General features: G+C 38.9%; 6 protein-coding genes across 16 annotated transcripts in view; 2 read left to right on the forward strand and 4 right to left on the reverse strand.

The window, feature by feature from the left end:
- Positions 1 to 5,856: 5,856 nt before the first annotated feature.
- Positions 5,857 to 45,448, reverse strand: LOC101173250 (MAP7 domain-containing protein 1). 7 transcript variants are annotated; one of them, XM_011485651.3, is made up of 19 exons: positions 45,075 to 45,447; positions 27,555 to 27,752; positions 25,765 to 25,833; positions 24,726 to 24,746; positions 21,243 to 21,406; positions 20,836 to 20,947; positions 18,709 to 18,813; positions 17,716 to 17,838; positions 17,468 to 17,610; positions 17,142 to 17,272; positions 16,276 to 16,511; positions 15,419 to 15,701; positions 14,790 to 14,970; positions 13,137 to 13,241; positions 11,158 to 11,208; positions 11,016 to 11,076; positions 9,617 to 9,698; positions 9,139 to 9,368; positions 5,857 to 6,792 (listed from the first exon to the last, which is right to left on the reverse strand). In XM_011485651.3, exons 1-19 carry the CDS (start codon positions 45,106 to 45,108, stop codon positions 6,782 to 6,784), a joined length of 2,340 nt encoding a protein of 779 aa, XP_011483953.1. In that variant the 5' UTR covers positions 45,109 to 45,447; the 3' UTR covers positions 5,857 to 6,781. The 7 variants fall into 7 exon arrangements, with proteins under 7 accessions (XP_011483953.1, XP_011483952.1, XP_011483955.1 ...); XM_011485650.3 differs by having other exon boundaries at positions 27,555 to 27,755; XM_011485653.3 differs by lacking the exon at positions 24,726 to 24,746.
- An 8,019-nt stretch (positions 45,449 to 53,467) lies between these two features.
- LOC101167985 (mitogen-activated protein kinase kinase kinase 5) lies at positions 53,468 to 70,214 on the reverse strand. 2 transcript variants are annotated; one of them, XM_023964355.1, is made up of 29 exons: positions 69,857 to 70,213; positions 69,644 to 69,773; positions 69,402 to 69,541; positions 68,107 to 68,294; positions 67,791 to 67,959; positions 67,348 to 67,454; positions 67,050 to 67,220; positions 66,792 to 66,904; positions 64,812 to 64,971; positions 64,570 to 64,720; positions 64,280 to 64,384; positions 63,956 to 64,005; positions 63,387 to 63,482; positions 62,417 to 62,501; positions 62,017 to 62,150; positions 60,969 to 61,096; positions 60,452 to 60,588; positions 60,258 to 60,363; positions 59,986 to 60,143; positions 58,831 to 59,032; positions 58,482 to 58,650; positions 58,186 to 58,351; positions 57,825 to 58,007; positions 57,610 to 57,715; positions 56,536 to 56,782; positions 56,274 to 56,386; positions 55,441 to 55,538; positions 55,295 to 55,371; positions 53,468 to 55,192 (listed from the first exon to the last, which is right to left on the reverse strand). In XM_023964355.1, exons 1-29 carry the CDS (start codon positions 69,896 to 69,898, stop codon positions 55,096 to 55,098), a joined length of 3,828 nt encoding a protein of 1,275 aa, XP_023820123.1. In that variant the 5' UTR covers positions 69,899 to 70,213; the 3' UTR covers positions 53,468 to 55,095. The 2 variants fall into 2 exon arrangements, with proteins under 2 accessions (XP_023820123.1, XP_023820122.1); XM_023964354.1 differs by having other exon boundaries at positions 69,644 to 70,214.
- A 3,809-nt stretch (positions 70,215 to 74,023) lies between these two features.
- Positions 74,024 to 80,569, reverse strand: snip1 (Smad nuclear interacting protein 1). 2 transcript variants are annotated; one of them, XM_004078297.3, is made up of 4 exons: positions 80,126 to 80,569; positions 76,593 to 76,722; positions 75,089 to 75,630; positions 74,024 to 74,792 (listed from the first exon to the last, which is right to left on the reverse strand). In XM_004078297.3, the coding sequence occupies exons 1-4, from the start codon at positions 80,263 to 80,265 to the stop codon at positions 74,522 to 74,524; spliced, it is 1,083 nt and encodes a 360-aa protein (XP_004078345.1). In that variant the 5' UTR covers positions 80,266 to 80,569; the 3' UTR covers positions 74,024 to 74,521. The 2 variants fall into 2 exon arrangements, with proteins under 2 accessions (XP_004078345.1, XP_020565971.1); XM_020710312.2 differs by having other exon boundaries at positions 80,371 to 80,542.
- A 48-nt stretch (positions 80,570 to 80,617) lies between these two features.
- dnali1 (dynein axonemal light intermediate chain 1) lies at positions 80,618 to 83,904 on the forward strand. Its single transcript, XM_004078299.4, has 6 exons — positions 80,618 to 80,773; positions 80,980 to 81,092; positions 81,644 to 81,813; positions 81,911 to 82,089; positions 83,331 to 83,495; positions 83,602 to 83,904. Exons 1-6 carry the CDS (start codon positions 80,693 to 80,695, stop codon positions 83,662 to 83,664), a joined length of 771 nt encoding a protein of 256 aa, XP_004078347.1. The 5' UTR covers positions 80,618 to 80,692; the 3' UTR covers positions 83,665 to 83,904.
- On the reverse strand, positions 83,499 to 96,714 carry gnl2 (G protein nucleolar 2). Its single transcript, XM_011485655.3, has 16 exons — positions 96,511 to 96,714; positions 96,068 to 96,152; positions 95,866 to 95,960; positions 93,045 to 93,184; positions 92,384 to 92,568; positions 92,217 to 92,283; positions 91,666 to 91,824; positions 91,433 to 91,546; positions 87,665 to 87,793; positions 86,122 to 86,226; positions 85,720 to 85,878; positions 85,324 to 85,431; positions 84,754 to 85,244; positions 84,329 to 84,423; positions 84,173 to 84,249; positions 83,499 to 84,068 (listed from the first exon to the last, which is right to left on the reverse strand). The coding sequence occupies exons 1-16, from the start codon at positions 96,572 to 96,574 to the stop codon at positions 83,931 to 83,933; spliced, it is 2,211 nt and encodes a 736-aa protein (XP_011483957.1). The 5' UTR covers positions 96,575 to 96,714; the 3' UTR covers positions 83,499 to 83,930.
- A 34,084-nt stretch (positions 96,715 to 130,798) lies between these two features.
- Positions 130,799 to 144,179, forward strand: part of rspo1 (R-spondin 1) — a 19,905-nt gene continuing 6,524 nt past the window's right edge. The window contains exons 1-5 of one of the 3 annotated variants that reach the window (XM_023963810.1): positions 130,799 to 131,294; positions 134,790 to 135,391; positions 137,228 to 137,422; positions 141,180 to 141,244; positions 141,801 to 141,931. In XM_023963810.1, coding sequence (XP_023819578.1) covers positions 135,295 to 135,391; positions 137,228 to 137,422; positions 141,180 to 141,244; positions 141,801 to 141,815 — 372 coding nt within the window. In that variant the 5' untranslated portion in view covers positions 130,799 to 131,294; positions 134,790 to 135,294 and the 3' untranslated portion in view covers positions 141,816 to 141,931. 3 annotated transcript variants of the gene reach the window in all.

The following is a 144,179-nucleotide window of genomic DNA, read 5'->3' on the forward strand; positions in this document are numbered from 1 at the left end:
CGATTAATCAATTTTCATAGCAGAATTTACCTCCATTATCTAAGTTAACATCCATTTAACCCTTGTGCTATCTTAGATGACCCCCCCCCCCCCCCCCTTACATTGACGTGTTCTCCCTACCATGACAAAGGTGGATAAAGGTGGAAAGATTTCATGTAATCCATGGACACCAGTGAAGATCACAAATCATTGAAGAAAAATGGTTCAGAGCACTGTCTAGACTCTAGTGGGTCTAGATGACCCAACCCCCAATGTTAAAGTGCCTAGGATCGCACAAAGGTTAATATGCTTTTGACAAAGGCTAAGTTCCACATCCCTGTTCAAGTGCCTTATAGAAAGTAACTAGCCAAAGTAAATACTTAAAAACAAAACATCTTTAAAACCAAAGCATAGTTGTGCAAGGCCCAACCTACTAATAAATCTGGTTGGTTGTTAGATTTCCTTTTTTTAACATCTGCCTTGTATCAAAACTCAGAGTGCCTCTTTAAAAATTGTGATTTTATCTTATTTATCCAGGACAGAAAAAGGAACGTTTTGCAGTAAACATATCTGATCCAAAGAAGTATTTTTTGGTAGAAGGCTTTCTAGTTTTAAAACGTTCAAAAACCATAAATCTTTCCCCCCCAGAAAGACGACTTTGCGAAGCAAAACTGCAGCCATGCCACACTGAGCAACAGTTATAGAAATGACATGAAACTGAGATCAAGGAGGTGAGTAAAAAGATGCACAAAAGCAGGGTTTCAGTTCTAAAAGAACCAGCTGGGCTTCTGGGTGCTGCAAAGGAAATGGAGAGAAACCCATCATGTTGATTGATTTCTTTACAAATGGAAGATTTAAAAAGAAAATGTTGTCTTATTTATAGTTTTTATATGGGAAAATTGTGAGTTTAATTTTTTTTTATACTTTTCTCTCAAGACTTTTCTTCTAGTACTGAACTTGCTCTGTACTTTTGTAGTACAGCCAGTATTTAGGTACCAAGAACAATCAGAAGATAAACACAGTCACTTTATAAATAGAAAAGAAAAAGACCTTTGGCATAACAGGTCAGTAAAGAACTTTGGCAACATCTGAATCTGAAGGCAGGGGCTTTCTGTCCGTTTATGTAAATGCTGTTTTCAGTCTCTTTTTCAGTCAAGTGAGTGCGTGACTTTTTACCACGAGAGATGTGAAACATAAATGTGTGTGGCTTCTTTTAGGTCTTTTTTTCTGTCCTTCCACTAACCAAATGCTTTCCCTGTGACAGTGGGGATATCTCAGGGCTACTGTTGCTGAGAGAACTCTCATTGAAGTCTCCAGAGTCCACAACGGCTGTTCTCATATGTCATGAAGCTCATTCACCTGCTGCCTCTTTTAACGTACCCAGTCCAATACTTGAGATGCAAATGTGTTCCCTCCAACTTTTATTTCCTCTGAACCAATCATCTTACTGTTATCTATGAGAATAATGCTATAAAACTGTAATAAAAAAAAGCCATTTTCAATTTATTGTGTTTTTAAAGATCTCATATTATGAACAAAATACTGCTCAATCACATTTGTTTTAAAACAGTCAGAATAAATTTAAATATTTTAGTGGTGGAGCTAAATCTGAAGCTCCCACAGTGACTTCATCCAATTATTCTTGTGGTCAAGGTGCCTCATAAGTGGAGTGAGGACCCTCACAGGTGGCCCGACAACAAAAGAAAGCATTTATAGAGGCGTGTGTGTGTGTGTGTGTGTGTGAGTGTGTGTGTGTGTCAAAGCCAACGAATACATTACCAGAAATACCTGTTTGAATTTTTTCTTTTTTTTTTTTAAATTACCTTTTCGTTTAGATAAACAAAGCTGGTACCACGGCTGGCAGAGAATATATTTACTCGGGATTGTTTCCCAGAACGGAAATAACACGACTGGTAACACTGAAGCTGCCACTCCGTCAGCTCTCAGGGTGAAGAGACATCAGATCTTGGAAATGAAGCCTGTGTTCATTCTAAAAACAAAACCCCAGGGGTGCTGTTTGTTATCCCACTTTTCATCCATGAGCCACAGACGCAGTCTGCTCGCAGTGAAGTGAGTTCATCAGTGTATCTCAAAGAAATTGATAGCTCTGACATTTCGTAAGGGCCTTCGTGGTTCCAAGATGATGCCCTGAAGTTCCATGATTGACGTTCTCCGCATGTTTTGATGGATAATGACATAAAAGTTAGAGGAATGTCCTCATGTTCTGACTGGAAATCAGTCCGACTGTGGAATTAGTGGACACATCCATCCGTATGTGGCTTCAGCTTCAGTTTACCCCTTGTGCTATCCAAGGCACTTAAACATTGGGAGTGGGGTCATCTAGACCCACTAGACAGTGCGCTGAACCATTTTTCTTCAACGATTTGTGATCTTCACTGGTGTCCATGGATTACATGAAATCCTCTTCACCTTTATCCACCTTTGACATGGTAGGGATGACACGTCAATGTAAGGGTGGGGTCATCTGGACCCCATAAGATAGCACAAGGGTTAAGGAGCTCCATCCTGAGGTGGATTAAGCACAGAGGTCAAACTCATGAAGTTCTCGATGTCAAGAATATCTAATGAAGTCCTTGAGGAGTAAGCCTCAGCTGCTCCAGCTCTGTGAATTGTGGAGGACCTTTCCACGAAAGCCCCCAAATTAATTTTGTGCCATCAAGACCCCCACAAGGGGAGGTAAGTGACCACTCTTGTCACAATAGCTGGGAGGTTACCTTGTTAGAGATCCAGGCGTGCTGTGATTCTGTAGCGTTTCATGCATGTGCTGCAATCTGAGAGGGCTGCGGACACAGCCTGTTGCTGAGCAGATAAAGACAAGGGCGACCATAAACACTGAACAGAGGTTAGGTTCTTGGTCTTTGATGGACGCATGGCTGAGGCAGCTCTGCTCTTATCTGAAGCAACACTCTGAGGTTTTACCAACCTGCCCTTATATTTCTTTTCGGAGCAGCAAAGCCATAGCAGTCGCCGTTCAGAAATATTTGCGAGATTCCTTACAGTCCTCGGGTCCAGAGATTTATGACTGAAACAACAGAGAGCGCGTGTCCCTGAGGAGGCAGGCTGCATTCTCTGCACAGCTTTACCACAGAAGCTTGACACTATGCCTGTGAAGTCCTCACAGAACTTTGGGTGTGAGGATGTCCTCATGCTTTTTCTGCTATGCTTTATAGAGATTTAATATTCACTTCACTTACAGATAATTGAGAATAGAGTCAGATCAGTGGCACCTCTACCTCCTCCAGTCACTTCATCACTAAGAAGATAATGCACACATCAGTGTCAGAGGTCTGTTTATCAAGATGAATTTATTCAAGGAGAATTTAACAGAAGAATCTCCATCCTTAACTTGCAGAAAGCCTCTCCATTACTTATTTTTTTACTTCCTCACTTTGTCACACATATATGTTCATTTGTAATCTTTATTCACTGACAATTTATTTAAACCTGATGCTCCCCAGTCTGTAACTGTGCCCTGCCTTGCAACACTATTCCCCTAAAAATAGTCCTCACTAATCCTCAAGAAGTACCAGATATTACACCAGGGAGTCAGCAGCAGCACTTCAGCTGCAGCAAAAGTGCAAAACTGCCTCGAGTTTCAGGGAAGAGCTTGGCACGTTTTAAAGGGGCATCTCAGTTTTGCTCCCGTTTTAGTGCATGGTGAACTTTAAAACATTCATCAAGAGAAAGCTTTAGTTTTGGGGATGCCTCCATGCTGCACTCCGACGCCCCCTTGTGACTTAGATAGACATGGTTTCTGCAGCTCCTGACATAAAACATTTATGTATTTATTTTTTAAATTAACCATCTGTATTCCTTTTAAAAATCTTAGCTTTGCAAAAATCACAACAATACAATTAGTACAAATACAATACTACTTTGTTTTGCATAAGACAGCCCTCATCATTTTCTGAAGATTTTAAACAGACTTACATATTGTTTCAACTTCATTTTCTTATGGTAACAACATTGCTTTTGAAAAGGGATAAAATTATGGCAAGTTTAATTGATTTCAAGTATTTCTTTGTTTTTTTGTCTTTTACATAAATTAGGATTTCAGCTCATAAAAACCACAAAAACAAGACTAAAAACAAATGTTTTTGAAATGGTGTACCATCATCAAACTAATGTCTCGCCTCACCAGACTTTTTCTTCATTTAATCCAACACATTTAAAGACCTCAAAGCAAACTTGTGTGTTTGCTGAAGACACATACCACAGAACCATCACCACTGCTTGGGATTAAACCAGGATTCATCCGGCTGGAGAATGTTACTGCTTTGCTCCAGGCAGCCATTACATGTACCACTGGACCAGCATCAAACACTACAAACATATTTGTGTTCAGCTCTCATTTAAATGAAATGACTCACTTTGATCCGCTCATCTACTGTCATTTGCTGCTTTTTGTGACCTGCTTGGCAAATAATTGTTCGAGCATTTTAAAGTTAAATTGGATTCTGTGTAGTTTCATCAAAAGAAAAAAAAAACACTTTTTTTTTCTTTTTATTTTGATTTTTCCCCCCCAACTTCAAAGTAAACCCTTGTGAGTTTCCTCTTTGCAAATGTTTTTTTCTCTCTGTCTTTTAACAACATTCCAAAAGTTTGGTGTCGGTTTTCCTGGCACCGAACGGACACCAACTCTCTGTTAAAGGAGGAGCCATTCTGGAAGTTCTGCAGTCGTCTCTGTTGTTCCAGCTCCCACCTCTGCTGATGGGACCAACACTCCTGACAATGGTCCCAGTCTGACAACATGATCTTTAGATATAAAAGGATGTGTTTTAACATACATTATATATTTCCCCTCTTGCATAATTAGGTGATATTGTGTTTTATTTAGCTCTTTTCTTCGATTTTTTAAAATAAACCAGTTATTTTTTAGTACCATTATGTTCTCAAAGCCAGTACAACAGTTACATTACACATCACGATATTTCTAACAAACTTTTTCTTTTAGCTAATGAGCATTCTTTAAAAGTTGATGCTTTCTTTTAATATATTTTTGTTTTTAAAACTCCAAAACACTCACAACACCAGAAATTTCTTTTGAAAAAATAAAATGAAATCAAACTATTTTATATGATAGTAAATTACAGTTAATAATACAAATATAAGTACAAATAATTTATAAATAAGATAACTATAATACAAGTAGTTTTATATATATTAATAATTATACTTGTTACTTGGACTGGCAGCATGTTTGGGAACATTTTCAATTCAATCTAAACTTCAAGTCATTGATTTGATTTTCTAATATTGATCTAGTTGCTGCTGGATGGATTTTTCCCCCTTCTTCTCTTCTGCCTGATGGCTAATGATGGCACAGTCCTCATACGATAAACTGTGAACAAGCATTGGTCCCTGGTTCTACGGGGGTCCATCCCAGCAACATTTCACAGCAGCTCGAAGACATTTAAATCATGCCCGTCCTGCATGTTGATCAGTGTGGCGTGTCTTCACGTTTGCCTGAAGGGAGACATAAAGCATGTCCGCAGCTGCCTTGTGAGCTGGAAGCTGAGTGGCAGGCCTGCCAGCAACCACAAAAATAAAGTGAGTGTGTTTGTCGGGAGAGGGTTGCACACATTGAGTGGTATGTACCTCCTGTAGGGATTTTGTAAAAAGAGATCTGAAGTGAAATGGACAGCTGAACCAACGTTTGTACGGCAACTGCTATCCATTTGGTTTGCAGCAGCTTCAGCTCAAAATAAAGGATCGTTCCTTAGAAGGGCAAAAGTTAGTGAGAAGCAAAACAAAATTGTCCGTAGGAAGCGTTCTTTCTGACCTGCAATAAGATCTTAGATTTACAATAAAATTAATTAAAAGTCCCAATCCTCTTCTATGATCTCTTACAAATACTCAGAATTGTTTCCATATTTATTGACAGAAAACAGAGTCTGGAAGGCGCGTCTTTAATAAGACCTCAGATACTCCCATTGACCTTACAACAATACACATCAAAATGTATTTATAGCAGAAACACACAACAGCATCTCAAACACCTACGAGTCTCAGCCTGGACGATGGAAATGTGTGTCATGCTTGCACATGTGGAAGAAACAAATATTTAAAACTATTCAAAAGGAGAAAAATATTCTCTAAAGACTTGACTTTAGATCGTTTTCAGCTTTTGCTGACATGATTACATCCGATTCTTCCTAAAACCAAGGATTTGGGGGAGGAGTAGGCAATATCTTTATGCAAAATAGCAATCCATTTCTTCTTAACTTACATTTCAAAATGCTGTGATTCCTTTATATAACTTTACAAAACAGGCAGCTTTATACAAAACCAGAATGAGGAATACCTGTGTTAAAGAAGAAAATCTACTCTTTACTGAGTTGTTCCCTTTCATCAAAATGTGTTCCTTCTTTTTGTTAGACACACAAAGCTCATTTACAGTATTAACAGGGATACAGACAGTCATTTATGCTTCTCTTTCATTTAAATAACTAAAAGACAAATAGAAGAATTCTGTTCATCAGCGTGAAGTGAAAAATGACTTGGCTGCATTGCAATGCGGTGGATGGCCGTCTTGCCGTATGGGTCACTGAACATGAGCGGTAATAGATCTTCACGAATAACACTGATGCACCTGTGCCATATGCGGAGTAGGGGGGAGGGGGGCTTTCATCCCTTCTGTTGCCCTGATGGAGCTTCGCCGTCCTCAGCGAGGTGGGTGTTCTTCAGGGTCACTGATTGGCACAGGTCACGAGGTTTGCATGTGAACAGTGGCGGAGCGAGGAAACGTCTAAGGCGGCGAGTGTGTCAGCCCTGGAACACGTCACAGAACCTCTGAGAAGAAGAAGAAGAAGAAGAGGAGAACCGACAAGAGGTTAAAAGCTTGAAGGAGCAGCAGCATCACAAGATTTATGAACGCATGATGACAAATGAAGCCTGTTTGGACCTTAAAAAAAAAGTGAGTGATGACCCCGCCTCTAAACCTCTGACCCGCTGACAATACTAAGTGCAGAAAGATGTCAGAGGGCAGGATCCCATAAATCTTTAGCGTTTCTCTTACAATGATCAAATGATAGTCAGGTCTTAGTCACAACTGCCCTTATGGGTGGATACGGGATGTCTGCGGGTGAAAAATGGGCAAATTTATACGTGGCACGCAGGTGGTCCACTCAGAATAACAAGATGTAGACCGCTTGGAGAGCCCAAAAAGTGGAAAAGTTCACCCAGACTTTTTTTACGGCATGCTGTGGGCGAGAGGTCATAGCGAACAGTCATACGACATCTAAAGGGGAAATGGGTGAGACACAGGCGCATGGTAGGAATTCTTTGCTCAGTACTGGTTTGCTGCCCATTTCTGCCCGCAGATCCACCTGTAAGGGCAGTTGTGACAAAGGCATAAGGAGCCAGTGTACACAACTAACTAACAACTGGAGTGCTGCGTAAAAGACAACAATATTACCGGTAGGTCATAAGTGCATGCCGCTTACATTATCCTTACGAATACTTAACAATACAGTTATTACACGTTTGACAATGGTACGTTCCAGTTTCATGACGTCCCTATGGGTGGCCGCACAAGTTACCATCTTTAAGGAGACCTGCTAGACACATTTGCGCTCCTCTTAAGATGCATCCACTCCTCTTTACAACTTTCTACAGAAGGCATGTCCAAAGTCCGGCCCGTGGGCCAAATGCCAAATGGCACGCAGACTCCTGACGTGAAATTAAAAATGTGCAGCCCCCAGCACTTTCTAAAACCTTTTAGTACGTTTTCTTGATTTGGGTAAATTCCCCCTTTGTGATACTTTCTAGTTCAATTCTTAAATGTCAACACTAAATAAAATATTTGTAAAAAACTTGACAGCGAGCGATGACACTTTCAAGACGTGCATATTTGGAGCATTTTTTGCAGTGAACTACAAAACATGTGTGTTTGGCTAATGTTCCATGGACCGAGAGGCACTACAAGACGAGACATGCTAACAAGGAAGGAAAGGTGCATTTAAATATGACATTCACTGTAACTTTGGTAAAAATGTATTCAGCTGTATTTCTACATGAAAAAAGAACTATAAGTATGCCATTGCAATTCAATTTCCATTAAATAGTTCATTTGCATTGAATGTTATTTGGGTTCAAAGAATGGTGGGCCCTCACACAACTCTACATCACCAAATCTGGCCCTCTTTGGACACCCCCCCGGACAGCCTAAAAAACCTCCAGGAGTTATACGTGTCCAACCCCCCCTTACGGGTGCATGTGACCAAGGCATACGATGTCTTCCTGCCAAAATCTACCAATCTGAAAAGCATCAAATGAAAAACATATCGATGCCGGTTGTCCAAGTGGGAGTTCATGGAGGACCATAGTCTGAAAGTCGAACGCTGAAATAAACCCTGGACCTGAGCCTGAAAATAAACCCACCTCCTCTGTGTTTCCACAGGAGGTCATTTAATCAGCCCGGCATATTAACATTCCAAACCATAACTCGCAGTTTAAATAGTGCCAGCCAAGAGTCATCTTACATATCCAGAGTTATGAGTAAAGATGAGAAGTCGAGGTTTTATAGAGGGTTAAAATAAAACTGGTAGTGAAACGGTAAAATTAAAATACAGGCATGTCTAGAGCTTTCAGTGAAACTATTAGAAAAAGTGGACTTGTTTTCTGTTGATTTTGTTATTCTTTAGTAGTCTAAGGAGCAACAAGCATAAAGCAAAAGAAGGGATAGACATTACTGAATGCAGTGCTGCACACAGGCCTTAATCACATGGGAGTCTTGTTTCTAACCGCTGGCAGTGAAGCGCTGGTGAACGGCCTCCACTATCTGCTTCTGGAATTCCTCACTAAGTCTAAGGACCAAGTCAGTGGAGCTGGTGAAGAAAAGCTGTCAACAGTTTAAAAATACTCTGCTTCCACTCATGATTTCATCCATATCCCGTCTCAGACCTTTTTGGTGATACTGAACTCCCCGTGCCACGTCTTTCTTTCCTCGGGGAGCTTCTCACTTTCACTGAGAATTTGCTCTTCATTTTTCCAACTCTTCTAGAAAACTGACTAGCAGACAAAGTGACTGAGCCTTTGCACTAATCTGGGAATGCTTCAAACATCTCAACGGTCGTGCTTTCTAGATTAACTTGAAGGTCTCTTTTGTGTGCTTTAAAGTGCCGTGAACCTCTGTACCTGCAACATGCTGAGGCTTCATAGGAGCTGCCTTCATGAGGAACGACTCCTCACTTTCAAAAGCAATGATCTGCTCCGTGGTCATGCTGGTGTCGGACTTTTCTCCGGTTCCATTCGTAGTGTGTCCGTGATTTGTAACTTGGATGATGTCTCCAAAAAGTGCAGCGCCTTCTTTAGCGGACAGGCCGTTTTCGTGCGTCACCGGCTGGATCCCATTAACCACCAAGAGACTAGTTAAAAGGGAGATGCAAAGAAGAAAGTAGTGAGTTACGAAGAAGACTGGAACGATGTATGAGTCATTTTGTCATCGTCCAACTTTTAGAGGTTTAACACCATCCAAACAAGAATGTTTCCACAACTCCTCTTGTGTTAAATTCTTCTGTTTTTCTGTTCAAGATTTCCGATTGATATTTTGAACTTTCCGCTGTTTGTGGAGGTCTTTTATGGAAAAAAATGTAAACAAGAATTGTACTTGTACCTCTCTGTGAGGGTGGTTTGTCCATTCTCCGTCTTGTTATTGGACACGTTGACTTCCTGTTTTGGCTGATAGTCAGCAGAAGCTGGAGCAGAAAAAATGTCAACAAAACATCCATTAATATTTCAAAAAGATATTAAAACTTTCAAATTCATAAAGACTTCAAAGTTTGAGAGAAATGTTGAATTAAATAAAAATCAAATGAGCTCAGAAGGTGAGATGTTTAGTTCAAAGTTTCACAGTTTGAATGTTTTTCTGCTTTTTTCCAAGACTAAGAATGGAAGGAAAGTAGTAAAGGTCTCTGATGACCATCCTTCCTCTGCCTCTGCTGTGGTTGAGGCCCACCTCCACACCCTCAACTGAAATAAAGTCAGGCTAGGCTTCCATCCCACATCCACAGTCATCCAAACTGTGATGAGTAATTGATGAGAAATTCAAGCTGGTCTGGAGAAACTGTTTCATGTCAACGTGGAAGCTCCTGCAGGCTGCATAACAGAGCAAATTAAGGCAGATTCATGAAGAAAATGCAGCGATGTCCTTTACTGACAGCAATAATCCACAATAAACCACTGCAGCTTGTCGCTATTATTCTGCCATTTGTGTCCCGGTTCTTCAATCCCCGGGATTGAACTGTAAGTAAACACACACGGTTCCTGCTGTACAGACAACAACAACGTCAGCAGCAGCTGCACAGGATATGAGGGAGAGACACACACTTACTTAAAAGCGTTTGTTGTTTTTCTGTACACCTGACCTGAATGATAACTGAGAATGATGGTAAAGTAAATGTAAAAGTCCAGAAATATGTGTGTTCAGACAAACAATCTGCCAACATTAACAGATTTGACCTGCTTGACCTATGTATCATTAGCATTGACATGTCTGATGCTACGTTCACACCACCCTCGGCAACGCACGTTCAAGCGACTACTTCCAGTGAAAGGTCTATTTGCTGCCACTGAACGCGCATTTAAAGTTGAACCACTTGAACCAATCAGGGACTCGGATTTGGTAATGACTCACGGGTAGCGTCCTTTTTAATTCACGGAAGTGTCAACAGTTTTAAAATTGATCATGGAGGAGAAATTATTAAGCTGTGAAAGACAAAGCCTGGGGAAAGATTTGCACCGGTTTGACATTTCCCATCATGCCTCTTCAAACTGCGCTAGTATCGGGTAGCCACAATGTATGCTAAAGGCACGTTCAAGAACCCGCATTCAGCGCGTTCTTTACCGCACATCACATGTCTGGTGTGTGTGTAGCATTGAAACAAATGTGTGTTTTTGTTTTTTTGGGTTGGTAAAGAGATGAAAACCACAATTGAATTGAACTTAAACTAAGATAAGTTTGGGGAAAAGGTTGTTTTATGATGCAAACTGCTCCATTCTGACATTCTGTTTACCTTTGCCGTTCTCTTCCTGTTTCTCGATGACTTGTGCAGTCGGGGAGGACTTGGTCTCTTTCTGTAACAGAATTTCAAGCATCATCAATAAAAAGTGGAGTTTGAACTTAATGCTTTGGTAAACAGGGAAAAGCACAAGAACCTTGTCTCCTCCGTCAGTCTTGCGTGTTCTTTTCATGATCTCCTCCAGACGCTGAGGAGAGAGACATAAGCACATTTTAACAAACTACTTTCAGTTTCTCATTTCTACAACTTTTTCTTTTCCAGTGATACTGCAGCCAAAAAATTGGATTGATTCTTTAAACATTGAAATATTGTTGAATATTATTCATTGCAAAAGTTGATTCCATGTTTTCACATTTTTCCATAGCAAAAAAACAATTATTTCTGATATCAAACACTTTTTTTCCATAAGTGATGACTAACTAAAGTGGAACTTTCATCGGTTAGTAAAGTTAGAGGAGAAACCAATAGTGTATATAAAACTCTGCTTATTCATTGGAACTGAAGTTTGATACAAGGCATTCACTTGATGACATGGCTCCGGTCAAAGCTGCAGCTGCCACTCATAAAAGAGAGGCATTTTTAAGATCCCAGATCGTTTCATAAACAGGTCCCACACTCACGCCTTTGGCATCCACTTTGGCAGCAAAAACCTGATTCAACTCTGATTATTTTTTTGTTTGCTCGATAGTTTGCTGCAGTGCCCCTCCAAACACTTTAAACCACCTGTTTAGTTTACTGCTAGTATCATGAAAAAGTGGGTCAGAAGGTTTTGGTAATAAGAATAAGCCGAGTCTTTGGTGGTCTTTGTGGTTGAGGACACCATGTTCTTGTCGGGCATTTCCTACGGCTCAGCCAGCATGGCGCTCTTAGGCAAAAGGCTTTCACGGAGAGGCAGAGACGTGTTTTGTACACGTGCTCTGCAACCCATATGTTTCCTAAACCCAACAGTTCCTACCACATTTACCTAATCAGTTATTGCTTTTGTCATGTTTAATGACAAAAGATTCAGCAAAATTCAAAGACACGTCTGAAAGTTATTATCCTCCATACCTTCATACAAAAAGATCTTGGGTTAATTAAAGATTCCAGATATTGAAACTTTGCTTAACCATAAACAATAATCATCTTTAGGAATTCAACTCCAGAAGGTTATGTTCTGAGAATGTTAAAAATATTAAAGCATCTGGTGTGTTTAATGTGGAAAATAACAGGATTTGATCCGTCATGCTCCACTGTGGAAACGTCTATGGGGTTTAGACCACAGTCCAGAAGAGTCGCTGTGCTGCTCCACCTCCTTCACTGGTGGGATGGACTTCATGAGAGCCGATTCCCAGCTTTTTGAAGCCAAACCTACATTTGTGCACAGACTGACATCTTAACTTCATCCCACCTCGATGAAAATGGTGTTTTTGACATGTTCTTTCTGACGATGGAGGACATATATAAAGAAAATTAAGCCGAAAATTTAATTTCAGAGTATTTCTTTATACAAATTGTTGTGAATCATGGGCAGAAGGAAAAATGCAGTTGGAAAAAGAGCTTATTTGTGACACAGACAATACGCTAGGCGGGCCACAAGAGGTGGGGAAAACGGTGTCATCCTGGCACAGGTTTTTGGTTTTGGGATTTAAACAGCAAAATCACATCGCTTTTACAATAGATTACAGTTGGGTTTTTAAGGCCCATTATCATTGTTCTTGAGATCAAACAGGAGTTCCCCTATGAAATACGAAATAATGGACATACATTTCTATTTTCTGCAATCCAACAACAGCCTTTATGATCTTATTACTGTTTACAGTGTGTTTGCAGGTTTGTTGGGAAGATTTGGTAAGAAACTCGTGTTGCCAAATATGATGGACTCATTAAGAAAGGAAGATTTGAACAAAGAACATACAAAAACAAAAAGGCTGACAGATTTTCAAACTTCGTGCTGCAAAGACCCCAATAGCTGTTGGCTGAAATGTGAAAGAGGAATTCTAAACTGCTAAAAATCTAGAAGCCTCTTTTTTTCAAAACATCAGTTTAAGAAATGTGTGTAGTTTGGAACACTTTCCAAACTGTGTGTGACGGTAAACAAAAGGAGCTGTTGGAAGAACAGATGTCTTTCCATACCTTTTTTCTCTCCAGTCTCTCCTGCTCCTCCTTCTGAAAGTGTTTCTCCCTCTCCTGGCGCTGCTTCTCCGCCTCCTCCCGAACTTTGGCCTCGGCCTCTTCCTTCTAAAACACAAAGATGGAAAAAAAATCATTTAAACTGGGCAGGAAAAAATAAAAACTGTGGCCAGGATGGAATGCCTTATTATGCAACTTGGGTGTGGCTGTTCCCAGCTTTTATTGTTTGCAGCCTCAAAGGGAACATTTTCATTGTAGTCTTAAGTAAAGAAAAAAAACTATTTTCAGGACTCACATCCGGACAAAGACATTTCAATTTAAAACAACGGAATATTTTTGTTTGATAACAAACTGCAGTTCTCTGAAAGACCACACGGGGGCGATGAAAAGCGCGAGGTCAGAACACACAACAAATTAAGGATTGAAATGTGATGGTAATTTCCTCCCATTCAACTATAATTTCCTAATTTTCATTCCATATTAAAGCACAGTCTGAGCAGTTAAAGGAAGTGGTTTGATAACCTATTAAATAATACCACCACAAATGTTGTGTAGGAAAATAAAATATGATAAGAATCTGTTAACAAACAGGATGTGGTGGATAAAAAGTAGGTTCCTAATCAGCACCATAAGCTCATCTATTTTATCTACTAGAGTTCACATTTTCCTCAACATGGTAAAAGAAAGAAGTTATTCTCTGCGGGTTTTAGTTTTGTTCTCTACCTTAAGCTAAGGATGCCACAATTCCCTTTGTCCATGATTTTTTGATTCAGTTCAAGATATGATTTGTGTAGTACAAAACAACAACAAAAAACTAAAGAATAAAAACAAGCTTTTTAGAATTTCCAAATAAGCAAGTGACAATGAAGAAAAGCTTTTCAGTTGGCTTATTCTAAGACTTGTGTAATGTAATAAAACAATAAATAATACATTCTTATGGAATGTAGCCCAACATGTGTTAAAAACCGGCAGCGTAAACATATACAAACGTAGGGATGCAACGGATCCCTTTCCACACCATTCCATTCAATGGTGTAGCATGCGGTTGGGTTTTAAACTGAGAATCACACGATAAAAGTTCAAAAGGTCTTAAATTAAGGGGCACTTTAACAGCTGCTGCTATGTGTCTATGAAGACTCTCATTCATCCAGGTTGATTCCATCATAGTTTAAAGGTTGGGGGGAGTCACTGGCTCCCCAACCCCTAGCTGAGGACAAAGGACTCCTAACGACCCGAAACCATGTAGGCTAAGTTGACAATACCATCCAGTTTCAGCTCTGACTCCTCCCCCATGAGCGCATATATACCAGCTCTTCGACCAGCTAATTCAAAATTGACAAAGCCTCTTGGATAAGAGGTGAAACGTCTTCAAATTTAAAAATCAAGTCCAGATGACAGCCCATAAACCTACTACTGTGAAGCTGCTGCTATGACTAAACTACGTCTCTGGTGTCATGGTTACTCATCATAACAGATTTCAAAGCATGGCCAAAAAAAAAACACAGCAAAACCTCAGCAGGGCAGCTTTCAAAGTGCTGCATAAATCAGTATAAGCTCCAAACCTTTAGCATTTAGAAACTTCAGACCTTTGCTGACACTCATTTTCACTCATGAGGTGGTTTAGCATAACCCCTAGTCCAAAGATTGCCTGCATACTTGTTTCTGGAGGCGTAGGTTCTCCTCCTGTTCAGCTCTGGCTCTCTCCTGCGCCTCCTTTTCGTCCTGCAGTCGCTTCTCTTCATCCCTCTTTCGCTGCTCCTCAGCCATGGCCCGGGCCTCCTCTTCCCTTTGCTGCCTCTCCTTGGCCTCCCGTGCAATGCGCTCCTCTTTCAGGACTCTAAAAAGGATGAGCAGATAATTAAGAAAACGCATGAGTTACGATAAAAAGATCATGTAAGTATTCAAGGTGTGAATATGTAACTTGATAACTTGAATGGAACATCAATGAATATTTTCTATAAATTGTGTATTTTTGTTTTTTCTACCCCAGTGTAGCTTTAGCTGTTTATGCTCCATATTTAAATAAAGTGTATTCAATGGGAGCAAATATGAATATGTTTCATTTATCAAAAATGATAGAATTTATTTGCAAATAGGAAGCATCCATAGGGCATATTTTAAAATTAGGCTATAGAATAGTTACCTTAACTATATTAAGATGACTTTTAACTTATTATATTATGTTAAAACATGCAGGGGGGAAAATAGTGTGTCTATGTTTTTAAATACACACAAAAAAGCTTAGGCCTCTGATCTTGTGTTTTGTGGCCCTTCGTAAAGCTGACCTCTCCTTTTCCTCCTGTTCGCGGCGCTCTTGCTCCTCCCTCTCCCTCTGCTCTCGGGCCTGGCGCCGCTTCTCTGCCAGGATCCGGCCCGCCTCCTCTGGATCGTTGGTGCCAGCCATGGGCTTGGCTGTGGGAGAAGGAGCAGGTGACACAGCTCGCACAGCGGGGAGAGGGTGGGCTGGCTCAGGCTGGGAAGGGCCGCTCTCGTTCATAACTGGCTTCGTTGCCTCCTGAGCTGTGGAGGCAGAAGGCGACACTACAAGAGTGGGAACCACAGGGGAACCTAAGACAAGGCAGAAAAAAAATCATATCAGAATGATATTAAAACAATGGTCACTTGTCATTAAACTGCAGAGGCGGCTGTAAGCAGCCATAACATCAGCCTGAGATCTCAGTAATTAAGTCATTAAAACTAATTAGTCAAGCCTCTCAGTCTTGAAGCTGAGCAGACACAGAGCATGGAGCTGTGAGTGGACCTCACAGTGGGCTTTTATTAGATTGCTAATTATGCCTTCAGGTATTACACTGTTTTGGAGACAGTACGGGAAAAGGAAAAGATTAAAGTTACAGAAAAAATGAGAAATCTGCAATAATTCACCTGTTTAAAAGTTAAAATAAAGTTCCCTAAAGTGCACCCATTAATCATTGTACTAATGAATTCTGAACATCTACTTTAAAGTTCAACCAAGTAAATTTTTTACAAGATGGGCATTACTCTAAAGATCTTTTAATGAGGTTTTTTGTGTTATTAAAGCTACAAAGAGTTCAAGTTGATTTAAAAAGGTAACTATTAATGCCCCTATGTTTATCCTGAAGGTGCGTGCTGATTTCTTCTGATTCCGTCTACTCCTCCTTACTCTTTCTCTCCTCTGGAGTGGAAGGCCTACGAGGTTCCTTTAAGCGGTCGATGGGCGCCGGAGACGAGGTCCGGTGGTCTATCCTGGCAGGCGTCCTGGCTCTTTTGGGGCGAGCCTTAGGAGTTGATGGGCTCTGGCGTGCGGAGGAAGGCTTGGATGAGGCAGCAGGGCTGGGGGAGGCGGTTCGGCCCTTGGGTGTGGCTGGGGATGCAGGCCGTCTTGCTAAAGGACTGGGACTAAAGGACATGAAGAGTTATTGTAATATATAGTCATCTTCATCATCGTCTTTAGCTCTCAGATGGTTGACAGAAAGTCTGCCGATGCAAAAGAAGCAAGAATCAAAAACCTATTTTGCTGCCTGCCATTTAGTGAATCCTAGAGCTTTAGTAACAAAGTAATTACTATTACTATCATTATAAAAATGATGGTAAACAAAGCTAACTTTAGCAAAAAGCACTTAAAAGCTTTAAAGCAGGGGTCTCCAACGTTTTTAGAGGACATCCGTTGATCCGACATCTGCTGAAGAGCTTTTATTTGACCCACTTCCTTATGCTTGTTTCCTTTTTACCTTCCAAAGAAAATGAACATCTTGGAACAAAGGTGTCTGTGTTTTGGTGCTCTGCAGTGAGTATTACCAATAAATAAAAAGATGAATATTTTTTTAACTTTTTTAAACCGTGCAGCAGGGATCCGTTTTTGGACTGATGATTTTTTTTTATGCATATTCAAAAAACTCAGAAGTAAGTCATAATTGAGATGCTAGTAATGTAGCAACTCATATTTTGGTTTTAAAAATACGCTAAAAGTAAAAAAAGACATAGTAAGATGTGACATATGTAAAGAGCAAAATGAGGGTGAAGTCTCACCTTGGGTCCGGTCTGTGTCTCATACTGGGCAAACTCTGTCTTTTGTTTAAAACCTTCTCTTTGGTGATGGCATTTTTTTCCTTCTCATTCTCCCGTTCTTTGTCCTTTTTCTCTTTTTTGTTTTTATCCATCTGTAAGAAGCAGAGGTAAAACAAAGTCAAAACCAGAGCATTTGGGGCAGCACTTAACTGATAAAACAGTAGAAACTGAGCGGTCGTCTTGTGCCATGAATTTCTTTTAAGGTGTTCGTGTTTCTGATCAATTCTAGTAGAGAATTAAGTTTGAATCCATTTCTACAGCATTGATGTTAAATATGTCGGACATACAGGTGTGGAGCTCCGTCTGTGTTGGCGCAGGGCGATGTCTGGCGTGCTGGAAGTCACCCTCCAGCGGTCAGAGCAGCGGTGGTGGGGCTGGTGTGACACTGTGAGGGGGCTGGCTGAGGCTGATCGAGGGCATAACATGGAGTCTGTAGAGTAAAAAGCCAACACAGAAAAAGTGTTTTACAGTAGAATACATTTCAATCAGAAAGGCTTCAAATATATATATATATTTTTTTTTACTTATGACTTACGTCCATCTCTTCCGGAGGTTAGGACACTGGCAGCACTGCGACTACGAGCCAGAAAAGACAGCGTTGGCGTCATCAACCGGTCCACAATACTGCTCTCCCATGGGCTCAGAGCAAGGCTGCGATCTGCACGTTGAAGAAAACAATGTTGTTTCTCCTTTATATAGTCATTTCATATATGCAACTAAGCATTCACCAAAAACCAGAAGTGGGTTCACTATCCGGAAAGCCACAGTTTGAGAAAAATTGGAGAAAAAAGAAAAAAAAATGAGAGAAGTTTGTGAAACCCTTACAAACCTTAAGAACAGAGAACAAATATTCACCAAGGAGAAAATGGGCAGCAAATGTTTCCACTGGAATGCTGGACAGCGCTCAACATTGAGAAAGCTAACTTTGATATAGACAAGAGCACATACCGTACTTACAAGACCGTTTTTTTATTCAGCACACAGTTAGTGTTCCACCTAAATTCTAACTTACTTCTCAAAATAACTCTTTTTTTGAGGGAACATCATAACCAGTTAAATTTTAACCCTTAAGAAGAGGATAATCTTGTCATAAAACACTCAGGAGTATTTCCAGTCTTTTGCATAATCAAGTCAATAAAACAGATCATCTTCCCATAGTGGATAATAAGAACAAACGGATAACGAAGAAACAACACCAGGAATGGAATGAATACGGCACAATGACCCAAGCAAAGAATAATCCAAAGGTACCTGGAGCAATCCCACACTACATACAGTACACGCATGCAGACATTGTAACACCCAAAATCAAACTCTGAGGAGCATAAAAAAAAAGAAATAAAAACTGCTGATTTTGAGAGATGGAAATGGATCGACAACCAATCAGTGGGAGGGACTTAAATAAGACAAGAGTGGACGGAACTGAGGAAGGGACGACGGTGAGCGGGCGCAGAGCGGTGGGCGGGGCTGAAGGATGGACACACTTAGACAGGAGCATTCTGGGGGTTCATTCCAGGTGTTTTCTTACTTCTGGTGGGGGAGTTCCAGAGTGTGGCGGAGGACTTGGAGAGTCTCTTGTTTATAACAGAGTCCACGTGTTTGGGAAGGTTGACCGTTGAAAGTGAGCATCTGCCTAAGAAGCCAAGAAAGCGCCACACAGATGTTCATATAGGTCACATGACTCTGAGCAAGAAGGGGAAACTTCTGCGGCATTATGAAATATTAAACAGCTGAATGGGTCTTTAGGAAACCTAACGCTTGTGTGCCTCTCTGAAATACACAAGCGTTGGATCTGCTTATATTAGACATCCAGTCGCTTCAAAAGTCTCGAAATGAATATTAGGAGAAGCTGGGAACAGAAAATACAGAAGTCCCTCGCTTGTCACAGAGGTTATGTTCTAAAATATAACCCAGGATCACAGATATTTCAAGGCTGTAAACCCCCTCAATACACACTTTATACACTTTTCTCAAGCAACCATGAAGATTTTTACACTTTTATCTTTTAAACTCTCAAAGTGCAAACTTAAATAAAGTTCAGTATTATAGAATACAAATAAACATTCGCTTGTGATCAGCAATTTATGTAAATTTGGTGCGATGAATGCATGGTGAACTGGCACGGAGGATATTGATTGACAAGGTCAACAACCAATCAGGCTGCAGAATACGATGTGCTGCTAACAATCTTTAAAAAAAGGATCCAAAATAGCAAGACTGCAGTAGAAGAACCGTTGTATAAAGCAGATTTTGCAAAGAGCGCAAAATCAATTTCCTCTCCTTTATTACACAAACAAAATAATTGCTCATCATGAAACATTATTAAGAATCCAAAAAAAGCGTAGAACAGCATTAAAGCATTCTACATATAATAAGCAAAGGTTAATAGATGAGCTAAAGGCTCCTCTGGACGCCACGGAGAATTCCCTAAAAAGAAATTCTGATTTCTCAACAATTCCACTGAAGTGGGTTTAAACTTGTTTACTTTCAGCAGACTGCTGACGGTAAGATCGATCTGAGCCCCTTTTTTTTTTTTTTTTTTTTCTACATTTGAACCTTACCATAATGATTAACAACCAGTAAACTTGTTGCTTTATGCTGCTTCATGGTCTTATCCCCCTTCCACTCCTATTATCACCCCCTACCCCCCCTCTTTCTAACGTCCCTCTCTCTTCTTCCCCTCTTTCCTTTTCCGTCCGGTCCAACACCAAAGATTTTCAGACATGATTGAAATTAATAAAGTTTGGCCTCAATTACAAAAGGAGTTTATCCAGACATACCTTTGGTTTGTCTGAAGATTAATAACCCCTCTTGTTAAAGTAAAATATGTCCAACACAAGAGGCCCTCAGCTCTCAGCTGTCTGCCCAGCTGTTGGACAGGACAAGTTAAAAAAAAAAAAAAAAAAGATCGATCTGAGTGTTGATAATTCCCCCGACATATGGCAGAGGTGATAACAGATGAAGATGGAGCTCAGGACTCTTCATTTTTAGAGCCTTGACTCAGAGTGAGATGCAACAGCATCTGCAAAACCATAAATACGACCATTATGCTTCTGTTAATCATATTGTCTGATGGGTTGTGTGGACGTTTATTCATTTAAACAAACATAAAAATGCTGGACCACAGCACTACATTCTCACTTGATGTGATCCATACTGGCTGCTCGTGACTAAACTGGTTTTTAAGCGTGTGCAAACAGTGGAGGAAACATTAAGCTGGTCCTGTAAAGACCCATTTGATTCAATTATACAGGGCAGCTGCCATGCAGACTGCCTGACTATGTGTTTGCCAGCATCATAAGCAGAATTCAACATTTAACCAGACAGATTTTAGAAAGCTCCTGGTAATAGAGATGCAATAAAAAATGCAACTTTTAAGCAAACATTTTAAACCAGTGCTTCTTTCAGCTCAGCGAGATATTTCATCTTTTGGTTGAAAACGTTATTTATTGTACTTTTATGTCAAGAAATGAAGAACTTTAAGTCAGCTTTGCATTTTTGGTTTGACAGTAAACCACTACATTGTACTTTTAGAGACTAACTTCATGATGTGATAGGATATCAAACTGGAAAAAAATGCTTTTTCCTCCAGCAAAAGACCTACAATGCAACTGGAGGCAGTGGAATGTTTTTCCTTTAGAACCTGAGCACTTACTTTCTTTCCGGTTTGATGTCTGGGTGAGTGTGCCGGCCCATGAGCACCTCTGTTGGCGGATCTCTGCCCACGTCTTCTTGGTTGACCTGTGGATGGCTGCCTCGTAGCGCTCCTTGGAAGGATGCATGAAAAGAGGAAGGGTTGAGTATTTCTAATGTCTGTGGATGAGCTTCAGTCGAACAGCTTGAAGTCGAGCTTCACGTCAGGCTTACGGGCACCCGAGTAAAACCCTAAATCCAACCCCCCCCATCTCAAGCTGACCCAGTTCTTCCACCATTCCAATGAAGGAGGGCTTTGACCTTTCATGTTTAGAATAACTAGCAGCATTCCACCTGCAGCTAAAAAGGTGATGACGCGTCACATGTTAAATACATGACTGGGGAAATGCAGACCCCATCCAAACATACTTTATTCTTCTCCAGTTTCTGCTTCTGTCTCTCTTCCAAAGCCACTCGTCGTTTTTCCGCTTTGATCCGCTGCTCTTCCAGCTTCCTGCGACGTTCCTCGAGCTGCTGCTCCCTCAGCTGCCGTGCCTTCTCCTCCTTCTCCAGCCACTGATTCTTTTTGGCAGCTAAGATCAGACAGAGAACATGGTTAATAGAGTCTGACCTGACTTTAACCGGCAGGGCTGCTCCTCCAGGTGTTTTGATTTGTGTGACATTAAGCCCAAATACAAAACACTAAGAAAATTTAGTGTTGAAAAATGTATGTACCGGTAATTACTTTTTCAGTAATTACATAGATATCACTAAGTCAGACTTTGGTGTGAAATCAGTTGCATCTAGTTTCAATAATGCCACATTTTGATATTGAGTTCATTTCTCTGTGGTTTCAATGAGGAGGCAGAAGATTTTTTTCCGGTTGCCAGTGTGCAAAACTCACTTTTCACTAAAAGCTAAAACCACCATGAAGAATCAGAGACTGTTCAAACTGATGCCTCCAGGGCAGCTGGCTGTAGGCCACAGATTACTGTGATGGATGAGTGCAGTAATGCTGGTATCTATTGGGGTTGAAGTTTATTGGGAGGCATACAGTTTGGTTTTCACCTAAATGTGGAACAAAACCTCCAGTTTTAACACCATCCTTTCATGGTCTTTTGCAGCGTAAAACCAACTGCTTAGCAGACCATGACTTAGTGGCAGCAGCATAAAGGAGCTACAGCAATCATGTGCAGCTTTGAAAAGGATGAAACTTCAAGAAATTCAGTAAAAACTCTTTTTAAATGCATTAGGACAGTAGTAGGAATGGCCTAGGTAAACTGCCAACAAATACTGCAATGGGGTGAGCAAATACACACAGCTACACGCTCCTCACCCTGGGAAAGTTGAAATCCCAATTTATTTTCACAAGCTGTTTCCATTCTTCCCGTACAGTTCAGGCTTGGAAAAGTGTGTGGCATTTGCACACTGAGCATCTGACCCTGAATCGCTCAGCAGCTGCATGTGGAGGCGGTTTTTCAAAAAGACAGCTGCTGATTCACAAAAGTAATGAGCTGGAAATTGGCTCAAGTCTTTGTGGAAACATATACATATTTAGATGTGTGTGTATGTGTTTTGGAAAAGTTGTAACTTTCTGTGTTATGTGTAAATCAAAACACCCAGAACAATACAAACCAATAAGAAATAAAATAAAAAATAATTAAAAAAAACATAAAAATATTAAAAGGCTCCATTACACTGAACTCCATATTATTCCACAATCAACATTTCACAGTAATAATTGGATATTTAATCATTTTGTCCATCCATTTTCTATTTTAGGAGCAGTTTCTCTTTAAGTTTGGAAGTAAATTGTTTAATATCTGGGCATTGGTTGCATTTTTTCCTGAGGCGATGCCACAGTTGAATTCTGCACACTGACACATACATACTTTTTCTAATTGTTCTAACTGCTGGTTGTTTAAAAACACAGTGTGCCCTCGGAGAATAATCTCCTTCCCCTTGTGTGAATGGTTTCTGAATATTATGAGGTAAAACCTTCTTACTCGCTTTATAGAGGAGATTTACTGTATACAAATCAAAAAAATGTAGTAATTTGGAGGAAAAAAATAATATGTTGGTACGATCACAACATTATGAAAAGTTCTTATAGCACGTCTTTGCAGATTGAAGAGGAACTGTGGTTTTATAGTTTATAGTTGAATAATTATTATTTAAAATGCATTCCTTGTCTCTCTGTGTGCTGACATGTCACACACCGACTGGAGTTCATGAACAACCCACTCCCACCTTTGTTTGATCTATTATAAAAGCGTGCCTGGTGGCCTTTTTATTCAGATTAAGCCATTTTTTAAGCCAAAATGTAAAAAAAAAAAACGGAATCGTTTAACATAGTTTGTTCCGAGCAGAAGTAGTTCATTAGAAATTTAAATCTGAGTTGTGGGCAGGACCGGTGGCACAGAGCAACCCCCTCCCTTCCCCTATCTGTTGCTGAGAGCTCTCCATTTGCATGATCTCCTGCTAACGAAGACGTGGATCTCCACGGATCCATGGATCTAGTCGTCTATGAGGGGAGATGTCATCAGAATGGAGTGGAACAGGGCCCTTGTGGCTTGCCCAGAATATTTTCTACGCAGCAAATACAATCTTTTTCTGGTATTTTTTTTGTCTGCTCTTGATTCATAATGATTTGAAGAAAAAAAACTCAGATATGCTATTTTAATCTTAATTTTCTTAATATATCCATCATCCATCATCAGAAAAAAGGCCACAATAATGTGTTAAAAACACCATTTTCATCGGAGTGGGTGTTTAATAAATAACCTTTTTACCCTTTTAATTTCTTTTCTTTTCTTTTACAACTAGGACAATAAGTTGAAAATGTTTCTGTGATTGTGACACAGCTAAAAAAAACTGCTTTATAAAAAGAAAAAACGTCTGGAAGTATCTTTGTTGCTGGAAATTCCAGTGTTTGTCCAGTAAGACCCAGATCTCTTCTTAAGCGGATAGCGTAAACACAGGCTTTGATTGGAGGTCTTCTTTCATCCCAGTCTGTGTATTAGATAAGACCCGTGCCATCTGGCATGCCCCGGTGATCGCCCAATTACTCTGATCCTCACTGTCAACTGTGTCAAACACATCTCCCAGCATTGGGGTACTCGCTTGGATTAGGCAACAATGCAAAAGGCATTAGTGCAAATACTACAAAGAACAAAAATTATACACCCTGTCTGTCTATTATTAACAATTTCAAGATAATTCCAAGTCTGCTCATCTCATCTCTGAGAAAACAAAACATTTATTTCCCTTTAGCAACCATTTTCCTATCATTTTATATCAAAGTTATGTCTGTCAGCAAGTGTCTCAAAGAGCTTTTTAATTTCTCCAGAAGGTGGTAATTAGGAGTTTTGTGGTGTGTGGTTCAAACACGGCATCTCAAAAACAACAAAACCACGTAGCTCTGTGGTTTCTGAAGTAAGACCAGGAAGATGAACAAAGTTCAACTTTAGGACAGAGGAACCATCAACAACTGAAATCGACAGCATGACCATTAAAGCAAAAGATTACATGACATCTCTGTGGCTACATGATTGGTTTGCTGTTACAGAAAGAGAACAGAAAATTGGACAAAATTAACGAAGCTAAAGGGAATTTTTCATGAAAGACAGGAAACACCATGAGGATTAGAATGAATGGAACAGCTTTAGGGCTGGGCATCATCACCAAAACTCTGTTAAGTAAGTTCAGCTTTTTACTAGACAACTAATCTGATTAATTAATAGCCTGACATGAGTTTACACGTGGCATGTATTACAGGTTGTGCAATCCCTGCTACGATTTAAAGGAAAACTGTAAAATTTCATGAAGTTCTTGGTGTTGACCCAGCTCTAGTTCATGCTACTGATCTGTGATGAATAACCACCACCACATAAACACAGGTGAGTGGCTTACCTTGCAACTTGGTGAGCTCTTCTGCAGAGGAAAAACAAAGTAGGACAAAGACAGAGGCAGCTGTCAATCATGCAAAGAAGTGCAAACAAGCATGGAGCTGGGCGATCATGTGCTCGCTGTGAGTTCTGTGATGCAACAGAAACTGAACAAAACAAAAGTAGAGGCTGTGCGGTTCAGACTGCATCAATATTAGTTGGGGGGTGTGGGGGGTGATTTCCACGAATCAGTAGTTTTTTCATGGAAAACAGGCATTAATTGTTTTCTTGTATCAGAAGTGAGTTAGAACGGTACAGAGGTCCCTCGTTATTTCGCGATTCACCTTTCGTAGATTTTTTTAATGCAATTCAGCATGCCTGTTTGGTTTTTAACTGTGCATTTGTGTTATACAGCTTGATTGGCAGTAGACCATTGTCAATCAATGTCCTCCAAGCCGTGTCTCCTGTACAGAATGGGTTCAACTTGGCAAATCTACATAAATCTTTAATCACTAGTAGCTCTTAGGTTTTTGTTTATAATGGTAGTCTTATTACTCTATGCAGGTTTGTATTTTTAGAAATAAAAAAAGAGAAAAATGCGTGAAAATGTTCATATCTTCCTTACAAAGTACATAAAAAATATCTGTAAGAATTGTAATAAATATAGTTGACTCCTTTGCAGATATTGTGGGTTATTTTTCAGAACATACCTCCCAGAATAAATGAGAGACCACTGTATCCATTTAAACTGTGCCCCCATTCATTTACATGCACTAAAGCAGTGATTAAACAGTCCAAGAAAATTTTAAGAAGGTTGGGTTTGTTGATCCATGCAGAAAGCATTACTTGTACCACAGTAGCTTGGTTTTTGCCTACTTGTTGTTTGTTCATAAATGTTTTATCTTCCTAATAAACAGAAACATTCCTATGCCATTTACAACTTAAACTCAACACAATAGAGAGGAAATAAAAAGAATCTGGAATCGCTTCCACCCCTGCACTAGGGGGAGCTCTTTTCAAACATACAGTAGCCGTCATCCCACTAACTAACTCCTTGAGCTTACCGAGATACTTGGCTTTCTCTTCTCGTCGTTCTTTTGCAAGCTTCTGCCTCTCTTCTGACCTTGGGGTGTCTGAAAGGAAAACAAGGGAAAATTAATGACGGGAATGATGCCAGTAAATGCTTTTGCCATGATCAGATCAGTAACCAGAAAGACAACAGTTAGAATGTCAACCTTTTCTGCAAGAGGGAATGCTTTTAGAGGTTTGCAAGTGTTGTCAGAAAGGTCTTTATTAAAAGATGGTCAATTCCGCTTCAGTTTCTTTCCTTCCTTCAAATTACTTCTACGATTTAAAGGAAGTTCATAATAGTTCAGTCCGCTGATTCAGTGTTTCAAAAATAGATGCTCTACTTGCAACATGAATTAGACCTGACCTAAAGCATCGGTGATGCATTCTCCGTCTGGCAGACAAAAATAGGTAATTTCTACTCCTGCACGACCTCCGAAAACAAGCGCCACTCACAAACAACCGTGTTATTGCCCACATTAACGGTAAGTGCAGTAAATACAGGTTCTGCAGGCCAGCTAATCTCTTTTAAAAGCCGCAGCGTGATGCTGAAAGGCTTCATAATCTGTGCAGCTTGGATAAGTATGACTTCATTTCATTTGTAATGTCTAATAGACACTTTCACAGGTCTTTTCTCTGAAACATCTCCTATGTGTGCTTTCTAGGGACATTCCCGCAAAATATATAAAAGAAAGAACTCCAGGAGCTACAAAAGTCCCTGAACCATCAAGCCATGTCAGGAATTTAAACAACTTCTAAACGTTTAAAGTTGTTTCTTCTTTGAAGAGAAAAAACAAAAAACTTCTGCTACTTTAATTATTCCCAGCTTCAACTTTTAATCCCTCCCAGTAGAAATATTTAGCAACTTTGAAGTGCTCAGCAGACTACGAGAAAATGACTGTGTAATGAGAATAAACAAGCGTTCTAAGTCTATTTTAACTTGATCAAAATACATAAAATCTTCATTATTCACAAATTCATCAGGAATTTTGTTTTTAGAATTACGTTTTTGTAGAACGTATTTTTCAGAAAGTAGCCCCTCTTCAAAATAAAAGCTCGACCCACTTAATAATGAATACTTGATGGAATAGTAAGCCGTGCTGTTTTCGGTAAACTCACTAATAAGAGAATAAATCAGGACAAAGGTGCTTAAAAACATAGCACATTACACTTAGTGGGCATACAAAAACTATATAGAATCATTTGAGTTATTATTACAGTATTTTTCTAAAAAGAGGTACACATTAGAACATCTGGATCTAAAAACATACGAAAAAAAGAAACATTTCAGGTACTAAAGGGCTTCATTTCTGTCAGTTTGTTAAAAGGTCTTTACTTGTTTTTTTAAGGCAAACATATTTGTTATACGTACATTGGCAAGAATTTTGCTGTCAATACCAGCAACAAATATGGAGCTGCTTTCGGGTTAAGGAGTGATTGACAGGTACTAAGCACATAGCATCAAAGGCTATTTACACATATGTAGATATTTTCTTTACTAGCTTTAGTCAGCCTGACTTGTATTCACCTATGATCTTGAGCTCCGCCATCTCTCAAAAAGCTGCAGCTACTAAATTAGATTTGCTGCGAGTCTGAAAGCATGCGGTCACTCTGACTCTGCGTCTGCCTCCACAGAGGCGACCTCACTTGAGCGAAGGGCAGGGGGAATCGGACACTTTCAAGAGCGTTGCCTCAAGTCACCACATTCTGCTTCCATTAAAAGTTCATACGTTAAAAATCTGAACTCGCTCCAAGAACAACAGACAGTTAAAATACTTTGACTAACCTCTTTTGGATTGAGGAAGCGGCGACGCCGGTGAGGCAGGTGATCGAGAGATGACGTCAGACTTCATGGGGGGCGTCCGCCTTGGATCGGTTTCCTTCTTTGTTGGAGAGTTCATTTTCTGGCCGTCGGCTGTCTTCAGGGGGCTGCTTTCCCCCTCTGGGTCAGGTCTTAAAGATTTACTCTCCAGGACTGAGCAGGCTGCTTAAAAAGAACATTTAAAAAAAGAAAAGAAAACTAAGTTAAGATGACAAAAAGAAAAACAAGTAACAGAACTCAACTAGTTTTTCTTCATTCCGTTCATGACCGATTCTATGCAGATGATAAGTGTGGGTGACGTAAACAACCACAGCTTGGGTGCAGTCGATGTCAGAGACACTTCAGGTTAATATTATAGAACTTGTTCAAAAACATAACGGAATTAAGCACCTGGAAGGAAGGAATTCACTGGATTGTTCTTCAAAGCGATCCACATAATGAGATATAATACTGTATTGCACATGTGCACAAAACCTCTTTTATTAGTCTTTAACCTTCCAACTTTTAAGTATTTAGTGTGTGGCACTGGCCTAAAAAGAAACCCAACCAAAACAAACAGCACTTGCTTTTTTATTTTATGATAATGACATTGTGGTGAAATGTTCTGCTTAGTAAAACAGCAGGAGAAAGAAATTCGCCCACCCAAGTTCCTTAAATGGTTTGGGTGTATCAGTCGTCTGGAGACTTCAAAATCCAGCGTTTGTGTATGGGGATAATTGTAACTCTTACTCGAAGGTTTTTTATTTTTTATTTTTTTTTTTGCAAAACAAAGACCCCGAGGGGTGGGACTCTTGTCTACTCAGCATTGTATGCCTACACTCCCCGTGGAACCATGTCCGGGCACATTTTCTTTCTGCATAGTCTCGGAAGGTAAACACTGGGGCAACACGCTCTAAATTATTCAGACCTTGGCCTAAACATAACAGGCGGTGGGGGGCTGTCACAGTGGGACAGTACACCAAAGATTTACAGTGCAAATTCTGTGCTGCTCAACAGTTGGCAAAGAAAAGAGCAACAGAGCCAATACTGTGCAACTGATGTTAAACTTTTATAATGGCAATAATAAAAAAATGAATTCTGTGAGCAGTTGGTTGGACAAATAAAAGAGGTCATCTTCCACTCATGCAAGTGCAGGTGCTCGTAATATTCTGTTATGCATTGTGCCTGATAGAAAAAATTGTCTGAGCTCAGCAAGACACGTGGAAAAGCGAGGTTATCGGTCTGGGTAATGGAAGATGCGGCTGATGACTGAGTTGGAGAGAGTCTGAACAGCATTTAGAGGCTATGACCGATTTCAGCGGGGAGACAAGACGTGTTTCCATTGTCAAAGCTCGCCACTATTAAAAAAGCATTCCCCCGGCAGGGATGTGCTGTGACAGAGAGGGGCCATTGTTATGGCCTCTGCATGGCAACGGGACGGCGGCCAAAACTCTGCAATGACAGCGAGAAGAGAGGAAGCGGGGGGGGGGGATGGTAGTGAGATAAACTGAGAGAAGAAGATGAACACTGGAAGTGTTTTAGTAAAACTTGAAGGAAGGGCAGAGAGCAGGAGCCCATCAATAAAATAGCATTCTAGAGGAAAGTGTTAGGTCTTAAAAGAAGGAAAACATTTCAAATGTAGTAATATAGTTGGAAATTGTAATGACGATATAAATTGGCATGCATATAAACACTGCGATTAAGATAAATGTTAGTATTAAAAGCAATATGTAGCCTTTTTGTGCAACACTGGCAAGCCAAAAATGAGAAATTCTTTTCAAAAATACTTGTAGAAAGAAATGACACAGACAGATGTGACACCACCGTGACTTCTTAAGTGGTGAATCATAAACTCCTCGTTCAAAAGTATGTCTCTCTGTACCAATTCCTCGCAGTCTCCTAAGGGCAAAGAGGATGTGTAAGGTACCAACGGTGACAGGAAAAGGTGGAGCTGCCACAGAAGTGTTTTCAGTTGCCGTTTTTTTCCCCCCGCTGCCAGCATACACCTGGGAACTGTCGACACTGAAAAGTGACTGGCAAGACATTGACTTAAACCTGTACTCGCTCAATAATGAAGAGATTGAAAAGGTAGCATGCTCTCTGGTATGTGGGTGGTACTGACAGTGAATACCAACGAAACCTGAAACGGTCTGGAGCAAAACGGAGAGGAATGACACTGCAAAGCTACAGGAACAAGGGCTGATTGATGCAGCGCTCTGCAAGACGGAAGTTAGATTATGTTTAAACTGGAGAATGACTGCCTGAAAGAAGACTGGGGATATCTTTTACATCTATTGCTGTTTGGTGTTGCCATAAAAGAATTTCTCCTGTAAGACTGATAAATTACTTTAAAGACCCACTCTGATTAAAATTGTATTTTTAAGATATTCTTGTGGCATTTTTCTGACAATGGAGGAAATATATATAAAGAAAATTAAGCAAAAATGGCATTTCTAAGGTAGTTATTTCTTTAAATTGTTGTGAATAGGGAGCAAACAAAAAGATGCTCCTTACTCTGCTCCATTCTGATGCATCCACTTATAGACGACTAAATCCATTTGTTTTCCTCATCCCAGCTGACACCTAGATAAAAACTGTTTGGCTGATTTGCTCCAATATTGCTCGGCATTCTTGTTCCACCAGCAATATTAGGTTGGGGGTTTAAGGGGCTAAAAGCTAGCAGGAGAGTGTGTAAACAGAGAGCTCTCAGCAGCAACAGCGAGGGGACGGAGGACAGGATTGAAAATAGATCAAAAGAAAATTGGAGTGGGTCCTTAAGAAGTTTAAAGAAAATGGTGTTAAAATGGCATTCTCAATATTTAACTCTGCCCCCCCCCCCCCCCCCCCCGCCCCCCAAAAAAACTAAACTCCGAAGCAACCTATTTAATGTAATTTATGCATCCCTTTAATTAAGGGTGAAATTGTTTCAAAAGTGAACTTTTAAAGCAACACTTTAGAGAAGTATTTTCCCTAATATTTGTCCAAATGTACAAAATTTGGATAAAAAGTTCAGTCTGTCATCTAACTGTAATTACATCAAAGTTCTGCTTGTTGTGCAACACCAACTGATTTAAGCTAAGCCTTTTTTTGTATATTGACACGAACTAATGTCACAAATTTCTGTGGGAAATACACTCAAGAAAAGATTATGCTGTCCATCAACAGTGGGACTTTTCACTGAGGACTGTAGGTAATAATATAGTGATTGCCGTTTTGACATTTTAGGAACAGTGTCCATGCAACTCCACCTTTTAACACAGTCTTCAAAAATGTTCTCTCAGGTGTGAGGTTTCGGTCAAGCTTAGGTCATTTCTGCCCTTACTTAAGACTGTATTTTCTGCTTGTACAATACAACTACAAAATATAGGAGATTTTATCCCGGAACATTGATCAAAAATCCTTAATCTGGCTGTAGAGAAATACAATTATTTCTAACACTTTCTAACACAACAAAGCAGTGTTTTTCAACCTTTTTTGAGCCACGGCACACTTTAACCTTAACAAAAATCCCGCGGCACACCAGCATCCAAAAATGTAAAAAAAGGAGAAACTCATAGTCTGTAATGTAATGATCATCAGCCCCTCAGCAATCTCACGTGCATTTTTGTGATAATTGTGGCAGAAAAAGCAGGAAGTTGCAGATGATTTTTCTAAATGATGTAATAAAAGTTAAGTTAGAAGATTTAGAAACTGTTTGATGCGTGTTTGTTGTGGTTTCAAGACGTTTAACAAGGAAATCTCATTGTGCGCTGAGATGCTGTCACCTTAACCCAATGCATCATGGGAGATGTAGTGAACCAGCCACTGAACGCAGACAGACTAGGGTCTCTGAGCTTCATTGTTTTGTTCACTTTTTTCACGGTCTGATACCGGATTCTGTGGAAAGCTACACCACTAAAGACGAGCTTTAGCTGCTATTTTTGTTGAAACTGAGCAACTTTATGAGCAGAATCAGAACAAGGAAGTGAAGACTTTAACCACTTATGCTTGGTCAGACTGATGACGTGTGATTAAGCCTCCAAGAATGATTGGTGGGGCTGGACTTTCCGAAAACAGCTGACGGTACGGCTAAATTGCGATAACGTCATTCTTATCAAAAAGTCTTTAATAGAATCAAATAAACACAAAGAAAAAAGTTTTTTATGATCTTTCATATTCCTAACTATTAAGAGTTTTATCAGGGCCTGTTTGGATGAACAAAGAGCTGATTTCCTGGAGATGGTAAATGTTTCTAGATCAGTTAATGAGGGCAATTTTCCTCTGCACACCTGACCATCTCCCACGGCACACCGGTTGAAAAACACTGATCTAAAGGTGCCATGCTCTGGATTTATTGTTTTGTTTTGCTCCCTTCCGTGGTGACGGCAGACAGACTCCGCAAACTGAGACAGAGCAGCTTCTGAAATCTGTGGTATGTTGTGCATTATCAGTGTTTGAACATCACGCAATCACACAGCCAGTTCTGCCTTCGAGACTTCAAGGGGCGTACATTTTACCTCACTCAGCCACTAGAGAAATAGCAAAATAAGGTGAAAAGTGAGCCGAGAAGGTTATGGAACCCCTACAGATGTAGATGGGAATGTGCTCGCATGAGCACAGTGTGGGAGCGGAATGGCAGGTTGAAGAACAGCAGGTAATTACCACGACTCAGTGCAACTTATCATTTGAGACCATGACGAGAAGGACAAAACACCCACTATGGGCAGTGCAGCCCTAAAGAGGAGTCCTCTTATCTGTTTACTGCTTTGATGTTTGTCTGATGCTGTGGCTAAAGTGGCTAAGTTGAAACTCTGACAAACTGGACGCGATTTAGTACATTTATTTAAGCAAAAATCCAATTTCACAGCATATTACTTGGTTTGAGCTGATTTATAAATATCTACAAAGCCAGATTTTTTTGTGGGGCTGTGCCATTTAATAGACTTTGATAACAACCTCAAAAACTGCAGACCACAAGAGCCTTGCAGTTTAATTATTTCAGAATGAAAGGGGAAGAAAATGTGTGTGCAGACAATAGCCATCCTATAATTAAGCTGAGGCAAGAGGGTAAGTCCTTGGTTCACCATGCGGCAATGCACTATGAGCTATTCAACACAAGAATACCACCCAAAAGATGGGTAAAGGCAGCTTTTAGCCCAGGGGTCGGGAACTTTTTTGGCCGAGAGAGCCATGAACACCACATTTTTTAAATGTAATTTCATGAGAGCCATACAATATTGTAGCGTCCCCTTCCCACACTGAGGCACGGAGACTTGTAAGCCGTAACCAACGCCGTACAACTTGTTCAGCAACTCAACTCAATGATTAGACGTACTCTGCGCTTTGATTTTAACACGCAAAAAATTGTACATCGCACAGGTGTGATCATCCTCTTCCCACACTCATGGTGCTAAAATGAAGTAAACACAACAGGAAAAAATAACTAAGGGTGAAACGGCATAACTGCCAGATGAAAGGACCCGTAGGCAAAAAGAAACACCCGTGCTCAACCCTTTTGACCAAAGCAGGCAAAGGGGAATGATTCCCATAATTCCCTGTGCTGCCTGCTCCGCGAGTAACCCCTGGCTGCAGCCTGTAGAACTCCCACAGCAGACCAAACGTGCGTGTGACTGACACTACAATACAACAAAGTAATATGATATGGCCTGCATGAAAACTGTGGTATTTTCTAAACATAACAATAAACACGAATTATGACATGAGCAACGTCCTCTCTGCGCGCAACACTCTCTGGTCGCTATGAAGACGTTTAAACATGCCTTCAAAAATAAGTGCATGAAAAATCCGACTCAACACAATGCTGAATGGTTCGAGGGAATCTCCAATTGGGATAAATTTGTATTTTAAGTAGGACTCCTGATACTGTCTATTAAATGTAGCTTTCTTTTTTTGGAAGTTGAAGGCTCCTCTTCTGTCTCCTGGCTGGGCCTGTTCCCCTTGGCAAAGAAACTTTCCAAAAACGTTTGTTTTTTATTAATTTTGCTAGTTCTTGGTTTTTATTTTAGCGGTAACCTATCACGAGAATAGCGCCTTGGCCTGCGTCAAGAGTGACATAGACGGATGGAACAGAGAATCGGCCAATTTTTCTAAATAAAACATCTTTCAGATTCAGAAATAAATGAAACGGAAATAATGTAAGTTACTTATTCTTTTTGTGCGGCCCGGTACCAAATGACCCACGAACCGGTACCGTTCCGCGGCCAGGGGGTTGGGGTGTGCTACAATATGTTTAAAACTAAAAATACAAGTGAATGTGCGCATTTTATGCAATTCCAACAATTTTTAAGTACAATAAGTCTGAGGATTCTTTTTAATAACATTGTTACGCTGTCGCTAATAAATGATGAGTATTTCTTAGCATTAATGTGACTTCTGGTGCTGCATGGTTGTGCTGATGGTCTTGTCTGGTTGACAGTGGTCAGTCAGTTTAAGCTTCATCATGCAGGCATTGAGACTTCCATCCGTTAAACGTGATCGTAGGTTGGTCAGAATGTTCTTTAGATGTGAGAAAGACTGCTCACATGCAGACGTGGAGCCAAACATTGTCAATACAGCAAGACTCACGCTGCAGTGTGTGGTATGTGACTAGCAGCATGTTCTAAGTTTTGACAACCAGTGCACAATTCACCTTGCTGCCTGTGCCCACTACCCCTCCCCTTTTCCTGCTGACACATCACGTCCCTGCAGCTTCGCGCTCCTTCCCAAAGATGGGAGCGCGCAGCTGCAGGGACGGCAATTTACACCGATAGTGGCGCAGATTTTTTCTCTCCATGCACCGCTACTACTGTGCGCCCCCCTGGCATCGCATCGCGCCCTAAAAGGACTGGTCTAATGAAAAAAATTAAAGATTTGTCTGCGAGCCAGATGTGGCCATCAAAAGAGCCAGATATGGCTCCCGAGCCATGGGTTCCCAAACCCTGTTTTAGCCAATAAAGATTCTCATTCATATCATGTTTTGCTCTGAAGTTCCTCCTTTTCAATTAAAAGTGTCATCCATAAATTTCCTGTGTTTCTCACCCGCACATAGATACTTTAAATCAAAGTAATGTCTTACCAGAGCAGAACAGCTGAATCCCTTCCAAGGGAAATATTCCAGCACAACTTTAAAACAGCATTAGCTTCTTTGAATCATAAAACTCAAAATATATGGTGGTAAAATGTAATTTTGACTTATTTTTGACTTTAAAGACCTCAAAAAAGGGCAATAACAACATATAGAGTGCTGTTACTGTGACAGGTGCATAAGGCAGAGCAAAAACATCAGGCAAGACATCCAATATTTAAGAGGCAAGAGGCCTCTTGACCCTATTCTGTCCAAGCTTCTCTACCAGTCTATCAGAACATTTATAATAAAGGATAAACAGGGCAAAATCTAAACTAATGGACTCTTTTTGGAAACAAGCCCAACAAGAGGTAAGCACAGAGCCTCTACAGCTGGAAGGAAAACTGAAAAAAAGAACGGAAAGAAAGGAGGAACTCAGGGAAATGCAAATAATAGATCTGCATCTCATTTAGATCGGAGCAAGGGCCTAATGAACTACCTCATCGCTTACCCCCAACCCATTTCCCCATCACCCTGTTGTGTCCCTTTGGCACTGAATAGGGTGACGTAAGGGGCCAAGAGGCCCAGACACACAGGAAGCGCAGTGTAAACACCATGCAGGGACTCTGCCACACCACGCTACGTCTGTATTTCGAGACTAAAGTTGCATGGGAAGAACTGACATACTCAGCGTGCTCATATCCCACATTCAACTGTAGAGTTTATGTAGCAGTTTACTTTATAGAAGAAAACTTGACTGATATGTGAACAGTTTGCATCTAATCACTGTGTGAAATATGTGGATTTGTGAAGAACAGCCTTCCTTCTACTCCACTAAACTAATGGATGAATCTAATGAACACTAATGCTTTGATCGTGGACTGCAAAAGCCCCACATCCCATCACCTGGCAGTGTCTCAACAGAGCCAGCCATTGAAGTGTTGCTCTGCTGAGCCACCACAGTGATCAAAGTCAGTGTTTATCTAAACCAGCAGCAGCTCCTTTGGGATTCTTCATCTGCAACCCAAGCTAACACGTCTAACCTAAATGGATAGCTTAACTAAAGATAGGACAGAGAGTAAGAGAGAGCCTCGCACCAACATTCAAGCTGTTCCTCAGTAACATCAGAGCAACATGAAAAGACTTCTGGGTCACAAGAGATGCTTTCATAACGATGTAACAGAAATGTACTGGTGAAGCCTCTCCTGGCAACCTGCGACAATTCTTTTTATCTAGAACACCCAAAACACTGCAAGAGCCGTTTTGGTTAGAATGGGATGGACACCGTTTGTAATAGTTTTGGGCAGCTAGACCTTTGTAAAATTTGGTTTGCTGTGACCCCGATTCAATGAAACAGTAATGTGATTATGCTAAAAGCCTATTGACCAGAAGAACAATGCTTCACTGAACCAACCAGAGAAACATGGCCAGAGTTTAGAACTGGCACTGATGACTGCCTACTTGTTGCAGCGGCACGATTGCAATCAAACAACTAAATAAGAAGGATTAAGTAATTATACTAAGCATCTCAATTAATTTTAATGCAGGGCACATAGCTAAAGAGCCTTTCTTTTATAGAATACAAAGTCCACCTGAGATCAGAAGCATTACAGCCCAAGAGGAGATTTCAGCTAGCAGCGATTTCCATATTTCCCGTTTTTAAAAGCCTGCCAGAATGTTATTGATCATTTCTAATTTTATATATCCGCATAGATATTTTCAAAAGACTACTAAATTACATTTGGCCAGAGTAGCTATAAAATATATTTACATTTAATAGACAAAGCACTGAGAACGCCTCTTGGACAAGAGACAAAACATCTTCAACTAAAAAAAACTAATCCTTTTTTTTTTTTAAATATGTTCTTGCTATGGAACCATCCTGGATAAGTGAGTACTCACAGACAGAATTTGCAATACAACAGTCCAATGTAAATTGAGGAAAAGAACATCCCAATGTATCTTATATGAAAAACAGCAGAAGCAGCTGAACTGTAAGACTTTTCTAAAAATGTCACTGTGTTTAAACACAGAGACATTTTGTTTCAACAGAGTTTCGTCTACTTTAGATATTGCTCAAAAGACACAATAGTTGGGGTGATTTTGCTTTAAGTCTTTAAATATGAAAGCTGCCGAGGTGGCAGATAGGGCTTTTTTCCAAAATTGTTTCAATCTTTACTTAGAAAATCAAGACAAATTTGTCACAAATCTCTTTTCCTTTAGTTGTATTGTTTTCAGGCAAAAACTGCTCTCACCTTCAGCCAGTTTATATTACTAGTTATGAGAAAAGATTTTTTTCTTTACCAATTAAAATTACTTTTGAATATAAATTTGAAGATAAAAAAATAGGCGGACTGAATCAAGAATAGGGCCGAGGACTTATTAATCCAAATCAAATTGATTTAGTATTTTGGGGCTGATATCCAGCCATTTTGGGGGGCTTTTTAAAACCAGGCTTTAGTATGAATCAAACCCAATTATGAGCTCAGTTTCGGAAGCTGAAAAGGACAGCATATATTTAACTATGACCAAGCAGTAAATGATCAGAGCTTGACTGGTTATAAAGATGAACAGACTGAAAAAGCTGCTATAGCAAATAGATTTAGTAACATATTGGCCAGTTATTCATTCGCAACTTTCCAAATCTACTCACCCGAGAATTTTGGATTATTGGTCAAACATGTCAATACCGTTATTTAGAATGACAGTACCAACAAACCACCATAACATGGGTGAAAACAACTCCCCCTGTCTTTAATGACTCAATAAGTGGGTATGCCCTTTAGGTTAACAGGAACTGTTCTAATCTTAGCAGAGAGGCCTGCTGACTGGAGCTTTCAGACGACCAGGGACCACAGAGGAGTCACATCTGGGATATTTACAGATCCAGTGGAGGAGGCAGGAACACATCTAAATTTCCCTCTACTGCCCTTTCTGGAGCCCACATGCTCCAAAGAGGGACCCTGGCACTACACTGTCATTACCGTCGGGGACAGCAAATGCAGATGCCTTACAATTCTAATTCTGTCAATACTCCTGGGTTCACAGCCCAAACACTTTCCCTGCCAATCAGTTCCTTCAACTAACTTCATATGATTCAGAATCCAAAAATGTGGAAGTTTTCTGAACTCAGATTGTATTTTTTTGGGTACTTTGATAGGACTTGTGATAGATTAGTGTAATGCTGGGTAAAAATCAAATGTGTTAACAAGAAGTAACAATTTTAAACGGACTCCTACGCCGTCTCTGCCATAATGTTCTGGAGCAGTGATTAAATCATTATTTGTGGATAGAGGAAAACTGTTCATCTATCCATAGCAATTTATCTGTATCGACCGATAACTGCATAAAAGTTGGTGTTGACAGATGTGAAAATGTCCCTGATAAGTTTCTCCAATACAGTTGGGTTTAAACTATATTTCATGATGTTTGTGAATGCACCACTAGCATGAAATGAATTTCAACATCCTAGCAGTTGCTTCATATAATATAAAGAAAGACATTTTCACTAGATCACAACCATTTAGGGGTGTGGGGAAAAAACTATTTGGCGATGTATTGCAATTTTTTTGGGCGATATTTGTATCAATTTGAAATGCTGTCAGACCGATATTTATTTAATTTTTTATGAGCGCCCATCAGCGTCTGACTCTTGTTTTCCACTTAAACCCCCGACCGCTAGTTGGCAGCATAGCACACTGAACTTCTTTGAGCACCAGAAAGAACCAGCTTGTTTTGTTGTTATGAGACATGCACTACATAGTTTTTACTTGGGATGGGTACCGAGCAAAAACTCTGTGCCATGTTGCTGCCAGTGTCATATAAAGACGCAGATTGCTGTGCTTTGTAGAAAGCTTAGATAAGAACGATTGAAGCAGTACAGCTGAATGGTGAATTAGCCAAAATGCTATCAGCAAAGCGGGCCAAAGTTCTGCAGAACCTCACACCAATAGATTCTTATTAAGCAACCTGATGAATCAATGATGTGTGCAATGCTTTGAAAAAAAGCCAATGTTGTGGCGATGATTTACTTCCCCGTGTGATAAAAACGGAGCGGCAACTGAAGCGCAGACTGTCATGTAAGCAAAGCATCTTAGCCACATTAAAGCGTTCTCCTTCACCCTGTAATGCTGCCTCATCACTCTTAGTGTTTCTGGAAAGAATTGGTGTTTTTATTTTTTCCTTTATTTTTAAAAGTACTGGAGAAGCTACATTTAGAAATGTTTGAAATAAACAGAATCATAATTTTAGAACCTTATTGTTTAATGCACAACCATTCCATTTTTTTTTCTTTTACTGAAAAAAGAAAAAGTTGTAAAAATCGGACATTGACTGTTCCCTTTAAGAACAAATATATTAAAGTTACCAAAATAAAAGCACTATGAATTTGCTTGGGCAAAAGCATGTTGTATATGAGATACAGTTAGCCTAACATTGTGATCATTAAATAAAATAAATATTACCATTTTATTTAAATGAAAGGTGCATTAATACTCTGGTAGAGTCGTAATCTAAAAAAAATAAATAATTTTTTTTCTGGTACAATTTCGCGTTATGTATCGTATCGTGGAACACATATTGCGATACATAATTGTATCGCCAGACTTTCCAATACACACCCCTTCAAAATTTTGCTTTATTTTTAGATCTAATTATCTGAAATTTGTCTGGTTATTCTTTTGCAGCTTCCAATATGTCAAGTTCTGCCAGCAAAGAGAAAGAGCCAAGGCGAAACCCCAGAGTTCTGTACAGTAAATACAGATCGTTCAAAATGGTTACCAAGCACCAAAACCACGAACTGGATCCAAGCGTTTGATAGGTGGAGTTGTTGGACAGTGAACGGCTATGTAAAGAAAAAAAAAAGCTTCTTTTTAAAAGCTTTTTATAGATGTATAACAAGATTTCTGCTGCTGTTTTTATGTGGTTTTATAATCTGTTTTTTTCCCTATGAGGTTCTCCACTATTTATGTTGTGTCAGTTTCATAAAAGGCAAATGGATATAATTATTATTATTAATTCTTTTAAGTTTATGTACTGCACCATCTCTGACGTCATCCATAGGGTTTTGAATAGAAGTAGTTTATCCGGATCTGCATTGTCTTCTTTTGTTGTTTTTCCTCCTACGAGCCCACTTGGTCTTTTATTTGCTTATTTTGCTGTCTGTATCTTTCTGTCACCAGTTTTAGTTTTGAGGGCACCTTTTGGAAATCCAAGTTCTGAGCTTTTTAGACCGAAACGGGAAAGAAAAAACTTCTATCCCCCAATTCAGACTAAGATTTTGGTAAAACATTGCAATAAAACCTTTTGTTTTAGTAGGAAACAAAATTCATCTCAATATAAAATAATAATAGGTTACATTTATATTTCAGTAATTCTTAAGTCTAGTTAGAGTTTCAAAAACCACAGTATTAATGTGTCACTGCCAAAACCAGTACAGTACATTCAAGGACAGGGTTAAACACTACTGTCTTCATGCAGCTATGTACATGTGAGTGATAGGTTGCTGTTCATTTGGCATCTCTCTGCACACCTCATCCATGACTGAGTTTCAAAGACAAATGTGCTGAATGTGAGCTTTGAATCCATTTTGCAAATGTGGGAACGGAGACGCCTCCCTTATATAAACATGACTGTTCCTGTAGCTTAAGAGAAACAATTGATTACTCTGCAGGACAAAAGACCCGTTTATGCAGGTCAGTTTGCAATTTTGTTCACATGAGGAATAACTGCAGACTCCTCTGGAATGTTTATTTTGTCAGTCTAATTGTGGTGTTTAGCTGCTTTTGCTGCATTAAATGATTATTTAAATGCAGATCCATCATGAGTTGGCATTCCTTCACCAAATTCACCTCTCAGAAATGCCATATTTTTACTTCAACACATTAAGAATTTGGTTTTTTTTTGTCTTTCAGGACATTTTCAGGTAAAAACGTATTGGATCTGAAATACTGTAAGCTCAAGGACAGCTAATGGCAAACTGTCAGATCATCCTAAGTTGTGCCACAATATACTTGAATTCAAAATATCTTAATGATATCTGTGTTTACTTTTCTCACGACAAACATTGGGTGCTGTAGGAACAGTAAGAAATCCCTTCTTTCATGTGTATTTAATATATTCCTCTGATCACGGAGATCTGAGGAATTCTGACACAGAAGTTCTGCTTTTACTTCAAACCTAAGCCTCCTCAACTTTTTGCTTTGCATTTTTGCACAGTTTACCCCGTAAACATCAGCTGGAGCAGACAACTACTAGAATGACATGCCCATTTCAAATGAATGTCATCAGCAGCCAGACGTTTTTACTTTTTAAATCTTGGTTAAAGCCAAAAAGCCGTCAACTTTGCCGATCTGGAGTAAAGAGTTTCAAAAAAGAAATGTTAAATTGTCAATTTACTCTTCATGTTGCTTCCAAACTGAGCCATTGTTGCACATTTTTTCATGCTGAAAAGCTGACTGATCCAACACACTGCAGCCTTGACAGGCAAAGCTGCTGAATTCACTCCCATTTCAAAACAGACAAGGATTACACAGTAAGAGCTCCTTCCCTGCCTGTTTGCCGTGGTTCTTTACCCTGATTAAGAGCTGAGTAGGTGGTCTGCCATTTATTGCGTAAAAAATGAAATTTACAAAATGGTGCAATATGCATAAAACTGAAAACTTCACTTTACCTCACACAAACTTAATCAAGATTAAATTCTAAACAGGCTGCTTTTCGAATGCCTGTAATTAAAAAGCATGAACATCAGATCAGAAAAAAGACAGAGATTTACGTATTCTAAAAGCTCTGAAGGGATGAATCAAACTTCCACTCTAAGGATAAATCTTTTAACAGGAACGATAAAAAGACAAAAAGGATTGTTCCCAACAATCCTGGAGCTTTGAGGTGTTCTTCAAATATGTCTTTCAATGTCTTTAATGTTTTACTTTAGGAAAGCCGTAAAGTAGACTGAGACAGTGCATTATGTGAGAAATTCATTCATGCTGACATCGCTTTGACAAAAGGACATCGACTCACTCGAAATGCCTTAGATGCATCAACACGAATGCTATTTATAACTTTTGAATAGATATCAAACTACAGTTCGAGATTCCAACAAAAAGGGTGGAACACCACCAAACTCTTCCTTGATGTGGAGCCAAAACAAGCTGTCCCACCCCCATGAACCCCACAGTCAGCAGGAAGTTTGTTGCAGTCAGAAAGACGAGGCTGTATTGTTTGTCCATTTCCACTTCCAGGAACAGGCAGCATATATCAATATGTGCTTTAATGTGGCGATTCCAAAAATTGGAATAGAAACATCCTTGCACGAATGACTTCACGTCCAGTTAGAAGAAGCTGGAACATTTCAGTGAGTCTGAGTGAGAAATCCTTCACTTGGCCTTGAACTATTCACAGTGAGTGATGTCAAATATAAATCTGCAGCCAAGCTGAAGCAGGCTAACAAGTATCCTAGACTAATTTTATAGTTAGAAAATGGTGTCATTCAAGGCTGCACCATATGAGAAAAACTTGCAAAGTGTGATATTAGTGATCAATATTGTGATGACGATATTCATTTCATGCATGACTTGTGATACATGAGCAAATAAGAAAAAACGTGTCATTTCTATTTCACTGCAACAATTTATTTAAATAAAAGTCAACATAATATACTGCAAGTTATCACAATAGGAGACAGTTAAGAACTTTTATATCAGAGGAACGCCAAAGAACAATTTTCTACCGTTCTGGTAGTTCTGGCCAAGACTAATAAGGACAACAATTAAAGACCCGCCTCAATGATAATCGTGTTTTTTGGTGTTTTTAACTTTCTTTTACTGCATTTTTCTCACAGTGGAGGGTAGGCCTGCACAATATACCGCAAATTTATCGTTATCGCAATATCCAGCTCTGCAATATCGATATCACAAAGGATGGCAAAAATTGCAATAAATCGTAAACCGTAAATGTGTTAAAACAATCTTATGGCAGCTTGAGGCATTTAACAAATCAACTAAATCCCTTTATGCATTTCCAATCGGATGGACGCCTTCACGTTGTTGACCAATCAGGTGGAGGCCTATTATGTTAAATGTTCGTCACCTATGTCGACGAGGGTCATTTGGAGTATAAATTTTAAACTGTTGCAATGAAATCAGAATGATGTTTTTGGTTATTTTGATATTTGTTTATATACCGCAAATTATATCGTTATCGAAATATTAATCTCTAATATCGCATATCGCAAGTTTTCCTCATATCGTGCAGCCTTAATGGAGGGCATATAAAAAGAAAATTAAGCTTAAAATTGGGTTCTGAGTATGTATTTATTCAAATTGTTGTGAATCAGGAGCAGACAAAAAAATGCCATTAGAAAAAGAGAATATTTGTTACTTAGAAAATACAATGGGTGAGTTAAAAGCTTCCTGCTTGTAGACTACATCCATACATCTTCGTTTTCCACATTCAAACTTGCTCTAAACATTATGTCAAGACAGCTCCAATACTTCTTGCCATTTTAGTTGCACCCGAAAAGTTATGTTGGGGTTGTGAGGGGTTATAAGCTAGCAGGAAAGTGTGTAAGCAAATTGATGATGGGAAGAGGAGGTACCCTAAAACGCCACGCGTAAAAGCGTCTTTTTTTTTAAAACCGCCTCGGGTTCGTTTTTTTGGTTTGACGCACCGCGTCAAAAACTATAGAACCAATGAGAATGGCGCTTTTGCACACGTGTCTGGAGCTTCCGAAGTTACAGTAAAACACAACTTGGGGGCGCTCAAACACAAAACTGTCTTGCTGAGCACACATACGTAACGTTGAAGAAGATATACGCCAAGTAGCGTCTACACTGCCGCGAAGAAATAAGACGGACATTCTAAAATTTCCCCGAAAACACTCATGATATATTTTCAGCTCTTGTACCAGTCGATAAAACTCACCATGTTCTTCTCTTCTCGTAACTATGGGATGTACCCAAAATCAGCGTCTTTCATCTTTCAAGAGAACAATAAATTCTTCATCGCTGGAACTGGAGCTGGAGCTACTGGTGCTTGAAATATTCATGTTTTCTTTGTATGATTCTGACAAGTGCGTAAATACTTGCTCTCTTCTTCTGAGTGAAAAGCGAGTTTAAGAAGCGTAAAGTTGCGCTACGCCACCTTGTATACAGGGGTATTTCTGTTTTACATTAAGCGCCATGTAATGTCAGGGAATAAATTTGCATGTTCGCTCGGCTCATTGTCAGCAAAACTCGCTTGGGTGTGAACACAAAAACGTGTTGAAAAGCGCTGGCGAATAACGGCTGGCGGATAGTCTTCCCGGTGAGTACGGCCTTTTACTCCGCACCAACGGTTCTGCCCATGACTCAGAAGTGAATTTCTAATGAACTTGTGCCGCTTTGCAGGAACTACGTGCTAGAACACAACACAAGTTTTTGATTTACCTTAAAATTGGCATAATTATAATTAAAAGACCACGTGAAATGCTTTTAGGATAGATCAAAAGGTGATTGGCTTGGGATTTTAAAGACATAATGGCTTCTCTTTTTATCAATTAACATTTAAGGTAAAATTTTGGATTTATTGTGCATGCAATCTATTGGTATCGCGTTATCCCTACCATGGCAAAGGTGGATAAAGGTGGAGAGGATTTCATGTAATCCATGGACACCAGTGAAGATCACATATCATTGAAAAAAGGTTCAGCGCACTGTCTTGTGGGGTCTAAATGACCCCACTCTCAAGGTTAAAGTGCCTTGGATAGCAAAAGGGTTACATGTGCTAAGACAATCTTATGGCTGCTTGAATTATTTAAAAAATCAAACAAATCCTTTTATGCATTTGACCAGAATGGGATGGACGCTCATGTATCGCAAGTTATATGGTCATGCAATATCAATCACTAATATCGCATCCTCATATTCTCATTTGGTGCAGCTCTAGTCTCAGTGTGGTTTTTGTAGGTTTCAGGGGTTTGGATGGGCACCTCTGCACCAGCATCCTCTCTGCCAGAGCTCAACTGCAGAGGAGATAACAGGGGTTGCCAGCCTGCCTGGAAGTGCATCCATCGTGTTAGTAGTGAGCTAAACATAACATAAGGAGGGGGATGGGGGGGTGAGACTAGTGAGATTACCTCATCTCGCTCAAATTGTTAATATAACCATGATGGCTGAGCACCACATACAAGAAATGGCTCCCTTTTTTTTAAGGAGCTAGCCATCTGCAGTCATGTGATGATCGCTTCGTCGATGAGGTTTAGTCACCAATCAACAAATCTGCTCAAAACAGTTGCGTTTAAACTTGCAGGAATGTGCCGGCTTCATAATTTATGGAGCATCTATCCGCACCTCCCAAATGGATCGCATTCATAATTGATCCCATTTCTTCCGAGCCGTGCGGGGCAGAGACAACTCTGCTGGCGCCCTAAAAAATACATTTTATTTTTTAACAACTGAACCGATTCCATTTCAGCAATAGAGACTTACGTGTTGCTACTGCTGGCAGAGTGTTTTCCTCCATTCTGGCGGCAGCTCCCTCTTTTTCTGTCCTTTTGTTCACTCAAACGTGGGAGTTTCGGCTCTTCCTCTCCAGAACTGCTCTCATTCCTCGCTCAGAACGTGGGGGGAAAACTTGGTCGCCTCGCACAGTTGTATTGTTTGTTTTTTTCTGGTCAGGAAATCCTCCGAGAGGCTCAGAATCCAAATAGAACTAAATATGTCAATAAATGGAGCCTCGATCAAAAAGAATTTTAAAAATAAAGAAAGGAGGTCCAAAAATAAGCAGTACCAAAAGGCTAAATGTGGAGGCGGATGAGGGAGGAACGGAGTTTCTCACTCCACGACACACCACAGCTGATGAAGCGGCTCGTGCGGATGACTCCACTGGTCTTCTAGTTGGACTGTACCATTATGAATGCGGGGGGGTTATAGTTTATTAATGACAAAGTTTGTTGCATATAAACACAACCTTTTGTTATAAACACAAGGATAGTATACATTTACATTTAAATTACTTATAAGGTAGCATTCAAATGTCAGGTTTTTGTGAAGAACGAAGCATTTGAATGTGAGGAAACACATTGTCACCCAGTAGTTCCAGTTGTTTATAGATCCACAACAACTTCCAACTTTTCCCTGTTCAATATTAATTCAATACAAACATTGAAAAATATCAGTTTTTATTGTGTAACATACATATTTTTTAAATCACATTAATTTAATTATTATTATTTTTAATGGTTTTTATATGAAGAATGGGAAAGTCAAAACGTTAATTTCTTACTTTGTTTAATTTGGTTTAAAACAACTGCATTGGTCTGTAAGATCAATTTGTCTAAGTACAAATAGTGGAATGGGATAACAAAGCTAAAATAATAAGAAAAAAGCTTAAATCTCCTAAACCTGAGTCAACTCTATTATATTTTTTAATAATTTAGAGGGATTTAAAGTATATACTTTTCAAATCTTTTGAACTTTGTAGATAAATATTCTAAATCCATGCATTTGTGTAATAACATTTGTTGACAATTGTTGGTTTATAATACAGAATTTGAAGGTGAGGACAGTTTTCTCAGAGACCACAGGCTCAGATGAATCAGGATTTTCCAGGATCAACAAATTTTCTAATAAATTTAAAGTCAGTTTATTTTTAACATTTAGTTTGTTTTTGCAACTCCATTTTTTATTAGATTTTTTTTAGACTCGAGGATAAACCATATTTGATGCATTCTCTCAGTCATTCTCTTCAGACTCAGATTGTAATTCAGCATAAGGGATTTTTTTGAGATGTGGGTGTACTCAATAGATACTAGAGCTCCGGCACGTCTTCTCAGTTACCACCTGTAGATATCCCGGAGCATCTGCTGGGGTGGGGGCTGGGCCAGAGGCTGCTTGGCACGCTTGAGAGGGGACACCCTGTCTAAAAGGACCCAAGTGGGGTTCTTTTGTGCAGCTGCTGAGTGGCGTTCATGCAAACCCCCACAAGCCACCTGTCATTGCAACTGGAAAGTGGGGGTGTTGTATGCAGTGGGGGTTGATTTTTGTAAAAATAAAAAAACATGTGTTTTTACATTTTATTTTACCATTAAGAGAAACATCTTTGAAATGCCTTCCCTGAAGTCTGCCAAAATTTGAAATCACTTTGCTCCCACTGGCCTTGATGGGTTAATTATATTGCTTAGTCAAACGATTTTGATAAAGATCCCATTTCCCCTAATATCATTACCATTCATGTGATAAAATACAATGTGATCACACACTAGGAGTGGTAGTCTATTTCTTGATAGCAAGACATTTTCTCATCAAAGTTCTGCTTTTTTTGAAGTCATGCAAGAATTAAAAGATCAACCGACACTTCATAATAAAAGAACAATTTTTGTGTTTTTTTTAATCTCCTTTAGAACGTGAGACTTGGTAAACACTCTGATTTACACATTTTAAATAAATCACTTGTTTTCAATCTCCTTTTTGTCAAAGTCATTCACATTATGCTGTTACAGGCTATAGCAGCAAATCTATAAAAAAAAAAACAAATACAGACGATAAAAGAAAATGAAAAAATAGTACAACAATATTAAAAAAAAAACAACAACATATTTTTAAATGCTACTGTAGATTCGAAAACCCCAAATGAATGTAATAGTATACTCCTTTTAACTCCGACTTGGACTTTATTTACTTTTGTAACTTAACAACAGTACTACCAGCTTCTTATTTTAGTAAAACTACACAACAGGACCATTTGATTTACAATTTAACAGGTAGAAGAAGAAAAAAATATTATGATATTCTTAAATCACACATCTTTGAAAATGATTTGTTTTTAAGAGCACAAAGAATCCAACTTTGCAAACACAATAGTTTTGCACAATCTCCAAACCCAACTGTAGCCCTGATGGTTTGGCCAGGAGTTGGGTGTAAACATCAAACAAGAGTAAATAAAAGCATAACTCAGTGTTGTAAAGCATGCTTCTATAACTTATTACTGTGTTAATGAGCCATCCAAAGTAAACTGTGGGGAAAAACTCCCAGAAGTAACATAATCGACAGCTTTTGAGATATACTGCAATATTACTTAACTTGAGAAGGTTGTGCAGATGGAAAATGTTGCCATTACTCTACTGTTCTTTTCCATTGTGTTATCAATTGAGTTCAAACCATATGGCCTATGGTGAAAACTCATAGAGTAGCACTCAAGCAGCCTGAGTGCACACACACAGGAAGCGAAGAACACCCTTGTCCTTTATCCTTCATCTTGAAGCTGCAGCTGCATTCCTCTCTTAACACAAAGAGGACCCCCATACTCCTCAAACACAATCACACACAGATATCCCATTAAACTGCCTTTGATCACAATGAGGAGCTTATTAACTCAGAGTCTTATTTAGATAAAACACCAGGAGTAGAATGAAGTCAAACAGAGCTGGCATGATTGTGTCAGTATTTAAAAGCAAAATTCTCTTTTACTGAAAATGATGCAGTAAAAGAGAATATTAAAAGAAATATTTGGGGGACAATTAGAGATTCTGTTGGACAAATCAAATCACTGATTGAATCAGATGTACCAAATTTCTTTTTCTTTTGGGGGAACAATACTGCACTGGTGTAGCAGCATCCAACTTTAATGCCTTTCATTGATACTTGTAAGCCAAAGTGCACTAAAACAAAAGTAGTGAGTAGTCAGAAGGAACCAAAGCACAAACTACAGCTTCTTCTTGAAGCTATGAATCCGAATTAAGATGCAATTTGCAAATACATTTTTAGGAAATATTTAGCAATAAATGCACAAAGGAAAACATGGTTTGAATGCCGTGCAAAAGATTTCCTTTAATACATGTTCTACAGCCATTCGATTCGCCATCAGAATATATTTCAGGCTTTCAGTCAAAAAGACATTAACTTTAACACAAATATGTCAAAAAAAGTATTTTGACATAGTTTTGTCCAATGCAAATGCTGTAAAAGATGTGCAGAACTCAAATCAAGCAACCATCATTGGATTTGCACGGTTCAGAGTCAAATCCAGATAACTGTTGTCAGATCTGAGCAATGTTTGGATCAGTTTGGCCTGAAAGTTGCAATAATTCAGTCTAAAAAGATGCAAAAACGTTATGCTGCAGTTCAGTATAATATCATTAGGCTTTATCCACAGAGGATCAAAATATTTGTGCGAAATGGCATTGCCAGTGATTGCAACATATGTACAGCTTCTCTTTTTAACATAAATCAGAGCAGAGTAAAGCAGTACATTTAAAAAAAAACACTTTCAGACAACATTTTATTCTGGTTTCATGTACTACTTCTATTTCCCATGTTCAATGGAATAGAGCCACTCCATCCACTGCCCCCTTTACCAGCCAGTCTGGAGGTCACCTTCCATGAATGGCAAGGGTAACCCTTATCCTAGTAATAAAAAAAACAATGGCAGGAATGTTCAGAATGTCCCTAGAGAGCACTGACCAAGCCCATGGTATATACTACTGACTACACAATATTTGCTCTAGACAAACGTGGCATTTTTTAAAACAGGAGCAAGCAGGACATCACAAGGATGACCATGATCCACAATCATGGATTCTGTTGGAAAACCTGTTTTCACTTGCTTCATGCTCTGAAACCACAATGTATGGATCTGTAAATAGAAATGCTTTATTAATGACACACTTTTGTTTTTCTTTGCTGAGTATTGAAAGATGGTAAATTAGTAAAAATAAAGTCCTTTTTTTTTTTTTTTTTACATGTTTAGATCTGCTCATTAGCATAGATTTAACTCAAGTGCTTGTTGTGATTTACACAAAATATTCCCAGTGTCTGAAGTTTCAATTTAGCTAAGGAACCTTTGCTCATCTGTCAAAGCCAGACCTGGAGATACTTATTCATGCATTTGTCTCCAGTAGGTTAGACTACTGTAACGGCCTGCTCACCGGCCTCTCCAAACGAGCTGTAAAACAGCTTCAGTACATCCAGAATGCTGCTGCTCGAGTCCTGACCAGAACCAGGAAGTGTGATCACATTAGTCCTGTGCTCAGGTCTTTGCACTGGCTCCCTGTACCTGAAAGAATAGACTTCAAAGCAGCTCTGCTTGTGTACAAGTCTCTCCATGGCCGCGCACCAAAGTACATCTCTGACATGTTAGTGCCATATGAACCATCTCGTACTCTGAGGACCTCAGGGACTAGCCTCCTGTTGATTCCCAGAGTTAGAACTAAACAAAGGGAATCAGCGTTTAAATATTTTGCAGCTAAAATCTGGAACAGCCTCCCTGAAGTCGTAAGACAGCCCTCTTCTGTGTTCATGTTCAAATCTAGACTTAAAACATTTCTGTTTAGCCGTGTATATGACTGAAAGGTCCTATCTGCACTTTTCTTTCCTTTCCTTCCTTTAATTTTAAATACATTTTCAAATTTTTTTCTTTTCTTTTAAAGTAAATATTACGTTGATTATTTCTGTGATGTATTGTGATTTTAATGCATTTTTCTGTTTTGTGAAGCACCTTGAATTACTATGTGTACGAATTGTGCTATACAAATAAACTTGCCTTGCCTTACCTTGCATATCACCATTGTCCTCATTACTCAAATTACCCATTTACAGTCTTGTTTTTTTCATCAATGTCAACTTGAAGTCAGCTCTAGGATGAGGATATCCTCTGTTGATAATGTTCAAGGTTAACACTGCTCACACTGAAGCATAATAATGGGGATACCACCGCGGCGGATGTGCTATATGTCACTGTATATCACTGCAACACTCAGCGCCAAAGCAGGACTTTAATAAAGCCAAGAGTTTTAAGGGGCAAAGGGAAAGATCAGTCATCCCTTCTTTTCACTTTACCTTCCCCTAAACCCCTTAAAAGAAGATTTTATTGTCTTGTTTATAACTTTATATTTTTTATTCAACTTCATTTTAAAGTGCTCTGATGATGCATGCAGTTGAGAAAGCTGAGCATTGCTAGTAGACATTGCAGGTCTGAGACCATTTTTTCCTGACCTCTCCAGCAACAGGTTGCATAACCAAAGGCTGACTTTGCTGCCCTCAACAAGATTCCACTGTAGTCGCTCTCAAACAGCAGAGAGTCTCGCACATCATGACGTAACTGTCTGAAATGTGCTATGAGTCAGAAACAGGGCCAAAAACACGTGGAACTGGATCCTCTATGCTTTCTCCCCCCCTGGGCCTCTCGCCATTCTTCTTTTTCTCATCTCTTTCTCCCTCACACCCAGCCTCCCCACCTCCCTTCTGCTCCAGCGCACTCTCTGTTTATGAGTGCGCGAATCCCTTAATGTCAGAACCGCTAGTCTACTACCAATCGCACAACTGCCTTAATAAAAGAGCTTTCTCCCTCCTCAAGCGTTTATTTCCATGGCAACCCAAGATGACAAGAGCAGGAAAATAACAGAGGCAGGAAAGAGATGGAATGAGTGGTTGAGACTGCCTTCATCCTGACCTCTGGTTGCATTTGGAAAACTTTGAACACGTAAGACTGAGCCTCAGTGTTCAGTCAGGAGAGAGCTACCAGGAAAAGTAGCTTTTATTCAAAAAGCCAGAGCCTGCGGCGAGAGGGGAGACAATATTTGAAAAAAAAAAAAAACTTAAAGTAGAACTAATATGAATCTTGGAACAATGATAATATTTTACTTTGGACATTCATTGAAAAGAAAAATAGGACAACACAAAAATATTGACAAGAAATATCCGAAAGGGAATGAAAAGAAGTAAAAGCCGTAAATCGAATTGTGCCATTGATGGAAGAGTCCAACTATTGTGTCTTGAACTCCAGCTGTTAAAGAATGTGCTATTCTCCCCAAACCACTGTTTAACAGTTTCACCCTGATGAATTCTGACATTTTCTTGGACCGCATCCACAATGGAAGGTTGGCACACCAGGACATGGTCATCTACCATTTTGAGCTGATTTTGCCGGCCTAACTTGCTGCCAGCAAATACATATTTATCACATGAACTCTTTTCTAATTGGCTCTAAGCCCTTTTGTTCGGTGGAGAACAGTGGGGCTTTTTTTTATTACCAAGAAAAACAAACACTAAATGAAATATCTAAACAATATGCATTCACTAAAATAAAATAAAATATATATATATATACATATAATTTTGTACAGAGGACATCTTCTTTTATGAAAGATAAATCAATTCCAGTTGACTGTTTCTTGCCTACTTTGAAAGAATAAATAAATCAATTTTTGGGGGAATAAAAAAGTACATTTTTTGCTGTCAGCGGAAAGGTCCAAAGGTCCCAGGATCATCCCAGTGCTCATTGATTCAGCGTCACATGAGCGAGTGGCTTTGAGGGGGGATACACAACAGAGATTAACAATGGGTGAAAGGTCTTGAGGTCGCTCCCCTGGAGAGCTTTGCAACACACACTCTCACACAAACACACAGATGCTTTTACACACGCAATCCAACACACAATTAATCCGTGTTTTTAGTCCCCGGACCACAGCGAGGCTTAATTGCAGACAGAAGTGGTGAAAAATGTCTCTCCAGATGAGGCTGACACACAAAGAGCAGCTGTCTTCCTCTCCTCTGGCAGGAATGTGTTTAAAGTGCTCTAAACTGCAGCCGCAGCTCCTTACTGTTCCTTCTGAAGCATAGTGGAGTGACAGAGATAAAACTACTGCATTCCAGTCATTTGCATGTAAAACAGTTTCCACCTCCCTCTGTCAGTCATAAAGATAATATTCACATTACATTGAAGGCTATTTGAAGAGTCCAGGTCACTCAGGCACTAACTTTGGCTGCATTTTGCCAAAGTTCAGGAATCACATTTGTGATTCAATAGTTCATCATCCAAACTTTTAACTCTTTCGTGTGCCATCAAGAGTTCAAGGTGTGGTAAGGTGTGGCAATCATGACAAGACTCATGACTCATAACAGAAGTTTACTGTAAGAGAAGCAATTTAAAGCAAGCTCATGAACAGCCCTGTGCATGCTGCAAGTGCAACTTTTCACGCAGGAGCGCCTGCAGACATCCTGCAGACTTCATATCAGGAAGAACGGCAGGGTCTGCTGCAAAAGATAAGTCACAAGGCAGCACTTTCATTCAAGATTTGCATTTTGCAACAGTTGAAGATTGCAGGGACCTTCTGCAAACCTGAACTGCAAGTGCACCTGTGCCGTGGGAGGATGCAAAATTAATAAATAAATAAAAAAAGGGGGCACATTTTGTAATCCTTGAGGTTTTGGGTCGTTAGGTGTTGGCCTTAATCCGACCAAGAGACCACCACAATCCCATAACTCCACCTCCAGACTGAGCTGACATAAGGGATGTTTGGACCAGATGAGGAAGAGCACAAAGGCAGTAGATACTAAAAAAGTGTAAGATAAGCTAAACTCTACAGAGGGGATAAAAAGGAACATTTTGTTGGATATGTGAAGGAGACAACACTCAAGTTACACACAACAATGAGAAACGGCATTAGTTGAGTGAAATTTGAATAGTGTAAATGCTTCTCCTCTGCAAGTGAGACTGTTGTAATGCAGCTGAGTATTTAAAGCTATAATTTCAGCTCAAGGGGGTGAACTCATTCAACCATCTGTGATAAGAAATGACCCTAAGGGGACAAGAAATGAACCTAAAGGGACAGCTGCTGCAAGACTTAAAGAGTCTCTACTGGATTGCCCACTGCTCAGCATCAAAATTACCTAGAAGACATCTGAAACACTCGAAAAGTAAACATTCTTTCATTGAAACTAGTTTAAGGTCCCAAATGTCAACACAAATATGAAGTACTTTTAAAATGACAAGAAATCTATGAAGAAAAGAAAGCAGAGGACAGAGGTGAAGGGATACCATGAACGTTTGTCTGATAACATCTAAGTACTCCATCTCCTACTGACTTGATTGAAGGGAACAAGGCAAAGATGCTGAACTTTATTGGGCCACATTCACACTTCCACAGCTTCATTGATCAAGGGAGGAAAATCATGAGGTAAGAGAGAACTGTTTTCTTTAACCTTGTGATGCTGGGAAGGATAAAGCCCATCATAAATCAGGCTAAATTACTATAGCAAACCTCTGATGAATGCAAATTTAACACCAATTTTGTAGAGCTTTGTACATCCCATGCAATCATGTGAGAAGTGCAAACTTTTTTACACAGCTAACAATTTATCTCAAGTGATCCTGAGTTGGTCCCCTTTTCCCCTCCTTGACTCATCTTAACAACATTTAACATTAGATGAATTTACAACCTCCTGACCCAGATCAATAGATTCTCAGCCACTTGTGTCTGATACATTAGTCTTACAAAAACAAGCTGTAAAGTACTTTCTTTGTGAGCGGTAAAATGATTAAATTTCAAACAAGAAGGTCCCTATATGTCTGGAAGCAACACATAAAAATATTTTCTGTTAATAACACTGAAGAGATTTTATTTTTGAATGAGCATTATCCCTTCTGTTAAAGTCAGCATCTCAACAAAGTTTATAAAGCCACACTATTGTGCAGCCTTCCGGTCAAAACCACAACTAATAGGAGCACAATGCAGTATTGACACACTATAAAAAGTACATGATCTCTGCTTTCAGGACAGATTCGAAACATTGTTTTAATTAATTTTCATTGGTTAAAACAATAACACTAAAAATCAGGCATCATGAAATGTCAATCAATTGTTACTGTCCTCATACAGACATGTGGAGTACCCCAAGACAAAAATACACTGGTGTTTCTATGAAGATTTCAACATTTGGAAAACACAAGACACGTGTAATATAACTACTTTTAACGCTTATCCCTCATCCGTCAGCTTTTCCGGAAAAAAACATTTCAGTAAAAAAACCTTCATACAGATAATAAATGAAATATTTCCTCTATATTGTGCAAATATACCTGAACAGGATATGTGATAGAAATTAGTCTTCTTTATTTTCCCTTGAAAGAAAGTGGCATGTATTTAAAAGTATTCTTAATAAGTTAGATCCTTAGTTTTCTGTGGAGCACAGTGAACAGCATCACTAATAGATATCTATAAATAATCATTTGGATGTTGGCCAGCAATGAAAACATTATATCCAAATGATTTAAAATAACAAAAGACATAAAACCAGAGTCCTTTTTTTATACCTAACACTGCCTATTAAAAAAAAACATTTTAATGCATTAATACAACTAAAAATTGTTGCTAAAAAGTTGTTTTAGTAAATTATTTAACAATAATGTTAAAAGCAACAGATTATTTACAGTTCATTTATAAATGAACAAAGATGACAATTTTTGCTATATTAGGTGGTAGTTAAGTTTGTGCGGAGACACAGTGTGTCCAAATACAACAGCCCTGAGAACTTAATTAAAAAAAAAACTCTGATTATATTTTAGAGAAAAACAAAAATCGGGAGATTTTCTAAAAAAAAAAAACATTCACAGTTAAACAAAGCAACCAAAGCCCATTTTGCTTTTCACCAACTCTAGGAAATGTTAGCAGCTTTCTTGTCATGCTCCTCCTGACCAACGGGTCACATCCTCCAGTGATCTAATCAGGAGCGATCACAGAAGAGTGTCCTCGCACATCTCGTTGTGAGTGCTAAGATGAGTCTTCCGGTGGGCTGTGATAGCAGCCCATAGTCGGCACAGCATGCCGCCTCTGGAACACATGGTTGAAATGTAGAAACATTTCTATACATTCTTTGGCTGCAAAGCAACTTGAACCGATGATGAGGCAACTTTGGCACTCCCAGCAGCTCACCTTAATCCACAGTAACCCAGGTCCTCCCTGCAGGCCATGAACAGAAGACAGTCCAAGGTGAACTCATGAGCCAGCAACTATAAAAAGAAAAGGGTGAGTTTCTCCAACCAGCTTGGATGACATTACAGATAATCAGTCAAAGTAACCTTATCAATAGTGTCTTGATCCACTTGGATGGATTTCAGCCAGCGGACCAAAGCCTTTGTTTCTGGCTTGGAGTTCTTGCGTGAGGCCAGCTCCTTATCTAGAACGTAGAAATCTTGCAACCATGAGGATCCCACTGACATCCAGGAAGGGTTTAGTGGTGTTACAGGTACTCATAACTGAAACATTGGTTATGTTTGCACAGTTTCCACGGCCATAATCTCAAATCATTACAACTGACAAGTTTGAGCACATTCATGGCTAATCGGACAAAAACCAGTAAAGCGAAATCCGCCCTGAAGCTGAGGTGCGGTGCAGACTTACTCTTGTGAGAGTGAAAAACCAGCACAGTGCCCTGATGCATCATGACTGCAGAGAGGGATTGGTCTGCTGTTAACTCTTCATGCTGCAGCTTGCTGTGCTGGTTGAGAATGTTGCATGACCTCTTACTACACTCTTCCTTTCAGTAGTTCTTTTTTTCTAAAATGTCTCTAAGTTTTTTCCCTTCTTACTAATTTTATCAACAAACCAACTGTTGTAGCAAGTTTTATGACAACGGAAAGCTTTAATGTGATTCTCAGACAGAGAGGAACACATCTCCTGGATATCTATGTTAAAACTTAAAATCTAAACCAAGACAATCTCAAATCACTTTTTTTCTTTACATTCAAGAAGGATTGTGTGACAACCACCAAGGTCTGTAGAAGAGGATGAAGCTATTGATCACATAAACTTTAGATTAAAAATATATATGATTTAGATCAAACTCACATTATTTGCAAGTCTGGATAAATGAAGTTTTGTTGAAAAAAGAAAATGAAAAAAAGAAATTTACCCTCAGCGACAGTCTCCTTCCTCAGCGCATCTATATGTTGCCGTTTCCTCCTCATTGAGTTTCTTAGCAGCATCTGGTACTCTTGCTCCTTCTCAGACAGCTGACTCAGCAACCTGAAACACAGCACATCACCCCTAAGCAGAAATCACAGCAACTTCAAAGCTCTCTGCACTTCCTGTAAACATTCAAAGCAAAATAGTTTTTCAGAATGTCCCAGAAATAACCACAGAATTCCGATGAAAAAGAAGGAGAAGAAGATTACCTCCTGGTCTCGATCCTCAGATCTCTCAGTTTCTCACTGAGAGTACAGTTGCCGTCGAGAATGATATGAGTGGGGGAGCTGAGGTCGACGGTGAGCAGGTTTTCTTTCTTGGTTGCTGCCCGTAGAGTGTCTGCTGGCTCCCCCAGCTGGTCAGGAGCAAGAACTACAGGTGTGTCTGGGTCAGCAGGCTGGCCCTCCAGGGGGGTGTCCTCGAATTCAAATGAGGACTGCAGTTGAATCTTCAGTTCTAAACAGTTAGAGGTAAAAATAAGAATAATAATAAAAAAAATAAAGACATGGAAATGTTTCAAATCTAAATAAATGCATATTTCTTTTAAAGGAAATTCATAATGGTCATTTTATTAGCATCACATTTTTAGTTTCAGGGAGAATTACCTTTTTTCTTTTATTGCTGCTTCTATAAAGAACTCTCTGTCTATTTTATTTTTTTTAAAACTATTTTATGTTCAAAAGAAAGGACGATATCATGAAACTGCAATAGATAAGTTCTTGTGGCATTTTTCTGATGATGGAGTACATATATATATATATAGAAAATTAAAATTAATTAAAATTGTGTTTCTGTATGGAAGCGTATTGCATTAAATAAAATAAAAACTGTACGGCTGGATAGCTCCAACATTGTTTGCCATTTTTCTTGCGCCTGTAACATTATGTTGGGGTTGTGAGAGGCTGTAAGCTAGCGGGGGTCCATCTAAACGGATGGATGATGGGAAAGGAGGGCAGGCTTACTCCACGCCAACAGTCGTACCCACATTTCAGAGGACAATTTCCAATCAACTAATGCCACTCTGCAGAAAATATGTCTTGCAAAACAACAAAGGTGTTTGACTTTTGCCTAAAAACAGCATAATCATAATTAAGAGACCTCTGGGAACACTTTTACAATACATTAAAAGATGGTCAGAGTGGAACTTTAAAAAGCAAACAACCTGTTTTTTATTCTTTTAAAAACTTCAGGAAGTCCCCTTATGTACTATCATACAGCTGACTAAGTATATATCTGGTCAAATATGACTGAAAAGTTAGCAGTGTACTCATTTATCAGCTTACCTGGCAGTAGGACAGTTATGGCATCCTGCACTGCTTGTCTCAGCAGGTTGTCCAGAGCAAACATCCAGTGAGGTTTTACCTGTTGCTGCTTCAGCACCTTCTTCACCTATCAGAGCAGATCATAAGTGTGGATATAAAGAGGTAGTGCCTGCATTCAAGAGGCCACGAAGGTGAAACAACAGAGGTTCCTGGGGCAGACTTTGGAGTTGACTTACTGCATCCTGGAAGTTAAAAAGCACCACCTGCAGGTTATTCACAGGTATTCCTGACGCTAACAGGGTTGAGCGAAGCTCCAGGAGGCCTCTGGTCAGCTGCTGTCGGTTAGGGGAGCGGATGTTGTCTCGCAAGCAAGTGACAAGTTTGATGATGTGATCAGCAGTAAGGCATCTGTCATCACACTTTAAATGGAGAAGAACCGATTGAAAATTACAACTTTTGATGCCAACATTTCTATCAGGGGTGAATCTATACCAAACTGAAGGAGTAATTATTATAGGCTCATGCAAAGTGCAAACCAATTAAAAAAACTAAAGTTCAGTGACCTGATATGTTGCTGGGACTATTTTTTTAACCTACCTGAGGCAGAGACTGTTGTATATTAGAGACAACATGATTTAGTGAATCTGTGAGAATTCTGTGCAGCGTTGCTCTCCTTTCACTGTCCTTTCTCAGCATAAAGAGACCGATATTCTCCTCCGATGAAGCTGGACTGCTCATGTCTACTGAAGAGCCATTAGGTTTTCTGCAAAAAACAGAAAAAGCTAAAAGAAATCAATAAATGCAAATAACAAGAAAAGCGCCAAAATTCTGCATCCCTTCCATTTTGTACAGTAATGTTATATATTCTTTCTTTAAAGCAGCATCTCCCTTACAACAAGAAGCCGCTGGTGCTGGGTGGACTCTCTGAGATCTCATTTGCTTGGAAGACAGACTTGTGTTTTCTCAGGTCCAGAGAGGAAGGCATGTCAACCGAGCCGGAGTAGGAATCCGTGTCCTCGACCAGGATAGAAATGGGCACAGACAAGCTGCGCTGATAGTCTGCTGCAAAAGTGTTCAGAGAAATGCAGCTGATCTCATCAACAGTTTTCACAGAGGTTGAAACAAAACATCACAGAGTAGTGCCAGTGGATTGGGATTAACACTTTAGTGGGAATGTTGTATTAACACTACAAAAGGAGAGAGAAATACTGTGGAAAGCCGTCAAGTGAATTGATGCCTCACCAGAATTAATGGAATCATCACTCTCTAATTTCTGAAGAACTTTCAGTTTCTTTTTGCCTGGAGACTTGAGGAAGGTGTCCATCAACAGCTCTGCCGCCGTGGCTCTGTTGTCTGGGTTTGGCTCGAAACAGCTCATGATGAAGCCTTTGGCCTCATCGGACATACACTCAGGAACTTTGGGGTGGATCTTGAACATGCCCACCTAAAGGAGAAGGTTGTAAAGGTTAATGAGGGCTTAGCAAGAATTGTTTTGAAGTTTACGTCCTATATGGATGCTGTTTGTGGACATCGTGGAGCAAATAAATTCAGAACTTTAACTTAGAAGAAAAAAATATTGAATTAGTTTGCTTGATTTAAATGCAATTATGCAGAACAATCACACACAAAAAAACAAATATGATTAAAAGAGTATTTAGAAAATAATACTTACATAAAATGTTAAAATTGTAAAATAAAAAAAAAAAATCAAGCATAAAAAAATTATCTACAGTAAAAATTCATTAAACATGCAAAAGCTAGTTTGGGAAAAGAAGGTTGTGTTGTGTAGTTGTGTTAAACCCAACGACTTTTGAAAAATCAACATTTTCATTTTTCAAAGCATAAAAATGAAAACTGTAACTCCCATAGACCAACTTTAAGGACATAAAAATTGACAAAAATAAAAGAGCATATGCTCCCATTGACTAGAAGAATATGAAATATAATAAAGAAGACAGATAATACTTTTTTTTCAAATTTCTAAAAAGGCTGGCAATGTCAAGAATCTCTTAGAATTTTATTGACTTTTAATTTTTTGGAAAAATACAGATTTCATATTAGCTGAATTGTACTTCAGTCATTTTGTTATGACAGCTAATATAATGGTGGATAAATATAAATGTGATGTTTTAAAATTCCAATATAAGAGAATAAAAAAGCATGATTCATAAAAGAACCAGCTGGAGTATTGGCCACATTTAAGTTTTGTGTCAAACATATGATCATATGATAAAATGTGTGCGGACTGGAAAAACTGATTTCATTTTGTTGTTGAGGTTATGATAATTTGTGTTTTTGTGATAAACCATTTTAACAACAGAAACAAAGTTCTTATTTTAGCTCAAACACAATCAATACAAAAAAAAAAGAAATAAGCACCAACACTTTTTTGTTTACCTTGAACATGGCTGCCTGAGGACTTCCCAGCTCGTGGAACGGTGTTTTGCCTGTGGCCATTTCTATGATTGTGCACCCCAGGGACCAGATATCTGCTGGCTTTCCATAACCGCGAGGTCCTTGATCTATAATCTCTGGGGCCATGTACTGAAGCGTTCCTATTGGGAATGGATCACAACAGCCATCGATTTAATTCATTTGACAGGTAGTACATGAAAAGTGAATATGCATTTATAAAATATTTAATTCATCAGAGAAAGCGGGCCTCACACCTGCAAATGTCTCTGTGCAGGGGTTAATCCCCGCTAAGCGTTTAGAGGTTCCAAAGTCGGAGATCTTCAACACTCCGCTGTAGGTATTGATCAGCACATTGTCCCCCTGGAGGAGGAACAGAAGAGCCAGCCTACTCCAACAAGCACAGACGACATGACTTCAGAGTGGGGAGGTTAAAAAGGTCTCCACTCACCTTAATGTCTCTGTGGACGATCTGGTTGTCATGAAGGTATTTCAGACCTTCAAGGACCTGCTTGGTGTAGAAGATGATGGTGGGTTCATTGTCCTTCAGAGGACCCCATTTGGAGCGCAGAAGAGATGACAAACTTCCTAGAAGGTGGAATTAAATTTTTTTTTTTTTTTTTGGTAAAGATTGTTCTTCACATACACACAAACACATAATACTGTGAATAGACAGTTTTCACAAAGACTTTTGCTTTCAGAATTATCAGTTCAATTGTGAAAGGTTTGAAAAAAGTATACATTCTCCACCTTTCCAATCATAGCCTTTATTGTTTACAAAAAAATGTCCTTCTTTGAAATATATTTCTTCAAAAACAATTTTGGATAAAACTGAAAATTGAATAAGATTTCCCTTATTTAAACTCATCATTTCAAAAACGGTAGCATGATCACAGCACGAGTCCTCAAATGCATCCTGACATGGCATGTTAGACATTTTAAATCATGGGGTGGGGGGTGGGGGGTACCTCCTGGTACTTCTTCCATGAAGATCTTGATGAACCCATCCTGACTGACTGAACCCAGGTACTGGACAATATTCCTGTGTTTGAGTCTCTTGTGCAGGGCAATCTCTTCATGGAGAGGCTGAGAATACCTGAGTAAGCAGAAGAATAAAGTCGTGTCTACGTTTCGACAACACAACAGATCATGTGACGAGGTGAGAAATTACGTCGGCCTCAGTTGCACAAACAAAAACAACATTCTTGTGATAAAATGAACAGAACATGTCATCTGATATAAGGAAAACTTGCAGTGTCTGAAGTTTTTATGTCACAAGGGAAAAGCTAGTTTGACTTGATGTTAAAGTTTCAATTCTGACTTGGAAATACCAGATTTGGATATATATACTATATATATATATATATATATATATATATATATATATATATATATACAGTAGTTGCAGGCTTACTTCATGAAAAACAACAGCATATACAATAAATGAGCACGAAGAGGAAGATAGATGTTTCTAGAATAAAAGTCCAGCAAATGCATACAAATCTACTTATACCATTTCCTTGAATGAATACCTTTGTTATGGCATTAAACTACAACACAGTTTAAAGAGCAACAACAAAAACAACATGTCTAAACATATACTTGAGATTCCTTTAGAGGCAGCTATCATTTCTTGAAAAATTTCCCAGTTCAAGGTTTGTTGAGGTGTTAAGTTAAAGTTAAAGTTAAGGTCCCACTATCTGTCACACACCTAGGTATGCGAAATTTGTTCTCCGCATTTGACCCATCCCCTGGGGGAGCGGTGAGCTGCAGACACAGCCACACTCGGGAACCATTTGGTGGTTTAACCCCCCACTCCAACCCTTTAGTGCTGAATGTCAAGCAGTCAAACATCTCAAGCATTGGGTCCCATTTTAAAGTCTTTGGTATGACTCGGCCTGGATTTGAACTCATGACCTTCCAGTCACAGGGAGGACACTCTAGCACAAGGTGGTTAGGGATTTGGGAAATCTTTAAGTCCAGTATTCTTAAGAGAAGATAATAAAATGTTCATACGTGCTGTCTTTCTCAGGAATCTCCTTGATGGCAATACGGACTTGGTTGCTTAAATCCCTTCCGGCATACACAACGCCATATGTCCCTTTCCCGAGGACCACCTTGTCACCGTTTTCATTGGTCTCATAAACAAACTGTAAGACAAATAAAGAAGAACCTAAAAAATGATGTAAAGCTTTGGAGAAATGTCATGTAAAAATAATAAAAAGTATCTTTCTTTTATAACACACAGCTTTCATGTTCATTTCATTGGAAGATGTGTGGAAAAAGAGACTCTTCTTTCAGCAATCCCTGCTTGGGAATCTGCTGGTGCCGAGAGTTACTGTTGTTTTTTTCTTACTTTTTACGGAAAGGGAGACCTAAAATACAACAGGGATTGCAAAAAAAGCCTGTGACTGACCTCAAGTACTCCCCCAGACAGATGTTCCCGGTTCTGGGAGGGGTTTTCAGCCAGCTGGATCAGAGAGTTCACCAGCTCACAGAAGCTGGTGGGAAAAGAAGAAACATAAAAATCATTTTTTTATGACAGTCAAACTGATGGGAAGGATCAGTACAAACAGACCTGCTGCCCCCAAAATGATCACAGTTCAATCAAAACTACAAAAATGAATTCTCCAAACAAAACACCTTTGTCACTGCAGCTCATACAGGCCTAAACGCAGTGAAGAAGAAACATTTCAAACCACTAAAAGCGTATTTAAACCAAAAAAATGAAATGCTCAGTTCAGCTTCTTCACTGCTTCAGTCTGTTTTCTGATACAGAGTACAGGAATGAATATCCTCGAGCTTGGCTTGCTTACAAACAAACAAATTTGCAGTTAAGAAGCATCAGCCTGCATTTTTCTTAAGTCCAGGAGGGAAAGGAAGTAAAGAGGTCAGTCAAAAAGAAAGAGACGCTTGATTTACGACCTTTGCAAACATTTTCCTAATGAGTTTATGGTTTCTTTATGGTTAAAATGACAACACTGCTGAGTAACCAGATGGTTTTACTTGCAAAAAGGTGAGTCAGTTTAGGATCAAAACAATAAAGCTTATTTACTAAATTTTTGACAAAATGTCAAAAATGTGACCAAATAGCTGAATCTGTCTATGGTGCTCCATTACATTAAAGAGTTCTCACTTGGAACATGAACCAAAGCAAATTTGGCCTCCGGATATTCCGTCTAGAAGGGTTTAAAAGGAAGCATGACTCAAGCAGTTTCATCATTTTCCTCTGTTCCAAGCCAATGGCTGCACTTAGTGTTTAAACTGTCAAATGATCCTCATCTAAGCATTCATCTGTTTATTGCTATCCAGCTAGGGGGATTTTAAGTCCGTAAGCTCGTCACTTGGCCACACTGAAGCGCTGCAGCTCTGTAGGAGTCACCCACCTCTTACAGTGAGTCTCAGACGGGAAGCAAAGCTGGAAGTCGTCTGAATTGTAGTGAACATAGAGGAAGCAGCTCCGCTCGTCAATCTTTGACGCACTTTAGAAAGGAAGAGTCAATGTCAGACAGTTGCTTTTGCATGCAAATGAGATTCTGCTGAACATAGAAAAAGTAAACCGGACCATCACATTCTAGATCTCTGGAAACGTTTGCATTTAGTTGGTGAGAGAAAAACAGGGAGGGAAAATAGAAAGGCTTCTTCTTTCCCTCCCTCATCATTCTGTAATCTGATAAAAGTGTTTTGATGATTTCAGCAGCCAGGCATCTTGCTCTAATTGTAGTTATTTGCTGTAAATGGCCAGATTTGCAGACTGTAATGCTGAGCAGTAGCCACAGGGGAGTCAAGGAAAAGCCACAAATAACAAACATGATGGAGAATATTGACAGAACAGAAGCCTGACAATCAGCCAGGGTTTCCCAAACAACATGCTTGTTTTGGGTCCCCTGGCTGGGCCAAAGGCTCCAACACACCCTGTGCTGAGCGATGTTTGCATACGCTGGGTCCTCCTTACCTCACTCCTCGAATGGCAGATGCCGGGAAGGTCCACTGATGTAAGCCTTTCTGCAGAAGCAACATTCAAATTCAATTAAAAGCAGGTTTGACTGCAGTGATTTACTCGACAAACCGGCTTCATTGGCACACTTGCACATTGGACAAAAAAAACACACACACACACACACACAGCCCAGCGACAGAAGGAATGTCATTAGTCTTTCGTGCTCTGACTCTATTAGAATCCACCCACATGCTGCCGTGATGAAACATTCAAAAGACTATGAATCAGTGCTGCGAAACTTATGACGAGCATCTTCCCGTCAGAGGGGCCTCTACTTGCCTTTACAGATGTGACATGTTTCAGGTGAACGGTGCGACTCTCGTCCTCTTTGCTCACGCTCACAATCGCTGGTTGGAAGAGTTTACTGGGCTCTAGGATGAGGACCTGAAAACAGCAAAACACAACTCTCATCCATTAACAGGACGGCACAGCACACACATTGGAGGAAGCACCAGACCCTCGTCTGTGGTAGATCTTTTTGGTTGTAGTAAGGAGTGTTTGTCCATACACTGACTTGAAAGACTGTTAAGTTTTGGCTGTTTCAGCTACTCTTATCAGCGTAGACTTACTGGATAGCAGTCGGTTGAGATAGTGGGCTTTGAACTCTGCAAAAGCAACTCCATCCAGAAGTCCACAGTGTCCTGTTTGGGAGATCTTGTCTCAGGCAGCTTGGCAAACTGACGATACAAGATGTATGTCTCCATAAGGGAACACACAAACCTGAAGGGAGGAGGTTACATTTGTTAGTCCACACAGAGCCTTTCTTCTGTATAGTTACTTTCTAATCCACAATATGATATAGATTTCTCACCAAACTGGAGCTTTCAGTCTGTAGAGTTTCTCAGATGCCTCAATGACTTTCCTGTATTCTTTTACAAGTATGTTTGCTCCAAGATAGAAACCAACATCCCAGTAGTGTGTCATCTTCTCCAAACTACCTTTTCTACCAAGCAGCGTGCTGATGGTCACCCCTGAAACGCATTTGCATGCAGCATTCATGAAGACCATCTTAAAAACCTTAAATTTCGTGTCTTAATGAGTAAGATACTAAGACAGTGCAGCTATTGATCATTATTTATGCAATTAGCAATAGAAAAATTAATTTGACATAATAACATTTCTAAATGAATTGTAAATAAGAATGGACTCAAATAGTTACGTGGAGTTATGTAGAATAAAAGTGAAGGCTCATTTTCAAAGATTAGGGAACAAAAGTGAGAATGACAACCGGTAATCTAATTTAAGCAGACTGATGATTCCTGATGACGGAAAATTTGGAATCGTACATCTTGTAATTGTTGGAAACAGTCATTTTATTCCATAATATACAATCTATCACTCAAAATCTAAGCACTTTGCATTTGACTTTACTGTACAAAAAGTGTCTTATAAATCAAGTTATTATTGATTGAGCTACAGTGGTTCCTCACTATATCATGGATCACTTTTCTCGGTCTGGCTGTCTCACAGTTTTTCTTAGTGCAATTTTGACTGCACTTTTTTGAATTTTTTTTAAGTAGTGCACTTGCCCATCAATCTCCTCTGTGCTATGTCTCCTGTACAGAATGTGCTCAGCTTGCCCGAGCTACAGAAATCTTTGTTTATATGCTATTACATTGGACTTCTTTTTCTATGAAGGTTTGAACTTTAAGAGTTAAAAACAAGAGAAAAAGTGTAAAATGTTCATTTCTGTCTGAGAAGAGTGTATAAAGTGCGCAGTAAACATCTGGAATCCTCCTACGCAATTTTACCTATCATGGAACTACCACCCCAGGAGTTACAAAAAAACACTTTTATTATCATCCACGAATAAAAACTCTTCCTAGGGATTTTCATGTATTGCCTCTTAACGTCTTGACCATCATTGGGACGCTACTGTGGAAAAACATTTGAAATTAGTAAGCTGTAGATTCTGAACAGCGTGCGCAAGGCAAGCTCACAAAAGTGGCGTTCTCCTGTTACTCGCACAATTTTTAATGGTATATTGTGAAAATGTGATTTATGGATCCTCGGCTAGAGCTGAAAAAAATTAGATAACATTGGATATGAATGTATTAGGAATGTGGGAAAAAAACCTCAGTTGCTAAGGAAATCCAAAGTTTTCATTTTGACAATTCTTCTGAAATTTACATAGATCTGTTCGGCATCCCCAGGCAACTAAAAAATAAAATAGTTGCTATGGAGATAAAACCAACAGAAAAGCCGCCATTTTAAAAAGAGTGTTACTGTTTTTTTAAACTTCAAATTGTCCCATGCAGCTCCGACCAGTCTGACAGAGGCATGAGGTTGGGGGCGTGTAGCGGCGGCTCAGCAAGCGAGGTCGGGTCAAAGACGGGTGGCGAGGGCGTGTAGTACCTGCAGGCTTTCATTTGAGATAATTTATTCACAACAGACTGGAAAGAAGGTCTGGGGGCAACTGTGGTGCAGAGGTAGAGTGGTCGACCTCCAATTGGACGATCACAGGTTTCCTTGGGCAAGACAATAAACCCCACATTGTTCCTGGTGGTTATAGATTGGCGCCAGTGTTTGGCAGCAGAGCCGCCATCAGTGTGTAAATGTGTGTGTGCATGGGTGAATGGGACTGTGACTGTAAAGCCCTTTGGGCCTTCTAAGAAGGTAGTAAAGCGCTATACAAGTATGCACCAGAGACCATTTATGATTCACTGGTTAAACTTCCAAATAAAAAGATGTTTCTTCTGCTATATAGTATATATTGGCATAAATAGAAATATCAGCAAATATTTGTAAATAATGATGTTGGTGATTTCAATGTTAGATTTTATATTCAGACCTATTTTGCGCAGCTCTATTGAAGTCTCAAACTCGTGTCCAGCAGCCATGAGGAGAACCACGCTGTTGATGCCTGAGTGAAGAGTCGGTTCCATCTCAAAAGCTTTTCCATACCTAATAAAAAAGAAATCCCATCAAAAATTAGATGCAAACAAGGAAAAAACAACATAAGACCAAGCATCTATAGCATCATGTCTTGTAAAATAGAATAGGAAGGCTGTAGTATAATGACTCAATCAGCAAATAAAAGCTGTGGTACCAAAAGCAGGCCCGGTCTCTGCTGGGCACGTCGGTGAACATGGAGCTCATGAACATGTCTTTGTAGATACGACCACACAAGCAGTACACATCCGACGCCACATTGTTCCCCGACTCCACAATCGGTAGGATTTCTTGCAAGGCCTTAGCACGATCTCCGGGGTGATTTCTCCTAACATGGAGAAATGACATGACATGTTCACTAAATCAGCTCTGATAAGGAGCAGCCAGAACGGAGAGAATACAATAGATTCATTGTGATTAACAAACGAAAATATAAATACTAAGCACACAGGTACCTGTTTAAAGCAAATATGTAGTGAAACTTGATATTCTGATGCCTTGCTACCATGCACATTGGCAGGTTGTTCAGAGTTTCCACCAGTTTGATCATGGCGTCATAGTCCTAAAGAACAGACGAAAGCAGAATATTGTGAGCATTATGACATTTGATATTTATAGTATTACTTGCTGCACGATCAATATCTGATCTGGTTATTTCAGTTAAGCAATTAAGCTTACATAGTTGTATTTAATTTTCAAAATAAAAGACATAAAAATTTAAAAAAAAGTTTGAAAAGGATATAAAAAATGTAGACTATTCAGGTAAAGAATGACCAAACTCTGTGTATTAATAACACTTTATTTGCTTAAACTTCACAAAAGGATGTATCAACAGCCCTTTATGGTGGTATTAAATATCTGTGCCCCTCTGTGTCCAGGCTGTTGTATAGACACACACCTGAATGTCCCTGTAGGACAACAACAGGTTCAAGATGATATCAGGAGTGAGCAGATCTACGCTGTCCAAACGCTGCTGGATCCGACCCAACTCTTCACTCAAGGCGGGGCCGCTGAACCGCTCCCGTGCAATCCGAATCTCATGCCGGATTGATTCCCGGAAATATTCACTGTCAGCAAAAGCAACAAAGGAAAGCACATCCACGATTTCACAATCTTAGTTATTCTAGCCAGGTAAAAGGAAGTGTGAAATGTGTTATCAGATGTTTCGATGTCCCAAAAATGACAACACACAGGCTGGGCTGTGTATGACAGACCTGGACTGGATGTGCACGTTGTTCAGCAGGTGCACCAGCCTCTCCACTAGTGGGGTAAGAAGTGGCTCCAGCTTGAGACTGGGCTGCATCCACTCTTTGATGCAGGTCATGATTGTTGAGTCCCAGGCAATCAGTTTGCCTTGAGGTGACACCATGTAAGGGATGAAGGTGTAACTCCCACACTGCTCCTGAAGAAACACAAAGCCTGCGTTATCACACAAAGGAGAGCCTTCGGCATTCCTCTACTACATGTTTGTGGATGGTGCTCTGGAATTTTCCACTTCTTTAATGGATTACAAGATTTTTAAGATGCTCCTTATTAGATAAAAACAGAGGACTGCAACCTGAGGCTCCAGAGCCACATGTGGCTCTTTTACCCCTCCATTGTGGCTCTCTGGTTAAAGATATTTTTTACATTTTACAATGTAATAAAGTTAGAAAAAGCAAAGTAAATTGGCTCTAACTTTATCCAATTAATTTACAGAGTGGAAGGACAGCTTTTTGTGCGCCGTGTACCACAGAACATCCAACTAAGTCAGTGAGCACCTCCAGAACCAAGGCGCACCAGAATATAAGACAGATTTTCTATTTTTGATTAAATTCAAGGATTTTAAGAGGACCACATGGTTAAAGAATATGGTAAAGGTTACTTATTAGCTGATTTAATTTTGGTTTGTTACATCTGCAAATTTCTGGCTGAGATGTACCACAAGCGGTAAAATAAATAGTGTTAATTTCTTAAATCACGGCTGTCATTCCACTAGCTACTACATTTGCTGCATTGAGAGGACCCTTTATGTCAGTATCTTATTTTGAAAGGCAGTTATGTGAACTTCTGTCAAAAGTTATAAACTATTTAGTATTTTGAAGAAATTTTTTTTATTTATGTTTATGCCAGTTCATTTATATTTATTATAATGGTAACAATAACATAACTAAAGATCAGGGACTTAAATTTGTAAAAAGTTAAATAAGACTTTGCGGTTCCAATTGGTTTGTGGTGAGGCAGAAATCTATCCAAATGGCTCTTTAAAGACCCACTCTGGTCATCTTTTGTAAAAGCATTCTCAGTGGTATTTTAATTATGAGCATGTTGTTTTTTTTGTTTTTTTTTAACTGTTGTTTTCTACGACATAGTTTCTGCAGAGCGATAGCAGTTCTTCTGAAATTTACCCCCAAGTTGTGGGCGAGCTCCACTTCCCGTTATCCATCTGTTTACACGCTCTCCCTCTACTACATACACACCCCCAACCTCACATAAATGGCTTTCACAAACAAACATGGTCCATGTTTACCTTAAGAGCCTGCAGATCCCCATCCTGCTTGTAGCAATACAGAATGATGTTATTAGTCATACAGAAACTCTCCCGCACTCCCAGGTGGTAGAAGAGGGAAGGCTGGCAGAAGGTGTCGCTCATCTGCACCACCGCTACATCTGCACGGAAGTTCAGAGTGCGCGTAAGAAGTTTGCGTAAAAGGGCTCGTGTGTGTGTGTGCCATCCCCAAACCACCTGGCATGGCGCGTGCCAGCACTTGCCTGCGTTGTAGAAACTATCCAGGATGTCCGTGGTTCCCAGGGAAACGGTCTCGAAAGAGAAAGTTTTTAAAGTGGCGTGTGCGTCCGCGCAGGCTTCCTTCAGACATTTCAGGGATAAGTTCTCCTCCGTCTGCGGGACAGACGCGTCCTCGTTGACAATGTAAGCCACCGACACGGGTCTGGTGCGGCTCCGCGGAGACACAACCTGCTTACCCGAGCCGCTGCAGGCGCCCAGCTCCGACACCGCAGAGTCATGCCACAAACTTCCAGCAGACACCCAAACTGGATCCGTCCTCCTCCCCTCGCGCAGGCTCATTCGCCTGCGCTCCGTCGTGTACATGCTCAATATTCCGCAGTTGGGACTGTGTGCATGAAGTTCGCCGGGACTCTTCCGTTTTATTTAATTCAAAAAGGAAAACCAGGGTTGCTTGTTTTTGTAATTCCCCAGGTGCGCCGCTGCCGCCTCCGCTCGAACCACATTTCCACGGACACTCCCAGTTCTCCTCACAACCCTCACCCCATTCACACTGTGGGTCCGCCCTCCTGCGGGCTGCGCCGCCTGCTGGTCAAACCCGAACACGACTTACTACAACCGAAAGTCTGTGAAAGTAAAAGACCCCCACTTGACGAGTTTTGTTTTGTTTGTTTTAAATATAAAATAAAATAAAAATTTCAATGGCTGGAAATAGAATAAATAACTTTTATTATAAATAAACAAATGTTAATAAAAAATACAATAAATAAGAATGATATAAAGACAGATACATAGCTGCTGAAGCGAAGTCAAATGGGAAGGTGTGTCCAAACTTTATTTATATATATATATATATGGCTATGGCTATGGCTATGGCTATGGATACCGACTCAGAAATGGGGCCAACATCAGTCACCTCCTCTACATGGATGACATCAAGCTATATGCTAAGAGCGAGCGTGACATTGACTCCCTGATCCACACCACCAGGATCTACAGTACTGACATTGGGATGTCATTCGGGCTCGAGAAATGCAGCCGGATGGTGACAAAGAGAGGCAAGGTAGTCCACACAGGAGGGGTCTCACTCCCAGAAGGAACAATAGCAGACATTGAGGACAGTTACAAGTACCTTGGAATTCCGCAGGCAAATGGCAACCTGGAGCAGGCAACAAGGAAAACTGCAACAGCTAAATACCTTCAACGAGTAAGGCAAGTCCTGAGAAGCCAGCTCAATGGCACAAATAAGACCCGGGCAATAAACAGCTACGCACTGCCAGTTATCAGATACCCTGCAGGAATAATAAGATGGCCAAAGGAAGAGATACAGACCACGGATGTTAAAACACGAAAGCTCCTCACCATGCATAGAGGGTTCCATCCCAAATCCAGCACCCTGAGACTGTATGCTAGCCGCAAGGAAGGAGGCCGAGGACTAGTGAGCGTAGAAGCCACTATCCAGGATGAAACATCCAAGATGCATGAGTACATCAAGCTCAAGCCCCCAACTGACAGTATGATCAGTGAATGTCTCAGGCAATGGAGAACAGAGGATACAGTGCTGGAGGACAGATCCTCATGGGAGGACAAACCCCCGCATGGGATGTACCACCGGACCATAACTGAAGTGGCTGATATCAAGAAGTCCTACCAATGGCTAGAAAGGGCTGGCCTACAGGACAGCACTGAAGCACTCATCCTGGCAGCCCAGGAACAAGCCCTGAGCACCAGAGCGATAGAGGCTCAGATCTACCACACCAGACAAGACCCAAGGTGTAGGCTGTGCAAAGAGGCACATAACTGCAGGGTGTAAGATGCTGGCAGGGAAAGCATACATGGAGCGCCCCAATCAAGTGGCTGGAATAATATACAGGAACATGTGTGCAGAATATGGACTGGAAACCCCAAGGTCAAAATAGGAAACACCTCCGAAGGTGATAGAGAATGAGAGGGCAAAGATCCTGTGGGACTTCCAGATCCAGACTGATAGGATGGTAATGGCGAACCAACCAGACATTGTAGTGGTGGATAAAGAACAGAGGAAAGCCGTTGTGGTGGATGTGGCAGTGCCAAACGATGGGAACATCAGGAAGAAGGAACATGAGAAACTGGAGAAATACCAGGGACTCAGAGAAGAACTGGAGAAAGCCTGGAAAGTGAAGGTGACAGTGGTGCCTGTGGTAATTGGAGCACTTGGGGCAGTAACCCCCAAGCTGGAGGAGTGGCTACAACAGATACCTGGAAAGACCTCAGACCTCTCAGTCCAGAAAAGCGCAGTGCTAGGAACAGCTAAGATACTGCGCAGGACCCTCAAGCTCCCAGGCCTCTGGTAGAGGACCCGAGCTTGGAGGAGAAACCACCCGTGTTGGGTGAGAGGGGCGTTTTTTTATATATATATATATATATATATATATATATATATATATATATATATATATATATATAAAAAGTTTGGATATATACCAAACTTATAGAGACCAAACTTTTGGTCTGTACTATATATATATGTGTGCATTGGTATTTATTTCTTTTATCCACAATAATGACACAAATTTAAACTACTACATTTCACATTTCTTACCTCAGGTGATAAGAGGGCAGGGCAGACAGCTGGCTGTTGTTCGAGAAACCTGGACACCATCTCATAGGCACTATTATTCCAACAATCAGGCATGTCAGCTCGTGATTAGGCCAAGGAGTTTCTGATTTCTTTTCAGGGCTTCTGCTCCACTTGTGCTTCGGTGGGAAAATGTTGAGACCCGCCTCACTTTTGCAAGAACCTTGGCAACAGAAGTTACTTTCATAGCACATTGGGATGCAAGATTTAAGACATGAGCAAAACATCTAACATGTTGGCAGCCTGTTAGCTCTGTTGCAGCACACGTTAGATGTATTGTCAGTGACATCCACTGGCTTTTTACAATCAAGACGCCACTCATCTACCGCTGCTTTCAGGACGTCTGAAATGTGTGCACCGGTGTGGGATTCGTGTGTTGCTCGCGTTTGCAGGACATACGGCTCCATTTCCCAGTCCTCGTTAATAAAATGTGCCGTGACCGCCATGTAGGACTCTGTGGCCCTGGAGGCCCAGGTGTCACACGTGACCCCCACTCCAGCGCCATCTCAACCTTCGCTTTGGCCCTGGCGTTTGGTGCAGGAATAATTTTTTCAGGACTGTATTTCCGAGAGGGAATGTCAAAGCATGGCTCTAATACTTTCATCAAAATGATCCTATTGGATAATGACTGCTCAAAGAATTAACTGGAGCCAGGAGTCCAGTCAATGTGATGCTTGCTGTCCAGACCCCTAAACTTGATTGTCTGATGTGAACCACACCTCAGCAGAACTCTTGGAGGATCTGCAATCAAGCCCATGAAATGAAGGGATTGTGTTTAAAAAATGCTTTAGTTTTTTACATTTTTATGTGATCTTTTTGTTCAACCCATGGAATAAAAGCTGAAAGTCTGCACTTCAATGGCATCTGAGTTGTTTTGTTTAAAATTCACTGTGATAATGAACAGAAACTAAACTAGAAAGAGTGTGTCTCTGTCCAAATATGTTTGGTCCTGACTGTATATGTATTAGTTTAGAGATTGGTTAATTGGAGATGGAGATCCAAAAATATTTTTCCTATTTTTTGCAGAAATTCAGGGCTCACATACTTTTATGTATCAGTTTAGTTCAACTTTTAGCAATTCTGCACAAGAGACAGGTTGATAAATCAATCCAATCTTCATCAGCTACAGACAAATCAAGCTGGAGAGCCAGATTTTGAGTTTTTTTTTTTATTACATTCCTACCCTCTTCAACAGATTTTCCATAACTAAAAATAACGTTACTCCCAGAGGCTCAGCTACGCTCCCATGGTCCAGTTCTTGGTCCCAGACTTTGAACACGAGCTCCATCCTTGCCAGTTTATTCTGGATCGTTTGTTTCCATATGGAAACTCTTCTGCTTGCCAGACTTGTAGTCTTCACAGACAAACAAAAATTCTACATTGAAAATGTGCTATAATTTAAAAAAACCCACGAGAACAAGATTTGTAGCAGAATTTTAAGTCATTGAACACTTTTAATAACTATTGGTTACTGGTTAATAAAATATGGTTTAAAATGCTGAGCAACATCGTGATACTTTAAAAATGTATTGTCCAGGTGACCATTTGTGGTAAACTATATTTTTTCCTGCCATTATATTCAATCATTTGAGGAACTTTGTACTTAAACTCAGAATCATGTCTCTTAAAAGGTTATTAAAAACTCAATTAATGTTATTATAGTTATTAAATATATAAAATTGTCCTGTTTTAAAGCAGCTCTTAAAATTTGTAAAACAACTAAAGCTCATCTAGAATTTTCATTTGAGGCAGAAATGTGTTCATAAACAAATACGTACACAAACAGTCAAACTGTTCAAATAATCTTGATTTTAATATTTACAATAAAAAATAAATTCTGAACTGACAGAAACTGAGTGACTTTTAAAAGATACACTTAACTGTCGCTTAAAATAATAAAAAAAAAAAAGCACAATCATTTTCCCTGAACTACATCACAAAAGCAAAATTTTTAATGTTGACTAAAAATAAAAGAATTAAAATTCCTCTATCATAAAGTTATGAGGGGCTGTAGACAAGAAACAATGTTGTACTTTGTGGTTTGATCCAAAAATATATTTGTAACTTTGGATGTGTCCATCTGACGGTGAGAAGCTGCGTCATGCATCTCACAAACCTGAGAATAAGGGTCAACTTTGAGAGTTTTGGCAGGTTTGAGCAAGAATTCTTTCACAACGGCATTTACAAAATTAGCCAATCATATTCTTTTTATTATCATTATCATTTTCCCTGCTGAAAAAAGTCTTAACATTCTTGATCTTCTTCAAACTAAATGAGTGTTTGTGAATCACGCATCAGCATCAACACCTTCATCTTCGTCCTCCTCCTCCTCCTCCTGCTTGGCCTCGACTTCGCTTGTGTCGGAGAACTCGTGCAGCAGTACGTATTCACGGCTACTGAACCCAAACTTGAGAACATCCTTCTCCTTGAGCTCGTAGTACCGCTGGGGCTCAATCCGTTGGTTGTTCAGGTACGTGCCGTTCCCAGAAGCCAGGTCAATAATGTAAGGCCGTACTCTGCGGCCGGTGGTGCCGTCCGCTCGCGTGTACTGCACCAGTCTGTGGGAGCAAAACCAAACGCGCTTTAGAACCAACTCAAAAAGGAAATCAGGAATTAGGTGGTTATTGATTATTATTGTTCGGCAAAACTTATTAATAATATTCTGACATCTAACAGAAATCAAAGTGTGCTGGGATAACGAGATTTGTAGAATCCAACAGATGTATTAACGAGAAAATGTCTAATCCGGTGTAAAGTGAGGTGGTGTCAACATTCTGACACATATTTGGACTGATTTCCATGTGAATATTCCTAAAACAACCTTTAACCAGACTGCACTGAGCATGCTTCCTACCTGTACTGGAACACTGCATGCTGCTTGGAGCATGATGGGTGGTCAATGGGAATATCAGCTATTTTTCTTTGACGTCCCAACAAATAGGCACTCTGTCTGTGGACGTACATGACGGGGAGGGGCTCATCGTTCTTAAAGGGATACAATCTCCACCTGCGCTTCGGGATGCGAGCCTCAGGTGGTTCGTTATACTTGATCACCACGCCGCGGAACGTGTTGGTGTCCTCCGTTAGCGCTCCAGACAGTTCAAAATTGGGCTTTTCCTTCTCGGCAGGAGGAGCACTCGAGCTGTTGTCCCCTTCTTCAGATTGGCTGAAATCGTGTTCTTGGTTTTCTTCGCGCCTCTGGCGGTTCTCCCTGCGTCTTGCGTTGTGTTGCCGTCGTTCAGCTTGCTGAGACTCGAGTGCGTTTCTCTCGTGGCGTCTTTCTCCTCCGCGGTCTCTGTCCCTCGGCCGGTCTGTCTCCCATCTGCTCCGCCTGTCTTCTGGCTGCTCGTTCCTCCGCCTTCGCTCATCACTGCTTGCTGAACGCTCGTCCCGCTCCTGTCACATTTGGAAAGAAAACATTTAAAAAAAAAACTAATGATTTCATATTTTTACCGCAAGTTTGAGAAAAAGAAGAGAAAAAAAAAAACACTTTAAAGTTTAGTATCACAAAATGAATACAGTAGAACCCACATATACAGCAATACTTAGAAATAAAGCAAAAACGAAAAACATGTCTATCTGAGCTTTCCATTTCCATAGGAGGGCATGCATGGCATGTCACTTACCAGAGTGGGTCTGACCTACTTCTTGCATACCACAAAGCAAAATAAAGCAGTGACTTTTAATGTTATTGTTTTTAACTTCTAAATGCAGCCTTTTTGAATTCTAATAGCAACAAAATCTTGCTTTGGAATATTTAGTATCCATATTTCCTTTTTATATTAACATTTTTGTTTTACTGTTAGACGTCTAGTCCCATCTCCTTCCTGTTCTTTTTTTGCTAAAGATGATGGAATGTTGACTCAAAAGTTGGGGCAAAACAGATTTGCAGTCTCCAATTTTGAAGGTTCATTTTTTTAGACTAATACTTCAATTTAAGAAAAAAAAACAGAGATGAGGTCAGATGAGACTAAAATAGACTTGTGATATAAATACCATGTTTGGAGGGTGAAAAATGCTGAGTTGCATCCCAAGAACACCAAACCCAAACTGTGAAGCATGGGGGTGAAAACATCATGCTATGGGGAAGGAAAGGATGAACTGGAGATGGTAAGATGAGATTTTGGCAAAAACCTCTTTCCATCAGTGACATCATTAAGGATGAAACATGTCTGGATCTTCCAACATGACAATGTTGCCAAACACATCACCCTGACAACCAAGGAGTGGCTGTGTAAAAAGGCCTTCTGAGTTATCTTTAAAGTAAACATATAAAGTTTAATAGTTTAATATTGTTGGAGCTTCTAAAAGGAATTAAAGCTTTGTCTTGCATAACTGATATTTAGAAACCTAATCACCCGCTTTATTCTGACATCACTGCCACGATTTGGGCTGCGGCTTCTTCTGTTTCTGGGAGATCTGCTGCTTCTTCTCGCTGGAGAAGTCTCCCTTCGACCAGGTGAGTTGTCCCTTGTCCTGGCAGGTGACCTTTACAAAGAACAAAGGAAACTTATTGAGGAAAAATCAAAGTGAAATGTGAAACTTTGGATTTCGTCTATTTAAAATGAATCTTTTTCCATCTATTTTTATATACAGTAAAGAATTGTTATTATTAGATATTGTTAGCGTTATAGCATAAATCAAAAATAAATAAAAACCACTAATGCAGGACAATTTGAAGCAAATTTTTTGATTTTGAATCAACGGTTAGAACCTTTAGAATAAAATGGTTAAAAGACTTTATGGCTAATCCTGACTCAATATAGTTTCATATTCACAAAAACATGTTCAAAAAAGTAGGTAGATTAGTTGCAATTTCACCCCTAACTGCGCCACCCTGTGGAACAACAGAGTAATTACCACAAACAGGAAGACAATGTTTCATCAGAATTGGTTTTCGACCACAAGTCTATTGTGGCCAGCACTCTGTTCTTCTCGGTGGTCTGCCGGGGGGGGGCAGCATATCTGCTAGGGACAGTAATAGACTGAACCAACTGATCCGAAGAGCTGGCACCGTAATCGGTTGTAAAATGGACACGTTTGAATCTGTGATGGAGAGGAGGACTTTAAATAAGCTGGTATCCATCATGGATAATCCTGAGCATCCTCTCCATCCTGTACTTGACCGTCAGCGGAGCTCCTTCTCCAATAGGCCAAGGCAGCTTCGCTGTCACACCAACCGCTTCAGGAGATCTTTCATACCTCACTCCATTGGACTCTATAACTTGTCATCCATGTGCAATAGATAAACTCATTTAAGGTCTGTCTGTTTTTCTCTCCTGATGGGTCACACAATACAACTGTTCTTTTTCACTGATGTTTCTTTCTGATTAAAGGCTGCAGGATTTACGTCAAACCGCTCGGTCCAGAGGACCGATCCAAGGTTCTGGTTGTGAACACCATGAAGGACTTTGAGAAGTGTTTGATCACGGTCGTCTGAAACAACATGGAGTAATAAACCAAAGAGCCAAATAATTTCAAGAAATATGACACGTGGATTCCCCACTTTCTCTGTATGTCTGACGTCACCTGAATAACAGCAGAGAGTTCTGACCTGCAGACAACTTGACCTCAACTTTCACCGTCGCTGATATCAGCTGAAGAAGGATATGGACCTGAATCTAATGTCTGCAGTCATAACATCGAAGAGAACTATAAACTCTGTTTTGAACCCAGAAGTACGGCTGTTATCAGTTAAAGAAGAAAGACCAACCTTGGACAATCGACAGTTATGGACCCTTTTTACTTTCCCCCTACAGCATTACTTTATTATAAAAAAAATAATAATAAAAATACAAAAAAAATATTTAAAAAAGTAAAACAAATGATTAATGACTTATTGAAAATTGTTAAATTGATTGCCTTTTAATGATTTTATTTCACTTTCTCCAAAAATTGATAAATTGATTCAAAAATCTTTCCTAATGTAGCATAATTTTGCACATGTTTTTAACTTTTGATACTTGATGAAATTTTGCTATGAAAATTCCTGAAACAGTGTTGTGTCTACTTTACTGATATAGTATTATGTTTTATTCATATGAATGGCTTTTATAAGTAACATAATCTGCATATATTTCAGATGACTGATCTGCATTTGCCATGTTGATTTCTAAAATAGTTATTTTTGACGTAATACTTAAGTAATTCATCTTTGTCATGTGCTTTATCGATATCTTATGATTTTTAATTCTGTATGATATAAACTGGGAACCGGATATTGATAAATCATGTAATAAAATGGTTACAGTATAACGGGGTGGGATTATATAAATTCGCTTCCTTCCACTCCCTTTCAAGCAATATTTATTAATATGTATAATTATCCTAAGTTTGATTAGTTACTGTATGAATGTATAACTGATGATTATATTGCTGTTGTGTATTATTTCTACTTAATTGCTTGAAATAAACCATTTCAAATAAAAAAATAAATAAAATTGTTCTGGTTCTCTGTTGTCATCTATTGTTTGTATGTTTGTACCTTGAGCCTAACGCCGACGCTGCATCAACCCAATTTCCCAAGCTGGGATCAATAAAGTATATTTATCTTAAGATCATTTTGTAAGTGATATTCTTGATTCAAATGGAGAAATTCTTCAGTTAAGAGACTTCAAAGGTAAATATGATATTGAATGCTCAACCGAGGAATTTCAGAAAACCTGCTGAGCAATTCCAATTGCTTCAATACATTTAATAAAAAATACAATATTGTCTTCCTATGTTCAAATTAAACTACCAAATTTAGTAATAGGAGAAATAAAATTTAGTGAAAAAAAACGTGATAATAAATTGCTAAACAAATCCTTTAGAGGTAAATTATACCATGACTTTAACAGAAAAGTGAAATATAAAATAACTGAGACACCTGTCACATCAGATGCTCAACTATGGAAATTCATAAAATGGCCAGTGGTTCCCAAAATTAAAGAAATGCAGTTCAAAATTATAAACAATTATTACCCATCGGCAGAGACATTGAGAAGTAGATTTGGCTTTGAGGTTGATCCGTGTGATTTCTGTCAGGTAACCCCAGAAACAACCCAACACCTGTTTTTTTCATGTCCAGACCAGTGAAAGATTCTGGCAAGATTTTCATAATTGGCTTAGTCAAAAAATTAACAACATACAATTCACAGAAAAACATATTTTGTTTTAAAACAGTAAGTTGCCAAAAGAGCCAACAAATAGTGAACATCCTCCTGATTTTGGGAAAATATATTCATAAGCAAAAGTGGAAAAAAGATCGGCCGAATTTCCTGTGTTTTAAAAATGAAGTCAGATTGTATTTATCCTCATTGAAATGTATTCACAACTCAAATTCTTTCATTGATGACATTTGTAAATCTGCTACAGAATGGTTACAAATCTAGGGTCCAGATTGTTGATTGCCTTGTATTTTAATTTATGCTGATAGTTTTTTTTATATATGTATACATTCTTGTTTTTTTTTTATCTTTGTTTTTCGTGAAGAGCTGTGCCTTGCATCATTGTGTTGTTGTGTCTGCCAGAGTTTTGTAATGAGTATATTTCAATAAAAAAAAAAATTAAAGCAAATTTTATGTCTCTAGTCTAACCTTGATTTATCAGCAAGACGGTAATAAAATATCTTAGAACAATAAACAAGATTTACTTGATACGAGTCAGATACTTATACTACTTTTGACACAAACGTGTTAAGGATTATTTGATTTACAGAAACCTCAGATCAAAACTCTTTTGGAGCAACCGGGTATCCCTTACGTTAAGTGTTTATTCCGTAACCGTCAAAAATGAAAACCGGAAGCTAGATTTTCATCAGCGAAAGTACAACAAAAAAATAATGTTGTGAATTGTTTTATATTTAGACAGTTTTACGTCATGAATCGTAGTAAAACCTTCAGACATTTACCTGCTAGCTCGTCTCCCCTGTGGACTGCGTGATCTGTGTGGCCTGCTAGTGCTACTCGGGCTCAGTTTCTCCTGCTTTATCTTCACTTCGGGCTGCCGTTCTGGAGACTCCCTTCTTCTGTCTCGCTTTTCTTTAGTCATTTTAGTTTATTTTTCCAATAAATTTGAGCTCAATTCAACCAAAACACGACACAGTAGCTAGACAAAGACAAGCCAAGATAAAAAATAAAACCTTTGATGCGTTACCAAACTTCTGGCGTTGTGAAAACAAACTTCCGTTTCCGGTGACTCAAATTAATCCCCTCGACGTGCTCCATGTGCTCCCTATTGTTGGTTCCGCCATGGCCTAATTCGTTTTAAATGGGGAAAACGTGATGTTCAAGTTTTTTTTGTCATAGACTGAAGCATTGATGACACATATACGTGTCGTATTACATAAAAAGTATTCTTAAATGAAACTTTGTTCAAATCAATATTATTTTATTTTGAAAAAGTGTCGCCATGACAACACAAACAGTGAAACGGTATTTCTAACAAAACGTGTAACTTGCTCTCTCACCTCAAAACGATGACTTCTTTTGGCGAGTCCCTCTTGAAATACGATAATCCGATATTGGTAAAAACAAAAGGAGATAAAAAATCTCAAAAGGTAAGTCTTGATGGTTAATGATCTATTTAACTGGCGCCCAGAAACTATATCAATTAAGGCTAGAAATCTCATTGTACTTCCATAATTTCTTTATTGTGGACAATGAAAGGCTACCAAATAAAATCTTCAAAAATAATAAAAGAAATTACAAAAAAATAATAATACAAATAAATGTACAATTTTCCCCCCTTTTTTTTCGTTAATAGGGACGTACTCTAACGTTGAGCAACCTTCCAGCTCCCAGCTTTGCAGCAGGTGTTCCATCTCCCCCTACACAGAATTTGGATGAAAACATTTTGCATGCCATCTTACCACCTAGGTAAAAGAAAACCTCAAAAGCTCACCTAAGCACAACGATTCAGATTTATTTATTCTAGATTCATTATTATTTATTCTTCTTCCTAAGTTATGCAGACAAACATAGACTGTGGCATGCACCAGAGCACAATGACCATCCTCAACTTTTATTTCTCAAAAGTCAAATCTGGGAAATCAAATAAAATCAGGCTTTTTTTTTGTAAAACAGATGCTTTTCATGCCATGTAACTCAAAAAACTTTAAACAACACAGTGGAACAGCTACAGTTGGAACAAATGTAGTTTTTATGTGATCCAAAGATCACCAACAAATCCTAATGTCTAACAAGGAAAAGAGGAAAGGTCCTGTAGCTCAGTGAATGTCCAACTTTCATCAACTTAAAAAGATCAAGTCTTGACAGCAAATATTGCCCACAGGTGCATTATCACACATACGTCTGCTTTTTACTTAATTCAAAAATAAAAAGCTGACACACAATCTAAGATCCCGAAAGCATCCAAAAGTTACTGTCAAATGATTTTCCAAGTAAATTCTGATTTCTTACCATTACAGAGAATGGACAGAGGGGGACCAACAGTGGGTGCAGAAAGTATCTACAGCCATTACCACGAGGAAAGATGTCATTCATCTGCAGGAGCAGCTGAACATAAAGCTAAAGCAGAAAAAGGCCAAACCAACTGGCATCTGCCCCATCCGCTGGGTTCTGTTTTCCCAGTGTTTCGGTAAGACAGCGGAGGGTCGGGACAAAGCTCATCTCCGAGTAAAAATGTGGATAGTTATGAAATATAAATGTATTATGCATCTTATTTCCTTTTTGAGATGAACTCATCAGACAGGTAACCATTGAATGTGCGGAGAGAGGTCTGCTGTTGTGCCGGGTCAGAAATGAGATGCAGATGATGATAAGAGCCTACCAAAACTTGTCTGAGAGCAGCATTGCTTTTGGGATGAGGAAATCACTGCACGGTGAGCAGGGCAAGGAAGAAACACAGAAAAAAGTAAGTTTTTTTCCCGTGTTAGTCATAAAAAAAACCTGAAAAACTCCCATTAAGTTTATGAAAAAAATGATTTATCTTAACTGAAGCAAATAATTACGTTAGATCAAAGTAAAAAAGTTTATCTTTCCAACATCCATATGTGGTCTTATCACCCTCTCATGGTGGAAAAAGTATTATCTGAGCTTTTTCATCCACTAAATCATCTTCAAATGGACACGCCATGCTGCTTCACCTCTCTGTAAACAAACTAAGCTTCAACTAAACCTGCTCCGGACCAGGTTATGTTCAGAGCATGAGTTGCCATGGTAACTTGACCTACCCTGAAACATACCTCCATTTCTGGAACCGAAAGCTGAGGTTATCAACTTTCTTAGCCTCAAACTTATCGTGGGAGCTAGCATAACCTGCTTTCTGGAATACCCCCCTGGAACCTGAGGCTCTCGAGATGCTGTACAAACGCCTATTTTATCCCCCCACTGTGGATCCTTTATTTGAATTGATATTCCATCAATTTAAACAAATAGGTTATTATTTTTGGTTCATTTGTTTTAGTTGATTAGGTTTTGACATTTCTTTTTTTTTATTTTTAACATGCCAAATTACTGAGCATCATGATGGTAAACAATCAACTTTCAGAGTTGTTTATTATTAGAATAAGCTTAAAGCGCATCTTCTCAAGTTGATGTGCAGAGGCAAATCTCCTAAATTTGAATCTACATGTTTAAATATATTGTTGGAATTTACTGAACGCCAATGTTGTCATTTTTATATTTGAGGGTGAAAGGAGAAAAAGGATGACGAGGCACCAAATCCAAAAAGATATAAAATGTCAAGTATGACTTTCTTACATTGTAAAATCAAGCAGATTTACAGCAGCAGGAGGAGGATTTTATTTGGCACAGGATCTATTTGATTTTGAAAGGAAACTATCAAAAGGAAAATAAGTAAAATTTGTTATATATAGAAAATATATACATCGTTTGAAGTCAATAACTAAAAATTTTTAAAAGGTACATCCTATAAATGAATGGTTTTATGGTCACAAAAAAGTGTATTTTTTTCAACTGTAAAGTTGTACTTTGCAGCTGTCGCTGCATTTTGTTCTATAAGAAACAAATGTCTCATTCCATGTGTTTTGTACCTTGGTCATAAGCCCTGCAGGGAGCACCATTTCTTCACTTTACAGATCCAAAAGAACATTGCACATTTACCTCACCCATCTGCTTTTATCACTCTCTTAGATCTTAGACCTGGAGGCTGAAAACAAAGATCTGATGAAGCAACTAAATGAGTTAAAAGACAAATGTGATATGATTGAAAACAGAGAGGCTGAAGAGAAACAGCTTAAAGATAAACAGCACGATGAGGAGATTCAGCGCAAAGAGAGAGTCATTCAACAACTCAAGGTGATCTTGTAACATTTCTCAGAAAGAAGTATTTAATTTTGGACTTTTCATCTTAGAAACAGACTTGATTGTGTAAAAAGTATAACTATCATTCTTCTCTTTTCAGAATCAGCTGGAAGATGTACATTCAGCAATAAACTTACAAACCAAGATCCCAGCTACGTCTTAAAAACGTTAGAATTTTTAAAACCGATTACTCCTTGTTAGATTTGGTTAAACTGACTGAATTTACCAGTTAAACATACAAAATCCACATCTTTTTAAGGTTAAGAGATAAACCTAGGAATGATGAATTTAACCTCACATATTATGCTATTATTTTCATGTGGATGAAAACAGATGAATCAGAGTTTTTGTTCAATTGTTTTATTTTGATAAAATGCCAATTTAAATAAAGATTTGTTGCATATTTTTTGGTCAATTACTTTCTTAATTTTACTGCTTGGATCTTTTTGTCCTCTGACCCTTGGCGGCTGAAACTGGAACTTTTCTGTTCTTGTTCTTGACGTTGTGGCTTTCATAGTAGCGCACACCCACTTTCTTCACCTTCTGGGCTCGTTCCATTGCTCGTCTCTAAAAAATGATAAAGAATCAGAAATCCATATGAAAGACTCAAAACAAATACATGTTTCTTCCTTGCTGCTTCACTTTCAGAATCACGATCAAAGGCTGCAAACCTGTTTAGACGTCAGTCTGGACTGCGTGGACTCATCATCTTCCTCAACTTTCCTCTTCTTGTTTTTCATGTTTACAGCTGAATAAAACACAAATCAGTATTTTTTAAAATATAAACTAAAGCCCGATTCCGTATGCAACACCACAAGGAGACATACCTGTTGTCTGACTGGCTTTCTTTTGTGCCTGTTTGGCTGCTGCTTGTTTAGTCTTAACGTCTGTGAACACTTTGTCAGAAAGAGCCTTTGGTATCCTGTCCAGAGAGAAAAAAAGGGAACCCGTAACCAGGGAAAGAAAATTGTTTTCTTCTGTTGAGATCTGCTGCAATGAACAGTAATTCAGTTGGACCGGGAGTAACTTTACGGCTGTCATTTGAATTTGTTCTCGGAGATGAGGCCTTCAACTCAACAAGAATTGCAGATTAAAGAACAAAAAGAAATGCATGATGGGAAAAATACGCATAATAGGAGTGAAAATGATGACTGCTCATCCTCTGAGGCTCAAATACCTTAAGATAAAAACACAAAAGCTGAAAGCAGATAAGATGAAATGTGTAAAGTGAGATCTAGAACAAAGCACTGACCGGATTGCAGAGAAGCGCTTCGATTTAGCTCTGTCCAAGAAATGCTTGTACTTGGCGATCTTTGCGTCCAACTCTTGAAGGACTTGTTTAGAACCTTTGGCGTCCTTCTCCATGTTGGTCTCCGTCTGAGAATTTGTGGGGACTGACATCTCAGCGTCTCCGGTGCTTTTTTCGGCATCGTTGTCGACGTTGCTGTCATCTTCCTCTAATCTCTCATCTTCAGCGTCCTCTTCCTCAGCTTCGGAGCCAGAAAAGTCAGACATGTCCAAGTCAGGCATCTCCACTGGAACCAGATCTTCCTCGCTGAACTCTGGGGCCACATTTATTTTGCCGAAGTTCTGCCGGACATTAGCGAGGATCTTCTGGACCTGCTCCTTCTTTCTCTGCTGCTGCTGTTCTTCTTGTTCCGCTGAAACGGAAGCGTCTGTCTGTTCCTCCTGCATGCTTTCTTCTGCATCTGGTGGTGCTTCAACAGGCAATAGTTTATCAGCCTAAAGAGAATAGGTGAGTGATTCAGACAAAAAGATGCATTAAAAAATTACTGGACAGCAGGAGTGAACAAGTTCCAACCTCGGGATCTCCCTCAGGTCCGGGTGGTTTCACAAAGAAAGGGATCCGACCCCTTTGCCAGTCGTTCAGCACCATTTTGGAGACCGTGCTAATGTCCGGCTCACCTCCCTTCACAGTACAGATTAAAAAATCAAAGGAATATAGTCATTAATGGAACCTTTGGATTTAATGGATTAATCATGAATAAATCAGAAGAGGTTATTTGAATGCAATGTCAACAAACAACTAGAAATCACTATAAAATATTTACATTTAAGAAATACACAAGCAATTTTTCAATACTTTTATGAACCTGCCAGACGCGGTAACAAACTGTTTTAAAAAGACAAACCTTTTAGATTTACTGTTCCAGTGGCACAAAAACAAAATAAGGGAGGAAAACTCAAGCAGACAGACCTTCAGGAGTTTGCCAGTACGAAACGCCAACTTTTCTAGAAAGTCTTCAGTAGAATTCCAGGAAGGGATCCGGTATGTTTTCTGAACGTACTCAGGCTTGGCCCGCTCCAGCACCGCTTCAATATGATCCTCTGGGTTCCTGATCTTCTCCACTTGAACCTTTGAGGAGTCATAAAAAGCATAATGTTAACCTGTAATCTGTCAATTTGAAGCCTTTAAACTTAAAAATGGATGCAGGGATCAGAGCCAAGTGTGAGCTTTTAATCCAGAAGATGTGGAATTCATACATTAGATGTACTTAAGGTAATAATAGATATAATTATCGCCCTGTTTTTGCTAAAACTCTTATTCTCTGGCCATTTAGAACAAATCCTGGTGTATGTAGTAAAAAAACAAACTCACCACTCCCTTGAGGACAATATCAGACTCGCTGTCCTCTGATGGGTAGACCACACCAGGACAGTCGATGAGGAAGATGCGTCTCATCAAAGTGATGTACTGCCAGACCTACACAACTCAAAGAAACAGTGCTGTTAATTAAACCTGCATTAGCAAAAACAAATGAAACAAAAAGCATTTATAAGCTTGTTGTCTAATAGGAAGCAAACTCAGCAGAAATGTGTTTTTTTATTTTGGAAAAGTAGGATTTTTATATAAAAAGGAGTACAACACGATGCAATACAGAAATATTTTGTAGTGCTCTAAATTTTTTTTTTACTAATGTTGGACGCAGACAAAAATCAAAAATTTAATTTAGAGAGAAGATGCTCCATAAACCAATCAGGTTCAGGTTTTTAACGAGTTCTTGGGGAATTTTTCTGATGGATGATGGAGGAGATATATAAAGAAAATTAGGCCCAAAGTTACATTGATGAGCATGTCTGATTCAAATCTTGAGTAAAGAGCAGATTAGAAAAACGCTGTTTAAAAAAATCAAAAACAAAATCAATCATCTTTTATTTATTCAAAGGCGTTCCAGTGGTCTTCTAATTACGATTGTCATTTGTGCCAAAATCAAAAAAGTGCTTTTGTTTATTGGACATGTCTTTGCAGAGCAGCAGTAGTTCATTAGAAATTTGCTTTTGAGTAGTGAGGGGGACCATTGGGGCGGAGCAAGCCCGCCACTTCCCTCGCCATTAGCTGCGAGCTTGGAGCAGTGAGCTTGTGGCCCGCCCAACTTATTTACCACAAAGCAAATTAGCTCTTTTTCCCAATGGCCTTTTTCCTCTGTTCCTGATTCACAATGATTTGGATAAAGAAATACTAAGAAATACAAATGTAAGCTTAATTTTCTCTATATATGTCCTCCATCATTAAAAAAATGTCACAAGAACATGTTTTAAAAACACAATTTTCATCAGAGTGGGGCTTTAAGCAGGAAAGAACTGACTTTACAATAGATAGACATAAGCACATTAGCTTTAACTTCTTTCATAAATGGAATTTGAAATGGAGATCTAAGATGTTTCGGTTGACTCTAAGCGTGAAAATTGTTTTAGGGAAGCAACAACATTGCAGAAATAGCTGAAGGCTGCTTTTCTGTATCAGTGGAAAACCTGCAGACTGACCCGTCAGGTCCACTTAGTCTTTACTGCAACCTGAAGTGATGGTCTTTTTGGTCTAGGTACCCCTCAAGTTTAAAGACTGCAGTTTGTGCATCAACAGCCGACATTGTTGAGACCGGGAAAAAGAAAAATCGAATATTTTTGTAACAATTTGGAATTTTTCTCATGGCAAATGGGCTCTTCTGAAAGAGGGCCATGTCAAATGTGGTGCTTGTACCAGAGAAAGCACAATGTCTGAAATATTACCCTTAGCCTTTGGTACTAGTAAGATGTCTCTCTCAACAGGAAAGTAAATGTGCAGAGATACACAGCATCTCATGTTAAAAAACACTAGATTGTCATGTTCTTTTTTGACTGATCAAAGATGACGTCGACTTTACCTTTGTTTCTCCGGCGATCGGCGCCACGTTGCAGACTTTCTTGGAGCGCAGAGTGTTGATCACAGAGCTCTTTCCCACATTTGGATATCCGATGAAACCCACGCTTATCTGTTTCTTGTCTGTGTGGAGCTGCGAGAGGTAAAAAAAAAGAAAAGAAATGGAGAAGTTTCTTTTTCTTTTGTTTTCACAGATGTGCTTCCTTTATAAACAGAAAATACTTTTGTGCATCTTTTCAAACAATCAGAATATAGCCAGAAAGTTTCCTAATTACACCCCCCCCCCCCAATATTGTGACTGTACACAAATTACGCAATTTTTATTTTGTTTTGGAACATAATGTGAGTATTTGTTGTGGTTATTCTGATCATGAAAAAACAGTGTTTATGCATGTATGATGATGCAAATGCAATGGGTAATATAAATATGAGTACAGAGCTGCTAAGGAGCAGAAAAGACGGAAAACACTTTCCTACAGAACATTTATAAAAGCCAGATTAAATTCTGGAATGTGTAATTTTTTAAATCAAGAGAATAAAGGGATGAGAAGGGTACAAAGAAGGAAAGGAAGGCTCATTATCTGAAGCACTTCACATCATTTTTCAAATGTTTAGAAAGCAGAGTTAAGGCAGAGGCATGTGAAAGGAGCCAAAGGAACCAGTGTTTATTGATCATTTGCCTGCTGCCAGAAGCAGCAGAATGAATCATGATATGTATAAAGAAGCCATTTTGAACAAATTTAGTCCAATGTTTCAGAAACGGAGGGGATGGCACAACAAAAGTAAACACAGATGGACGGATTTAAGAGGGGAAAAAAAAAAAAAGAAAATGCAGAGGAAGTATCCCAAAAAAACGTTTCTGCTGCAAAGAGATGGAATGTTCTGAAAAGGCAGAGCGAGCATCTTGACCTCAACTCGCTGAACTTCCCCTTATCAAAGAGGCCCCAAAACATGCAAACACAGAGCAAATGAACGTGTCGGGGATTGTTCTCCAAAGCAGCCAAAGGAGGACGAATATTCTCAAGTCTTTCTGTGGAAACAAAAAAAAATTATGGCTGATTTACTACTCCCAGCCCCTATCATAATCCACTCTCTCCCATGCTTAACAGGAGAAGTCTGTGAACCCGCTACTTTAAAAAAAAAAATGTTTTTATGATTAAAATGGGCAGTAGTCTTCACTGTTCTGGGATGACACAACAGATTTTCTTACATGAACACGAAACACAACAGCTGCTGTAAAACAAAAAAGAAAAAAAAGTAAGGACAGTAGTTCTTTCTGAGGCTTCTGAAGAAGCCGGTCTTAGTGAGAAGCCTGGCTGCTGCGCTGCTCATAAACGTGCTGCTCGAAAAGTGAATGACACAACTGATAAAATCACTGGCTGTACTCTCTGCTCTCAGCAGGAAATTACCACAAGGATTTGCTCCAAAGGCATAAAAGTTGCTCACTTCAAGAATTGTTTTTCCTCCAACAGCAAAAACGACTCCAAACAAGAACAAACTTTAAAACTTTTATGACGTAATTCCTTTACTATTAGAAAACATTGTATTCTTAATACCAATTCATCTGTTGTATATATATGATTTATTTAATTATCATTTTAGTTACACAGCAAATTGATTATGCCTCTTGTATTTTCATACAAGGAAAATTTTTCCTGACAACATAGGCGTGAGGTTAAAGCATCTACACCAAAACATTTTAAGCCTTAATTGTTCTGATGCAATTCTGTAACTTTCTGACACACTCATTTCCCCGACTGTAAACCATGATCATCAAAATTACAATCAATTTATAAAGGAATATTTATGAGAAACTATACTATTAAAAAAATCAAATTTACATTTTTTTAAATAAACAACTAAAATTTGGAAGTTTTTCTGAAGATTGAAGGTTTTTTAGATCTTCCTCTAGCATCCTAAAGTACACTTGATTATCTGGTACTAATTATTAAGTTTAGGTCCTATTTAAAACACTACTTTCAGGCAAACAGAGCAGGTTAAAATAAACAAAGACAAATAGATTTAAGCTCAGTTTTTACAAAAATGCAATTTAATTATCTGTACATTGCTAAGACATAATGTTAAACAATTCAAGTCTGCAGGTCTAGAATTATCTAATATAGTACAGAATGTTTTAATTACCTATATTGATTGTGTGCGGTCATACGTTCGATTTTTAATTCTTCCATCCATCTGCACTCGTTTTCTCCCTTATGGGGTCACGGGGCTGCCAGAGCCTAACCGGCCACTGTTGGGTGAAGGGAGGGGACACCCTGGACAGGTCACCAGTCTGTCTGGGCCACAATCACACACCCATGCACTCTCACATTCACACCTAGGGACAATTTAGAGTAACCAATTCACAGATGAAGCATGTTTTTGGATGATGGGAGGAAGCCGGAGTGCCAGGAGAAAACCCACGCCTGCACAGGGAGAACATGCAAACTGCACGCAGAAAGATCTGGGACTAGAACCGGAGGACCTCTTGCTGTGAGGTTAGAACGCTAACCACCACACTTGTTTTGATAAGTCTACCACATTTTTATTAGCTGTAAATTTGTTGTTTTAAGACTGATGCACTGATCAGAGAGCACCTTTTAATATACATCGTTACAGGAACATTGACATGGCAATGATCAATTTATCTCTATAAAAAGCAATTTGACAAGCTGGGTGTCAGATAAAGCATTTTCTTTTTTCCATTTTTACTTTAATAAACTTAAACATGTAGCCTCCTAAAAAAGAGCCCAAAGATGAACATTCAGAGTCTTTCGCATGTTTTTTATTCCATTAAAGGCTTAGAAATGCTGATCAATCACATTTTTCTTCAGAGTTAGAATATTCTATCTTTATTGATCAGCAAACCTCAACATGCAACAAAGAAATTAAAAAAAAGCTATGTTATAAATACAGTGCAGTGAAAATTTGTAGTATGTAAAATAAATAAAAAATACTGTCAGGTGGTTTTATGAAGCATACAGGATTTTTTCTCTTGCAAAAACAACAGATAATAGTAAAAGCAAGAATCTCACTTTTTGAATTGTGCTGTCCCAATAAGGGGTCATCCTCCTTTAATGAGCCCAAACAGCCAAAAATGAAAATATGGTTCTCATTTCTTGTCTTCAAAGTAACGCCTGGCCTTAGCCTTCAGCAGACAGCGTGCACCTTCAAGCACAAGCTGACCTGGAGGCAAACTCGCTGTGAACAACACTTTTCTGCAGATCATCTTGACCGGTTTTTATTTGCAAATGTTTTCATGCAGAATGAATTCCAACTTGGAAACAGACTAAGAGTTTTCCTTGACTACAAAGCAACGGTTGCTTCTCTTAGTCATTAGGGATGTCAATCATCTTTGCTATTAGATGAACTCAAACCAGAACACTCCACACCATCAAACAGCCAACACTTTTACTTCGATCTGCGTTATTAAACAAGCTTAAGATGTTATCCAACTTCTAAATCCTATAGAAACAGCATATGTTCCCTCACACTTAGCTTTTTAACTTTGTCTTGTAGTTTGTGATCAAGATCTGATATGGTTTCAATATTTTGTTTTTAATAAAGATAAGATTACGAATCTGAGAAAAAGTTGACCTGAATTGGCCACAGAGCTTTTGGGAACGAGCTCCTTTAACATGACAGCAATGGAAAAAAAGAGTCGACTTGTGTTTTCCATGTTAGTTTGGTCTGCATACAGCTAAAACTTTCTTTAAAAAAGAATAATAAAATATAGGGTAAGCAAGGAGATTCTGGAGTTGAGATGTTTTCTTACCTTGCCAAACTGCCTAAGGAGCTGGATGAGGGAGCCTTTACCAAAAGAGTTGGTCAAGCTGGCATGAAAAGCCAGAGTGGGATACTCTTGGGACAAAACAGCCACCCATCGTTTCTGTTCACAAGAAAATATATAAGAGAAACTGTTACTAAGTATCCAATGTTGAAAATAGACTAAAATATCTGAAGATTGTGCACAGACAATAAAATAAAATAAAGACCAAAAGACCTCACCGTAACCCAGGTGGGGATGAGATCACACTTGTTCAAGACAAAGATCAGATGTTTCCAGGGTTTTTCCTTCTTTAGATATGTCTCTATGCTCTTAGAGCGTGTTCCCATGGGGTCCCGGGCATCCAGGACTTGGATGATGACATCAGAGGAATCAATGACCTGTTGCAGAGAAGCAGGCACAGTCAAAAGAGCATGCAGCCCCCATTTATTATAAACTATTATTTTAACTGAAAAGAAAGATTTGCGTTTCCAGAAACACTTTTGTTTTGTGTAGAATAATATAATATTATGGCTGTACTGGCCATGATGATAGTTATTCATTTGTACCAGATGGTACTAACATTTTAGAGCAAACTTTCTCCCGTAGTTTGTCTCCAACAAGCAAAAACCAGCTTTTATTTTTAGATAGTTTGTATCAAGGCAATTTCAATAAACTGTTGTGTAAACACCCTGTTTCACTTAATTGCTGAGCATTAAATTGATTCCAACAACATTTTGTTGTCATTGACCACTTTTTTCCAAAATGAAAAACCTTTAAAACTATAACAAACCTTATAAAGTTCTCCCCAGATCCTCTTCGACTGACCCTTTTTGAAAATCTCTTCTCTTGCTTCTTCCCTAAAATCAGTAAAGGAACGGGGAAACAAAGGATAAAACTGCCCTCAAACAAGACACTTTGACAGCTTCTTGAAGTATTCAGAGTGAGTGGAAATCTCACCGGACTCCTGTGTCCTCTGTTACCAAGTCTTTGTCTTGGTCGGAGTTGTAGCTCAGTGCTGATGCCTCTGCTCGTTCCAGAAGATCCTTCACGTCATCCACCATAAGACTGGGTCTCTTCCTCTGAGCCTTGGGTCCAAATGTGGTTTCAAAGCCTTCTGTGTCTAAAATGTGGACTTTAGAGTTCTATGAATACAGATAAAACCATTCTTAGAGCATATCCTATTCTATTAATCAACACAAAGAAGAAAGAAAAGATCAAAATAAGCAGGACGTCATTTGTTTATCCCGGCCACAAAATGATTTGTTCACGACTTTTTTGTATTAATTGCTCAGACAGAAAAAAAATGATGTCGTACTTCAGCCCCAGCCTTGTTACTATGCGTCACAGTAACTGTTCATGGCAGAACAAAAGGACGAAAACAAATGACAAGCAACCATAATCCATACACAACAGCAGACGACAACAGCCTCAGAAATATTCAAACCATGTTCCTACATCAAGGTCCTCTGGGTTTATTTGTGAACATTGTGCCAAAATATGGAAAAATAAGACTTCTTTCCCAGGAAGGGAGGGGAGAAAAGTCATTTATTGTATTAAGAAATACATAAATCGGAAGAGGCATTGAAAGGCAAAAGAGGCTCAAAGGCCTCCGACTCACATGGGCTTTGACTCTGTCGTGCAAAAGAGACATAGGCAGTTTGCTTTGCTTCATCACAACACGATACGGGTCCTTCTGCACAGCCCCCATTTCGTCCTGGAACTTTTGAAGAGACGACTGTTTGATCACCCGGGTATTTGCTGAAACACAACACCAAAGAAATATTTAAGTTAGACTCCTTTGGATTTCTTTTTAGACATAATTACAATATAACTGATTAGTTTCTTCTGTTTCCCCTCACTCAGAGAAATAATAACCAACTTTTAACTGATAAAATCTCAATAAGAAGTCAGCTGAACTTCATTTTTATTGTTGGCCCTGCGACAGACTGGCAACCTGGGCAGGGTGTACCCTGCCTTTGCCCAACAGTAGCTGGGATAGGCTCCAGCAACCCGGTGATCCTAGAGGGGATTCTGTGGGTTTGGAAGAAGACGGTTTATTATTTTACGATGAAAGCGCTACACTGAAATGTAACCAACTTTTCTTGCGGCGTTTTTTTCTTCAAAGCTATTTTGCACCATTTTGTGTGGAGGGAGGTCTGACATAAAGAGACATGTTTTTGTGTTATTGTGTATGTCACGTTTGGTCAATTAGCTGTGACTTGGTAGCCATGATGTTTGAATCATAAATCATATTTTAGGAATCTTAAAAACGCTTGTTTGAACAGCAGTCGATTCTTGTGATTAAAAGTCTTTTAGATTGAAGTTGGACTACGGCCTCAAAGAGCATTTCCTGATAAAAACAGCACCACAAAACTTTGGAACTATTATATCATACTATGTATTTTAGTCACATAACACCCGATTTTAAGCTGTCATTAAGCATCTCTATTACTTAAATTTGAGCTAATATGAAGAAACAAAGCAGTGTGTTGTACAGGTGAGAATTTAAGGCTGTATTGATGGCAGTCTATTCAATAATTAACCAGTTATTATCACTTCCATTTCTTTCAGCTCCTCAGACTTCACACAGTCTATAAATGGACGGAGATCAGTTAGGCTCTTGGTTGCCCAAAGAAGATGAGAGGAACAAACAGAAGGTCCAAGTTGAAAGAGGGTAAAATCTCACAATGTCCCGTGTGAAACAATGACGTCAGGTCAACCCCTGAACTGCAGAATTTAATGATAAATGACTAAAATAAAATGTAAAAACAGTAATTTATCTGCACATATTGGTTTGACACAACTCAATTTTCAAGGGAAAAGGAGAATATTTCTCATTTCGGGCGGCCATGGTGCAGTGCTAGGGCGGTCGCTCCCATGATTGTAAGATTGCAGGTTTGATTCCCTACTAGCACGCCCATGTGCTGAAGTGTCCTTGGGCAAGACACTGAATCCCACCTTGCCTCTGGTGGGAGGTTGGCACCAGTGTTCGGCAGCGGAGCCGCCACCAGTGTGTGAACGTGTGTGTTCATGGGTGAACGGGTCTGTGACTGTAAAGCGCTTTGGGCCTTATTCGAAAGAAGGTAGAAAAGCGCTTTATAAGTATACGCCATTTACCATTTAAATTTGAAACATGCAGAGCACACGCCTCAAAGTCTGACGCTGTGGTTTTTGACTAGTAAAACGATCATTTACCCTCTCCAGATTGATGGAAAGGTCATGCTCCAACTACAAGAGTTTAAGTACCTTTCTTGTTGAGGTCTCTCACTTAAATATGAGGGAAGCATGGAGAGTGAGATTGAGAGAGTCATAGATGCAGCGGGTGCAGTAATCCAATGGCAGAATAAGGAGGGGCGCTGAGCCAAAATGGGCGAAACTCTCATTTTACTGGTCAATTCATGTTTCTGCCCTCACCAATAGTCATGAACTTTGGAAACAATAAATTCCCAGATACATGCAGCCAGAATGGGCTTCCACTGCAGGGGGACTGGGCACCTCTTTAAAGCAAGAGTCAGGGGCTCAGCCACACAGAAGGAACTCGGAGTAGAGACCCTGCTCCTCCACAGCCACAGAAGCCAGGCTGGGACAGCTCTGGGACAACCTCTGCCTCCTGGATGCCTTCCTGGGGAAATAATCTGGACGTGTCTGGCCTGGCAACACATCCGAGTCATCCTGGAAGGGCTGGAGAAAGTTTCTGCCTTCAGGGCATTTCTGCCGAGACCAGTGATGGGCAAACCTTTTGACTCCTGGGCCACAAAAGGTTCTAAAATTTGATGCATGGAGTGTTTTGGTAATCCATCTCATTAAAGAAGGAAATAACATGGTATCTGGACAAAAACATGTTTTAATTTAGATTGAAAATGAATATACATGTTTTAAGACAGAACATTGTGGAAGTTTTCTTTTGAAACTGTGGCTTTTGTTTTTATTGTAGTGCCAATTACACCAATGGGTGGCTGTTCCTCAGGTGAAAAAAAGCAAACTTAGAGAAATGCTGCATTTATGTGGTGTTGGAATGATCGGAAAAATATCCGCTCCACACAGAAAACGCACATGACCGTAAGAAAGACAACAAGCCTTCCAACACCACATGAATGCAGAACAACTGTCTACACCTAAACAAAGCTCAACCTATTTGTAGTGCACCGTTTATGGGGACACTCCAGAATTGAAAATTAAACTTTAAGGATTTATCAATATAATTTATTCCATCTTGGTGGGCCAGATTAAGTAGTTTAATAGGCTGCAGTTTGCCCACACCTGGCCCAGACTGTTGCTTCTGTCTACCAGGTTATTATTATTTTTCAGCTATTTAAGCTAAATAATAAATGCTCATTACAGCCTAAATTTCAAGCCTTTTTTTATAGCTTCCATGATTTTTTTATGATACAATTTAAGACACACAACATTCACATATACAGCATGAAGATGATACTTACTAAACCACTTGATGTTTGGCTCAACTCTGGCTACAGTTCCTGGAGCGACTGTAGATTGATACTGTAGGGGTTTGATCACTTTTCCATGTTTATTACTGCGAACAGAAACTCAGCATCAGTGTGAACAAAACCAATGATTAAAGTTACAATAAATATCTATAGAGAAGCAAGATAAATAAGATCCCTGTTGAGAATCAATTACCATCTTTGTTTCTGTCTGTACATATTCAGACGCTTGATTGTGGCTCGGTCCCTCATGTTGTTCCCACCAGCTCCCTTTGCCCGATCTGTAAAACGCACAAGATGTAGTCAAGTTATTCCTTCACTAGTGAAACCTGTATCGGTTTTTCAAACATGTCTAATCTATTGTCCTAACAACAACATATATTTTACTACTAGAGAAGATTGTTTTGTGTTAGTTCACTTCAAGTTCAAAATGTCAGAAAACTTGACAGAATTATTCGGTTAAGTGCAGCAACAAACAGTCCGCTTTCTCAAATTAAAGAAGTAAAACGTATGTCTGCTTTAGCTTGGTTGACACTTAAGCTTAGCAATTGAGCCGGCAAAACGTTTTCTTTACTCGTTAGCCATAGTAGTTAGCATCGAGTGTAAACAAACGTGTGCTAGCTCTGTGCTTTAGCTCACCGGGGTTGCTGCTGGAAGATGAGGGATTAATCGAGCATTTCCCCTTAAACTTCGGCTTCACCATGTTGAAAACTTCCCTGGCAAAGCCTACCAGAAGAAAACCGAATGGAAAACCTGAGGACTATGTCCAAAAAAGAAAATTTAGGCACTATGTTCTGTACACGTACTATTTACACGTGCTAGAGTAAAGAAAAAGGAAGTGGCGTCATAGAAGGAGCGACAGACGATCTAGCCAATCAGAAAGCTCCTGGGATTTTCCATCGTGCAAATGATGCTCTTGTGTTTTTAGGATCGCAGCTCTATAAAGTGTAAAAAAAAATACTAATAAATTGTAAAAAACAAAAAAAAAAACATCAACATTTTTTACAGTCACATCTAAATTATGAAAATGTTTAAACGGGCATCAGTAAGGTGAAATCTTGCAGATGAAACTCACTTAAATCACATTTTTCTGTGCTTTATGAGTCAATTAATAATAATAGGTCATGCCGCAGTTAAAATAAAGTTAAACACATTTGATTAAATAGTTTATCTTTAGCTATGTTTTTATGATGATTATGCATACTCAATTTACTCAGTTCAGGCTCCCACCGTTTTTTGACTGTATTAAATTCAAGAAGTTTTTTTCTGCAGCTGTAATAAAAGGCAGTTTACAAATGTGTGACACCTGAATTTTACAAAAAAGCAGAATGCTAACTTAATTCCTATGGTGTCTTTAGGAATTTCAATTTTAATTTTTAATCTTACTTCCTTTCTCTCAAAAGTTTTACTTTGACTTTTAAGACAATAGAAGCGATTACTGCACAATGACCTTTCTGTTGTTTAAACTGTAAAATGTTCCCCCACACCATAAAAAGAAGTAAAATTCTATTTATAAAATAAATATCCTAGAAGTTATTAGATCAAAACAGCCAGTCACAGAGGCCACAATTATTTAATAAAAAGTGTTACAAGTTGTCGGTAAATCTTTTAAAAAATTGGAAAGAGACCATCCGGCACTTAGTTTATGCAGCTGGGAGGCAAAGGAATGCTCTCTGTTCATTTTCTGACAAACGAAAGGTGATTTCACTTTATCTATAATCCTTTTGAAGGAAACTGTTTTGGGTCACTATGTTAAAGTTCAAGCAGATGAAACCCAATTATTAAAAAAATATGAATTTGAATAAATTTTTAATGTTAAATTTAATCTTATAAGATGTTTTTTTTAAGGTTATTCATGCAGCGAGGAAACAGTTGTCGTTTCTAATTTTTTTAAACTTCAGAGACGCTGTAATTTTTTAAAGTATTATTTACAGTCCCCACAACAGCAGCAGACAATCTAAAGCCCCACCGCCCTTCCCGAATGTGTTGCTTCAGTTGCTTCCTTGCATGAATTTGCATGTGTTTATTTTTTTAGTAAATCATCAGATCCCATAATGTCTGTCAAATGCAACACATCTTTGTGACCATCTGTTGAAAACCCCTCAATGTTAGCACTGTAAAACTGTAGCAAAACAGTAAACTAGTAGTCTTTTTTTGTTTTTCTTTTCCTCAGTTTGCATCAATATGAAGTATTTCAGATGACATCTTACACAACCTGCTCTTAATCAGCTTTCCTCAGAGTGACCACAGCCAGTATTTTTCCTCTTCATTCTGCGATTGAACATTTTTTTCTGCTGCAGAACCAAGTTGTTGGCTAAGATCCATATCCTAATTCATGTAAGTATGCCATAAAATATATACCAAAAAAGTAAAGCATTTTCAGAGTACAAAATTTTTTAACTGGATGTTAACATGCTATTTACGATTGTTTACATTTAAAGATCCAGCTCTGCTGACGAGCAGTTTTAAACTATGTAGAAAGAAACAAACAAAGATAAAATACTTAAAAATAGGAGATGTGTATTTCTTTCATAAAAATTTAAAAAAGGCAGCTGCTTTAGGAAGTTTAGGTATAGCTGGTGTGATAATTTGATATGTTGCTCCCTTCTTCTCAGTTTTGAACTTAAAAGATGGAATTAGTCTTTTTGATTTTGATTTTTTTTCCTTTCCAGAGTACTGAGCAAAGGATGTTTGCATGGTAAGAATAAACCAAAAAATAAAAGTATTGCATTTTATTCTCTAATATACAAGTGGTGATAAATGTTTTATATTTCTTACCTCTGAACTTTTAAATCAAATTTTTATCTAGATCAAAGACATTTTGAATACATTGAATTACTTGTATATTTTTTCTGAGTTTTGTGCCATTGTAGAATGCACGCCAACTAACAAGTTTTTTAATCGTGGAAGAATCAATATGGAAACGCTCAAATGAGTGTGCTTTAAAAGATATTTGTCAGGAAAACTGTGAAAATCTAACGAGCTTACTACAGCAATAAATTCACAGAAAGCTGTAAAACCACAGCACTAAAAAGAAAAAAAAACTGTTTTATTGTAAACAATCTAATTAATCAATTACTTCCTTACGGTGCCTGCATAAGAATTCAATATGCTGTGGCAGGAATTACAAACATTTGCTTTAATAACCTTTGCACCCTCTCGTTCCTCATTCCCGTAAGGGCGAAGTGCGAGATGTAAAAAACGTTAGTGGCTAAAGTCCTTCAAGTTTTTTTTATTCTTTATGCTCATGATTTATAACACACTAGAGCAGAAGTCAGTGAAATAGGTTTAGAGTGACAAATGTTTCTTCACAAGTCAGTGACAATGCATTGAAGCTGCACAACCACCCAAGCAAATGTGTGCATTTGTGGATAATGCGTCTGCCTTAAGCACTAGGTTTGTCTCTGCTCCCAGTCAAAAGTGGAACAACAGTGAAATGACAGAGCACAGGCTCTGGTGGGCCTGACTAAACAAAAAGAGAAAAATTGATGAAGGGCTTAGGGGTGCTCCCCTTTGCAGCCTCACTGTTGAGAGCATTTGCAATAGAAAAACCAACATTTCTGCGATGAGTGTTCCAAGGCTCAGATGGAAGGCTACTGAAAAACTCAGGGCTGACATTGTGGTGTCAGGAGCTATTCTTTCTGTCTTTTACAGTTGTTATTATTTTTACTGGAACTGATGCAACTGAAACTAAAAATTATTTTTACAATGCTCAACAAAAAAGCAAAAATTCAACTTTGTGGTTGTAGAAACTATTGTCCTATGGTTATAAAATTCACAAGCTCTTTTTAAAATATAAACAGTTTGTTTGCTTTTCATTTTAAGCATTTCTATTGTTATTTAATGTTTTAGTACGCCACATTTGAAAGGTTTTACTTAAGTTTAAATTTCAAGGACTTCACAAACATTTCATAGCATCCTTTGGACATTTGGTGCCTTTTCTCATTAAAGAAATGTAAGTAAGTAAGTAAATCTTCATTTAAATAGCCCTTTTTGCAGAGAAAGACTCACACAGTGCTTCTCAATGTTAGAACAATATGAAATAGTGGAACTAAATCAATTTTTATGGACCTCTTGTAAGAGCATAATTGTCAATCTAAGTTCACGCCTCTCTCAACGTGTGTTCACCTCTTTCAATAAAAAAATCTAAGTGAAACATTTCTGGCTTCCACATTTAAAACTGGCGCATTCACAAGTTTCTACAACCAGTTTGGGACTCTATGTACAAAACACAGCAAATCAGGGACATAGATTTAGTAGCGACCAATGGATGGTGTCCCTTGTAATTTATGGAAGTGTCACCGCTTGAATGTTAAACATGGAGGAGAATTCAATAACTGTAGTTTCTCCCCAACCAGAATTATATGACACCATTTCTTTCATATCAGAGTAGCTGTGAAGGAAAACGCCTGGAGCAAGATTCACAAGATTTGCACCAATACGACATTTCACACCAAGCCTCTTCCAACTGTAAGTGGCGGACATGTGCTAGTAAACAGAAGCAAACAAAAAAAGAAGCCCCTCCCTGCTTGTCCATTTAAAAACGTGCGCCACATGCCCGGTGTGCATCAGAGCCGCAACCTGGGTTTTTCCATAAGCTGTAACTTAAATTAAAGTACCGGTATAAGTCAATGTCAGTTTGCTAAATCATGTCCAGTAAGGTATTAAGTTTTAAGATTCTTTCCAATGTTTTTAGCTTTTGCTTAATAACTTGTTTAAATTATCAGATTGTTGCATTTTTGTGCAACGTATCGCCCAGGGCTTAATGCTGCCACCATGATATATGATATATGATGCTGTGAAAGGTGTCCTGAGGGACTTAGCTCCCCCTGAGAAGATGGTAGATGTGGACTTTAGACCTACAAAACAAAAAACATGACAAATTATGAAAACAACAAAACAATTAAATATACATGTACTTACAATAATTAAATATTTTTCATCAGATAAACGTAGTTGAAGCAAATTCACTATTATAAACTGATTGCTTTGTAACTTTACTGTAAAATGTATAGACAAATACAATGTGTTTTTTAAACTGTACATGCATTTCAGATTAAAAATCAAATTAATTTGTCGCATACACACTTGTACTTATAAATGCATAATGAAATTTAGAGATGCTACATACACAAGTTATGTGATTTTAACCCATAAGAACCCATGGTGACATCAATGTAACAGAAAAATATCAGAAGTGGATTTTGTGGTCCAATTGGCTTGTGGTAAAATACTCATAATTTTGTTTTGAAAAAAAATAGGTTTTAGTTCTTATGGGTTAAGAATGTGTACTGCTTTTGTCAGATACAATGACGTTGTGTTAAACAAGTGTGCAACATTCAACTAGCTGTAATGGCATAAGGTTGACTCTTAATGTTAACCCAATAACATGTGTTTTGCCTGGAGTTATTTTCTCAGTTGAAAGATGCCAGTCCTGGGCTGAGGTCAGTGCTTTTATGCCTAAGCCTCCTCTTTTATTTTACTGTGTCATGTTAACTTTAGTAATGACTATGGTTCAACATTGTTTCCTTCTCAGATCATAAAAGTTATAGTCACAAACTTTTGTTTTCATTGTTTGAGGGGCTATACACCATCAGACGCTTGTGTAGAGTCTTGTGCTCACACTGATCTCATTATCATTTGCGTCCTGTTAAGTGTATTGTTTGCAAATGGTGTAGTAAACCGTAAATGCTCAATATTAGCAGACTTTGCTTTTTGGGGAGAGCAGAACACATGTTTGTTGGAGGGCTTGAGACTAATCCTCAAGATAAGAGATACTGGCATATTAGAGTTTGGTTTCTGTGTTGCTCTGCTTTTCTGTTGCATGTTGTTTTCTCATGTTGTTTTTTTTATTACTTTGGGTATTTTTAGATAAGGAATCTTAGATCAGAATACCTGTCTTTATGGAGTAACTGGCACAGAAATGAAAAAATGTATTTTTAGCAGGCTGAATTTATGAAACTGTTTCTAGACAGAGACGTGGGGGGCTCTGGTTTGGTAAACAACCCTAGACTATGAGCCAAGGACTGAGCTCCCACAGAGAGCTTGGTTCTCATGGGGGTGGACTCTGGTCTGCTCCTGGGAGTGTTGGTACCCACCCCGCTTCTCCCTCACCATATGGATCAGGGCAGTGGGGCCCCAGGAAGTCGTTGTACCCTGCAATGCCTCTGCCGCAATTAAGCTATAAGGCCTGGTGTTTTTTAGTGTAGGGGGAGGGGACTGGAAAAAGTTGTACCCCAACAACTCACCTTTTTAAAAAAAGTTTTTCCATGAGTCGATTAGGGGCCTTGGTTGCACCTTGTTAGGCTACTTGGTGTTCTCTCTAGGTTAATACGACTGACAGTATTTAAGAACTGGACTAAGTGACCTCCCCCCGTGTATTTCAAATAAGTACCCACTGGTTCCAAAAAGCCAAAATCCCATAAACCTCTATTGGGAAATGAACAACTTTTACAACTATTATTGTCATTATATTTATCAGAATAACCAATCTTGCTCTACTACCTTTTCTAACATGTTCTTGATAAGATATTTTTTCATGACATTTTTTTCTGTAGTTCAAGTTATTCAAGTTATAAACTGACCAATCAATGCCTCGATCAAAGGGTGTGGTCTCACATCAAACGTTAGAAAGGTTTGATCGACAGATCCTCCCGAGCCTGCTTTCAAGTGGTAGGGACTTCCAACAAGCTCCCTCCTGATTGGTAGTCATAGAAAACTTGATTGAGACTGTTTTAGAGCAATCACTACTAACTAACTGACATAGTCTGGTCCAACATGGGGAAGCCTGTATTGCTAAAGATATGGTGACTAAATTGACTTAATTTCTTTGAAACCGGGAGTCAGCCTTCTTCTATGGATGATGTTACACTCACTCAGTCCAGTTCTCTGATACAGTCAATGGTTCCCCTCCTCGACATTGAATTGCTCCTCCGACTAGGCCCCATTTTGGTAGGAGGACTTAGCTACAAACAGGAGATGTCCAAAAAACGACACATTTCCACATAACCGCAATTGTAACTGTACAATTGTAAAATAGGGCTCTCAGCTTCTGTCTGTCTACTTAGCTGTTGGACTGGTCAAGTAGAAGAAACTAAACAGTGACGGTATAATTACCCACATATTTCTATTGCTTTTTGCTATGATTTCTCATAGTTTCTTTTTTATTTCATAGGAGCTGTCAGACACTGTGTCAGCGCTCCTGTCATCACACAACATTCACAGTTCATTTATACAATGATGTTTTGCCAGATTCAAAAAAGAGGAAATAACAAGTGGGATCCATTAATCATTTAGGAAAATTTAATTTAAGAAAAACCCAGCCCGAAGACGAAGTGATAGAAGATGCTGTTTTTCAACAAAATGTATTTTACTCATGTGTAATATCCCCTTTGTTTATTTGCACCAAAACCAAAGTCTTGTTCTTATTTTGTTCTTAGCCTGTCGCTGTAACGAGTTTCACACCACATTAATCAAAGACAATCTGTTGGCAACGGCGTTTGGGGAGCCCTTTAATGAATGGTGTTTATGAGTGCTAATCTGTGGCATGTAAACCACCATTTTAGGCTGAGATAAGCTACAATAAGCTGAAAATTGATCTCAAAGAAGAAGTCACATTCCCTGAAGTTAGCTCAAAAAACTGTAAGAATGCTTTTTCAGTTTAGGTTCTCAACTAAGAATCGTAAAGCTCAATGAAAACAAACATTCTGCTGGAATTTAAGTGCATTTATTCATCATTTATTAAAAACAGTGAACCACCTCAAATGTCAGAAAAGAGAGAAGAAAACATAACTTAGCACTGCTGGATCAAAGCATTTTTGCTGCGTCCCTCCATAAAGTTATAGTGTCAGTGTAGTTTCTGGAAAACTAATGAAAAGAAATGCTTTGGTTACCAGAAACTATATATGGAAAAAAGACCAATTACTATTCTCATGTAATATGATTTATATCTTAAGTTGACCATTTGGTAACTATAACAGCATTTTCTTTTTTAGGTTTTGGTAACAACAGGTTTACAAATTTTATTGAAAGAGAGTTGAGCTTTGCTGTAGTGAATCCTTGTGCACAAATCATTTTCAGAAGGGGTACATGGGGAAAGAAAATCGACTCACAGCATTTGTGTGTGCGTAATGCTTGATTTGTAACTTGTATCTACCTCTGTGTGTAACTTTGGAGCTCTTGATAAGTAGCCCATGTATGCAGAGATCCAACAGGAGAATGGAGGACTTTCAGAAAATCCAACGTACACTTCCACGCTTCTCCAACTACGTGTCGTTATTATAAAAGAGGCATTAACATTCTGACGTTTTTCCTCATTGATTGTCCTGAACAAAACTTCATTACTTCCAAGCTAATCAGATAGATATATTGACAGTGCAACATGTTTGTACTTGCAGGTTTTCTAAGGTGAGATGGTAAAAAATCGTTTGACAAGAAGAAATTACCAAAGTTTGCGAAGTGTCTATCATACTTTGTTTTGTGCACATTACGTGAATGCACCAAAAACTATAGGGCTGCGATTACTTCATGTGCTATGACTTAAATGTAAAATAACCACCTTGAACTAAGAAAAATAAGTCAAGGTTTGTGCAAAGTACATTGACTGTATATGAGAACTGGACTGAGTGAGTGTGATGTCACCCCTAGAAATGGTTTACTTCTAGCTCCAACTAAATTAAGTCAATTTAATCGCCATTTTTTTGCAATGGGAACGCTTCCATGTTGAAGCCCAATGATGACAATAAGCAGTGATTGGTCCGAGTCAGTCTGGGCTTGTTGGAAGTCCACACCTTACCACAGAAAGAGGATTTGGGAGAATCTGTCAATAGATTGTTTTGAATGTTTGACGTGGGGGTCAGTGGGTACCAGATGCTTTTATTGAGGCATTTGATTGGCCAGTTTGACCGGGTACTTCCTGTTTGGAAGGTTTGGATACTTCTTTGCCTGATGCATCTGGTTAGCATAATCAATCAGCTTCAGGATGAAAATACTAGTTTCTTTTTTTTCAATTGTTTTTTGTGTCCCCCCCCCCCCCCCCCCCCGAAACTTAAAACATAAATGTTGTTGGTTTGGAAATGACAGAATGATTCTTGCCAACAATTTTATTCACTTGAACCTACACGTGTGCACTGGAGGTGCCCACCAGCTCCTTCTCTTGTTTTCCTGAGGCTTGCCAAAGCAGCTTGTCTCCTGTGTTTATCTGCTGCTCTTTCAGTTTGATAGTGACAACAGAGAAGCTTATTTGGACAGATGTCTGTGTCACCAAAAAAACTACGTCTGCCAAAGCTGAGGTCATGCAGTGAAAGGGAAATGAAGCACTACCGTTTCCTTTAAGGGATGCAGGGTAGTGGGGATCAAAGGCACCTGGAACTTCTCAGGGTGATACACATGGGAAAAGGAGCTGTAGCAGAGTTCTGCCTCTTCCTGTCTTGATCTTCGTGTGAACGCTGGCTTACTCGGTGTGGAACTTTCTTCACACTCACAGTCAAGATTTTAAGGTCATTTTTAAATTCAGGAAAAAGAGTGGTTGGGAAGAAAAAATGATTTTTATTTTTAGCTTTACTGAGTCATAGTCTTACTGTGGCACTGCCTCCTCAGCAGACAAAAGAACTGGGAGATTACCGCATGGTTTTCCATAACTATTGAAGATCCACTCTGATGAAAATTGCCTTTGAGTGTTTTTAATATGTTCTTGTGAGATTTTTCTCTTGATGGGGGACATATATAATGAAAATTAAGATTAAATCTGCATTTCTGAGTATTTCTTTATGCAATTTGCAGTGACTCAAGAGCAGACAAAAATGCTGTCTGAAAAAGCTTGTGGGTGTTACGTACAAACAACAACTCGGTGGGCCATTACCTCCCAGCTCCGCTCCATTCTTATGCAGACGACTAAATCTATGTACATCTGGAGTGGTGAACTTTAAGTATCTTGAGGTTTTGTCCATGAGTGAAAGAAGGATGGAGTGCAGATGGATGCTGCAAGTGCAGTAATGCTGTATTGATCCATTGTACTTAAGAAGGCGCTGAGCCGAAAGGCAAAGCTTTTGGTCATGATTGAAAAAATAAGATTTTGAATACAAGTGTCTAAAATAAGTTTCCTCTGCTGAGTGGCTAGGTGCTTCCTTAGAGGCAGGATGAGGGGCTCAACTTCCTGGGAAGAGCTTGTGGGAGAGCCACCACTCTTCCACACTGTTAGAGACCAGCTGAGGTGTCCCACTGGGAAGCCTAGGAATATGCTGGAGGTGATTATTTGGTCTTGCACAAATTTTTTTTGCTATACGGTCTTATTCATTTTTCGCCAAGTCTCAGTCAGACTAGTTGCTTCTGGGTTGTTTTTGTAGTGCTTTGTGTAGCATTTAGGCTTTTTCTGATCCAGCTCCTAATGGCTGCTATATGTTTCCTTTCATTTCTCACCTACTTTGAAAAAAAGATTCCATCATTTGTGCACCTTTGTGGAAACAAAAAAAGTTAGCCAGAGAGCAAGATCTTGCAAATCTGCCTAACACTTTTGCAATGAACTGTATCTGCTCTATGCAATCATATTAACAGCATGTGTAGAACATGTTGAGGAAGGCCAGAGCAAAGGGGCGTGGTTTTCAGAGGATTCTTTCATCCTCTCAGAATATCCGTTTTTTTGCCTGAAGCTCAACGTGAGACTGCTGTGAGCAGAAAAAAAAAGATTTTCCCCATGCATATATTCTACAGTCCAGACTTGAAACGCTTTTCATAAGGGAAAATACATTTACAGGTAAAGTATAAAAAACTCTAATTAGACGTTACAAACTGCATTACTATATACACTGTGTAGGGATGGAATTATATGTGTTCACTTGTGGAAATTGCTCATCTTGGACCATGAGCAATGCTCATATTGTTGATCAGATAATCTGTCACTCTGTGCAGACTTTATCAGTTAGCTAATATCTTCAAAAAGCAGAGTTTTGTATGTCTAGTGTAGGGCATAAACTCCTTTATCTTCTCAAACATAGTCACCTCAGAGGGTTCTTTACTCACATCAGTGGCTATGGTTGTCTGAGGCTGGACCATTGCTTTCCTCACACCTGGCTCAGACAATCCTCCTTTCACCTCCATGTGTGCAAAGAGGACTTTTTCTGTCAGCCTCTTCCACATCCTGTGCCTCTCATTAAGTGGGTGGTATGCCAAACTTCTCCAGATGTTTACCACTACCCCTGACAACAAAATGTTGTAAGATGGCCTCAAGTCCAGGTAAAAACAGACCATAATGCAGATTTCTCAGAGGCCCTGTATATGTCACTGTTAGATTTTCCTCAAGGGCAGTTTCATGAATGCAGAGCTACATCTACTTCTACCTACTTCTCAATACCTGCTTAAAAAGAAATGGCCACAGCCCATTCACGCCTGCGGAAAGTATGAAAATAAACCAAATTTTACATTTACTTTGAAATAAATCTGTTTTACCCAATGACTCCTTCTACACAGAAAGGGGTAAAACACAGAAAAAAACAACTTCAACATAAAGTTTTTGGTTTGACATTAATTCATTTCATTTCCCTTGAAAACAGTGAATAGAAAGAACTGTTTTTTTAAAGAATTGTAAAATCTCCTTTAATATTTTTAAATGTCGTTTCTTGTCGTTTTTTTTGATTTCCACTTTAATGTTAAACTCTAATACTAAATTTAAACGATCAGTAAAAATAGCCCCCCCCCCCCAAAAAAAAAAAAAAATTCCTATGTTCTACTTTCCAAAAAGAAGGTTGTAAAACGATGTTTGGACATATGAAAACTGGAATCCACTAAACCACCATCACCATACTATTTTATCCAGAAATTTAATTTGTGAAATTTAATTATACTTTTGCAGTTTTATTCAAAAAAGGTTACACAGTTTTTAAAAAAAGATTTGCATCCCAAAGACAGTTTCAAAAGCTGGGGTGAATTTCTAAAATAAGATCAGTTTTGTGGTTTTTTCTTTTTGTGTACAAGAATGCAATTTAAGTGATTTCCCTGTTTCAGTTTTGAACTGATTTTATCTGTTCAGTCATAAAACCTCCACAAATAGACATCTTTAGACTTTTCATTTTGTGGTTCACCAATATAAAATATTTCTGGATCAGGTATTTATTAAAAATTATAAACCACAAGTAATACTGACAGCTCTTCAGGGTTGTATGTTGCAGTCTTGGAGCCAGTTGTTTGTCCTGTGATGAACCTCAGAAAGATACATCTGCAATATATTTGTGAGAGAAACAATTAATATGTAGACAACACACGAATATATATATCGATTTACATTGAAAATAAAATAAAATTAAGCAATATTCTTTAATTACATAGGCAATAAAAGTGGTTTTTCATCAGTTGTTGTGAATTAAAACGTTTATTGGCAACTGTGGGCTGTTTATCTGATGCATTCAGAAAGCTATTCACACAAAACAAGGCTTTTTTTGTTGTACTCGGATAGATGTTAGTACGAGTATGGACTGAATGAATAACTGAACAAGTTTAATTAATTTTTTTGTCTAAAAGTCTCACTCAATCTGTCCATTGATCCTTTTTTTAAAAGTCTTCCCAGAGGTCTTTAAATGATATTTATGCAGTCTTTGGCCAAAATAAAAAAAACTGTATCGTCTTCTATGACAAATTTTCTGCAGAGCGATAGTAGAAAAAATTTGCCTCTGAGTTGTCGGCACGATTGTGGCAAAAAGCAAACCTGCCCCCCTTTCCCATCACCCTTTGCTAATAGCTCTCTGTTTACACTCTCTCTCACTAGCTTACAGCCCTTCACACCTCCAACAAACATTACCAGTCCAACAATATTGGCGAGCAGCATTGGGGCTATCATGCAGTTTTGAGCCAGATCAGGAAAACAAAGATTTACATGGATCTAGTGGTCTACAAGTGGATATATCGGAATGAAGCGGACCACGGAGCTGGTGGCCCGTCCAGCGAAATTTCCTACGTCGCTACTGCGAGCTTTTTTCAAACTACCGGTACATTCTTTCATCTGATCCTGATTCATTATGATTTGATTATTTAATTTTAATTTCAATTTCTTAATTTTAATCTTAATTTTCTTTATACATGGCATCCATCGTGAGAAAAATAATACAAGAACATGTTTAAAGCACAATTTCATTGGAGTAGGTCTTTAAGCTTCTTAACGTAGGTTTTAAACAGATTTAAGAACATAGCTGAGGATGATCACCTGGCATGAGGAAATAGTACCGGTAATACCACTATTACTGTAAGTCAGGCCTAAGAGCAAGTGTGTATGTGAGTTCAAAGCGTATGAAGCCCATTGACATGACTATTGTTGTGATATTGGGCGATATAAATAAATAATAAATTGAATTGAATCGAATTGTTAACACACTGTTTCTATATAAATGAAAGGCCTTTGTCTTGGAAGCTCAAAGCTTCCAAGATGTGAACCTCTACACCAGCTTTTGTCTGCTCTTTAATGTTCTTCTGATGTTACATAATCGAATTTACGACCACATCACTTGAAACCCTTCTACATACTTTTCCAAGAGTCACTTAAAGTACACCAGATTTGATGTATAGATACGTCAATTTTCTGCCACATCTTTGCGTGATCGTTTCACTGAGGTTTCCTGGCAATCTTGTTTCATTTATTCCTTCACGTGGCTTACACAGTTGTACTGCAACTATGTTTCTCTTGGAGGAACTGAATCTTGTTGAAAGTTTTTCCTGGTTTCTTTGTTGAAAAGTTGCATGCAAATCAAATCAAATCAAATGTTTTTTCAGGGTCAATTCAGAATTGTCCTGACAAATGTGGCCCTTTCTGGAGGAGGCACTTGGTAGTTCATATGGATCAGTTCCTTTGGTGAGTAGCAAGAGTTCACATGGGATTCTCTAATGTCTTTTTTGAGATTTTGAGATTTTTTTTAAAGCTTTGGTTTGCTTTGTTAAAAATGTTGTCAGAACTTGATTTGTGTGCATCAGCAATAGCACCAACTCAAGCAATCTTTGCTGTCATGTTGGAGAAGCTAGAAGCATCAAAGCCTGATGTGACTAACACTGCAGATATTGCCTGTATGCCGCAGAGCTGGAGAACCTCAGAAAAACGTTTGTCATGACAGACGCCCTTACAGAAAAGAATGAATGCACATGTCAAAATCAGCAGGGAGGACAGACCATGTTAAATGAAGAACAGAAAAGATCTTCTTTCTCCACTCGAGGAGGCACCGCCATCACTCTGCATTCTGTTTTTGTTTAACAACTGGCAGGAAGTTCTGTGCAAACCCCCTATTACAACCATGTTTTCTTTTGTGGTGTAAATGGAGACCTGCAAAAATGCCTCTAGGAGTTCAGCAGATGGTTCAAGCGCTTCGATAGAGTGAGGTGAAAGTTCAAGAAAGAGCACAGCTCGACATATTTATAGACAGTTCGGTGATTTTGAATTTTATGTCAAATGAATAACACAGGTTGCAGGCGTGGGCTACCACAAACATGAAGCCTGTGGGTCTGGGCCTGGGTGTCTCCTCTTAAAATGTGTTGAAAGGTGTATTTATTGACATAAGGCTAAAAGAGTTGTTTCAGATGTTTTCGATTCATCTGCCTGATCAGACATCTGTTTCTGGCCCAACTGAGAAAAGGCCCGAGTTTACAAAAAGCTGTTTGTTTAAGAAAGTGTTTTCAATGGCCCCTCCAATCCTAACAAGTTGTCAAGTATCTGAGGCAGGCAGGTAAACTGCATAGCTCTGGCGTTAAGCCTTTTCAAAAGTGTGATTACAATCCTGGGGAGAAAACTTCATTTTTCTTGGATTGAAACAAGAAAAAGACCTAAAAGAACATTTTGCTGCAAGAGGTCCTTAAACGGCTCTCCACACCACAGGGAAAACTAATGGGGCTGTTTTAGATTATGAAAATGAGTGGAAGGGCATTCAGCGTCTCGTGCTCACATGGAAAATAACAATTTGGGGTTGTTAAATGTCATTTCATGGTTTATAAAGTGAGGCGTTTTGGCTTAACGGATTTGATTTTGAGGATATTTTTTTAAGGTTTGGCCCAATAATGCAGAACTCTGAAACGTTATAATTCCATCCATTCCTTTTTTATTCCTCCTTTGTCCTATGCTGTGTCACAGGGGTTGCTGTAGACCAGGGGGTCCAACCTTTTTTGCAAAGAGGGACAGATTTATTAAGGTAAAAATGTATGAGGGCCAATCAATCAGCCTGCATTCTGTGAGCCCTAATAATGCAAATAAACTATTTTATTAAGATTATGTTGTAATGGAATACTTTTTGTTCCTTCAAATATAACAGAAACACACTTAAATGCATGATTCCCCAAATTACTGTGAATGTTGTATTGGAAGACCAGAAATGAAATGGTACATATTCTTCACTATAAAATGCTCATGGCAAACCTTCAATTTACATCACGGATACAAGAAATAAATGGTAATTTTTTTTTCCCAATAGTCTCAACCACAGACATAGTTTTTTGCGCATTTCACTAATAAATAGTTTAAAACGGTTTACTATGGAATTTAATCAATCAGGGTCAAGAGATTTCATACGCAGTTTTTAGATATGCTGGGGCAGCATATGATTGATTTTATGATGGGAGCCTGCGGTTCTGTGGAAATTTAAATAAGGGTTGCATTTGGCCCATGGGCCAGACTTTGGACATGCCTGCTGTAAACTATCCAAAACACTTCAGGGTGAAGGCAGGGTACACCTAGGACAGAAGGGGTGTGTATTGGCAAGAGTCTAGCGATACGATACACATGTAAGGATTCAGTGGTTTTGTTTTGTTTTTGGTCGTGTTTTGGGTTTTCTTTTTGTCAGTCACTCCAGTTAAGGTTCATGATCCACAGCTGTCTTCAGTTCAGTTAATTACCCTCAGCCTATTTAAGTGTCTTACTTTCTGTTCATCCTTGTCAGGTCATCTGCTCTGTTGTGTCACAGTTTTGGTTCTCCCCATAGTTTAATCATGTTTCAGTTTGGTTATTAAATATTTTATTTTCTGTCACCAAGCCTGGTCTCCTGCATTTTGGGTCCTCCACCACCAGCTCCTGAAAATGGCGAAACATTTCTCCCAATAAAATATGTATTATGATACATCTCAAGACTATACAAGAACTTTTTTTTTCAAGTTTGTTTTACAGGATCGAATGTTCAGCTTTATAATGAAAAAAAAAATAATTCGAAAGAGTTGGTCTTTTTAATAACATTTCTTTTATCAAAAATGTCCATCTGGATTGGAAAAGGTTTGAAGTAATGACATTAATAAAAAAAATCCATCTAATAACATCCTTTCTGCAGCATTTCACCTGCACAACAAAAAGGTAATACTTTACTATAAGACAGTAAAATTAAATATGTGATAAGAAGTTTGTGTGTTGCAATGGGATGCCAATATATTCTTTTCAAGTGGTAGTACAGCTCCAGCTAAACTCTTGCGAGAAGTAAGTGAACATATACACATTTTACCATTCGCTCCAAGGACCAACTGTGTTCCCAAATTTAAAATTCACCTTAGAGGAGACACAATAGCCTTGAAGCAGGCTAACCAACTACGTATTTAATTTCATGTAACAAAGACTAAAGGCTGGGATCCGCAGTCCCTTAAACCTTTTCATCTGGGAGCTATGCCTGTTTGCAGTACATTTGGTGCCAATCCATCTGGTATAGGTTTGGGATATCTTAGTAACAACTTTGACCAGCTGGTGGATCCAGATAAAAAAAAAGCCAGCAGATGACATTGGGATTTATACTTTGAGGATAAATTGCAAGACCAAAATCGCTTTTATGATTTGATGATTGTTTCAGTGTCTCAGCCTGTAATAAAAATGCCCAGTGCCCAACCAAATGATTGACACTGATGCCTCCCATCCCCCCCAGCACACACGCACATCCCAGAGAAATGTCACAAACATCAAGACCGCAATTATTAATCTTATAAAATGTCTTCGGCTGGATGTCAAAACTGGAAAGAAATGCCGATTTTAACTCAATTTCTGGTACAGAGGAGAGGATTCCAGACCCTAAATACTTCATGATGGCATGTTTATATAACTACAGGAGTTCAATTTTGTGGGGAACACAGAAACCTGTTTCTTTTTACCAATAAGTGAGTTTAAGGGCAAAAACTCAGGAGATTTTCAAGGATGATGCAGCTCTTTTAAAAAATTTGTTGGGCTGAAATACAATCTTTCTATAATATCATGTTGGATGAGTCAGGATAGTCCAAAAATGCCTACAAACTGTCCACAATGTTGATTGCTCTGTTAAAACATCAAATGGAGTCTCCATGGTGCACTGGATTCTTCCAGCTGGATCTGATAGATTGTTTGCCAGAGACTGAGTTAAAAAGATTCTCTTTTGTTACCATGATTTTATTTGTTTATTTTAAAATTTGAGGAAGAAATTCCCTAAAGCTCATTATAAAAAGCAACATGATGTGAGTTAAGCATTATAATTAACTCCAACTGAATGCATTTTCTTCAGTAACCAAGTTTTATTGAAAGCGGCGATGTCTACATAATAAACACCCAAGCGGTTTGTTATTAAAAGTACCCGCTGAGTCTCAACGATTGGGCTTACAGCTGTTAAAATGTGTTTCTCCGCACATCCATTAGTCTGTTGGGAGGGGGGTGGGTCATAGCCGTGGTTGAAATGGGGGGGCGGGGGTCCTCCAAGCTTTCAACAACAATGATGTCTGTCCTCACTACCCCTTGATTCACAGTTCAATAAAAACACAAACTGTTTCCAAGCACGCCTCAAGCAGCCTTGGTGAGCATCACACCTGTGGCTTCTGGTTGTACTTCAGGCTAACCAAGGGGTGGAGGTCACATGACTCACTGCAATTCTTTGAAGTCACGCCATTTAATGACTATGTCCTGACATAATCCAGACATGCACTATTACTGTTCTCTTAAAATGACAATATTAAAGTGCTGCAAAGCTTGCTTCCAACAAATGCTGTCAACTGACTTTCGCTAATTGGCATTTTTTTTACACATTTTCTGATTATCGTCAGAAGTAAAAAATGTATATAGGCTGAATAGTGATAACATCTAAAAGCTTAACTAGTTTTCAAAAAACCTTATTGTCTTTCATTTTATTCATACAGGATGAACAATTTTTTTCCAGGTAGTGTTTCATTTTTATGTCATAGAAAACGCCTGTTCTGTTTCTCGTGTTTGTATTTCAACTCAGTTTAAAACAAATAATAGCACAATTCTGCACACATAAAAGTTAGGGATGTTGGTTTAATTCTTAAACTAAAGTTTGTCTTTCTTACAGATGTTTTGATGTATTTACCTGTGAGGAACAAAGACAAATGGTAAATGGCATGTACCGGTACTTGTATAGCCCTTTCTACCCTCCTCGAAGGCCCAAAGCATTTTAGAGTCACAAACCCATTCACCCATTAACACACATTCACACACTGTTGGCGGCTCTGCTGCCGAACACTGGTGCCAACCCTCCACGAGAGGCAAGGTGGGGTTCAGTGTCTTGCCCTAGGACACTGCGACACATGGGCAGGAAGGCAGGAATTGAGCCTGCAATCTTCCGATCAGTGGTCGACAGCCCTACTGCTGCACCACGGCCGCCCCCAAGGTTCAGGGATCAGTATAACTCATTACTCATCATCACAGATGCTGGATGGAAAACATGTCTCAGTTTCAAATAAACAAGTTAGATTTAGTGCATAAAAGATTAGGTCCTCAAGTCCTTGCTATGAGCTGTCATGGCGACCAAGATTGTGTAACTTGCCTCCTAGTGGGCACTTGGTGAAATGTATCTGGGTCCAGCCACATTTTTCTGCTATATGAGGAGAACGTTTCATCCTTGAAACTTGAGCGCTGGTGCTAGCTAAAAATGTAACAACATGTTGCGGATATTTGTTAGGGGCAGATATTAGTAGAGGTAGAGCGGTCAACCTCTGATCAGAAGATCCCACCCATGTGTCAAAGTGTCCTTGGGTAAGACACTGAACTCCACATTTCCTCCTGGTGTTATAGGTCGATGCCAATGTTCGGCGGCGCCAATGTGTCTGTGGGTGAATGGCACTGTGATTGTAAAGCACTTTGGGCCTTCATGGAAGGTAGTGCAGCACTAGACAAGTATACGCCATTTACCTTTAAAATTAAGGTAAAACCAAGGATAGAAATTATTTTATCAAACATTTTCCATTTGTGAAAATGCTTGGTACTATACCAGCTATGAATATCCCCTTGAAGCCCATTGATGCAAATATGCATCAAACCACTTTTGCTCCAGAATTACTTTAATTTAGCATCTAGATTAAAGCAAAATCACAAGTGAATACACTGAAATAAATTCAGGCATCAATGGACCATTGTTTAGCCTTTTGAGTTCTTTTTTAAAACATGTTTAAAAATTACAGTCTGAAAAAAAATGGAAACTAAGGATAGCAGTTCTTTTTACGCAAGCATAGGTTTGGCGTGACAGTAGACCTCTTCCCTTCACAGATGAAGTTACTTGTGATTAACACTCTGAGCTGTTCCAGAACATCTGTTTGGTGGCGAACTGTGGTTGCGTCAAACATAAACTGTGTAGGTCAGAGAGAAGAGGCATGACTGGAGCTGTGAAGTCCCTGCAGAGAGAACAGGATGACAGGAAACCATAGAAACACATAGTTGTTGCTGAAATTTGATTTATATTGGAGATAAAATTTCCTGTCAAGACTTTTTCATGTTAACAGGATTTCATTCTCACGATTCTTAACATTTTTATTGCATGGTAATGTGATTCAAAATTCTTCTTTTTAGTTTTCTGTGATACATCCCAATTTAGTCTAAGTGAAACATTTCATTTTAACAAATACTCAGATTTTTATGTGAATATTGAGACTTTATTGTTGCTGCTTTGGACAAAAAAGAAACAAACAACAGGAACCTGTAAACCGAAAGCATAGAATTTAAACTTGTTTTGAGAAACAGACTATTTAAATAGATCATTTTTCCTCACTGACAGTCTTTTCCGGAGTACAAGCATGATTCAGTAATAAACAATGAATTCTTCTTTGAAGAATTCTTTTTTTTCCACCAGTGGACAATTATGTCTAAATATTTTCCTGCTGTGAATTTTATAAACTTTTTTAAGAACTCAGAGAGATTTTAAACAAGTTGCTTAAGGAAGAAAGGTTTTAGATTCAGCGCTAAAATTACAATAAATTGTAAAAGTTTAGTGTCGGTAAAACAAACTACTCAGACATTATGTTTTATCAAGTCAGTTGGTGTGTTAGCAGAGCACTTTAACTGTGTAAAGCTCAGCAACTTTTTATTTTTTAATATTATAAATAAAAACTGATGTCTTGAGCTGATTAAGTCTTTGTTTTTCTTTTGTTCTGACCCCTGCCCATCTAGCCGAAATCCCACACCTGGGTGTGTGAAAATTGCTCTCCGCTTTTGACCACTTGCAGTCAAAGAAAGCCACACTCGGGAACCATTTTGTGGTTTAACCCCCCAATCCAACATCTTAATGGTGAGTGTCAAGCAGAGAGGCGTTTTTAAAGATCTGTCTGAACCAACTGTGGATTTAAACCCACAAGTCTGTTAAAAAATAAGGGCAGAATCCACTTTTTTCCACCTTCAGTATTCCTCTTTAGAGTTTCATGGAAAGCTTCTGCTTATCTGTATTTGTGGAGTTAAACCAAACCTATATATAACCGGTATGACGACATGACAAATGTGCAAAACAACTAAGAGTGGTGCTCTCTTGTTAGTTTGCAATTTGTAGTTGTCTGTGTGTTCTACTGCTTTTTCTTGGATTTTCCAACACTTGAATATTCTGGCTCAGTGCTTTTTCCATGACTCTGTTGCCGTTCTTTCCCCCCATCTTGAATCAGGTTCACCAAAATCTGGCCAGCTTAATACTTAAAGTCTTACTGCAATCATCTTTTGATCTATTTAAACATGTTCCCAGTGGTCCTTCAGCCATCTGTTTTAAGCCAAAATAAAAAGAACCTGTGTCTTTTCATGTGGTTCTGTATCCCTTGTGCTAACCTGTGGGGTCCAGATGACCCGATACTTACATTGACATGTTTTCCCTACCATGACAAAGGTGGATAAAGGTGAAGAGGATTTCATGTAATCTATGGACACCAGTGAAAATCACAAATTATTGATGAAAAAAGGTTTAGTGCACTGTCTTGTGGGGTCTAGATGACCCCAGTCCCAAAGTTAAAGTGCCCAGGATTGGACAAGGGTTAAAGCAGCGGTGGTTTATTAGAAATTTGCCTCTGAGTTGGTTTTGACTGTTGGCATGGTGCAACACCACCACCCCTTCCCGGCACCCATAGCTGAACTCTCTTTTTACGCGCTCTCCCGCTAGCTTACTGCCCTCCAACCTAACAGTCCCGGTGCAACACAAATGGCGAGCAATTTTGGGGCTATCGAGCCAAACAGTTTTGAGCCAGATGCCAACTCGGGTGGGGAAAACAATAACACACATGGATCTAGTCGTCTTCTAGTGCAGTGTTTTTCAACCTTTTTTGAGCCACGGCACACTTTAACCTTGACAAAAATCCCGCGGCACACCAGCATCCAAAAAAAAAAGAAAGCAGAAATTCATGGTCTCTATTGATCGACAGCCCCCCCCCCGCAATCTCACGTGCATTTTGTGATAATTGTGGCCAAAAAAGCAGGAAGTTGCGGCTGTTTTTTCTAAGAGATGAAATAAAAGTTAAATTAGAAAATTTAGAAACTGTTTGTTTGTCCGTTGAGGTTTCTAGACATTTCACGCAGACGACTCATTGTGCGCTGGGACACTGGCCCTTTAAGCCAATGCATCATGGGAGATGTAGTGTGAAAACTGCCGAAAAAGGGGAGAAAGACTCTCGTCTGTGAGCTTCATTGTTTTGTTCACGGTCTGACACCGGACTCTGTGGAAAGCTACACCGCTAAAGACGAGCTTTAGCTGCTATTTTTTTTTGGAACTGAGAGACTTTATGAGCAGAATTAAGAACAAGGAAGTGAAGACTTTAACCACTTCTGATTGGTCAGACTGCTGACATGTGATTAAGCCTTCAACAATGATTGGCGGAGACAGTTAAAGGGGCGGGACTTTTCCACAAACCGCTATAGCTGCAGGTAAATACCGTCATTCTTATCAAAATGTCTTTAATGGAATCAAATAAACACAAAGAAAAAGTAATTTTAAGATCTTTTGTATTCCTAACTACTCAGTGTTTTATCAGGGCCTGTTTGGATGAACAAAGAGCTGATGTCCTGGAGATGGAAATTGTTTTTAGATCAGTGAATGATTAATGAGGGTAATTTCCCACGGCACACTTGACCATCTCCCACGGCACACTAGTATGCCGCGGCACACTGGTTGAAAAACACTGTTCTAGTGGATGCATCAGAATAAAGCAGAGCCCACCCAGCGTATTTTTTACATTACAAACAACTCTACATAATATTTTTCAAACTACGTTTTTTTCATCTGCTTTTGATTCACAACAATTTGTATTAAAGAAATACTCAGAAATGCAATTTGGAGCTTAATTTTTCCTAATCTATGTTCTCCGTCATTGGAAAAATTCTGGAAAAAAAAAAAAAGTTCAAGAATCAAAGTCCACGTTAAACTCACCCAAAACACAGTTTTCATTTGAGTGGGTCTTTAATAGGAGTCTATCATTGAGACAAAAAATATATATATTATCCAATCCTATTCTAAAAATAAAAAATCATTACCAGGGCGCACATGGTATGTTGTTTTCTTAATTGCTTAACTTAAGTCCAATTTTGATGCACTTATAAATTATTTTGTGCAACATTTTAATCACAAGGTAAACATAAAAAAATGTCCTCGCAGTGGATCTCGATGTCAAGAAAATTCAACACAACAACTACACACTTAAGTGTGGGACTACACAAGAAAAATAAAGCCAAAAAAAACATTTTTTTTCTTATATAACCAGACTGAAGTATTTGTATCCCATTCTCCTTTAAAAACAATGCCTTCAGGTTATTGAGAATCTAGGACATTTGTTTGTGCCATAATCTTGATTTGTTCTTCAGCTGCTCTGTTAAAGATTTGCTGAGATAAACATTGTTGTTACACTGCATGGAGAGATTTCAGCAAAGTAATTGTTGTTAACCAGATGGCTTCAACTTTGCCCCTGTAATTCAGGGGAGTTCCATGGTTGGATCCTGCTGCTGCAGAACAACCTCTAATCGTTATGCACGGCCATGCCCGATAGTGGCTATGAGCTTTATCTACTTAAATGTGTTTTATCTCATCGGTCTCCAAGGCATTTCACAAGTCTTTCTTGTTACAATGGATGTTTGCAGACCTGCGTTGTTGCCTCTCTTGGTCTTCTAAGAGAAACTTTAGCGTACTGTTCTCTTTTCCTCCATCAGTGCTGTCATAAACTTTAACTTTAAACAGATGAGGCTGTTAGAATCTGAAATGCAGCTTTTATTTATTTGATTTTTTTGGTAGTTTTTCTGATCTTATTGCACAGTTTTGCCCATGGAATGAACTTGTTGGGTCAAATTTTGCCCACTTGTAAACGATCCCTTTCACCGTGGAACTTTGAACTCCAAATTGTTGGAAAGTGGCTCCATAATTTTTTCCAGATTGATGTGCAGCAGCAGTTGCTTTTTTAAGACCACTGCGGATGCCTTCTCTCTTGACGCTGTGACACGACCGACAGCTTCAGAGGGAAACAAACTAACCATTTACTCTTGAAAAGCTGTGCATGCCTGCTGATGACTGACAGCACCTGGCTGCAACTTGATGTTCAATGGAAACACAAAGACACTTTGAAGTGGCTAAATTTTTTAGTCTGTGTGTACATTTTTACTTCTGTGGAATAACAGCCACAGAAGTAACACATTTATGTTTCTGGTTATCTTTGCCCAACACTTTATCCTTTTTATGTGGTATTGGAATATTCATTAAAGGGCTATTTTACGCAAAATCAACTCTTTTGAGCTTTTACGTGTCTTATAAAGTTAATTCATCACGAAAAACTAATTTCTAAGTATTTCTCTAAGCCTTCACTCTGTGCACCAGCCCCTCCTAATCCACAGAAACGAGTGGGTTCTCACATTGTGACATCACAAAGTGAGGAACTGCCCCTTCAGGAAGAATCTGCGCTGTCAGCCCCGCCCCCAGACTAACACACACACATCCTATTTCTCCACGGAGCAATATGGACAATATACACATCCATCTTTGCAAAAGTTCAGATATTGTTTGCCTTCGTGGGCAAAAAACTCTGCCGTGCTGCTGAGGTCGGCTGCAGGCTTGCATCATGAAATTGTCAGCACCCACACGGAGTGAAATCCGGTGCCTCAGATATCGAGTCGTCTTACTTCCGAACAAGAAAATGAGTTGCGAAAATCACTAATATTTTTTAGGAAAATACATTTTTAATATGCCATATAATATGGATACATGAAAGACTTAAGAAAAGCATGGTGAAGGCCCTTTAAAATTCCTACAATTACAGGTCTTTTAATTCTAAAGTTTAGATTTTGTTTTATTTATTTTGTTAAAACGGTTCGATTTTTTGCGTTACTTTGCTTACTGACTTCAGGTAACTGCCACAGTTTTATTTGATTTTTTTTTTAAATCACAGTAAATGATCTTTTTAAATATGAAATGCCTTTAAGCTTTCAATTTATCCTCCATTGTCTGTTGTTTTTATTTTTCAATACCGATAGTCTCAGCATCTTTGTGCATTTTGGAGGTCTGGCATTTGTTCAAAAAATTCTCCCTGTCTAACTTTTCATGGAGTTTGTTATGTTTTTTTAATTAAAAACAAACAAAAAAACAAAAAAATACAAAGTTAGTGCAATTTTTTTTACTTGATCAATTTTTGTTCAATCGTAATTTGAATATTTTGTCAATATTACTTTTTTTGTTTATGTGATGTTTTAAGGATTTTTTTGGCACAAGGGACCTTCTTTTTGGCAGAGTGAAAACAATCATAAGGCAATAAGCTACATGCCAGGATGTTGGTTGACTGACTACATGTATGGTCCTGCAGCCCCAGCCAGCACATAATAAATCATCGCAAAGTGTGTCTGCATGTTTGTATATTATCAGAATATTTAATCCATTAAACAAATGACAATAATGAGTGGACAGAGCAACGTTCCAACACTAACACAAAGCTCCTGTTGGTCACACAGCTGAAAGCAAGTTAAAAACAAAAGTACTGGATTCATTAGAAGTGCTTCAAAAATCTGTTGCAAAAAAATATACAGTAAATGTCAGTCTGTTCAATATTTATCAGGCCATTATGTCTGATAAAAAAAGACAAACCTTTGTTTAAATAATTTTGCAGCAACCACATTATTCCAACAGATGAATTATTGAGACTCTCGTGTAAGTTTTAAACACAGCGTACAGTGCGTCTGAGACACCTTTCTCTTGTCTAAATTTTATAAGCGAGATTCCTTTGTGATCCAATGCATATAAAATTCTGTTTTCTTTTATAGGGAAAATATTTTCTTCTTTGTTCTTCAAACAGAATTTAAACATTTAAACCTAAACAATTGCAGAAATCAGTTTTGGAGAGTTCATATCCAGATTTATCACCACATTGCAAAGGTATTTATTTAAACTTAGGTCTACTTTAACATCTCTGACAGTTATGGTTTTAGTGAGGGCAAATGGGTTTTTTGGTTTTCTAAATCTTGTCACAGAACATCACATGGATTGGTCACATCCTAAAAAAATTAGATAGAGAAAGATAGAGAGATAGATAGAGACAGAGACGGATGGACGGAGAGACAGACAGACATATAGACAGACAGAATTTTATTTTCAACTAGAAGCCAGGCACCAATTTTTATCTATATCCGTTAGCAATTTTACATAATTTTACTAAAGAAATGTCTGAATTCAATGTCAAAACCTGATAAATATATTCATCAAAGGATTCCTTAAATCTCTATGAAGGTGATTTCTGTAGGGAATAAGAAACAGCCTTGACTGATAAAAGAATCGTGTGCATTTCAACTGACAACAAAGGTTATCTATACATGTTTTACTTTATGATCAAATAAAGTAATATTAACCCCCCGATAAGCTCTGCTTTCACCAGGTTTGCATGAAACAGCAGAGAACTATTGTTTGATGTTCCAGTGTCTCCTGTAAATCATCTTTCGGTGCACCTGACAGAGTACATGGACAGATTTATGGGATTGCACTCTGTGATCGAGCTTACCTTAAGAAACCTTTGCCTTTTGTCTAGATATATACATACAGCATTAGAGAGATTGGTCACTATTACTCAAAATTTTAAACCTGAGAACAAAAACAAAAAAGAATAAAGTTGACATTTTTTTGTTCCATTATTCACGAAAGACAAACTAAAATGGTATCAAGAGTGAGTTCTGTTCTATTGTTAAGTTTAGGCCTAGTTATGCAGTTGCTTCAGTTATCATCGCTCACAACTTAAAAAGGAAAAAGAATTTCTAAAGGTTTTAATAATTTAAACCTGAATATTTACAAATGATAACTTCTCACATCTGCTCTGACATCTGCTGTTGTCAAGTTGTTTTATTTATGGATTTGGAGGCTTCTTTCTCCGTCTGGCTCATTCATGTGATGCCTGAAATTTTCATGACACAAGGCCATCTTTAACATTCTCAGATGCTCCAAAAAAAATTAAAATTCTCTAACTGTATGTCAGATTGCGCTGACCTGGATCAGGCAGCAAGTTATTGTTTGTGATATGCAGAAGAGTTTTTTATTTTACTTTGAGAGTAAATGTTCGACTCCAAAGCTCACCTGCTTTGAATTGCGCGAGAAAAAAAAAAGACAAGAGTATTTGAAATATCTGAGACACATTAAAAAAAGCAGAAATTCTTAAATCCTGACATCACAGCCCTTTTTTAGATTTCTGTCTAAATATAAAAGGGACATTGTCATTTTTCAGAGAGGGGTATATACGCAGAGAAGCAAACAGTAAGTTGGTTAGTTCTGGTGTCTCCAGAGTCACGGTGCTGATGAGATTTCTCTGTGAAAACTCAATAATTCCATTTACACGATTGATCAACCTAAACGGTACACGATGGAGAAGCTGAAAACCAGGCTCACTCTGTGATATCTTCAAGCCCCTTACTTGTTTTATCGTCTACTTCAGGGTTGAACATGATAAGCTGCTCCTGAGGTTTTTCGACTTTGGAGTGTTGTCTCGACCCTCACATGTATAAAGGGTCTAAGGGCAGGGATGCCCAGTTTAGTTTAGTCTGTTCAGATAGTTCAGTTTAGAATTTTCCCATTGAATTCCATGTATTCATGATCCTTATGATTTTATGTTTACTTTACAATTACTGACACGAAGCCCATTGAGATGACTGTTGTTGTGATTTTGCACTATGTAAATAAAATTGAATTGAATTGAAGCTTTAGTCACAACTGCCCCTAGAGGTGGATGCCTGCGTGTTGGAAAATGGGCAAACCAGTATGAGTCATGCAGATAGCCTGCGCAAAATTTTAAGATCAGAGACCGCTCGGTGAGCCCGTAGCGCCAACATCATGCACATCTTCTTGTATAAGAATGCTGCGGGCGGCAGATTGTAGCAAACACTTAAGCAACACATAAGGGTTAGTAAGTCAAAGTAGGGGAGACACAGGCACGCCGTATGGATTTTTCAATGTGTAAACCCCGAAACCTCCGCACTGTGCAAGAGCCCTGTCAGTGCTGTTCAAGTGATGCGTGTGGGGTTCTTGCGCACTGTTGTGCACTCGGTGTGCAGCCTGACTGTTAGAAATTTGACAATCAGAATAGCGTGGGCATCCTATGGTACTTGTGTATCATGTGTACACCCTGCGTCTGCGTGCCAATATAAAGCTAGTGCACACTAATGACTATAATGTGGCGTAAGGGCACCATACGATTACATCACCTGTACGTCATAAGTGCTTGTACTTTACCTTATACTTGCAAATACTTCACGATACGCTTACCATTACCATGACAATCGTATGCAACATTTTCATGACGTTCCTTAAAGACCCACTACAAAAACATTTTTACATGTTCTTTTAGCATTTTTCTCACAATGAAGGACATATATACAATATTTTAAAATTAAACTGCATTTCAGAGTATTTCTTCATTCAAATCGAGATGGATCAAGAGCAGTTAAAACTCGCACTTTGAAAAACCTTGGGTTTGTGACCCAGCAACTGGCATGATCGCGCCCAAGTCTCCCTTCTTTGATACAATGCTGAAGCATCCACTTGCAGACAAATAGATCTGTGTCCATTGTTTTAAGGTGGTTGCAAAAGCCACAAGGGGACTCCAAGACTCACCTGCCCTCCTTTTAAGCGGCAGCTGCACCTGTCTATGACCCTTCACGGGCCGGCACAACCCAAAAAACCTGCATTTGACAAAGGCATTGCCCCATCTCTTCATTCAAAGATCTAAGTGTAGGTCCAAAGTGTGAAAGTGAGATTCTATTGTACAGCCTGTGAAAAGAGAGTGGTCAAAGCTTTAATAGAGATGGACTATGTAGTATCTACATTTAATTTCAAGGCTGATTTAAGTAAGACCAGCCTGTGAGCCGCAATATGAAGACCAATGCCTGACTGACGCTGTCCATCCTTTCAAAGTAACTGCATGGCTCGCGTGTACAAATACAAGGTGATCTTCAGGTTACTCAATAGAGTATCAATGTGGCAAACACATGTTGGCAGCTGCTGACTCTGGGCATTCTATTTCAAGTGTGATCAATCTTTATTTCCACATTTTGGGAAGAGTTTCAAAGGAAAAGCTTCCCATAACATCTGACATAAACATAGATCTTCCATTTACTCAAGAAAGGGGGCTTTCTTTTAAGTATTTCAATCATATTTTTAAAGGCGAAGAGATTTGATGAATAACCAGGTACATGATGTTTATGGCTGTTCAGATGGCAGTTATAGGAGAACCGAAACTAAAAAAAATGTACCTCTTTACTAAACATGGCTTAGGTTTAGTCCACATTTGAAGGTTTTCTGATCAACTCCTGCTTTCATGACACATAGAAATAATGCAATAGAAAGAAAATGAGAAAAAAAAAATCAGTACATCTGGAACAGACTTTGATTTTTCTATTTATGACTTTCTAAATTTCCTTAAGGCTGCCCTAAAGGGCTTTTTTGTCATGGGAACAAAATGATAAATCAACAACAAGCATGGTTATCTTGTGTCTTAGTCATCATCATATATCAGTGTGACACTGTTTTGTTCACATATGGTCTTCCCCATAGAAGTGGGGTGAATTCACAGATGTGTTTAAATACAGCAGTGTTTGCAGGTCTATGGTTACAGTATTTAGTCTTATGTCAATCAACACAAACAGTCTGTGTTCTCCAAGTCAGTACTGTGTCTATATTTCAAATGGAACAATACATTGGTACTTAAAGACCCCTTCCAATCAAAATCTTATTTTTTTTAACATGTTTTTGTTACATTTTTCTCATGATGGAAGACATATTTAAAGAAAAGTAAGATTAAAACTGCTCAAGTTAGGTTGAGGTTGTAAGGGGCTGTAAGCTAGTGGGAGGGTGTAAACAAAGAGATGATGGGAGATGAGTGCTTACTCCCCACCAACAGTCCCGCCCACAACTCAGAGACAAATTTCTGATGAACTACCACAACTCTGCAAAAAACTATGTCCAAGAAAGCGACACAGGTTTTTAGATTTGGACTAAAAACGGTGTAGTCATAATTCATAGACCACTGGGAATGATTTTACAACAGATCAAAAGGTGACTGGAGTGGGACTTTAATAGATTTATAGACAATTAATTAGTAGTCTCGTTTTAAAAATCAATATATTTTGAATCCTAACCATTATCTTGTTGTTAATGACTTTCCAAAAGATTAAGTTGAAAAGAAAGTTTTATTTTTATTTAGTTGGATAGTCTGGGGTTGAATTTGTCTTTGTAAACATTTGGCACAGAAACAGAATCAGTCCTGTGCACAGCTTTGAGTCACTGGCTCAAGAACAGTTTCGTCAGTGTCATGTCACTGTTTAGTCCTGTTTGTTTTTTTTTTCATTCATCTTCTTAACCGTTTATTCCCTTTCGGGGTCACGGGGTTGCCGGAGCCTATCCCAGCCACTTGGGCGTAGGCAAGGGACACCCTGGACTGGTCGCCAGTCTGTCGCAGGGTAGAATATCCTCAATCACACATCCATTCACTCTCACACTCACGGACAATTTAGAGTTGCCAATCAACATATGAAGCATGTTTTTGGACGGTGGGAGGAAGCCGGAGATCCCGGAGAAAACCCACGCATGCACGGGGAGAACATGCAAACTCCACACAGAAAGGTCCCCTGTTGATGTAGGTTTTTCATTTCCCCCAGCCGGGACTTGAACTGGAGGCCTTCTTGCTGTGAGGCAAGAGCGCTAACCACTGCGCCACCGTGCAGCCTAGTCCTGTTTGTGACAAATATATTAGGTGTCTGTTTAGTACGTGTGTTGTGAGGTTGTCGCCTCCAAGGCACCAGATTAGATGTTGCCCATCCGTTTATACCTTGCATTAACTGTATGCATGAAAAGCATTAGACTGTGTCCCAAACTCATTTTGATTCTCTCAGATGAGCATATGATTGGATGTCTGCACCTGCTCCCCCTCCAGTGCTTTCATGCCGTCTACATAATTACTATGCATTGTATTTATATCAGCATATCAAAATAACAAGCATCTTTGTCTTCACCAGCAAGAGCTGAAGGACGCCCTTGAAAGCTATCAAATGGCTAACATGGCGAAAACACAGGAGCACTCAACTGTTTGTGCTAAACCACTCCTTCCAAATATGACAAAGTATGTGAATATTTAACAGGTTCAGACAAACAGATACGAGAATTCACTTCAATTGGCAAGCATGTGAAGAACCCTTTCTCAGCTAATATTGGAAATGTTGGTTGATCCAGTATGAGACATTCATCTTTAAAGTATATTTTCAATGGAATAATGAAAAATCAAATGCAAGAATTTAAACCATCCTGTATTGTTTAATATATGTATGTAATGTCATGTAAACATGTAATTTTATTTTGATCTTTTAGGGTGCTTTTAACATCTACATAGGGACTGCAGATGAAAAATAGCCCTTTGGCTAACACTGGCATATTGACAGAAATGTTTATTAATATGCGCTGTCCCTATATTGAAAAAAAAAAAATGAAGGGTATAAAAAAGAGTAGGTTTTTTTCACTTGTTCTTCTAGCTTGCTGAGCTGCCATATTTTTGCTGCGGAGAATCGCCCAACACAGTTGAAATCCTACTCCCATCATCTTTCATCTGTTGTAAAAGGATTTTGGCCTAAGTAAAATCTATATCGTTTTCTAGGACATAGTTTCTGCAGAGTGGCAGTAATTCATTAGAAATTCCCATGTGAAGGTCTCCGAGTTGTGGGTGGGACTGTTGTAGCAGAGTAAAGGCCTGTTCACACCGGGACGAATTTCGCCGGCGATTTTCGCCGACATTTAACGCCTCGTGACTAAACAAAGGGCACCAATGAGAGTGTGCACACCGACGCGAAAAAACGCCACGCGTTAAAGCGTCAAAAAAAAAAAAAACGCCTCGGGTTCGTTTTTTTTTTTTCGACGCGTCGCGTCGAAATCTACTCGACCAATGGGAATGGCGCTTTTGCTCACGTGTCTGTAGCTTCTGAAGTTACAGTAAAACACAACTTGGGGGCGCTCAAACACAAAACTGCCTTGCTGAGCACACATACCAGCGAAGAAGATAGACGCCAAGTAGCGTCTACACAGCCGCGAAGCAATAATGACGGACATTCTAAAACATCCCCGAACCAAGCACCAGTTGGAGCTACTGGTGCTTGAAATATTCATGTTTTCTTTGTTTGATTCTGACAAGCGTGTAAATACTTGCTCTCTTCTTCTGAGTGAAAAGCGACTTTAAGAAGCGTAAAGTTGCGCAGCGCCACCTTGTGTACAGGAGTATTTCTGTTTTACATTAAGCGCCATCTAATGTCAGGGAATGAAATTGCATGTTCACTCCACTCATCGTCAGCGAAAATCGCCTGGGTGTGAACACAAAAAACGTGGCGAAAAACGCTGGCGAATAACGCCTGGCGAATATTCGTCCCGGTGTGTACGGGCCTTTAGCCTGCCACCACATCCCTACTTCCATCTGTTTTCACGCCCTCCTGCCAGCTAACAGTCCCTCACACCCCCAACCTAACATTTCCGGTGTGGGTACCGGATCCACTCGGGCTGTCAAATCTTCTCGGGGTCCTTCGACCAATGCTGACGTCACCCTACGGTAACACCAGTTGCACAAACTACTTAGCGATTTTACGTTTCCTTTTGTAAAGGAAACGTTTTAAATTGTTGTTAAAAAAGTTGATTACATTTTTTTAAAGAAGAAACAATGGCAATATAAACTTATTTTTCCAATTCGAGCAAATGTATGACTGTATAAAAACAATATTTATTTATGGTGTGCAGTCTGGTTTAATTCTCCCAAATGTCAGTTTTCCTTTTTTTATCTCAGAAAAAAACATTGTCGTATTGATAACTATAATCAAAAGGAGCAGCCTACAGTCCTAAACATTAATCGAATTCCACACTATGTAATTACAGAACTTCATCGGATTTAACAGTTATGATTGCAAAGTTTATATTTATTTTATATTTATATTTCCCGTTTAAAACTTGTTGAAAGCATTAAAAAACTAATTACAAAAAACAGCACTTTTTTTTGCTCAATTTTTATTTGTTCTTCATGTTTTATCAAAAGAAACAAACAAGCAAAAATGTTTCGATGTAATAGTCATCCATGTTTCTCACGAATAGCGGAAAATTATTATAGTATTATCGTTCACTGTAACTGTAACTGACCAATCACTATCGTATACGTCATCGTGCCAACTTACAGCCAATCAAATAGTGTAACGTCATCTTTGGTCGAAGGACCCCGAAGGACCCCGAGAAGATGTGGCAGCCCGAGTCGATCTGGTACCCACACCGGTGCAACAAAAATGGCTGGCAACATTGGAGCTGTCATACAGGTTTGAGCCAGATGCCAGAAAAACTGAGATGTTCTCTAGGGAGCTTCTAGCGTGTCTTGGTAGCTTTTCTGTCACTACTACAAGCTTTTTTCCTTTTTCTTTTTCCTTCTTTTGCGTTTGCTCCTGATTCGCATCGATCTGAATAATGAACTCTAAGAACTGCAATTGTAGGCCTAATTTTCGTAATATATATATATATATATATATATGCTCTCCATTATCAGAAAAATCCTACAAGAACATATTAAAAACACCAGCATGATTTTTATCAAAGTGGGTCTTAAAGGGTATCAAGAAATGAAACTGGCTTTCTTAGTCCTTCTCCAAGCTTGATCATTGCTACCAGTGGGCCTCATTGTAAGAAGAAAAAAAGAAATAAAAAAAGGGTAATCTTTCTCAAATGTAATCTATTTGTCACAGAGGAAATAATGTTTTTGGTATATTTAATAAAAAAAGTATTCATTTTGATTAAAAAAAATCACAAATTAAAATAGGGTATTTAATTACCTTCCTATATCTTACTTTTTGATAATAGAGGTTGTGCATACAACAATAACCCTGTAGAGTCAAACATTTTGCATCACATGGTTTATTTTTGACAATTCTATAATATAAATACAGGACAAATGTGCTTTTTTTACATGAAAATGTTGGGTCAAATATTCAAAATATTTTTATGCCATAAAGAAAACAATGATTTCTGCTGCAAATGACCAAGGAGTTTTTTTTTTGTTAATCCATGGTTTTAAAATCAAGCCTCTGCTTTACAAATTTGGGGACAATAAAATTGTGTTTTCTTTTGCTTGATGGGTTTTATGTCCTGCAGTCACAGTGAGCGGGTCATAAACGTATCATTAACCGTCATTGAATCCCCATGACTCTCTTTAAACTGCCTGCTTTGCAATCTTCCCTGAAGGAAACCCATCAACTATAGTTGGGTAGAAGGCAATGACAGAAATGATGACCTTAATAAAGTTGACTGCAACACTTGCATGCAAAGGCATTTTGAAAGTGATACAAACGAGTGCTGGCCTCTCCTTTAGGGCTCCCCTGATTGTCTATTGGCAGTCAAACACATCCTCAAATGGATAATTCAGAAAATGTTTCAATAATAGTTTAATGGCAGAATTGCCAGTGTAGCAAATATCACTTTTTGTTTAATGTGTTATCTCTGTTCCAGTTTTAAGTTACTGAAGATTTCAGCATCTGTGACCGCCAAAAAGACCAAGTGATGCACTGTTTTCCCGTTCCTTGCTCTATTTATCTCTCTGCCTCTGGCCAAAATAACCAAAAAGTCTGCGCTTTAGCTCAGTTCTCAAGATAAATCCTTCTGCAGATAAAGGGCAACTAAAGTGTGTAACCAGTGGTCTTTCTCATCGTAACACACTTGATAAATAGCCCTTGCTTAAAACAAGGAATGCTGCTCTGTGTGTGATCTTTAAGAGCCTTTCTTTATGGCTCCCTGTAGGATTGCATGGAAGTGGTGACTGTTCCAGTTTCTATAACCCCAGTGTCAAGTGCTTGTCTTACCATCAAAATTAAAACTTGTTTCTTTAGTTAAACTGATCCTAACCGTAATGCAAAAGCTTACTTTATTAATAAATAACATGTGAAGCAGACAGTTTCTTGATTTAATCAAATCTTCCTGGCTTTATTTGCCTTTTTAAAATGAACATTTTTATTCCTTTGGTTAGGTTTTATACAATATACTGGCTTTATAAAAACAAATATGGACCCTTCTGTGCAGATTTAACAAAAATATTGTCCAGCTTTGATCAACTTCATCTCATGTGTTTAGTTTATGTAGAAGCCACAGAGAAAATTCAAAGATCCCTATGGGTGTTTTATTTATTTATTTCTTTCTCGGATAAAAGTTGTGCAACAGGGAACATTCTCTGTCTACTGATGGAGCAGACATGATTTTTCTTTTTTGGCCCACAGTCCAGTGCAGGTTTTTGATCAGTCAGTGGAAATGTGAGGGGTGGGGCCTGCGTGCAGTGCCCTTTGGCAGCGCAGCTTTTTTGGATGCAAACATCTCGCCTCCGTACTTGGAATTGGATGCGCTTCGAGCTCCGTGGACGCTTTTAAAAGGCGCAGCCGCCGCAGCAGATCCCACGCAAACCTGCGTTGAAACCTGCGAAAGACGCACTTTTTTTGAAGCTCCCACAAAAAGCGGAATATATAAACATTGAGGCTCATAATATAAGCACAATATATCTCTTTGTTGGACGAATTCCCTTTGGTCATTTGCGCATTAGGTTTTTTTTTGCCTGTGTTCGTGACTTGTGAGAAGTCCTCGCGGTGTTACAGCAGGTAAAAATCAAATGTTTTAAAGAGGTCCTTCTGTTGGGGGGGCTGAGGTGACCGAACAGCGGATTTCCTATCAAAATAAACAGAAAACTGCGCGCAAACTCGACCATCTCCTGCTGCCTTCAAGGTGAGTTTACACTGTTTTTACAAGAAAATCAATGCAGGTAAAACATCCCACTTCATCATTTCATAATCATAAATAATATGAAGATGTAAAATGTTCTTCCAATTGCGTTATTGATTGAATAAATTAATTGTTTTGTGCATGAGATTAAATTCATTAAACACAATACCTGTTCTTTCCCCACTTTACGCGAAAAAAGTTGACATAAATTTACCAAGAAAAACGTCCGAGGTGTTAATGTTAAAAAAAAAAAGTTTTTCCAGCATGTTTGGGTTTTTCTCATCACATCTATTTGAGTTTTATTGGTTGGTTTAACTCAAATAATGTATTCTTGATTTCTCCTATTTTTTGTCCTATATCTTCAACTGTTGAGCCAGATGGAGCAATTCTAAGGCAATTGCTGCTTCTGCAGCTGTAGTCACGTGTTTCTACCCAAATAATGTGTGTATGGAAGCATTTGAAAATTTGAAGATCAAGATACAGAAAGTTGCTCAACACTTGTACACAAAATGTACATAACAGTTTTTATCCCTTTGACACCTATTGATACAAATTTGCATCTAACTGTTTCTTCACAAAATTTACCTTAATTTAGCATCTAATTGAAAGCAAAGCATAAGGGATTTTCTTTCAAAGCTGAAAATAAATTTCGGTGTCAAGGGGTTGATGCATTCTATTGTCTCTGCTTTTGAACGCTTCAACGTGCAAATCTGATTTGATATTCATTTAAAAACATATCCACAGAGCTTACTTTGTATCAAATACACGAATGTAGCCGTCACAGTCTCTGCTCATCAACATTTTACGGTCAAAAAGGGACAATTTCAAAGATAAAGTTGAATTTTTAAGGGCAATTAAAATAAAAATAATACTGTAAAGATGGGAATGCCTTTATTAAATGTATTTTCATGAGGAACAATTTAAACAATGATGCTATGAAATACCCAATCTAGTGCTTTTAAAACTACTCTGTGATCACAAATTCTGCCATTAGCAGGCACAATCTATAGTTTTTTTTTTACCAGAAGTTTGTTTGATGCACATACCAGACTACTTCTGCTTAGCTCTTTGTTACGTCTGCGGGTTGAGTTACATGCATGGAGCTCACAGACAGTCATCTACAGCTCTGAACTAAAGACTTGTAGCACCTTCTCAAGTTCAATAAATTCCCAGAGAGGCAGCTACTTTTCAGTATCTGAATAATTAATGGATCAAAGTTGGGACTTACAAAGGAGGCAATTTATGATTATTTGATGAGTCAGGCTTAGTTTCAGTGGCCTCAAAGTGGCTCGAAGGTGAGGAAAGACAACCTTAAAGGAGCTGACACAGGTATGGCTTAAGCTTACACGTCCCTGTTGGTAAAACACTTCTGATGAATATGATAGTGCGGGCAATATATTCTCTTTAAAGGCTACATTCCACCGTCTAGGCCTGCCCCTTATGGAGCAGTAATACTACCCTGAGGTTTAATGCACTGCAAAAGCTCTTGAAATATAGCAAGCTTTATTTTGCAAGGAACTTCACCAAACGTTTTTTCACGAGAGTAAAGTCATCTCACTCTCATAATCTGTTAAAAAAAAAAAAAAAAAAAAATCACAATATCTTTGTAGGTGTGCCACCTCGAGCATTTTGAATTTAGTTTCTGTTAATCATGAAGGACAAAAGAGGCAACTAGTTCAAATACTAAACTGTGACTGATTTGAGATGTGAATCTGACATTTTTGTGGACTGTTGAGAAACTGTGACTGAAAAAAGTCACTAATTCAAAAATTTTCTCCTGAATGAAAGTCTTGAACTGGTTGCAACGTTTTGGCATCCCAGTAGCTTTTACTTCATTGCAGGGTTGCAGGAGTTCTGGGTTATAAAAGACTCTCTGGCACATGTTTTGAATTTCTCGTTGCCTGAGATTGGGCTGTGATTGATTCAGACACTGTGCTTGTCCTGTTATTAAATCAGTGTTTACTCAAGAACCAAACAGGTGCTGAGGAAGGCTTGCTGTGCCATTCTTTGGCTGTTTCTTTTAAATAGAAGAGACAGCCAAAAGACATTAGCAGAGATGTGTCAGTAAGATTATGAGTGCTTAAGTATAAAGAAGTAAATAAAGTCAGGAAGTCGGGGGAGTTTATTATAAAGTAATATAAGCAAACCTGCCAAAGACTATGTCTGAAGAGGTTGTAAATGTTGGAGAGAAATACATTGATCATTACTGTCTATAGAATTCACAAATCCTGCATGTTTATGTTTTTTTTTTTAAGTTCATTGATGTCATTAACCAGGAACCAGGAAGTGACTCAGCTTTGTTTAAGCAAATTTGGCAAGATTACACTGATTCTTAATGATGCAACAATTGAGTTTAAAAAGTTTCTTTACAAAAAATTGATGTATGTTGTTCTGTTAAGATTTGACTTTGAATCAAAAAAGAAAAAAAATGTAGAAATTACAGCAAAGAATAAACTGTATTTAGTACATTTAGTTATACCGGTACAAAAAAATGTTTTTCCCATGCTCCAAAAATATTGGTTGATTCGAGTAAAATTCAAGTTTGAAAGGTTAAACTTTGTCCGCCAACGATTGTCTTTTCCTGGTTGAAGGTTCAGCATCCAATTAAAAGAAAACTGCTGGAATGTTTAGACGCACCGCATGGCATTGTCCTCAGCAAAAGTCTCAGCCTCTACCAACTCAACAGCCAAATATGGTCCTATTTTTCTTTATTGGGCTGTGATGGAGGCCCTCCCATTGCTCAGATACAAACATATTCTGAGTGTCTTCTTCACACAGAAGCTGTAAATACTGGCGGCATGTGACACTAACTGAAAGAAGAGAAAACATCTCAGTACCAAATATGACAAAAAGGCTCCAGCCTGAGCATTGGGTTGCATTTTCTAGAGACACCACTTTGTTTCCGAATGATAAACATGTACAACAGTCATCTGGGGTCAAATTTTGGCTCCAAATGATTTCTCTGTTTTGTTAGTGAGCACTGTGTTCAACTTTCAAATGTTTGGCACCACAAATGATAATTTAGAGGGTTTTTTGTTACATTTTTGGTATTTATGCACATTACAGATTACGGTTGAGTAAACTGATTTCTTGCCGAGAGTGGAAAACCGACTGGAAAATTGATGATGTATAAAGATGATAAAAATATATATTAACTATGACGAATTATGCTCAAAGACCGAGTGGTGTAGACTTCATGAAAGGGTGAAGTTCAGGCTTTTTTTCCTTGGCCTAAGTCTTAAATCTCCAAAGTGTGTCCATTCCTATTAGGAAGTTTAAGAGACCTCAGGCAGTTACTATTCTAGAGCAATAATTAGCCTATAAATCTCACTAAAAAGTCAGCTTGTCTTTTTAACAAGACTGTTTAATGATAGTAAGGAATTGGGGAGACATTTTTCCCTTTTGCCAAAAAATGTAAAGGACCACTGAGTTGTAATGTTTGATGTTTTCTCAGTCTAATGTGCTTTGAACTCACCGTTTGTCTTTTCTCTTTGATAGTTGGCAGAAATCTGCGCCCATCTTTTCTGGACTTCCAAAGTATTTTTTTTGCCACCTCCCTCTTCCACATCCGTGTGAGCTCAGGCGCTCGCTGGCACCAAATCTGCCTGAAAACAGCAGGGCTTCTGCTTGCCTTCTGGCTCTTCCCAAGCTTCATGGGTTGACCCACGTGAACTTTAACACGCCTCCTCGTCATCCCCGTTTGCTGCCTTTTCTTGCATCACCAGCCTCGGGATGTCTTGTTGCGCCTCTTGTTTGTCGGGACATGCAATCGCAGCATCATTCTGTAGCGCTCAGACTCGTGGATATCAGCCAGTAGAGTGAAAGACATCGAGGGACTAGGAGGAGGGACAAACGAGCACAAGGAGAGCTTTGCTGCAGGAGAAAAGCGGGATCATCAGTACCGGAGGGATCCACCTGTGCCACAGGGGAAGGAGGACCCCCTCCACCTGATCCATCTGGTTGCAGGGGGGGACCTTGCACAGCCTGGAAGGCAGCAGGGACTATGCAGCTGGGACTGGTGGCGCTGGCGATGATCATTCTCAGCTCCATGGGTCACAGCGATGTTGTCAAACTCTCCAAGGCGAGAAGGCAGAAACGAGGTGAGTTCTCACTTTGTCGCCGTCTCTCGTTGGATCCTTTTTTCTTGCTTTTCATCAACACTGCTTTTCATTTCTGTGGTCTGAGTCACTGTGGTGAACATCTTATAAACATTTAACAAGCTCAGTAAAGATAACATTTTTTTTTCATCAGCCGTATTTGTTTTCACAGAGTAGGTTATGGAAGGTTCAGCGTTTCACTGGGATCATCTTTCTTGCTCTTTTTAAGATTAGGGCTCCGTGTAAAATCCATACTGCTATTATAGTTGTTTGTAGAGTTTTTGTGAGGGATTAAGTGTGAAAGCTGTTGCTCCTTTTGTGTCTGGGTGCGTGGGTGCAGAACTGAGCGAGTACCTTATAGGTCCAAGCGCTCACTTGGATCACGCTGCTGTTATTGTTGTAAAAATTCATCTGACCTCACATAACTGGGAACTAAAAACGGCACAAAACGCCGACACGCAGTACATCTCTGGACTCAAAGAATCAGTTCTGGCGTTTCTGTCAGCTATAAAATAATTCCTCCTTTACACACAAGGAACTTTCAGTCAATGCCAAGCTCGCCTCAACTTTCCTCAACTAGAATTTATTTAATACCACGACTAGCCACAGTAACAGATGTTGCGCTGTTAAAATCACGCATGCCGAAAGAAGAAGAAAATCGAAACCTTATAGTAGCAGAACCCTTGTTATGGCTCTAGAGTAAAATATGATTCTACGCTTCTTTTACGAGCTGAAGCTTTATTTTTTTTTCAGATTGGAAACTAGTTTGTCATTCACAAATATAAATGAAACTTCCATCCTCTGGGTTTTTTTGTACAACACCACCCAATAAACAGTTAAGGAGAAGGTTTTGTCTTTCAATATATTATATTAAATTAAAATAATCTGTCATCATACGTTCCTTTGGAAAATAAATAAATAAATAACAATAATTATATATATTTATATATATATATTAGCTATGATTACTCATTACACACAATAATCTGTTCATGCAAGAAGCTTTTGTTAAAGTTTGCTCGTTTCCCCTGACGGATTGATCATTGTATGAATGTATTAATGTTTAGAGCTGATGGAGTACACAACAGTAAACAAACTCTGACCTTTTGCCACAGAAGGATTCTTAGAAAAAGAATTTGCTCTTTGCTGCACAACTCCTAGAAGTTGTTTCTTTTGTGCGTTTTTCTTTTGGAGGATGAGGGCTTTAGAATTATGTCACATCATAGGAGGAAGGATAGAAAGCAGAAGTGCATCAAGTTTAGTGTTATTCAGGGTTCATTTGCTGAAAAATCTTTGTTCTTTAACTACTTTTTTCTTTCATTGCTGCAATAACCACAACACCCACTAACGCAGGATCTGAAAGAGTCCTGCTGGACTGTTATCCATAGTTCTAAGGGTTTCTGTGGATGAAAGTCTGTTTAAGATCTTCAGCATCCAGTTTGAAGTAAACAACAAGAACCTGATCTAGCAAAGATGTTTATCCTGCCCCCCTTGAATTCTGCTTCTAGCTTTAAACTTTGTTTGTTTGAATTTGAAACTGGTTGCATGGCTATGACTGGAAACTAAAGCAAAAATATTATAGGTCCTCTCAATTATACACTGGCAGTGTTTGTGTTTAAAACTTTGTTAAAAAAGCAATAAAAAACATGAAAATAAATAATAAAAAAATATTACAGGTCCTTTTAAAATATGAACAATTACCCATTTTTATTTCCTCTTAAAATTCATAGATGTCTGGAAACTATTGTCCTTTCCCATGCGATTTTACCTCCCTGTTGTTCAGTTACCTCCCTCATCGTGGTTGTTTTCTTTCTCTGTGTTTACTTTGTCTTTTTCTAGTTAGCACAGAGGGGCCGCCATCTTGCCCCAAAGGCTGTGACCGATGCTCTGAGTACAATGGCTGCGTTAAATGCAAACCCAAGCTCTTTATCTTCTTGGAGCGCAATGACATCCGTCAGGTTGGGGTGTGCCTCGCCTCCTGCCCCGTGGGATACTTTGGCATGAGGAACCCAGAAGGGAATAACCGATGCACACGTGAGTTTATATTCGTGTCTCACACTGTTACAGAAAGTGTTGTGATGCTTACTTTGTAGATACACAAGTGGAATTTTAAAAATACACAAAGGCTCCATCCAACCCGTTCCTTTGTCAGACTTTACATCTCTGATGCCAATTAACTCTAAAACCTTATTTTTTTTTTTTTTTTACATCACTCAACAAAACAAACGAAAAACCAACTTACTTGTAGGATTTGTACAAAGGTTTTAATCAAGATTCAGTTTTTAATAAAACAACAATGATTTGATCAAGTCATCCTGAAAAGAGTACACGCATGTTCAACAGAAACTGTTCCGTGTTTGCATCAGTCTGCAGAGCTGCTGGCAGGTCCTTCTATGTTTCATTGTGCAGGCTGACTTCTGTGGTTTGAGCCTAGATGTCTCAAAAACGGGTCATCTCCTGCATTGTATTGTTGGCCAGAAGTGATCTAAGAATAAACACTCCGCTTCTGACAATGGAAACAGATTTAATTAGCTTGTTATAGTGGGTGAACGACATTTTTAAATATTTTGCTTACACAAGATACTTCTGGTAGGGCAATAATACATAAATATAGGCAACCGCATGATGGTTATGAAATCCTTTTGTTGTTGCAACCTATGCCACTGGCAGTTCTGTGGTTACAAGGTCACCTCACAGCAAGGGGTGGTGGTTTGAATCCCAGCCGAGGTCTCTCTTTGGGGAGTTTGCACGTTCTCCTTTATGTATGCGTGGGCCCTTTCCTGGTGCCCCAGCTTCCTTCCATAGTTCCAAATCGTTCATGGCAAGGTAATTGCTGATTCTAAAACTTCCTGGTTAGTCAGTGTAAGGCATATAGATGATAGTCTCTGTGCGGCTCAGAGATGGACAAAAAAGACAGATGACAAATGTGACCTGCCGCTTATTTTGGGAGAAATTTGACGCCTGTTTTTGAAATTTCATTTCATCCCCATCTTGGCAGAATCTCCAAACTGCAACACAAGCCTTGGATTTGTCAGGTTATACCAGGTTTGGGCTTCTAAAAACTCTGCTAATTTGTATTCATTTCTGGTCAAAGCATGTTGTACTTCACAAGATCTTCTTGTAAGTCTTTATAAGACTTTCCACTCATCTCAGAAGATCAATGACAATGGAGCAAGAGTACTGCAATGTAGTGAAAGCACAAGGAAAAAAAAACAACCACATAATTAAATGAGTTCATGATGGATTGAATTAAAATTAAAAAAGGGTCATAGAGTCAGATCATTCCATAGTTACCATACATTCCCACAATGTTAACTCTGCTGTCAAGCCACTTTCAAAACTCGGACCAATCAAAAACAGAAGGATGAAAGATGAGTCTTTGTTTTCTTATAATGAGAATGAACAGTCATCGTCAATTCCCAAACATTGTACAAACCAGGAAATGTCAAATGCCACTGTTCCAAGAAGCATCTAGGATTCAATTTGCCCTTTTTTTAAACTGCATTTATTCATCTGCTCCCAATTGACAACGATCTTAATAAAGAAATACCCAGAAATGCAACTTTGAGCTTAATTTTCTTACACCATCATTAGAAAAATGCCACATGAACATATTTACAATCTCCAAAAATCGGTCTTTAAACTTTACTTTACTGCACCTAATTGTCATTTTTAGAATGTTGTTGATTCAGAAAGTGTAAACTCCGGTCAATGTTCCTTAACACTTGAGATCTTATCTTTTCTCCACGCAGATTACAAAGGGTGACTTTAGAGAGTATGAATCCTGTGTGTAAACGTCTAAAAGTTACCAGCTGAGATTCAACTAAATAAAGTAATTTTTTGTCACAAACTTCACAAATAGAATTCATTTTTCTCATTCTTCTAGCAACAAATGAGTGCACAATTAAAGAGAGTTTAACAATGGAGGAAATAGGGAATGGCTCGATGCCTCAATAGGCTCTCCCAAGTTGTTTCTTAGTAAAATGCTTATTATATTTTTTAAATGGGTTAAATCAGGAAATCAGAGGATTGCTACATGTACTCTTTTTTTGCCTCCTTTCATTTTGTGACTGCCAGAAAAGGCTGGTATTAATAAAGTCTGGTGCTGCAGCTCTCCCCTTCCCCACACCCATAATGTGATCATTTTTTTCTGTATGGTTTTATTCATAATTACTTTGCTCATTTGGAAGGCAAAAACCAATGCGTGTAGATTTTCAAAGTCTCTAGTTTTCTGTCTCAGTTCTGAGAGTGCAGCAGCTTGCTCTGTTTTCTGCTTTCTCTGACGTGTGGGCAGTAATAAAACTGAACCAGTCTAATGTGTTGCTGTTTTTTTGTTTGTTATTTTTTTGTTTTAAGAGAAGATGTCATTTTTTTTTATATGGTACTAAAGTTCTCTTTAGGCCATGAAAACACAATCTTTGTTGTGCATTCACTTTTATACCATTCCTGTCTAATGTACTGTCTCCATTTTGCTTTTGAAATGAATGCACATTTTCCTTTTTAATACATGTACTGCCCCTTTACAGAGTATAATAAAAACTGCTGCTGCATCTTAATAATAATGTTTCAGTAGTGCAATTTTATTCATGCATTTTTATGAACAGGACATAAACAAAAAATCTTTTTTCTTACAAACTACCGTACTTGTTTTCTTTCCAATGTAAAGAAAACAGATTGCCTGTAAAGTTTGCAGCATTTGTTCAAATGAATCTGCAGGACAATTATCTGATCCTTTCGGTTATTTGCAATAAATGTAGCATATTTGGGTTTTTAGTTCTAAGTGTCTTAGTCTGACTAGCAGAGTCAAAATTTTGAAGCCAATTCCCAAGGCTGCGAGTGGCTAACCTGGATTATTATTCAGTCATTCTGTCCTGATTTTTGCCATCTCACAATGTCGGATTTGCAATATTTTTATGGCAATAAAGAAACATAAAACAGCGCTGTGAAATTATGCTGTCAAAAGATGAACAATAGTAATTGTAAGCAGTACACAAGAACATTCGGATCCCGCAGAGCGTTTATGATAAATCACTTCTGACATTTGTATCAAACAGCCAGAAGACTCTCCCAAATTAAGCACACATAAATACATCAAGTCTACATCTAAATAACTACAGTACAGATTTCATTTCTTTTAGGCAGATGTATTACTTTATGTAATTAGCCTTTGTGCTATCCTAGGCACTTTAACATTGGGAGTTGGGTCATCTAGACCCACTAGACAGTGCTCTGAACAATGATTTGTGATCTTCACTGGTGTCCATGGATTACATGAAATCTTTCCACCTTTATCCACCTTTGTCATGGTAGGGAGCACGTCAATGTGAGGGTGGGGTCATAGGATAGCACAAGGGTTAAATGAGATTTTTCTAATGAAACTTTTTAAATGTTTACAAGGATTAGTTTTTTTTAAATCCTAGTTTAAATATTTATCTAAAATTTTAAAATTAAAACAAAAATCTATTCAAACCAAGATCTGGCTGTAATTAGTCACAAAACAATTGAAGAAAAAAAAGGGTTTTGATGCATGTGTTTGCAAAAGATGACCACGATTTAGTTTTATCACCGACAAGTTTCTAAGCTTGAGGGAAAAATGTGTGATTGATCCATAGCAGGGACGCTTTTAAATTCAATAGAGTGAAGGCACATGTGACGTTAAACTGAACAGATCCATGTTTGATCCCTCCCTTTTGTCTTTCCTGTGTTTTTCAGAATGTAAAATAGACAATTGTGAAGCGTGTTTCAATCGCAATTTTTGCACAAAATGTAAGGAGGGCTTGTATTCACACAGTGGGCGATGCTACGTCAGCTGCCCTCCAGGTCAGCGCACCGCCAATGAGACCATGGAGTGTGTCGGTGAGTGATCCTTAACCTCGTGCTGTCCAAAACTTCTCATGCAGTCTTTTCTGAAGGCAACCTGCTGTTTTATATAAACTCTATTCATTATTTCATCTACATGTTTGGGCATTAGTCTTGAAGAAAAAGGAAGTGCACTGTTAAAAAAAAAATAAAAAAAATTGCACAAGGCCACACACTTTTTTTCTTGTTCATTTATTTCTTAGGTCTGTCATTGTTAAAAGCAACAGTATAAACAGTGAAACTTTCCAGACATCTAATGGCCTTAAAAAAACGTACTTGTTCTGTATCTCATACTGTTCTTTTTATTTTTCCCTCTGCCTAGCTTTGTCACATGCACAGTTTGAGTTTCTTTGCATCTAGACATGTCCCTCCTCTCCTATAAATCTCTTAAAGATGGCAGTTTTTGTAAACTACTAAAACTCGGTATTTCGAGTTAAACCTACTGAGGTGTACAAAGCTGAAAGAAAAGCTATAAAGCAAACGCGAGATGCCAAATCTGAGGATCTTTCACTCAGCGCCTAAGACCTTTGTATATGTTTTTTTTTTGTCCCAGGTCAGCATGCCCTAGAGTGTGAACTGGGAGAGTGGAGCCAGTGGAGTTCATGTATGAAGAAGAACAAAACATGTGGGTTTAAGAAAGGCTCCCAGTTTCGGGTTCGTGTTCCCCTTCAGCAAACGTACGCTGCAGACTCTTCCTCCACTCTTGAAGAGACCTGCACTTCACAATCGGAGAGGAGGAAGTGCGTTGTGCCCAAAACACCGTGTGTGAAAGGTAAAAACTGAACGTCCAGCCAGTTCACGTAAAATACTTTGATAAAAGCAGATGTTTCACAGTCATGTGACTGACATCTTATTGAATAAATCAAACTGCATATGTTTTTTGAAAAGCCTTCACTGTTCTGGTGACTGTTGGGCCCCATTACCCAATATTCGAAGACCTTCTTTCCCACCAGTGAATCTGTGACCCTCAGCATGCTGATTGGGTTTGGTTTGGCAAAGGCTACAAAATCTCCTGACATTACCGCAGAGTAAACAAGAAGCTTCATCCAGCAGCCAGGCAGATGAAGGGCGGACATTAAGCGTTGATCGTGGAGCTGGACGGCGATCAGAAGGAGCTTTTAGTTCTGAAGACCACTGAAGCGTGACATGTTCGCTTGCTTTTTTTCCCTCCGCGCAGCAGCTCGCTCTGCAGCCGGTTAACAGTCATTCACACCATTCGGTGGCCATTACCCACTTTCACAAACATTTATTAGTTGTTTTTGGTGTTACTTGCAGCGCAGGCCATTAAAGCTATCAAAAAATGCTGAAGCTGAGCTGAATGAAACATTGGAAGCAAACTGCTCTATACCAAGTGATTTAGTTTGGAGGATTGCAGTTGGTAATGGTGATGCCATTAAATAAAAGCATTGTGATTACTGCCACAAGAAAGACGAGCTGCTTAGCGCTGTCAGTTTATATTGGAGCACAACACGGATTTGGTCAAAATTTACAAGTTTTTTTTTATTCAAGTTACCCAAAAGGTTAATTTCTTTTGCATAACAAAGTAATTTTCACCGGAGAAAGAAACAAAAGTTATTTACAAGAGCCTGGAGAACTTTAGCTGAGAACTATTTAAAGTCTTATTTGATGGTGGCACGCTTAGGGGAATCCAGATGCAGCAGCAACATTGCTTAACAGTATCTGCAGTGTTGACAATGGTGCCGATTTTGCAACAGTGGATAACAGATGGCATGTCTTAATATGTTGTGTGTAAGTCAGCAGAGTGAAGGCTCTCGTCTTGTGTTACAATCGCTAAACTCGGAAAGTTTCTTCATTGCTTTTTTGGATCTGCGGTTAAATCTGAAGTTAATTTCCTGTGCTGAGGCATCCACACCGGAGAAACTTCATGTAAGGTTTTTTTAAAGGTACTTTAAGGAGCGGATATAAACTTCTCTTTTTTAAACTGCATGCAAAGGTATCTTGTAAAAGAGAAAAGAGAGGAGGTTTTACTGGATAGATGATGAGTCAAAGAAGCTATGTGGGTTACATAAAAATTGAATGATCATGCTGAGAAAAAAAAAGTACTCCTTTCTTTTACTTTCACTGTAAAACTGTTATTTTTTCTTAAAATAAAAAGATGATAATGATTTTCAGGTAAATGCACTGGGGTTCATTTGCTTCCGTGAGGTAATCCGTGTGATGGCACCAAGGCTCCAGCAAGTTCTCATGGGTAAAAAGGAGCACAGCTGTGGATTCGTCTGTGGGAGCTGGCTGGCAGTTGTGCTACATAAAAACACAGGGGGCAGTCCCTGTATAACATTAGTGATTTAGTGGTCTGCAGATCGCATGCTTTGTGTTAATTTGGCTGCTGCTGATGTCCCCCCCTCCCCGCCACTTCACAGAAAAGTCTCACGCAACAACTGAATTTTCTGGATATGTTATTGCACATGTCAAGAAACAAATGTTTCGTTAAAAGTGGAGGAGGTAGGATCAGAGCCGTCATAAAATCGAGCAAGCCCCCTCTTGGCTTCATTAGTGATTTCTCTTGAGAAGAAAAAAAGTCACCCTGGATGGTAATTGAGGACTCTTCACTCAGGTTTAGCTCCCGTTCATTGTGGCAAAAAGATTCAAACAACACTGAAATGTGGCTGCGAATGGTTTCAATTAAATTTCAGAGCTGTGTTTATCAATAAACCTTGCTGGAAAGAATCTTCCTGTAGGATTTCTGCCAATTCTACAAGGGTGTTCAGAGATTATTTTGGCTTAACGGCTTTCCGGAAAGATGTGTTGCTCTTGTTTGCGCACTACTGTGTGAGACTTAGCTCCGTCCATATTTAGTAACATTAAACAAATTGCATCAACTGAGTTGTTTTTGCCATCTCATCCTGCAGAATCCACCCATTTGGAAACTGATCTTTGAGTTTGTTTACCTCGTTGAGGCTGAATTGATTTG

Source organism: Oryzias latipes, chromosome 16 (genome assembly GCF_002234675.1).
Source record: "Oryzias latipes chromosome 16, ASM223467v1".
NCBI classification, from domain to species: Eukaryota; Metazoa; Chordata; class Actinopteri; order Beloniformes; family Adrianichthyidae; genus Oryzias; species Oryzias latipes.

Excerpts from the sequence above, each read along its gene's own strand:
- dnali1 (XM_004078299.4), top strand. The coding sequence starts at position 80,693 with ATGACTTCTTTTGGCGAGTCCCTCTTGAAATACGATAATCCGATATTG. Across the intron at positions 81,093-81,643 it reads CATGCCATCTTACCACCTAG|AGAATGGACAGAGGGGGACC; the intron begins GTAAAAGAAAAC and ends TTACCATTACAG. Across the intron at positions 83,496-83,601 it reads GAGTCATTCAACAACTCAAG|AATCAGCTGGAAGATGTACA; the intron begins GTGATCTTGTAA and ends TTCTCTTTTCAG.
- snip1 (XM_004078297.3), bottom strand. The coding sequence starts at position 80,265 with ATGACTAAAGAAAAGCGAGACAGAAGAAGGGAGTCTCCAGAACGGCAG. Across the intron at positions 76,723-80,125 it reads CAGGGGAGACGAGCTAGCAG|GTCACCTGCCAGGACAAGGG; the intron begins GTAAATGTCTGA and ends TTCTTTGTAAAG. Across the intron at positions 75,631-76,592 it reads GTGATGTCAGAATAAAGCGG|GAGCGGGACGAGCGTTCAGC; the intron begins GTGATTAGGTTT and ends CAAATGTGACAG.
- LOC101173250 (XM_011485650.3), bottom strand. The coding sequence starts at position 45,108 with ATGGAGGAAAACACTCTGCCAGCAGTAGCAACAC. Across the intron at positions 18,814-20,835 it reads GACATCAAACCGGAAAGAAA|GCAGATGCTCACTTTCAACG; the intron begins GTAAGTGCTCAG and ends TTGGCTTCTTAG. Across the intron at positions 9,369-9,616 it reads CAAACCACCCTCACAGAGAG|TCTCTTGGTGGTTAATGGGA; the intron begins GTACAAGTACAA and ends CCTTTTAACTAG.
- gnl2 (XM_011485655.3), bottom strand. The coding sequence starts at position 96,574 with ATGGTGAAGCCGAAGTTTAAGGGGAAATGCTCGATTAATCCCTCATCT. Across the intron at positions 87,794-91,432 it reads TCCTTAGGCAGTTTGGCAAG|CTCCACACAGACAAGAAACA; the intron begins GTAAGAAAACAT and ends TACCTCTCGCAG. Across the intron at positions 86,227-87,664 it reads CGATCGCCGGAGAAACAAAG|GTCTGGCAGTACATCACTTT; the intron begins GTAAAGTCGACG and ends TGAGTTGTGTAG.
- LOC101167985 (XM_023964354.1), bottom strand. The coding sequence starts at position 69,983 with ATGTACACGACGGAGCGCAGGCGAATGAGCCTGCGCGAGGGGAGGAGG. Across the intron at positions 67,455-67,790 it reads TGTCCTACAGGGACATTCAG|GACTATGACGCCATGATCAA; the intron begins GTGTGTGTCTAT and ends TCTGTTCTTTAG. Across the intron at positions 57,716-57,824 it reads TTTTTAACTTCCAGGATGCA|GTGAAGAAGGTGCTGAAGCA; the intron begins GTAAGTCAACTC and ends CTGCTCTGATAG.